At 42.0% G+C, this 144,179-nt stretch overlaps 1 protein-coding gene across 3 annotated transcripts; it reads left to right on the forward strand.

Annotated features, from left to right (window-relative positions):
- Positions 1-20,807: 20,807 nt before the first annotated feature.
- Aldh1a2 (aldehyde dehydrogenase 1 family member A2) lies at positions 20,808-96,564 on the forward strand. 3 transcript variants are annotated; one of them, XM_035444456.1, is made up of 13 exons: positions 20,808-20,924; positions 58,215-58,319; positions 58,847-58,987; positions 60,964-61,093; positions 68,667-68,728; positions 70,742-70,870; positions 70,979-71,092; positions 85,870-85,972; positions 87,628-87,812; positions 89,014-89,178; positions 89,288-89,445; positions 90,052-90,126; positions 96,492-96,564. In XM_035444456.1, the coding sequence occupies exons 1-13, from the start codon at positions 20,808-20,810 to the stop codon at positions 96,562-96,564; spliced, it is 1,557 nt and encodes a 518-aa protein (XP_035300347.1). The 3 variants fall into 3 exon arrangements, with proteins under 3 accessions (XP_035300347.1, XP_035300349.1, XP_035300348.1); XM_035444457.1 differs by lacking the exon at positions 20,808-20,924 and adding an exon at positions 57,459-57,486 and having other exon boundaries at positions 58,213-58,319; XM_035444458.1 differs by lacking the exon at positions 70,979-71,092.
- Positions 96,565-144,179: the final 47,615 nt, after the last annotated feature.

Consider the following 144,179-nt stretch of genomic DNA (forward strand, 5'->3'; position numbering starts at 1 on the left):
GTATGGAATTTCTGCCATAATAACTCAGACTTATACCATTTTCCTTACCTCATCAATACAGTTTAGACCTTTTTGTTATATACATTGAAATAATCCATCTTCTCCAAGATGTTTTAACATGGTACCCAAATATCCTCTAGATGGTCCATAGATGACTGTTAGAAGACTTACAAACTTCTATTATTTTAAAGACATTATGAATTTACACAATACATACATTTTCCTCCGCAAACTAATGGTTTTCATCAGTATCTTCAAGCATTCGAAAATCATGGTCTTTAGAAGGCTGCTCACCTTTGAGTTATCCCAGTTCCTCAACTTTTCCAGCTTCCAGAAGCCAGATGAGTTCATTGGCTGTGACCTGTTCCCTGAAGGACTGGAGCCCTATGTTGTCACATCTCCCACGACTCAGTATTTACTGCTTTATCTACTGGGAACCCCTGAGATCTCACTGGCCCTTGTCAGGGGACCCAGGACACTCTCCAATCCCAACATCCATAACATGTTTGCACCACCAACTTTTGTCTGGGGGGGTATAAAATAGCATTTATGAGTTCTATAAATTAGGACCTGGAATCATTGAGGTACCATTGTTCAATGTGTCATGACAATCCATGCCCCAAATTTGTGAAAAGCTTCTGTCTTAACAGTCTTCTTCAACAACCCAGGCAATTATTTCTCAATCAGCACCCTTACCTGGCCAATCTCCTGCTAAATTTATGAGAACTTCATCTTGCTTATCAGATAAGCCCATATCTATACCTAGTCTTGAAGGTACAAGGCTTAGCCAAAAGAACTTGGCTTATTTCTCTGATCCCATCTCTAGTCTCTCCCAGCTGAGACATCCGAAGTCATTAATGCACTGCACTTCCTAACTCTACACCCTCTACACCGTTGCCAGGGACTTAACAGAAACATCATCAGCGTCATTCACCTCTCCAGCAGACATAGTGTATATGTACTATGAACAAATAAGCTGTCTTGTCTCTGTTATTTGTCTAGAATTTGTTCCATCCTCTCCAGCTCCATTGTGAAGGATTAAATCCAGGCTTTCCCGATTCCCTACTTGGTCAGTTAAAAGAGTCTTCTGATGGATCTAACATTCTTCTAGTCTTGTCTTATTCCAGTCCCATTCTCCACACTGTTGCAAGATTTAATGTCCAGAATTTACTCTGTATCCTATGTCTCCTGCTGCCAATCTCCACTCCCAGATACCTGTTACTGGTTGAATTGGTTTATGTCTCAGTTCAGAGTTGGGCCCACAGAATCAAAGCAGTGCAGTAAACTGAGCCTAGTGTGGACAGTTAGACCAGATTTGCATGTAGACACACACACACACACACACACACACACACACACACACACACACACACACAGAGAGAGAGAGAGAGAGAGATTAAAATAATAAATAAATTTTTACTGAAAATTTTAAAAAGTGTGAGAAATATAGGTCTCTTTATGCAAAAGTAAAGTAAAAAAATGAAACAGTCCTATGAACATATTTTACTAATTTAAAAAGAACAAGAATTGTGTCGTTAGTGCAAATGTGCCTGTGGAGATGTATTAATGGTTAAAGTACTTGTCATGAAGTGTGGGGATCAGAATTTGGATCACATTCCCCAGAGCCTAAGTGTCAGGTGGGTGTGTGGGCCACCTAGTCATGTACTTTCAACCTCAGAGGGCAGAGAAGTGGGGTCACACTGTGTCTTCATATCAGTGACCTCTGAATTGGATTGAAAACCCCTGCTCATTGAACAAGATGGAAGGGTGAATGAGGATGATTCTCAGTATCTAGTCTGGGCTTCCACATACATATGTGCTCATGTGTGTACCTGCTCACACACACACATGCAAACATGTAAAATAGAAAAAAAAATGTAGACATATATTTTTTAAAAGATAATTTTGGGCCATTCCTAATTCATGATTTCAAGAAGAGTCAAGAGCAAAAGAAAAACAAATCCAAGTACAAGGGAAAAAACTGACAATAAAGAATTCTGGGAAATATAGTAGCTTGAGGAACTATGTTATGAAATCTTCCTTATGAAATGAATGAAAATTAGATGGATGGGTAAAATGTCCAATAGTAACCATCAAGGGGAAAAAACCCACAACCTCATACTTTAATTTTAAAAACATTTTAATGGTAAGGAAGAAAACACAGAAGATTTGAGTCTGGGGCATTCCAGAATGGCATCCAGCCCTGCCCTGCTTCAGGGGCTCACTCCATGGAGCAAGGGAACCGAAGCCTAAAGATTCTCACTAATAGCATTCCGTGTGTAGACACAGACCAGCAGCTATGTGCGTGCGGAGAGTTCTTGCTGCTTTCACAAGCTTGGTGGTTTAAAAACAACGTAATTTGTTTTCTTACAGCTCTGCGCTAAATGATCCAAAATCTATCTTCCCAAGCTAAAATCAAGGTCTCTACAGAACCTTACTCCCTCTGGAGGACCCAAGAAACAGTGAATCCTTTTCCCTCTCCCAGCTTCTGGAAGCCACCTGCCTTCTTTGACTCTTGGTCCCTTCCTCCTCCTTCAGAGCACATGGCTCCAACATCTTTTGTGATCATCAAGCCTCCCTATTTCCTCTGCCTCCCCCTTAAGAGGACTTTCTAAGAGCTGTGCTGGGTACTTCAGGGCACCTTCTCCATCTCAAGATCTTTACCTTAATCACATCAGCAAGGCTCCCGTTTTCAACGTAAGGTAAAATACTTACAAGTTTGAGACTTAGATAGAGACATCTTTGGAGACTATTATTCTACCTGTAACAAAATGTAATGAGATTTCTGGGGAGAGAGCAAACTGGCCACTGCAAAGCTTCATTCGACCTCAGCTAAGCTCTCTCTCGCCCCCATGTGGACAATTTTGCAAAACTTCAAGTGGGCTAAAGGCAATTTCTGGCACTGGTGTCCTAAGGCTTGGGGGAAAACGTGCATCAAACTGATAGCTGGGAAACCAGCATAGGACCGACCCAGACCCCCTGATCGTGGGTGTCAGTTAAGAGGCCTGGGCAATCTATGCGGCCTCTGGCAGTGGATCAGTATTTATTCCTAGTATAGGAATGGACTTTGGGAGCCCACTCCACATAGAGGGATACTCCCTGAGCCTAGACACACGGGGCAGGGCCTAGGCCCTGCTCCAAATGATATGACAGACTTTGAAGATTTGCCCACCATGGAAAGCCTCACCCTAGGGATACTAGGGATAGGGAACTGGGATTGACATGTAAAACAAGCTTGTTTCTAATTTAAATTTTAAAAAGGAAAAGAAATGTGCATCAAAAAAGAAAAGCCCACGGTTCAGCTCTGAGGTCACTTTTACACCCTAGAGGTCAAGAATCTGAGGGCAAATCTTTTCAGGTGAAAATACAGTCAGTCAGAGAAGCAGACCCCTGGCCTCTTCAAGCCAAACTTAGTAAATGGGTGTGGGTGTGGGTGTGATCAACATGTACATGTTTGAAACTGTCAACAAATAAATAAAAGAAACAATTTAAAAACTCGGTAAAATTATGAGTTCAAGAAAACAAGATTTTAGAGAAGAAAAGACTTTTGAAAATTGTAGGGTTTCAAAAGGGATTTTGAAGTACTAAAGAACAGGTGCTGGAGAGGTGGATCAGTGGTTAAAGGTGTGGTTTGCTCATACAGAGGACCAGGGTTCAATGTCCAACTCACACACGCTGGAGATCACAGCCGCCTGTAACTCTATTTCCTGGCAGTCCAGTGCCATTTTCCTGCCTCTGAGGGATCCCGTGATACACACAAACTCATACAGGCACACACATGGATATGAAGTTAATTAACTTTAAAAGAATTCACAAATGGAGAGCAGAATAATACCATTGCAGCCCTTACAAGTGAATTAGAAATGGCAAGAAAAAAATATGTCTGACCAAAACTCTAACTGGTTGCACAGATAAAAGTCATGGTGAGTCATAATATATTTATTTAAAACAGAGAAAAGCCATGAAAGCAATTAGAAGGAAATTGAAAGGACAACCCAAAATAAGTCTGATTTCTGTGTGGATGGGAGAAAGCTCAAGAAATGAAACAGAAAGGAAAATTCAGAGGTAAAGTTTTAAAAAGTCCCAAAATTAAGTGAAAAGCTGAACCTTCACATTGAAATAATAAACAATGCACCAATAAAGTAAAACAAGAGGACAGTTCTAGTTAGTGAAAGAATCACTCACACGAACCAAAAGGAACCTGTTGACATTTGCATCTATAATATAAATTCATAATTACCTATTTGTTCATGACATTAATCTCTCCTAATTATGTAAACATGATTTACATAATTTATGTAAATGCACATGCAATTTATATAAATCAATATTACATTTTCTATATATCTTTAGGTACATGTATATTTTATTAATTTACCTTATGTTTGCTTATGTATTTATTTATTTATTGAGACAGTGTCTCACTATGAAACTCACTCTGTAGACCAGGCTGACCCTTGAACTCACAGATTCACCTGCCTCTGCCTCCTGATGTTAGACCCCTGGAAAACTCAGGTATCAGGGTCCCAGGCCACGACTGTGGTCACCCCAATAACCAGGCAGATTCGAGAGTTTGCTGCAAACTGCATGAGGCTTTATGTTTTTTTAACGAGCTAACCCCATGTTAGCTCGGGTCTTTCATTCGCCCGCCATGGCAGATGGCTAGCAAAGACAGCTCCTCGTGGCTCCCGAGAGATCTTGTAGGGCAGCATAAGGGGAGTGTCTAGGGGTACGCACAGGCTCAGGATTGGTGTGCTCTCCGGGCTTGGAGGGCTTGCCCTGTGTTGATTGGCCAACTTGTTGTTATGGCCCATAGGCCCTCCCAGGGTGGTTGCTATGCTCTGTGCGTCATTGCTGTGCACTTGTCTGAAAAGTACACCCAGGGTCGTAAAGCATAGCACCACCAGCTAACTTCTGATTGGTTCCTTGTCACGAGGCAGGCGTCTGACCTCTAAGTGACCAAGGCAAGGTTATGGCAAGCACGTGTTACTGTCGTGGCTGCTGAAATGGGGAGCTGTTCCCTTCACTGAGTGTTGGGATTAAAGACATGAGCCATTATGCTGGGCTGTACACACACTTTTTAAATTACTTTTTCTGAGGCAAATTCTTGATATATATTAGCCTCAAATTTGTGATCCTCCTGCTTCTGTCTCCTGAGTACTGGATTTACAGGCATGAGTCTTCATGCTTGGCTTCTTCATATTTATTATTGCTCTTATTACTTTATGCATGTTTACCTGAACAAACGATCAACATATATATATGACTACAGTTACATACATGAATACAGATATATATGTATATATATATATGTATATATATATGACTACAGATATATAAATATATCGCTAAACTTCATATGTACAAAGTAGATATTATGGATTGTGATGTACACCATATTGGTAAATCATCACTTGCTGTTTGAGCTCATTGAGAAGTGGCTCTGGAAGCGGGGTTGGTCCTCCCCCATATTTCAAACACCTTTGTTTCAAGTGTCCTTCAAGACCTCTTGTGTAGGGATGGCCTGGATCCCCCTAAATCAATGACAGAGAAGGAAAAGAATTGCAGAACAGAACATTCTGTCCTTGAAAGCAGCTGGAGGACAAACCATTTCCAAAAGAGGGTACTAATGTTTATCCCATGGCATACAGGGGGCTACAGTGGGAAAAAAGTCGGACCTTCAGCCATGGGAAGCTCATCCATGTGGGGCTAAAGGGGTGCTGTATATCAGGAATTTCAGCCCATTGCCTCAACTTCCCCAATCAGTTTCTACTGGATATTTGTAAGCCCTCACCTGATTTTTAATAATGTTATCTTTCTTTCTGTTATTTGGGTTTTTTTTATTTTTTTATTTTTTTGGGTTTTTCAAGACAGGGTTTCTCTGTGTAGCTTTGGAGCCTATCCTGGTACTCACTCTGTAGACCAGGCTGGCCTCAAACTCACAGAGATCTGCCTGCCTCTGCTTCCTGAATGCTGGGATTAAAGGCATGCACCACCAACACCTGGCCTATTTGTTTTTTTTTGTTTGTTTTTTTTTTTTTTTTTTTTTTTGGAAGCCTCATGTGAGAGGACACTCTGATTTGACAGACACTCTGGGTGTCTCGGAAGGGTTTTTTTTCTCAGTCAGTTTCTGCTGGATGTTTTGTGCATCCAATTTGATGTTGTTTTGCTGTCTGTTACCTATCTAGGCCTGTCTACGATACTTGCTATGTATTCTTTTATTTTTGGTTTACTATATATTTAATGAACTCACTCACTCATCTAAAACCAAAAGTATAATCATTCTCCAAATCACACACACACACACACACACACACACACACACACACACACACACAGGTTTACCTTAAGTGTCTTGCTTACTCTGTGTACTTTTGAAGAAAAGGAAATAACCTTCTAAAAAAAGAAAAAGAAAAAAAGAGAAAGAAACAACATTCTTAAGATTAAGAAACTTCCCTTTACTTAGTTGCTTTTTTTTTTCTTCTTATACAGAATGGATGTTGACATTTATTAAGTACTTCTTGTGTACTTTCTGAGAAGGTCATAAATTTTTTCTTTGATATGCTCATAGTGTGTCTCTCATAATCTGATTTCCTAATTTTAAGAGGGCCTTGCTTTCCTGGAAAAGCTCATATTATTCATGATTCTTTGGATTTACTTTCTTGAGCTTGTTAATATTGCATGTGTGATTTTTTTCAGCAGTATTCACTAGTGAGGTTGACCTATACAGTCTTCCTCTTTAATAGCGTGGTTTTGGTATCGAGATTAGGACAAGCCCAGAACATGAGTTTTCTGTTTTCCAGGAAGAGTATCTGCCTTGAATGTTTGATGGAACTAATCACAGGCTAGGAGTCTTCTTTGACACAAATCAGAGTTTTATCATTCTGACAAATTTCTATTTCCTCTTGGGTCAGTTTGGGTAAAGTTCTATCTTCTATGTGGCACTGCTTAGTCTTAATTCTCAAATGTGTTGCAAAAAAACTATCCACAATATTCTCTCTTCTTTAAAACCTGCATCAACTGAAGAGATATACTTTTTTTTTAAAGATTTTATGTTTGTTTTATATTTATGGGTGGTTTGCCTTGCTTTTATGTCTGTGAACCACCTGCAGTGGCTCAGTGTGGGCAGTGCCTGAGGAGGCTTAAAGAGGACTCTCTGGAGCTAGCGTTAAAGGTGATTGGGAGACTCCATGTGGGTTCTGGGAACTGAACCTGGACCCTTTGCAAATCTCGGATCCTCTGAAAGAGTAGCAACTGTTCTTAATAACTGAGCCATCTCTCCAGCCCTGGGGAGGGGGGGAAATACTTACTATCAAGACTGAAGACTAAATTTGATCCCTAGAACCCACATGATAAAATCAGAGGACTGATGGCTGCTAGGTACCCTCTGACCTCCACATATGCACTGTGGCACTCACACCATCCCCAAACACAAAACAAATAATAGTAATAACGATTTTTAAAAGAGTTCAAGAGACTCTAGGCTGTCCAGGAACCATCTTTCTAAAAGAATTAAAATATTATTCATGCAAATAAAATGAAAGAAACCTGAAACTTATTTGAATAGAAAATAAGCATACATTGGAAAAGTCAACAAAACTGAAAGTTGATGCCTTGAAAAGACTAATTAGAATCAGCAAACCATTGGTAAATTTAATCAAGGAAAAAAAATATGATGTCAGGAATGAAAAAAAAAAAAAGCTATCTGCCATGGCTGGATTTCTAGAATACCCCCTATTTGTGTGTGTTGCATGTTTCCTCGTGTTATAATTCAGAAGAGAGCATTACAAAGGATGTGAGATCAGGGTTGATGGTGGAAGGGAAGCTCACAGAGCCAATATCACCAAAAGGGTCTCTTCTTTCAGAAATAAGAGCTGTAAAATGAGAATGCTAGAGGACAGTTGGGTCCTTGACCTCACTCTTCACAGCCAAACATCTTCAAAGACAATCCTACTTCACTTCTTTGGGCTCCATCCACTCACTTGGGCTCCCTCCACACTTTAGAAAGTCCTCCTTTAAAGATTACCAGAAACTTTTAAATCATCAAACCTATAGATTTTTCTTGACATCTACCCTTAGTCTTCCTATAATGAGTTCATCCTACTTTTATAGATACCCATTTGAAATCAAATCACAGACCGTATGGTTCATCCAAGGAGCATGCACAGTTCAGAGCCTCTGAGTATGTTTAGAGACATGTATCCATTACCTCAGCTGATCTTAAAACACACCTCTAACCCCTAAGTAACACCTATTTCCCTAACTGTTGCCCCTAAGTAGTCCCATCTCTCCCTTTAGCCCTAGCCTAATCTCTTTTCTGTCTTTATACATTTATCTAATTCAGACATTTTAAATAAATGGACCCAATATAATGCATGGTCTTTTGTGACTTTTCTGTCTTTTAGCTCCTAAAAGTCTTTTTCAACCTTCCTGATGCTGCAACCCTTTAATACAGTTCCTTACATTGTAGTGACCCCAACCATAAAATTATTTTTGTTGTTACTTTATAACTGTAATTTTGCTATTTTTATGAATCATAATGTAAATATCTGATATGCAGGATACTTGATATACTCTCCCCTGTGAAAGGGTCATTTGACCCCCAAAGGTTCTCAAGCCACACGTTGAGAACTGTTGTTTCAGGATGACTTCAAAGTTAATCTGTATTGTAGTTTGCAATCTTTTTTGTGATGGAATGATATTCCATTGCATGGATATACCACATTTGCTTATCCAGTCAGTCATCACTCAACAGTCACTTGAGTGGTTTTTGCCTTTTGCCTGTTGCTAATAATGCTATTTCAGTCATCTTGAATATTTTCCTTGTTTTGACTTTTAAGTCTACAGTGTTGTACCACGTTTTTTCTTTTGGGCCACCAACCGACTCCCAAATCAGACATAGAGACTTATTATTAGTTATGGATACTTGGTCTAGCTTAGGTTTGTTTCTTGCTAGCTCTTTTAACTTAAATTAACCTGCTTCTCTTTATCTACCTTTTGCCTCAGGGTTTTACTATTCTTTCTGTATATCTTACTTCCACTACTTCTTATGTCTGCTGGCTGACAAACTGCCTGGCTTCTTGCTCCTGGTGTCTCTTTGTTTTCTCTTCCTCCTTCTTCTCTTGTTCCTCTTCTTTTTCCGAGCCTAGAGTTCCCTTCCATTTATTCTCTCTGTCTGCCAGACCCTCCTCTCCTTTCTCTGCCTAGCTATTGGCTGGTCAGCTCTTTATTAGACCAATCAGATACCCTAGTCAGGCAAGATGAAACAGATGCAACACGTCTTTTTTATAATTGAACACATATCCTTAAATCGTTAAACAAAAGTAACACACTTTTACACAGTTAAAGTAATATTCCGCAACATAAATTGATGTCTTATTTTAATGATTGCAATCATTTTGTGAGAGAAAAGAAAGAATTGAAAGTCTTTTGCGTCCTTTTCTTTTCATCACCCTGCCTCTGCCTCCCCCTTCTCCTCCCTTTTTTTCCTATGGCCCCAGGAATTCCTCCCACCCTAAAGAGCCTTGGAATTCATTCCTTTTTTTCTGCACTTGCCTAGCTACCTATAAGGCTGGAAGGCAATGACACAGAACACTTTCCTGGGATTTACTATTGGCTACCTCATGTAATATGATAGTGTAAGCAGATTCCTGGGTGTGTGAAAGACAGCACTGATTTGCTCTAGCCTCCCCTTCTGCTAAACCAATACCTTAGCTTCTCATTCAGACAAGCTCTGTCCTCCACAGGTATAAAACATACATGTTTTGTTGTGATGAAACCTTTCCAAAATTTATCCTAGCCTTTCTACCATCCCATTAGCCTTAACTACTCACCTGCCTACACACACTCATTATCACTTAGGTCCAGTTCAAATTTCATCTTTATGATTTTCAGGTGCACAGCACTTTTCTCTTTAGGCTGTGTACATGACTACACACTATGTGGAACAGAATGCCATCTTAATGTTCTCCAAGGCCTGAACATGGCACTCCTAACATGAAGCGATGGCTCTTTCTGTTCCCCAGTTCCTATAGTGCTGTGCTTGCTTCTTTTCAAAGGCTGTGAAGATGCAATGTAATGATCATATCTCATGCCACAACTTTTGCTTTGAGACAGGGTCTCACTGTGTATGCCTGGCTGGCCTGGAACTTTCTATGTAGACCAGGCCCCAAACTCACAGAGATCTGTCTGTCTGCCTCTCCAGGGCTGGGATTAATGGCATGCACCCCCTGCACCCAGCTCATAGCACAACTTTAGGGGCTCAAGGGTGCCCGAATTGCTTATTCCACAATTATAAGAATAGATGCCTCATGGTCACATGGATGAAACATTAATTTCTTTTTATAGTTTAAAAAACTCACTTTTAGAAGTCTGCTATTTTTTTAACATTTTATTTATTATCATGCGTTTGTGCAGTGTGGGGAGGTGCCACTGAATACCAATACAAATCAATCACAGCTTTCTAGAGTTGCTTCTCTGCTTAAGTCTTTATTTGGATTCTGGAATTCAAACTTGGGTCATCATGCTTGCACAGCAAGCTCCTTTGTCCACTTAGCCATTTCACCTTCCCACACATGGGTTTAGCTAGCAGTGCTAAGCATATATAGGAGGCCTTCAGTATAAACACATGTATGTTGCAGTAATTCATTTTTAGATATTTGGTAAACACACACTTGATACTCCAGCAAAGACAGTAGGACTTTGTACATAAGAAATGTGCTGTTTTCAGGGTGAGTTCAGCTCTCACCCTTCATCAAAGAATCATCTCTTTGCAGCAGACAGAAACCATTAAAGGAAGCCCAAACTGATCAAAACGCAGAGAAACAACTGATTGTAGGGTACCCAGATCCAATAGATACATTTATAAAACAACTCCTGGATCTAAGACCCAACGAACATTTTGGGAGAGGGGGGCGGAAAGATTGTGTAAGGGGACCAGAAGTCTGCTTTGAGGTCATGTCTCCTAGAAATTACAGGGAAGTTACACCCATAAAGCCTCAACAACACGGCTGTCTAAACAGAACTTTAACAATGACAACACCAATAGGCATGCTATTGTAGAAGGCAGAAATCTCATGGAGCCCTCCCTACACAAAGAACCACAGACACTAAGGGCTGCTAAGAGAGGGAGATTCATTGTCCCTCAGGATGAGCCCCCTAATTGGTTACCCAATTCCAAGTAGTCAGCACTGAAATCAAATACATAAAAGCAACACTAAATGGACTCAACAAGTTGTAGTTATATATTTATGTGTTTGCACATATGTGTAATAATAACAAAGAAAATGAGTTCATGATTTAAGAGGGAGTGTGAAGTTACATGGAAGGGGTTGGTAGAAGGAAACAGAAGGGGGAAATGATGCAATTATATTTTAATTTTTAAAAATAAAATGTATTTAAAAAAGAAATGTGATGCTTTAATAATACAAGTATCTGTACAAAAATAAGAACTATAAAAATATATTTTGTTCCTCAGTAGAGTACTATGCAGCCGTTCTTAAATACTTTAGAGATGAATTTTATTTTTTGTGCTTGTATTTGTGTATTTATGTGTTTGTGTGTGTGTGTGTGTGTGTGTGTGTGTCTGTGGTATATGTGTGTGTGTGTGTGAAGGCCAGAGATTAACATGAACCTGGAGCTTAACCTAGTGGACTAGTCTAGCTGGCCAGGGAGCCCCAGGGATCCTCCATCTCCACCTTCCTGTCTTTTTACTAACCAAACTATCTCCTCAATCCCTGAAGTACCCCTTCTGATTTACTGTAGACATCAGTACAGATTTTGTCAGTGGCTTCTACCACCTGGCTGTCTTGATGCCCTCAAAGACAGTTTTCCAAGTGAATTCCAGCCCTCACCTGCTTTTCCTGAAATTGGTGACTTTTTTTCATAGCTACTACAAGTGATGGCCTCTCCAGAGTCAGAGAAATAAGGAGCCAAGAGTCTAACAACCTAACATATGTGGAAGTTCATTTTTGTTCTCTGAATTGCTTACGCTCCAAATACAACTGAATTCAGAAGTGTCTAGTTTCTGAGATAATGCCAAGACACCTGCTTCAAGCTGCAAAATCACATGATTTTGAATGTGCCTAATACATACCACAGTTAAAGATGTTTAAGTCAGAGGTTAGAGAAATGGCTCTGTGGCTAAAAGCACTTGCTGCTCTTCCAGAGTACCAGAGTTCACTTCCCAGCACCCACATGCTAGCTCACAGCAGCCCGAGACTCCAGTTCTGGGAGATTTGACACCCTCTTCTGACCTCCACAGGCTCCTACAGCAGGAGGTGTACTTACATATACACCTAAGGACAGACACACACACACACACACACACACACACACACACACACACACACACACACACGCACACATTATTTTAAATGTTTAATTTATAATACTAACCATGCCCTTATATCTATTTTCCCAAGAACTTGCTATTTTTAAAATTTGCATTAGAAAAGTGTGATTGTTTAGAATGACAATATAGACTGTATTTTGGGCTCAAAAATGTCTTCAGATGTGTTTCTCTTTTCAGCTCTCATTCCCATATTTTTTTCCAAAAAGGGAGCTATCTTTGAGCTTTTGCATATGGAAAGTTCATTCGGTTTCAGTTACATAATAGATTGCTTCCTTTTTTGTAGCTGAAAAGTTTGAGCTTCACATGGCAAGCAGATGTTGCCCCTATGCTGCCTCCGTATTCATTAGCCTATAATGAATCTATTAATTGAATATGTTAAGTTTGACTAATTAGACGGAAGACATTTCTTCGGATTTAAAGGGTAATAATAAAAAATTTAAATTGCAACACCAAATCAAGCATTTAAGAGTTGATAAATGTGTACTGGAAAGTGCACAATTCCAATATAAATTAGTTAATCATCTCTGTTAATTTAGGTGAAACACATTAGTGGAAAGGTCACTCCATCTGAGGCTCGATCTGTTTTTCACATACTAAATTTAAAAATAGCAAATCGAGAGCATTATGAAATGAGAAGGCCCAGAACCCACGCTTCTGACCCAGAAGCTGAAGAGTGGGGCCTCTATGACAAATATTAACAACCAGGTCCCCATCTGAATATTAATCAATATCTTGGGACTCTTTTGAATGTGTTCTAGTTTCCTCTCTGTTGTGATAAAACACAACAAAAATAACTTAAAAGGGGAAATAGTCCATTTGGCTTACACTTTCAGTTCACAGCCTATCACTGAAGAAAGTCTGGGCAGGAAGTCAAGAAGAAACCATGGAAGAACACTGCTTACCAGCTCACTCCCAGGTTCAGGCCTAACTAGCTTTCTTATGTAGTCCAGGGTCCCTTGCTCAGGAACAGGGCTGCCCATAATGGGCTGGGCCTTCCTATATCACTTAACAACCACAGCAATTCCCCATTGACATGCCAATTTGATTTGGGTAATCCCTCAATTGAGACTCCCTTCTCAGGCAACTCTAGGTTGTGTCAGGTTGACAAAGCCAACTGGACAGAGTAACTAAAGTCTCTGCAGTAGAGCCAGGCATTCCTATGTTTTTTCCTAACTCTCTATGTGATTATCATTGAACTGTTCCATGAATGTCTGCAGCTAAGCAAGAGTAAGATGGCCAAATAGATACAAATAAGAAAACTGGCAATATTTGAGTAATGGCTGTTTTTTTGCTGTGGGTGAAATGCACTGGTTTCTCCTCTACTTCTTCTCTTTCTTCTTTAGCAAAGGGTCACACACTTGAGATCACATTCTTTGGATTCTGGAAGCTGAAAGCAGTGTCAGTTCCCAGCATTTGCTTCTGGAAATCCCATTTTATGAAGTTAATGCGATGGGTTACCTTTACACTAAAAAAGTCACAAGATGAGGCTGTGGAGACGGTTGGTTCAGGCTGTACAGTACAGTGCCTGTGGCCCCTAGTTCAGTCCTCAGAACCCATGTGAAAAGCTAGGCATGGTGCATGCTTGTAACCCACGTGCTGGGGAGGTAGAAACAAGAATGCAGGCACTCATTCACTGGCCAGTCAGCCTCACCTGCCCACTGAGTTCCTAATGAGTATTTTTTAAAAGATTTATTTATCCATTATGCATATAGTGCTCTGTCTGCATGTATGCCTGAAGGCCAGAAGAGGGCACCAGATCTCATTAGAGATGGTTGTGAGCCACCATGTGGTTGCTGGGAATTGAACTCAGGATCTCTGGAAGAACAGCCAGTGCTCTTAACCTCTGAGCCATCTCTCCCCAAGTGGCTCTACCTTTAAAAACATATTAAAGTAGATAGCTTCTTGAAGATCAACACCCATGGTTGTTCTCTGGTCTTTACACTTAAGAGCACACACACACACACACAAAAAAAAAAAAAAAATCACAGGAGTTTTCTGTTGGACCTCATGTTGGAAAATCCTGTCTTTATCTTTTGGAGCTCTAGTCTGTGCCTATAGTAATCAGAAATACAAAGAAACCCATGGAAAGTCTACATTTCTCCTTTGCATATTTAGTTACTGTCATTCAGACTCACTCCCGATACAGGACTAGGGACATTACACAGGTTTGTGTGTGTGTTCCTAGTGTTTCCAGCTTCATCATCAGTAGCTAGGGAGTCCCAGTTGCCATGAAGAGGGACATATGCATGCCTGAGGCAAGATTCCTTGGTATTTGGTTCTGGGTGTCCAAACTGGATGCTCCTGTTTTTGCCTGTGCCTTCCACACAGAAACTATAGTTGAGAAGTAGTTAGCTTTCCTCCTCTGCTTCAAAGTGTTCCTCATTATCTTTTCAGTGGCCCTACCCAGAATGCAACAGAGGACAGCAAGGGTTGTTCATTTAGCCTTGTTTTCTAGTGGCTATGAATATGAGTCTCTATCCCAAACATGACTAATGTTAGCATGAGAATCTCTTATGCCCCAAAGATCCTCAGAATTGAATACCTGCATAAGCCCAGCCTTTGGGGGAGGAAATACATGCTGAGGAGTAGACAAGTTCTATGGAAAGTGATAAGAGCAAAGACATGTGGTGATATATTATGATTTATTAAAGCTTGCTTGAAGATTCAGAAAGCAAAGTCAGCCACAAGCCATAGAAGCCAGGCACACACCTTTAATCCCAGCAGCCAGAAGCTAAGAGGTAGTGTTACACACCTTTAATCCCAGGATTCAAGATTAAGAGGTAGACAAAGCTCTGTTGGTTCAAGGCCACACTGCACTATACAAGATTGATCCAATCCTGAAGAGAAACAGCTCACATAAAGATGATATCAGCCCTTGGGATCACTCAACTTTACTCTCAGCACCAGAGGTACCGTAAAAGATAGGATCAGGGTTTTCAATAGTCAGTATCAGGCATTCATTCTCCAACCACACTGAAGATAGGAAGACACTGAAATCTCAGGATTCTCCAGCCCCGCTGAGGAGAAATTATAGTCTGAGGTTTGGCAGAGCCAGGATCGAATTTCATTCTGAGGTAGAGTAAGAGCTAGTGACCAGTTGCCTTGCTTTTCTGATCTTCAGCTTGAAGCTTGAACCCCAATATCAGTCTCTGGGTCTTTTGTGTGTGTGTGTGTGTGTGTGTGTGTGTGTGTGTGTGTGTGTGTGTGTGTGTCTGTGTGTGTGTGTGTGACCAAGACATCGATATAGAGGTGTGGGATTTTAAAAATCAAAAGAAAAATGTAAACTCAGGAACATGAAAGAGAAAAAATCTGAATCATATGCCAAAGTAACATGAAAGAGAAAAAAAATAAATCATATGCCAAGCACTTAAACAGTTGAAAAAATCTATTAAAATCTCCTACCTGGGCTGGTAAGGTGGCTCAGGGGGTAAAGGTGCCGGCTGCCAAGCTTGAGTTTGGTCCTGAAGCTCCACATGGTGGAAAGGGAACTGAAACAACTTTCAAAAGCTGTTCCCTGACCTTCTCATGTACATCATGGAATGTGCACCCACAATCCCCCGAAAAAATAAATGTAAAATCTACTACCTGACAGTAGTAATAGTTGTGCCTAATCTGTGATCCACGCAATTCTCTCTCTAAATTCTATGTGAGCAGGCTCTAAGTATATAACATTTTCTATGGAAAATTTAACTGTTTTTAAAGATCTTTTAATAAGTCTTTCTACTAACCTGACTTCAGTCTAAAATTTGTCTGAATCTCCAAGATGTTTTCCTGCAAACTAATTCAAATGTAAATGTATGCTCTTGCACATATGCATGGTCAGCTGCAGAGGGCGCTGGTGCCTTTTTCTCAGACCTGGCAGAAAGGATTGCCAGCCGGATCTTCATCTCTTCCCTCCTTGAAAGCGTGATTACGGATAAAGCATGGCACTCAGCTGTATCCTCGGCTCACTCACTGTAGAGTGTACAGAGGTAGAAATGGGCATTACAACGAACACAAATCCAGTTCCCACTTTTAAAATCATCTCCTGGGGTCCCCCAAGCATGGAGGATCCCTTTCAAGAGGAAAATATTGTGCTCTGTGTTGAAGCAGAGTTTTGGAGTCGTAACCAGTCAGTAACCTACTTCCTGCAGCCACGGATATTCCTTTCCATGGAATACTGTGACCAGAGGCCACATTAAGAAATGAGGGAGTTAATATCTAGAGAATTTTTATAGCTAATAAATGCCCCAATATGGGCCTCTTCTAGGCATTTGGAGGAAGAGCTAATTAAATGAGTGTTTAGATGACCAATAAAAAAGTTAATATTGATGTTACATAAGCGCATTTATTTTATAGAATTTTCATAATGGGTTCAAAATACTTCATTAAATATTTCTTAGTAAAAATAGGTAAAGCTCTTTATATAAGTGTTTGCTAATGAATTAAATGTATTTCACTCTAAATATACTCTGCGTCAAGCTTGTCCTTAGAGTTTTCAGGAAACATTTAAAATAAGGTGGCCCAGGCACATCCCATTGGAGATGGATGAGACCATTAGGAGACACTTAGATTTGAAACGAGCTCTGAGATCATTCTGCATACCCAAGGCCCCCCTTTTTAATATTTCAAACAATGTGCCTCTTTCAAATCATTAGACTTAGAGACATTTAAGGAACTGATTCGATTAACCCAGATGATAGAAATGCTATAACATGTGATTTATTTTTTGAAGATAAATTATAGTGGCAGCTTATCAGTTAGAAAAGGTAGGCGGCCAGCACCGTTAGTGATGGAAATGGGAAGGCCATTAAGCAGGCTGCTCCAGAATGTAGAGGCTTGACTTCCATGCTGAATGTGCAGCTATCATTGAAATGAAGGTTCCTTCCTGGAGAGGGATCTTTATTTCCCATTCGGGTTCCCTTGTTGGTTTTGAAAGCCTCGTTATTAATAAATACTTGCATGCTCTTAAAATCAGCTAAAACGCAGCACAAATGGTTACGGCTTTATGCCTTAAAGTCGACCTTCACATAAAACCCATGCCTTGAGATTACAAGGTTGCATTCTATTTTTCAGGTGAGGAAATGTGAGGCAAGAATTTATTTTTCTCCTCTACAACTCCAGGGTATTGGCTCCACTAGGCCTAATAAATTGTTTTCACAAGGAAACAGTGCGTGCTGTAGCTTAGGTTGCCTGGTGCAGGGGGTTTCAAATGAGATGTCTCCTAAACAATAAATAAGTACAGATTGGAGAGGTTGAGAGGAGAAGCATTGTACTGGTGGGGGAAAATATGTTGTAACCAAATCAGGGGGAAAGAACAAAACTTAGAAATATGAAGACTTTCCATAATTATAAAATTTATGGAGGCAATGAGATGATGCCAAAACAAAATAATAAAGGAAATGGGGGGAAGAATGAAAACATTGAGGAGAGATATGGTGAGGTCTTTAGCACTGAGGAATGTAAGTCCTCAGGGTCTACAAATGTAGACTAAGCCAGGCAGTGTTGGCACATGCTTTCAACCGCAGCACTTGGGAGACAGAGGCAGGTGGATCTTTGTGAGTTTGAGGCCAGCCTGGTCTACAAAGCGAACTCCAGGACAGTCAGGGCTACACAGAGAAATCCTGTCTTGAAAAAACAAAAGAGAAATGAAGAAAGAAGAGAGGGGGGAGAAAATGTAAACTAAAGAAATACCATGGCTATAATATTCTGTTCCCTGCTAAATTTTGTTCCCACCTTGAAGTAAAGAAGTTGGTCCGAATGTGGTTAGAATCTTGATTTTAAGATGGGGAAGGTTATCCCATCTCTATCATTAGAGAAACCATTTGTAAAGATCCTTGAATGTAAACATGCATTGTAAAAGATGGGGCAAGCAACAAAGCTTTCCATCTCAAAGAACAAGTGTTCTTTACTCTGAGAAGGTAGGGAAGCTGCCTCCATGTGTGGACGTTGTCAGCTATAGTCCTTTTGCTCAGAGCAGACAACAGAAACTCGTTAGTTACAGTGACCTACTTTGTTTTAGGAACTGAGGAAGGCAGATTGGGAAAAAGAAGAGTCCGGTCCTGTGTTGATCACTTCACTGTCTAATTACAAAGTGCCATGGGAAAGGAGCCATGAGGGAACAATTCAAACCAGCTGTCATTGAGCTTAACTTGGGAGATATCTGGAGGTGTTAAGTCAAGACACACTCCTTACTTTCCAAGACAGAAGTCAGTCTCTCTGTAGCAAATCCTGATAATCCTACGATCCGTGGATACTGGAGCTAGCAAGTAGGATATATGTCAGAAGTGAAAACTCTGGCTTATGCTTTGAGAAGACTACACCAGCGGTTTCTAGTATGTGATTGTCCTTCCAGGACCATATTCAGCCATCAGGCCTAACACAAATTTCCCTATTTTCTATCTTCCTCAAAAGCTTCTGGTGGCTTCTCATACAGCATTAAGGTCCCCACAAGCATTGGGGTCTCCTCAAACTTGAACTGCCTTAGCAGCCTTGTTTGCTGTTCCTCTGTCTGCATCTGATGCCTCTGGAACATTCTCAGAACAGCTCTGCCTTGCAATGCTGCACCTCTACCTGTGCAGTCTCACTTCTCTAGTTATGAAGCCACTCAAAGGTCAGCTTCCCCAGATACTCAGCCTCTGCCTATCTGGAGCACCTAGGTTTTGTCCTTGGTGCACTTTTGAGAGTATCCCTTTTATAGTCAGTGATCTACATAACCATAGGAAAGGCTGCAAGCTTACTGTGGGACAAGGCTCCACATCTAGTTGGAAAAGTGATCTCCAGCACTGTGTCCTGCCTAGAAGATGGGGAAATACCTTTGTGCAGGGATGGGCAGGATGCCGGACACAACAAAAAACGATTGTTTATTTACTGGTGCTTTTTCTCCTTTCTCACCAAATCCTCAGATCAACTCCCCATCCCAAGATATGGTCTCTGGTCTCTCCTCGTGTAAGGGAGGATGAGCTTATGATCCTCCTGCCTCCACCTCTCAAGTGAGTGTTGGGATGCTGGGAACTGGCATGCATCACTACCTCAGTTCTTTGTGGTGCTGGCAACTGAACCCAGAACTCTAGGCAAACACTCTTCCACCGGAGCCACCACCTCTCCACCAAGTTCTTATTCTTCCTCAGTATCTGGTCTTCTACAGCTTAAAGAAAAAGTGATTCTCACGAACATATTCTGTTATTAAGACACAATCTTTGGCCACAGATATTCTCCGTGAATGGAAATCTCTCAACCACCCAAATTAAACCGCATTGTTGCTCCACGAAGCACCCCACTCAAGTCACTTTAGACAGATGATCAGAATTCACAGAGCCGGAATCTTGTCTCACAAACTCAGTAAGACCACAACATCCTTCCTATCTACACAGCATCTAAGTACCAGTCATTAGGCAGTTGTAGCTAATGAACACGTTTAAAGTCAAAGTTTTCTGGTGAACCAACACGCAAAGAAATGGTTCTGAGTCAAGGGGTTCTGAAACTGACATGAGGGGGAAGTGAAGCAGTTGCTCAGGAGTTCAGAATCTTCCATGGAAAAATAGGAGGAAACAGCCTGGAGAAGGCTTTAAGGCTTTCATCGGGATGAGGCGGAAAGCCCTATAAATAAAGTACCTTTCTATATGGGGCCCTAATAACATTAGCCCATTGATCACCCCGCCTCCCAGTCTATCTGGAGTGATCAGGCCAACTTCTTGATTGGTACCCATCTTTTTGCCCATCTTTACTAATTGGATGAGAGCTCAACCTGGAGGTGGGACAGGATAGCAGTTGTTACCAGAAGGGCAACCGAAAATCCCAAGAGTTCCCGGGTGTAGTAGGAACAAGGAGAGGAGAGGGCTGGAAGGAGAACAGAGGGGCCAGGAACTACACAACCCAAGATGAAGCCCACGCCCTCAGGCAGAGCTAGGCCGCAGGGCCGGCAGAGGGCAGCAGTTGGGCGGAGAAGCCTGGCGAGGGCCAGCCGGCGTCGGCGGCTCCAGAAGATTCTCCTTGGGTGCGTGGGGAGCATCTATCACCCCAACCCGTGGCCACGCGCCCTTCGTGCCATGTGGAGGGTTGGGCGAAGGGTCTCTCGGGCTGCTCGGGACCCCGGCGTGGGGAGGAGGCCAGGTAGTGGAGGGGTGCGGGGTTCGGCGGGACCTGCGCTGCGCTCGGGAGCCTCTTTACGGGACCGGCCGGCCACTAGTCTCCTCGGACCGACCGCTGTCTCCGAGCCGGTTCCCGTCGAGGTCCCCGGGGTCGGCCGGGGGATCGTGAGCCGCGGCCTTGACCGTGCTGGCGGGCGGGCGGGCGCGGGCGCCTCGCGGCCGTATGCAAATGCCGTCCGCGGCGGGGCGTCCTCATGGGCCGCCCCCGCCCCCCGCGCCTGTGGGCCGCACGTCCAATAAGAAGCGGCCCCGCTTGACACCTGCCTATATACAGCGAGAGCGCCCCGGCCGCGCAGCGCCCCGCGCACACCCACCCGCGGCTGCCCATGACTTCCAGCGAGATCGCCATGCCCGGCGAGGTGAAGGCCGACCCCGCCGCGCTCATGGCCTCGCTGCAGCTCCTGCCCTCGCCCACGCCCAACCTCGAGATCAAGTACACCAAGGTAAAGCCGTCCCCGGACGCTATCTAGAAGCTCCCTCGGGAGGTCTTCAGAGGCCAGAGGGACCGGAGGTCGCCTGTCATCCCCGCGCCTCCGCGGGGACTACGGTGCGGGCTTCTGAAGTCCCGCCTCGGTTAGAGGAGCATCTCCCGGAACCGGTCCCGACCAGAAGGCAGCGCGGGGGTCGCCGTCAGCCGCGGACGGTGGTGACGACCTCGGGGCTGGTTGGGGAGGTGATGTCCCTTAAAGCAGACTTGAGTCTGGTTCTGGGGGTCCCCTGGGTCTCCTCAGGGAGAGCTGGGGTCCGATTCTGGGGTTCCCTAGATACCCCTAGGCTCGGTTCTGGGGTCCCTCGGATCTCAGAGCTGACTGGAGTCCGGTTCTGCGATCCCCCAAGTTTTCTCAAAGCAGACGGAGGAGTTCCGGTTTTGAGGTCCGCCAGGTCTCCTCAGCAGGCCAGGGTCCGGTTTGGAGGGTGGTTCCCCTGGGTCTCCTCGGAGCACACCGGGGTGCGGTTCTCCCGGGCTCAGAGCAGACTGAGGTTCCCTGCCAGGGTGGCGTTGCAGCCCAGTGTCGCCCCGCCGTCCTCCGGGTCTAGGCTGCGCCGCTGCCCGGGGCCAGCTTCCCTCAGAGCCGGGTCGCTGAAGTGGTCGTCAGGACCCGGGTCGCACAGATTTCGCAGGAACCTGGCCAAGTCGCAATAGGTCGATGCCAATATTCCCTCAGGATTTTGTAGGCAATGCACATTTTAGTAAAGGGAAAACAACTGAATTTGCACAAACTAGTGAGCTCACTTTTGCACTGAAAAACCTAATTTTTTTTCCCCTAACGAATTCTGATGTCTTAGGTTTGCCAAGCAGGGATTGTTGTTAAACTGCATTTAAAAGCAATATGCGCCTGCTTCCCGATGCAAATCGACACCTCCCCCCACACATATTTTCGGGGAGGGGATCTATTTTATCCATGAGGTGAAGTTTGTTAAATACATACACAAAGGGAGTGTGTGTTATAGCAAAGTGGCGGGCATAGCATTTAAAGTCACATTTCTCGGGAGTTCATTTTAGCATCCCCTTACTTGATTCCCTTTCCTACTTCAAGCTTCTGCCAATTAATTTAAATGCAACGAGCACATACGTTACAACTAATTCATGTTTCACCGCGGGCATTAGAAGATACACGACATGTTCAAAGAACTCAAGTCGTTCGCCTCTGACACTGTAATGGTTGAAAGAAAGATGCAAAAACATCCTTTCTGAAAATTTGTTGCATTGAGTTTCAGAATTAGGATCAGTAGGATTCGTATTTTTGAATGTGGATTTAGGTGGATTTAATGTACCTGTTAGCTTTTAGATGGTGTGACAAATTTTTGAAAGCCATTTTAATGAGAGGTCGTTAATGGTTATAGCCCTTTAGGCATTGTTTGCATAACAATAGTGCCAGTGTGTGGCACATCTCCGGGTTTAGGAACAAGCCAGGCAAGCATTCACATAAAAGTTTTGTTTTATGAGGGTCCCTAACCTCTTCTGCTGCGCTTTAGAGATCTTAAGAGGCAAGACCCACACGTGATTGCCGAGGGTTTGTTTTAGACTTACTTTTGATCAGATTATCCTAACAGTCCCGAAAGTCTGCAGTAGATATCTTTTTCAGAATTTCATTTGGAAGCTCCTCCAATTCTCCTTTTCTCTAGCCGCCCCTCTCTTCTCTCTCTTGTTCTCCCCCAGTAGGAAAGACAACTGATTTATAGCTAATTGGAGCCTTTAATGTCGGAGTCTTTTTTAGCTCCGTGAAGACTTTTATCCAGTATCCACTTTCCCACTTATTACCAAGAAAAACAATCAGAAATGAAATAATGGATTGTAACGTGATTCTTTAATTTGTGGGGAGGAGGCACCTTATTTTTGCCTTGACAAACAACCCTCGTAAACTCGGAGTAACACTAATCTACAGGCTCTTTCACAAAAACTTGTAAAATCAGGTATCTGCGAGCATTCCCAGCAGCTTCTGTCCTAGGCTCTTTAGTGAGACTTCTAAATTTTCTGAGACAGGAATTACCAACCAGCAGTTTTGATTTATTTTATTTTAACAGAAAGAATAGTGATTGCTCTTTTTGTAGCCTAAGATTGCTTTTTCCTTCAAAAGAAAGAGGTCTTTTTAAAAAATGCATTCATGATCAAAAGTGAGGGAAATTTTAATCAGAATAATGAACAAGGTAGATGGGCAATTCTTTAGTACTAATATATTTGTTATGAAAAATTTAAAGGGTAATGTAAGTTTTATTATGCCTTAGAGTCTGTTGAAAAACAGGAAACAAGACATTTGCATCAAATAATGGTACTATAAGGCAAACAGATTTATCATTCATTTTGTCCTGTTAAACATGCCCTTATTGAATGACACTACAATAACATTTTTCTATGTGATTTGACAGTCAATATAAACTAGTGACCAACATAACTGGACAGATTATGAGAATTAAGGAAAAATATGTTCTTAGAATTTTTGCATTTGTGATCCTGTAATTTTTCTGCAATTTTCATCATTTTATTTCTTCTTCCAAAATAATTTTGCACTTTCTAATAAGGGAATGGGGAAGTAGTCAACCCAATGTTAATGCCATTGTCTGTCAAAGGTTCTTTAAAATTCTATGAAAGTGAAGTTCAATCTAGAAGCATTCTGAAAGAGCTTAAGTGTGGCTTTGTATCAGCTTTTAAGCAATTGTGTTTCATTAAAAAAAAAAAGTTGCTTGCTCCAATTTCTAGTATCTATTTTAGACTAATGATAAAGAACAATAATACCTTTGGAATATATCTGTTTTCTTTTTCTCCTAATACAGGAACCTAGACCCCAAGTTTTAAAAATGATTCTTACTAAGGAGGATGGGTTGGTTGGTTGGTTTTTCAAGACTAATCGTCAAGAAAGAGTAATACTGTTATAAAGCATTGTGAAGCTGAATGTATGTTCCCGCGTGTTCTTTGAAGACTGCTAGAATAGAAAGTGATTGCTTTTAGCTGTGCTTTCCTCAGTTTTTCTGGGTTATTTCTGTTTCGTCTGTCTGTTTTTTGTATTGCTAGCCATATTCTGGGATCATACACGTTGTAAAACTAAGGCTCAGTATTCTCCTAGGAACTGCTCCTGACTGTAGGGAGAAGTGGGGTCTCTCTTCCTCTCCTACTCTTCTTTCTCTCTCCGTTTCTCAGATTCCTAGGTCTCTTTATTCCACTTTTATTCTACTTTTCTGCTTTCTCTGTTGGCTCCATCTTTCCTTGCCGCTCCACTGGCTCATTCTTTTAGCAAGCAACTGAAAAATGTCCATAAACTGACAGCAACATACAGGGTTCTGTGTTCTCCCAGTATTTGATGTCGTGGAGAGACATAAGAACCCAGAAAGAGGACATTTGTTGAGCACTGGTATGCAACACTAGAAGAGAAACATAAAAGGCAGCTCACTGGGAAAAAATAGAACAAAGGTTCATTTGGATACCTACTATTTATTCTTTTATTTGTTCATTTAACAACTTTTTTAATAAGTGCATCCTTTTTTCTAGGGTCAATTCCAACTCAGTTCAAAGGGTTTTTGAGGGACCATGATCCTAACAATAGTGCAGATTGGACTATGAAACATCTGCCATCTAGGAACTTAAAGTCTTATTAGAAAAGTTGAGTGCCAAGATTTTCTCAGCATAGCAGTAGGTCAGTTGATCAATGTAATGATAATGTTGGCAATGTCACTTGCATTTTCACGGGGCTTTTTAAGGTTTACCTAGCACTTTCATACCTGCACATGGGGAGTAAAAATAGAAATAATTGATAAGGAAGAACTTGTTCTTGAATTTTGAAAAACTGATATGCATTCCTTGTCATACTCTTTACTTTTCTTATCTATGACACCTTTTCAAAAATGTAGAAAGATTAAATATTCATTTTGTTGCTTCTAATGGAAACATGAGACTGTGAAATCAATCTACTCCTCTTAAAAGAGTCACCTTTATATTTTTTCTCAAGATACATTTTTATTTTAAATGTATTTCAGTATCCATGAGTATGTGTATGTGTACAGCATGTGTGCAGATGTTCAAAGAGGCCAGATAAGGGTGTCAGATTCTCTGAAGCTGGTGGTTGTGAGCCATTTGATGTGGGTGCTGGCAACCAAACTCAGGTCCTCTGCAAGGATAGCAAGTGTTTCGAAAATCACTGAGCCATATCTCCAGTGCCATCTTTATGGTTTTTTATTCCTTGACTTTAATTTACTATTGGTTATTTTAGGTGTTCTTGGTCATAATTCTAGCCTACTTTGAACCTTCGATCTTGTCACTGTGGATCTCATTCTAAGCTTTCATTTCAAATCTTTACTCATGATTGCTTTGATGATAAATTATCCATCTAGCTGCCTGTATATGGAGAACTTCAGTTCTGTTTTATGTTGTTTCTTTGTTTTACCTTTTCAGAGTCTGGGGAGATGGCTTAGTCAGGAAAGTCCAAGCCCGAGAACCTGAGGTCCTGCCTTCAGCAGTCATATATGAAAAGCTGGGTGTGACATCTTACAATTTGGAGACAGGGGAATCCAGGGCCTTGCTAGCATAGCTACACTGGCTGAATTGGAGAGCTCCAGGTTCAGTGAGAGGCTTTGCCTTATAAAATAAAGTGGGAAGTAGTGAAGGAGGATACCTGGCCTCCACACCCCCTCCATACCCAAACTCACAGTAAAATAATACTTTTTGAAAACAGCTATACAGCTTTTTGATGGCTTTTATCATCTCTTTTTAACAAAGAGTGCTAAACTGCCATTCTGGATTTGGATTAGGTAATTCTCCCGAGGCCCTGCCCCAGTGCTTTCTACTACAGGACTGGGGTTACCACATGGAACCATCATGTGCTGAGGCGCTTCTGTTCTATAGAGTGATAAACAACAGTCTTCTATTTTAGACTTAGGAGCCTGCTCTGTGAGATGTGACTTCAGTGTAACCAAGCTTTAGAGAAGCCAGACATGTAGAGTTGTTTCTCTATCTTTTCTATTAGAGAAACTGGATGGTTCAACCATTACCAAGCCAATAAGCATTTCAAGTCTTAGCACATGGTTCCCAGTTCTTGATCTTTCTCAGTGGAATGATGAGATGCACACACTGAGAGATAGTATTGTGTTTTTGTTATTTTACTAACAGTTTACTGTGGTCAAAAGACTATACAAAGCCCACCTGGTTTTGTAAATAAAGTTTCATTGCAACATAGCCCCATATGTTCAGTAAAATATTGTCCATGGTTCCATTGGGACCTGCAGTGTCAGTGTTGAGTTCTTGAAGCAGAGACCATATGGCCCACATTTTGGAAAAGGTTTACAAGCCCTTGACATGGAAAGAGAAGGCTTTGAGTTAAAATAGGCCTTTGATCAAATCCTGGTCATGCATGCATTTATTGACTACATGGACAGCTAACATATATTAAACATGTGGTGTCAGGTGTAGTGCCAGGTCTTGGAGATACAGTAGTTAAGAGTACGTATGGTGTCTTCTCTCAAGGAGTTTCTTTACTGAGTTTCAGTTTCTACATTGATCAAAATTGAAATAGTAGTGACTGCTTCTCAGGGCTCTGGACTATAAGCCGGTGAAAATTCTGTTTTTTTTTTCAAACATAATGATTTCATTTGGATCATAATTATATTTGTAGTTCCAAATTGAAGGTTGCCAATTTTAAGAAAATTAAACATTGAGTCCTTGTATATTTGCAATGTTTTTTCACTAAGAAAGACTCCCTGGATGTTTCTTCCCGAGGGTCTTATGTTTATCAAAAAGTCACTAAATCAATTTCCCAGCTAGTGCCTCAATAACAAATTCTTTATCTGATAAGGGGGCCAAGATTTAACATTAATATGCTGTGTGCAATATGTTCAATTGGCGAACCTAAATGCCAAGTTATGAATACTTTTAAAATAGTTTGAACAAAGATGTAGCCAGGTCTCAGAAGGTAGTTTTCTTTTGGCAATGGAAAAGTGTCTTTGATTTATGTAATCTGAAATTGAAGAAACTTCCATTGACTTTGACCGTTCAAGATAATGCCTAAAATTGGGGGCAAAGGACAGTCACCTTCCAGAAAGTAAAAGCATCTGCTAATTGACAGCCTTCTTAGCCTCTTTTAGATTTCTTTATTTAGAGTGACAGGTTATTTGAGACCCTTCATTTCCTGTCAAACAAAATCTAATGCCAATAGAGCTGATTGCTGTTATGTCACCTCGACTAATTTTTTTAAAATTTTTTTTATTTTATTAGTTCAAATTAGGAACAAACTTGCTTCACATGTCAATCCCTTCTCCCTCTCCCCCCCTCCCCCCAACATCTCACCTGCCCCTAGCCATCCCCCCTCCACTCTCCAGGCAGGGTAAGACCCTCAAAAGGGGCTCCCCAAAGTCTACCACATCATCCTGGGCCAGGCCTAGGCCCTTCCCCATGTGTCCAGGCCAAGAGAGCATCCCTTCACATGGGATGGGCTCTCAAAAATCCCTTTTTTTTTTTAAGACCTTACATATTTAATACAGTGCATTACCCCTGTACAAATGGAAAAAAATTAAGTTCAACATTTCTAGACCAATATGGCTGTTAATTTTTGGACAATGCCAACTCAACACAGTAAACTGGGATACTTTTTTCCAAAGTTGACAGCACAGCTAAAGTTTCCAAAAATTTCAAATTATATATTTATATATATATATTTATATTTATATAAAAAAGACCAATAATGGCAGTATGTTATGCATCAATAGCAGCAACAGCTTTTCCAGGATCTGCAGACCTTGACTAATTTTTAATTGCCTTTCAGACAAACCCAAAACCCTACTCCATGTAACCTTTCAAATATATTAAAGTTTCCTACTTGAGAATTTCTTATCTCTGGTATTTATTACTTGTCTTGCTTTAATGTTGAATTATATTTCAATTGTTTCCCTTTAAAATACCAACATTCCAAAAAGGCGAGTTCTCTGCCAGCAAACTAGTAGAATCTTAACTCTTACTAGTGAATATACAGTAAGTCTATGTGTCACATGATTTGAAAACACTTTCAGACTTTGGAAATCCCTGTAGGAATAATAAGTGGGTGGTTGCAGAACCCTGACTTCTGCTGGTCTCTTTATGCTTGCACCTGGGGGTTAATTGCCCTCCTTGAAGTGTGGTTAAAAATTAGAATGTCCTGGGTGAACATTCTTATTTTTATTCTAGAAAGAAGCCTTCCTATTAAAACAGTTGGGCCCTGGTACCTCTAGCAGTTATCTGTTCAGCTTCCTTACCTGCTCACTATCTGACTTTTAGAGAGCCAAAATCGAAGTTCCTTCATCTCCAGATCTCCAGAAAGATACAATTTTCTGTCCAGATGAAACAGCAAACATTTTCCCCTTGTTTATAAGAATTTAAGTGACTATGAATATGAAAATTCCTTCCGATACTGATTATTAAAGACAAGAAAGCATTTCAATGTAGTTAAAAATACTGTATTTATATATTTAACCATAATTTTCATTTATCCAGCGTAAGTCTGCTTATTTCAAGTCTGAGACTTCAAGCACTTTGCTTCATGCTATTTCTAGGATTTCCTGAAGATTAAACCAAGACAAAGTGTTGTAGGCCACAAGTCCCTTCCTACAATAGAACTACCTGCAGGAAGTAAATCTGACAATATTGTGAATTTAACAAACCCATTAATAGACAAAAATAACCTAATTTTCTTTTTGTCCATCTAGCAGTGCCTATACCAAATCTAGAGCCTGGGTGTGATGATGGAAAAGATCAGGGTAAGAAGATGCAATAACAAGGCTTTAGCTGGAAAGGATGTTAGGAAATGACTGTGAATTTATGGCAACAAGTGGAGGTCTTTTCACAGGTATAAAGTTTGGACTTCCTCAGCAAATCCTTTGTTGGAGGAGATCAGGAATCAATACAAAACTTTGGTTTCATTCTCTACCAAACCTGAACTGAGCAATCCCATCTCATCTGTTCTTTAGAGTATGGTATCTAGTATAACAATGTAGCTTAGTAGAGAGACTGTTTAATTCTTTTAATTTTAGATTTGCTCTGTGTGTAAATGTTTTGCTTAATGTATGTCTGTGTACCATGCGCATGTCTGGTGCCCGAGAAGGTCAAAAGAAGGTGGTAGAATTGTCAGAATTGTCTAGAATTAGAGTTATGGATGGTTGTGGTCAATGAAAATTGAACCCAGGTCCTCTGTAAGAAAACATGCTCTTGACTGTGGAGCCATCTTTCTAGCTCCAGAGAAAGTAACTCATTGTATTGCCTAGGGACATTTTTTTCTGGTTTCTTTTTAGACAGGATTTCTCTGTGGCTTTGGAACCTGTCTTGGAACTAACTCTTGTAGACCAGGCTGGTCTTGAACTCACAGAGATCCACCTGCCTCTGCCTCCCAAGTGCTAGGATTAAAGGCCTGTGCCACCACGGCCCTGCTAACACACTTTTTTGTTTTTGTGGTTATTTTTTGTTTTGTTTTGCCAATTTTATTTTTAACTGTAGCCAGAGTTAGCCTTTTGCTTACCTAAAGTTTCTCATTTGTTTATCAATTTAGCATTTATCATGGCCTCTTTTGTACACAGCATTGGTAGTTACAGTCTGGCACAAAACGATACATAGATGTGGCCATCACTGGGAAGAACCTGAAGAGAATTCCCACTCAGCCACTAACTGAGGATGCCCATTAGTGACTTTCATGCATGATCACAGGAGAAAAGTGGATCAAGTGTTTGAGGAGTGAGAAACAAGGAGACTTATCAGGCTTGGTTGAACAGTCATTGTAGTGTTAGATTATGCAAGAGGAATAAATTACATAGAAAAGTATAGATGGCAATACAAGTGTGTGTGTATATGAATATGATAACAGTTCACAATGTAGATCATTTCCTCCCCATCTCAAGTGGAAGCTGCCTCTAATACAAAATTCATTTAACATGCCCAATCTATCTGGCATAGCTTAGCAACAGTGTGCTGTAGAGAAACAGTATGCACTACAACATGTGCCTTCTAGACCTGCTGCTGCCATCTGTAATCACCTGAGGGTATCATTCCACATCTTCCCTGCCTGGGAAAAGAGCAACATTTGAAGTGTAGTTTCTGATGAATGCATATTCCTTTTAAGCATAAAATTGAAAGTTTAAAGTGAAGCCCTCTTGAGTTGGAGACCATCTGTAATTACTAAGTCTTAAAGATTTGCAGAGACCCTCCTACAAACTCCTTCCATCCTCTTTTTCCTCAGAGGCATTCATCTTTGTCTTATCCATACACATAGATGTATCCATAAACAGTATGCTGTAGTTTTACATGATACAATATTTTGTATGAGTGGCATCATGCTGAATATATATGATGATATATTTTGCTTTGCTTATTAGCATCTTATTTTCAGGGTTCACCTGTGTTGCCAGGTATACCTGCAACTTATTCATTACCATGATTGCATATTATATTTCATAATGTGTCTATATCCTAATTTCTAATTTATTTAACTGTTGACATTTCAAATATTTTGCTATAAGAATGATGCGGTGAGCAGTCTTTAGCAGTCTCCTCATATAAATGATGAGAGGGCTTCTAGAATATATGTATATAAGAGATTTGCTGGCTTATGACTGTATGTGCAAACAGTTCAATTGGGGATGCCAGGTTTCTGTCTAACATGACTATGTAACTTTCCATCTCCACTATCTGTCAGTCCACCAGAGTCCCCACTGCTCTATATCCTTGCCTGTACTTGGGTTCTGATACTTGCCAGACTTAGCAATCCTATAAGGATTGAGTGTCATCTCACTTGGCCATCTGGCTTGTCTTCTTTATAAACTGGCGAGGCTTGTTTTTTCTGATTTTTCTGTGCATGTTAGTGTTGATTTATAGCAATTTTTCATGTTCAGGGTTGCAATCCTTTGTCTGATATATAATATGCAAACATTTTCTTGCATTCTTTTTCTGTCATCTTCTTGCCTAATTATCATAAAGTTTTAAATGCAAATGAAGAAATTTTGTTACTTGACTAAGAAGTACATTGTAATTTCAATCATTTTGAGGTGTTTTATAGTGTTCTGAAAGTTTTATTTTATTGAAAGTTTTGATTTTTGTATTTACATCTTAATCTCCTTAGAGTTAGTATATGTTTATGTACAAGGCCAAATAAATATGAAGGACAAATGATGTAGTATATGGAAAGTCAGATATATTAATGGCTACATTGTTTTGTTTTGTTTTTTAATTCTGTTCTGTGTAATCTGTAATACAACTAGGAAGTCTGGAATGTGTTGTCTCCAAGCCTGGTCTTCTCTATTATGGGAGACTGCAAGAAGTTGATGGATAATTTTAATAACATCGATTTTCCTAAACTAAGAACCTACTTCTATGTGAAGTTATTTTAAAACAACTGAGACAATGATTATTACAGTTCACTCATGTCAAAGCTTAATTCTCATGTTCTTACATTACCTATAACTGTGAGTGTTTAAATCTCAGCTGTGTTGTACTCACTCTATAGGACTTTCTTGCTTTTTCTTTCTCTTTGTCTCTCTCTTCTTTGAGTTCTCTCTCTCTCTCTCTCTCTCTCTCTCTCTCTCTCTCTCTCTCTCTCTCTCTCATTTTGAAAGGCCATGGTAAATAGACAAGTCCTTAATTGTAAGCTGCTCATTTATAGGTTATGGAAAAAGCATGTATAGGTGACAATTTGAAAAATAATGAGTAGTTCAAAGCTCTTTTTAACAAACAAGCAAACAAAAAAACTAGTTCAGGGGCCAAAGAGATGGCTCAGTGATTTAAGAATGCAAATTGTTTTTCCAGAGGACATGAGTTCAGTTCCCAGCACCCACATGGCAGCTCATGTCTGTAACTACAATCCCAGGAGCTTTGATACCTTCTTCTAGCCTTTCTGAGCCCTCAAGCATGTGGTACACAGAGATATATTCAGGCAAGCATTCAGATACATAAAATAAAAACAAGTAAAATCTCAAAACAAAACAAAAAACTGATTCTGTACAGTATTTTATCTGGCCAGTGAAGAAAATTTGAATTATTAGCATCAGAGATGAAAATAAATCATAGTACTTCCCATTTTAATATACTTTAATTTATTTTAAAAGGCAAGTGGGTACTACATATTTACCTCTGTGTTTGGATCCTGCAGGCAATATGATTCATGCAGCTGTGCCTATGACTGCAAAAACTGTTGTCAGATTCTCTGACTGTGACATAGAGTCCAGCCCCTCTGGGTACAGTGCCATGTGACACATACCAAAGTTTTTTCATAATGAACTTTTATATGTGCCCATGTTACTTATTTGTATTTCTTTGAAATTGTACAACTTTGGTGTTAGAGATTAAACTTTTTCTGTGTAATTCTATTACTAAATTGCAAACTCTTAGTTATCTTATTTTTGACATAAAGTATTGAGCCTCATGTGCAGCAGTGTAGATGCAGTTGCTGAATGAATGCGTGCTGTGTAATGTATTGTTAATAGCTGCTAAATGGACACTGCTGTACACATGAGTATATTTCATTCTTATGGTAAACTTATTATATGAATATTATAGTAATATCTCCCTTTCACAAGTGAGAATAGTGAGCATTTTTAAATTAAACACCTTTTCCTGGCTCAACAACTATAGTAGGTAACAATGCCAGCATACTGTCCTCTTCTTCGCTGTTGGTAACAGCAAGAAACACACAAGAACTCTAAGAAAGCAATGCAGTTTGGACCATTAGCTCTACTGACTTTTAACAGTACATTTCAGATCCAGCTCTGACTACAAATACCGAACTTGCAGTTGATCAGTATTTTCTGTAGCAACTAATAGCAACAGTTGGAATGCTTAAGGAGAAAAGCCCCAGGGAGTAAACTGAGACAATCTGACATACTAGGTATGAACCTCCTGGGTAGGTGTGATTCTGCAGGTGATGATTAAGATAGAGGGTGTTTGGGGATTCTCACAGGCTGGGGACTCACACACTGCCCTGAACAACACCTGTTTGCTTGCTTCTTTTTCATTTAAAAGGTGCTCTTCTTTGTCATGGTTATGATGATGATCCCCAGGGCAATGAGGATGTGTGCTGTGAGGCTGTTGAATGCTCACATGTATTTCGCATTCTTTTTTTGACCCCCCCACTCCTCAAGCCGATTATTTTGTAATTTTATTCTTAACTCTGTGGAGAATTACTTTCCAGAGAGAGTTGGGTGGATATGTTCCCTCTGGCAGGCTGAAAGGGCTAACTCCTGTCAGATTCCATGGTTGCTACCCAGATCTGAGAGCATGAACACAGAACAGAGCAATCCAGGCAGTGATAGAAGGAGGAGGGACTGGGTGCATGCATCTTCATTGGAAATGGCTCAAAAGTTCCGGGCAAAGAAATGTTGTAAGTTGTCTCCTTTGGTGGGATCTTAGAGCATTTACATTCCTGTCTTCTCTTGGAAACAGGAGCTCTTTCCTTCTTCACATCTCCCCAGGCCTGCCCCCCCTCATTCTTTCCACCTCCTTTCATTTTTATTCACTTGGGCTTCTCCTCTGGGTCTCAAGGAGTTTCTCCTCAGACAGACCTTTGGTGATGTGCAACCCTGGTTAGATTCATTTACCTGTTTTCATAAACTGGCTAGTTGGGCTGGGCAGCCTTTGTGGCTCTCTCTTCCAGCTGTTGGCCTAAATGGTCTTCAGGGAATCCAGAAGCAATGAACCTGGAAGAGCCACATTTGACTTCTATGAGCCCTCTTGAGAATTTAGTAATTACTTAATGGATTGAATTGGTGACATATACTATTCAGATAACAGCCTGGGTTGCATTAAATTAACCTTTGCAAATGGGTATTTATTGGTGTACTCTTAAAGGACTACATGTGTTGGCAGTAATTGCTCTTTCGTGTTCCTCTATGCTGATAGGTGTTTGTACTGAGTGAAATTTTTCTCAGATTAGAACCTGGGTGGTAGTTTTAGCCGTTTAGTGATGTGTGTCATTGTGTTTGGCACACTGAGCATAAATCCTGTCTTGTAAACAGCAGGGAGACTAATGAGGTTTGCCCACATTCGGGTGTCATTACCAGGAATTCCAACAGAGAAAAAGAGAAGCCTTAGAAAAGAAGAGCACAAAACAGGGACTTTGGGGACCCTTGTTGATCTGTTTTAAGGAGGGAGATCGTTGCTCAAGATTTACTGTAGATGTCTGTACACAAATCAGGTCAAGAGAAAGAAATGATTCACCCTTAATGAGCACTTGCAAAGTCACTAACTTCATTTTCCAGGGAGAGAGTGTGGGTCTGATTTGTATTTCTGATTGTGAGTGGCCTAAAGAGAAGAAAATAACGTGTCAATAGCCATGGGGCATGCTGTTTGCTTGCTTGGAACCTTATCATTTCAGACAACTAAGATTTCATACCAGTTTTAGCTTTACAGCTTTTGGAGTTTCTGCTGTCATTTTTGCAGTAACAGTTACACATAGGTTCTGAACATACCAAATCTCTTATAAGAGATCTCCCAACAGGCAATATTTAAGATTTACTTCTAATATTTCTCTTTCTTACTATTATTTAATGATGTATGTGCTTGATGATGTTACACCAAGGACTATAATTATTGCTTAATGCTTACAATAGTTTTTTTCTGGTTTTGAAATTAATTAGTATTTTTATTTAAAATGATTTTCCACAAAAAACATTCCTTCCCCTCCCCCAACTCCTCCCAGATTCTCCCTACCCATCCAATTTCATGTTCTTTCTCTAACAAAAAAAGTAAAAATCAAAACAAATAAACTTCAAAAAATAAGGGACAAAAATATTTATTTGTCTTATTTAAGACAAAAAAAAATACCAAAACAAACACAAAGTGACCCCAAAACATGGAGTCTGTTTTGTGTTGGCCAGTTGGTCCTGGGCATGGGATCTGATGTTGAAGTGTGGTTTATACACATAGTAACACTCCATAGGAGAAAACTGATTTTCATAAGAGCACATGTCATGGTTGCTTTGATACATTATGTACCCCCATTTTTTGGTATTTGAATGAATTAATTAATGAGCATACAATAGAAAATAAAATTACCTCACTCATTTGTGGGGTCACTAATTGGTAAAATGTTGACTAAGAAGTAGGTGCTAGATATAATTTTGAAATAATCATATTTTATGTATTTCTTTTTTATACATTTTTTAAATTTAAATTAGAAACAATCTTGTTTTACATGTCAATCCCAGTTCCTCTCCCTCCCCTTTTTATGTATTTCTTTTCAAGAAAACATACACATCCCAGGTTGGGAAACTATTCTAGTCCTACCCACTTGTAACAGACTCTTGAAATAAAGCTTCTCACTGAAGGTACACATACAGAAGTGAACAAGACAGAACATGGGACATTGGAGGACAGTGATCTGCCTCTAATGTGTGCACATTTAGTGATTCCTCATGTAACATATATTTATTCAACTAATGATTAAGCAAAATATTTGATTGCTTGTTGAGTGTCCCAGTACATTAGGTCCTGGAAATAGGAAGATGCTTTGTGGTACAGGATGACAATTTCTGAGATATTATTTTATTACTTATAAAGAAAGGGACAGAATGAGATGTGTATTTATTTATGTACTTATATAAAGAACTAGAAGAACTGCTTTTCCCTCCTATCTTGATGCTTTGAAACCCTCCATTCTCCAAGTCCCAGAACCTAGGGTTAAGAGAACAGGAAGGACAATACTGAACTTGTTCACACTTAATTGTCTTTCTGGGGCCAATTTTGGGATGCTTTTGTTAAGAATACTTTCCCAAAGATATAGTGGTAATTACCAAAGAGTGATCCACAAAAACCTCTGTTAATGATTCTCCTTTTATACATGAGTGGTTTGCAGTGCAATAAAAGTTCATTGAGTAAGAATCGGTTTGGGATTCTCATGTTTTTATTGTTGTTTGGTTTTAGTATTTCAAAAGACAATATTTTCTACATAAAAAATTTCTGTATGAAAATATGCCCAACAGAAACCCTATGTTTCACTTTTACTAGATTTCCAGCACTAGAAGTTTGAGCAGTGGCTGCTTCGATAATTCCTTAAGACAGCCATGAAAGGTTTGCAGCCACTTCTTTAGCTGTTGCAGAGGCTTTTCTGCCAAGCTAAGGTCCTGAAAACCACAGAGGGCCCAGAAACTCTGAGGTGAGAAACCTTGTCAGAAGCTCACCGCTTTTCACACAGTCTAATAGAGACTTAGCACTTGGCAGGTCAGTGCCACTGTGATTTGTCTCTGACCTAAGAGTTCTGGAGTTCTTCACATCAAAACCACATCTTGCTGAGCTGAGATCAAACGCAGGAAGGTAAGGACCCTGTCAGTGATTTATCATGCCAGGGAGAGTGCTCAGGCCAGATGGGGCCACTGGGAGTGAAGCTGACATTCCAGCAGCTTCTCATATAGGACTATCATGTAGTTATGACTCGTTTTCCTGAAGAGGAATTCCATGTCAAGTGGCAGTTTTCAGTGGTATTTCTTAGAAAGACTTATAGCCAACATGGGGTTTATTTCACAATCAAGAACTACTAATAATTTTTTAAAAACATTTAAATTGTAGTAGAGATTTCTTGACCAATAAACATTTGATAGTTAACTTTTTTCCTTCCCCTCCCTCTTTTCCACCCTCCCTTTCTTCCTCCCCTTTTCCTCTTCTTCCTTCTTGGAAAGTACCTGTTAAAAAAGAGGGAAGGGGAATGCGAAAAGAAAGGAGTGAATGAATGAATGAATGAATGAATGAAGCATTGAGATCTCAAAAAACTTTAAGTCTTTCTAAACATCAGATGGGAGTTTAAGGTAACCAGTAGAATCTATAAGCTGTGAAGCCTGGCATTTATTAGTTCCTCATCTTTTTAAGTCAAGAATGTTTGGAATGAATTATTGTAAATAATATTACAGTCTAATTCCTGAGATAGGAGGAGACATTTCATAGATCCTTTTGCATATTTGTTAAAGCCAAAGAGAGGGAGAAAAAAGAATCATTTAAATATAAAATAGACATAATTATGTTGGAAATTATTTTATTTTCATCCAAACTTCACTAATTCCCCTCTTTAACTATACCAACAGTATATGAAATTGTTTTTTATTTGTTATTGTGAGGAAATGAGAAGTCCTTCATTTATTAGTTCAAAAGGCCTTTTCAATCTCAGAATATTCGGCCCTTCTAGCACAGGGCATTTACTTTGCAACATAAATGAAAAGCACTATTCCCTTGTAAACTTGTAAATTAATTTCTCATTCAACAGAAGGTGATAGTTGCCTCTTTGACCTAAGTTTCTCTATGATAACAATTTCCATAAGTGGGCTGGGCTTTTGTGGCTAAAAGTAGGTTTATCCTGAGAGTCAAAATTCACTTGATTTGTAAGATGTCACTTTATTCATACATCAGAGTTATTCTGTCTGATGAAACTCTCCAACTCTGCCAAGAGTTAAATTTTAAGTGCAGTAATGAAATGATGTCTGCTCTATTTTTCACTCAGCATTTTTGAAACATGTACAGTAGCCCAAGAAAATCTGATTAAGTTTGCCAGATGAAATATATCTAGTTAAATTAGAATTGGGGTTATTAAGTAACTCTGGTGTAAGTGTACCCCAGGATTTCTCAGTTATTTGGAACATACGTAGACTGCAATTTTACTCATTTTTCCCTTCTTAATAAATTCCCATTTAACCCAGTGTCCTGTATCTTGTTGAAACTGGCTACCCTAAAGTGTTGGGCAGAAAGCTTATGGTTCTTACTTGTAAGAAGTAAATAGACACCCGTTTATGTAAATGTAATTGGCATTAAAATGTAGGAAGATTCAAAGAATCTTTTCTAATTGTACTGGAACCACTGAGTGCCCTGGAAAGACTTTTCTTTTAACCCTAGCAATACTGTTGGATAGGCCAACCAGATCTATTGTAAAGACAGCCTAATCTCCTAAATGAATTGCTCCAACCTTCCAATTCAAAATCATACAAACAAAAACATTGAGATAAGCTGGGTGCTTTTCAAATGGGGACCCCTGTGGCTTTGAAAATAAACACTCCAACGTCTTTCCACTCCAACACCCACACCCACCAGTCTTTCTGATGTCCTCTATTTGCAAATGAACGGTCAATCCCCAGAAAGACAGAAGACTAATTAAACCCAGGGAAGATAGGCAAAGAACATTTGTTTCCAGGCAGAAGACAAAAAGAAATCATGTTACCTTAGGCTTACTCAAGACTGCCAGTGGGCACTGTAGCCCTTTCCCCAAGCTTTTCTTCTCAAAGCCCATTTCCCAGGCCACAGACCAGTCCCTTTCCAGGCCAGGACTGTTTGAAGCACCTTTCATAGCCTGCCTTCATGCAGCAATAGGAATGACATCCTGGGGGCCCAGTTCATATGTGGGACAGCCTTTTCTACCTTCCCAGTTCTCTCTGTGAGAGTATGGGTAATTCGAACATTCACAGGTTGCCTTGAATTGATTATGTTTAAGAAAGATTTATTTTTATTTTATGGGTATAGACTCTTTTTTGCCTGCATACCATCTGTATACCATATCTGGTACCCTCAGAGTCCAGAAGAGGGTTCAGATCCCCTGGAACTGGAGTTACAGGGTAACTGAAGCTAAGTCACTAAATGGGTGCTAGAAACAGGACTTGGATCCTCTGCAAACAAATGCTCTGAATTGCTGAGCCATCTCTTCAGCCCCTTTAATTGATTGTTTACATCTTGAATCAAAATCACTAAAACATCTCAGTGAACACTGGGCCAGGCTTTTCTGTAATCCAGGACCTTATTCAATCAGCATTACCTCTTGGCAAAGTGTTTTCATCTTACATTCATTGTGTTTGAAAAAAACTGAGCCCCAGAATGCTTACATGACTCACCTAAGTTATGCTCTCTAGTAATTGTTATGTATGTGGGAATTGGACCCATTGAGCTATGGGAAGCATGGAGTGTGTGTGTGTTTGTGTGTGTGTGTGTGTGTGTGTGTGTGTGTGTGTGCAGGGAGGTAGAGAGACAGACACACTGGGAGAGAGAGATAGAGGAGGGAGGTGGGATATTGAGATTGGAGGAGGGGGAGACCTAGAAAGGCCACCAGGAGACCCATCCAAGTGTAAGACATGATCTATGCTTGAAAGAAGTTGGGAGAGCTGGGTGGTCACAACTGATGTAGAAGTGCCCTTTACAATGCTAGCAGTTATGATCCAAGGGAACTCTAGGATTATGCTGACCTGGATCACAGAGTTTTGGGAATTTCCTAGGACCTTTTATTGTAAATGACTTGGAGATAGCCCCAAGCATTTCAAGCAGCCTTGAAAGAGGCCAGGAATGTCTAACTCCTTCCCAGCTAATTTGGAGCTAGCTTTGTCCACCTCAGGCAGGCCAAAATGAACTGTCCTCTGGAGAATATGACTGATGACTAGTCAGACTGTCCGTTGTCTCTTGCTTTCATCAGTGTCCTTTCACTTTCAGAGAGAGAACTTGGGGTTAGATGGCCATCTCAGAAGCTGGGTGGATCTTTGCTGCCTCACTGCCATGCTCTGCTTCTTCCTTCCTTCATTATTACAGCTTATGCCAACCCTGCATGTTGGTGTCATATGATTTAAAATACAAACTTACAATCAACTCAGAAAAATAATTGTCTTAAACTATTTCTTTTGTTTTAATTTCTTTTGAACTTGCATGTCTCAAATACATTTCTGCCTTTTGGTCTAGGGCAGAGCATAAGTGGCATTTAGGTCACATATTATTGGGTCCGTTATTTACAATTTTTAATTGATTTTGAATTAGAATTGATGAATTAGGCCATGACAAAGCAAGCTTGGTAAAAAAACAAACAAACAAACACATGCTTTTGCCAGTAAAAGGTCATATTTACTGAACAAGGGCCATGCCTCCATAATACCAAAACATAGACTTCTAAGTGAAAAATGCCATCGGTCATCTGGGTGTTCTTTTCTATAAGATGCCATTAGAGGGAGGGAGGGAGGGAAAGAAGGAGGGAAGGAGTGTGTTTTAACACTTCTTAGCCAGATGTTTTGGTGCGAAGCAAAGTGTAGACTGGAAACCTTCACTTCTGTTCCAGTTACATAGGTAGATATTTCAAGAGGAGGTTTGATCTTCACTATCAAAGTCCTGAGCTTCACCACCTTTTGACTATTTTGTTTTACTTTTGGCTATCAGTAAAGTAAGCTGAGATACTTTCTCAAAAGATTAAGAAGACTTTTGTTACCTTTGTAATGCCCAAAGCTACTAAAATCATCACAGAGCACTGTACTGTGGTGGTCTCCAGTGATTGCTTGCCTCTTGTTCATAAAACTCCAATCAAGTATAAGCACCAAAACAGCTGGTAAACCTGCAAGCGGAGATGTGTATGGACAGTAAGTCCTCAAACAACTGCTTGGTGTACAAACTGATAGATCTGCCCATTGATTCACTAACTGGCACTCTCCAATGATTATTCAAATGTAATTCAGTGGCAAACTAAGTAATATTTAACTCCCCAAGGCACTGCATATGGCAGGGTTTAATGCACATAATTTAAAGCATTTACAATAAAAATACCAAAGCTTTCTATTATTGAAATACAATGTGGCACCTTGTGTCAAGGATTGATTGAGGATAGGAAATGATTTCCACCTAAATCCTATCCATATCTACTGTTTGGAGAGTTCCTCAGCATTCAGATTTCCCAGTTAGAAAATTCATGACTACCTCTGTCTATACTGTAGTCATGGCAACTGTGTTGTGAGCTGAAAAGGGTGCTAAGTTTGATTGGCCCTCCAGAGCTGCTTGCTGTAGGTCTGGTTAAGAGAGGCAGCGTGCATGGCTAAAGTGCACTGCTGAGTATTCTTCCAATAACTGATGGGATTAAAAGACAACCTAATGCAATCATTAGGATAATCTGTCATGTTGATAGCCAATCTGAATACCTTATTCCACCCCTCTTTCACCAGGAACATGGTTTACTGTATCTTTTGAGTGTTTTCTCATGTTGTTTGCTATCTTAGGATGTAGGAGAAACTAAATGAAGCTCTGAGACCTTTCATCAAAGAACTTAGAGAGGGGACCCATTCATTTTAAGCCTTAGGCACATAGATACTTTATCTCATTAATGGCATACCAGATTTGTAAGGTAGGTAGGTCTTCCTTCCCATTTTTTTATGGGAGAGGAAGCAAAGCTTAAAGAGGTAATTTGCTAACTTGCTCAGGATTTGTGGGGGCAGGCAGACTGATACTTATAATGAAAATCTTTAGCTCCGTTAGTCCCTTCCTAGGGTGTTCTACAAGTTGAAAAAAAAAAAAATACTTCCAAGGTTAATCACTCAGTCCTTGGTGAATTTCCTACTTTACTTTGTTTTACATACATAGATACAGCTCTCCTAACAGCCATCAAACATGGATAAGTAAAGCAATTGTACATTTACCTTGGAGTAGAGAAGGACAAATGGTGTGTGTGCGCGCGCTCTCGAGTGCATGTGTGCGTGTGTGTGTGTGTGTGTGTGTGTGTGTGTGTGTGTGTGTGTGTGGTTGTGTGTGTCTATACATATACTCATGTATAGAGGGCTAGAGGACCACTTTGGATGTCTTCCCCAGTTACTCTGAACTTTATTTTTTCAGACAGTCTCTTAATGAACCTGGAGCTCACAGACTAGCTGCACTGACTGACTAGTGTGTTCCAAGTGCTGGGGATCCCAACTCAGGTCCTCATGCTCATGCAGCAGCCATTTTACTATAGGAGGCATGTCAGTAACTCCTCACTCAAGTGGTCTCTTAGAAAATAAAATTGTATAGAGTAGAACGATTGCCTTGAATTTAACACACAGGTTTACGGTCTTCCTGTGTTAGGCTGGTAGCACAGCCATATTCTCCACTTGCATATCTGAGCATCTCTCCTGGAGACTATGAGTTGTCTGTTCCTTTATGGATTGGGAAGGGGAACTTCTGATTGGCAGAAAGCCTTCATCGTGGTGCATTGTCCTTATTAGGCTTCCTGAAAGCATACCTCTGGGAAGGTAGTATTTCTGAGAGGAAAGTATTTTATGTGCCATTTCCTTCCCAGGTGCTGAGCATCTAGGATGCTGTAAAATATTTACAGAAGGGAATTATACTTCAGTACAGAGTTTTTCAGATGCTCTTCATGGAGTGTCTCTAGTAAAGTGCCAATGTAAATTTTTATTTTCATCCCCTTAGCCAGGAAGGGAAACTGTTGCCAAACAGCTGTGACTGGCTCGTAAACACTTTGGCAATTGATGTGTTTCTCTTGCTTAGCTTTGGATGCCCAGATTCCACGGAGGAAGGGGGGTATGAAAGGTACTCACCCACTCAGATGTAGTTAGCTCCTAAAGGCAGTCAAGGCCAGCCATTCCCTTTTCCTCTGCTCCTCCCAAGCCAGCCCTTCTGGGCCAGGACATTAGGGTAGGATTGCTGTTGAAGTCTCCCCTTCTAACTAGCTCCTGTGTACATGTTTGTGGTTTTAAGAGCACACAACTATTCTTTGGGAAACCCAGAAAAAGAATTTCCCATCAGAGGCTCATCATAGTCTGGCTGCAATCTGTTCCTTGGCAGTAGTTCTCCTACACTAGGGACACTGGGGGAAATGTCCCAGCACCTCATTTTAAAGTTGTGTCACGTTTCCTGAGGTAAGCCAAGGGTTCCCTATCATATTGTGCCTTCCAAAAGGAAATGTGAAGGTGCTGTTTTCTTGTGCTGGTTGTGCTGGAAGAAAAGGGGGGCTCAAATGTGAGTAATTTCTAAGAGATTACATCAAGGTTTCTAACAAGCCTTGTGGAAGAAGCAGAGAGGACTAGCTCACAGACCTTATTGGCTATCCAGCCTGCTTTTCAAGTGGACATCAGCAAAAACTAAATGTAGGAAAAGCCCTGGTGTGGGAATGGTGCATGCATGGTGGTTCTGGCTTCTATTCGGACACTCACCGGGGGTACACAGCCATTGACAAATGATTGGGTTTTATGTGCTTACATCAATGTGTAGGTTGCCTAACGCCCCTTCCAGCTCTGTGACTGTCTCTTCCTAGCCAAACCCAGCCTCCCTGTTAGTATTTAGACCAAAGATATTCATGAGCAGATATTAAGATAGAGCTTTAGTAGGCTTGGCTGTCAGAGTACTTGCTGCCATACACATGGTCACACACCGGAAACTAAAGGCAGTTTTCCTGGTAGAAGTATGGGACAGGGTCCCAGCTGGTTTGTGTTTTAGGACTCTCCTCCCTAAATTTCATTATTCTTTATGATGGCTTTGTAATCGTCCATTACATGTTAAAACCTAGATATAAAGGAAATGGCACAAGCCTCTTGTGAATGCAGAAGGTGGAAGATGAATGCAGCAGCTGTTGTGTGAATGGCTGTAAAAACCTCTAAGCACACAGAGAGAATAGAACATGGTGCCTTATCACAGCCTCTGATAAGCCATCTTACCAAGCGCCCACTGGTGGTTGCATTTGCTCTTTGGGGCCTCAGATGTAAGGAAAATGAGGATGCCAAGGCCAGTAGAAATGACAACAGGTTTGATCACAAGTAATGTTTTCCAGTTAGTTGATAGTAGATTCCTAAAGTGTAATTTCAAAACTTATCCAGAAATTCATCCGGGATGTGTCTGTCAAGGGGTGGGATTTTTGCCTCAAATGCCATACATTAGCCTTCTTTGGTTACCAAGGCTGAGACTCTCAGGAAGGCACTGAAAGCTGGAAAAGCAGAGTCACTTGCCAGGTATTTAGCATCTCTTGTTCCTTCTGCTTCTCCTCCTCACGCTGTTACCCCCTCCCAATGCTATCAAATAAGAGATACTCTTAAAGTAATACCTCTTTATAAATAAACCCATAAGACACAGTATTTTGCAATTAAACTGTAGACTGGCAGCACCTGACATGTGGTAGTGGTCAGCTGTGGAAAATTCAGTTCTCATTTGGCCTTCCAGGCTGTGTGCCACTCAAGACAGCCCGTGAAATTTTTCTTTCTTTCTTTCTTTCTTTCTTTCTTTCTTTTTTTTTTTTTTTTTGGTAAGCGCTTAAAAAGATAATGGCATTGTTTTTAGGAGACTAATCAAATTGTTTTGGTGGTCACAGGTCTATTTAAAATCATATTCTAGTTAAAAACTGTTTGTCTTAGTTTAGAAAAGAAACATACAAACCAATAGCCTATAGTGTGCCACAGAATAGGAGTTTGGATTTAGGCAAGGTAAAAGGAGAAAATAAGCAATATAGGTGAGATGGTATTCAGTGCTGATTAAGGGACAGCTTGTCTCAAAGGTCAGATGGAAATGTCTCTAGGATTCTAAGAACCTTGAATTTGAAGTGCATATTACTCTATTTCCCCCTGGAAGAAATTCTTACTACTTAAGCAGTGTCAACATAGAGCAAACATTTATTGAGCAACTACTAAGGCCATGGTTCCTTTTTCTTTTTCTTTTTTTCTTTTTCTTTTTTTTTTGGTTTTTCTAGACAGGGTTTCTCTGTGTAGCTTTGGAGCCTATCCTGGCACTCACTTTGTAGACCAGGCTGGCCTCGAACTCACAGAGATCCACCTGCCTCTGCCTCCCGAGTGCTGGGATTAAAGGTGTGCGCCACCAACGCCCAGCCATGGCTCCTTTTTCAGATAGCTATAAAAATAAAGATGGCATAATTGTCCTTATGGAGCAAACAGCATAGTAGGAACATCAATAGAAGTATTGCAGGATAGTATGCAGGTCTGTAGCAGATGGCTGAGGAACTTGAGAAGTCTAAGAGGTTGTATTTGACTATGTTTTGAAAATCACCATTATTTTAATATTTAACAAGTAAACAAATACTTTTCTTGTTAAAATATCCTGGCTCATAAAAGTTTATGTTTTGTTTCAGAATTGCTGTAATTTTAATAAGGAATTTGGGAGGATGGAGAGTGTTATATTGTCTGAATATCTATACCTCTCCTCAGTTTTTTAAATGTTGCAGTCCTAATACCAAGACAATGGTACTAAAGGTGAAATCTTTGAAAAGTGGTTTGACAGAGTTTCCCATGAGTGGACTATGCCCTTACAAAAGAGACCTAGCCCACCAATTCTACTCTGAGAGTACACAGGGGAATGGTGTCATATGTGAAGCAGAACATGGATCCTCACTGGGTACTGAACCTTGATCTAGCTATCAGTACTTCGAGAACTGATTCTCTGTTATTTGTAAGTCATCTGTTTTATTTTGTTTTGTAGTAGCTGTTGAATAAATTTATGGAAGAACTTAGATCTACAGAATTTAGGGCACTATCTGCTATTAGCACAATTGCTGGTCCTTCTCGGAGGTACCCGTTCCCATTTGTATTTGGGTAGAGACACATATTTGATAGAAAATATGATGTTTAGGAGTTCATAGTGAAATGACAGTATTATTCATCATTGCTCTGGGTTAGGCTTGGGTGAAGCCTAGAAGGACTGACTAGGCCAGATGAAAGAGGAAGAAACCCAGAGGTTGACTGCTCAGGACACTCACATGAGGGCTATGTAACATGGAGTAGGCTGCACTGGGTACTGTCCTGTTTCCAGTACCACACCCATACTGAGGGAAGGTTCCTGGTTGCTGAGGTTTTAAAATCCTATTGCATTCTCAGCTGCTTGTAGGTTCTTTATATTCCTGAGCCTCAACTTCCTACCCATTTCATGTGGCAGCCCTGAGTATTAAATGTCAATCTGTCTGAAGTGTCTAGGACCATGCCTGCAGAGCCTATGTGTGCAAATGTTAAATTTCATTATTCCCTTGATAACCAGTTTTCATGTTTGACTTTACAGTGAATTCCCTAGTTATGTTATTTTTCTACTGCCTTTGGCTGGACAGAACATAGATCTTTTTAGGCTGTCAGCTTGGCAAAGAAAAGGAGGAAAAACAGGAATGCAGAGTAAATGGAAAGAGCTTTGTCCAGTAGACCTACATTCAAGTTTTTGCTATGTGAATATTTGTGGCATGAGTTTAGGCTTGTAACACAACTGTAGTTTATTCTATGGGAAAGAAAAATAATGCCTGCATCATCACAGATTAGTTGTAGAAATAAATGAAATAGTGGAAGTTCTCACTACATTGTGGGAAACTAATGGTACCAACTATTCTGGATTATTTTTCTGGATTGCTGTTATCCATACACTTTGAGTTAAAACAAAGTACTTTCCTAGATTATTATTTCTCTCTCTGCAGGTTGTTTTACTCTGCAAAGTGTCACCAGAGCCGTGCATCTAGATTCTTAGCACGGTTCTTGAAGAACTTGAGCCTTAGAAGCCCTGCCCTTGAAATTGTGTGCGCAAAGACATGGGTTTTCTCTGATGAGGCCCAAATCCTTTCTTCAGAAGAGTGGCCTGTTGCCTTCTCTTAGGCAGGTGTGGTTGCTTTGGTTGGATTTCAGTGACGCATACAACTTACCTCTCTGATAGTCTTATATACAGTTTGAATATAAAATATACTATTTTGGTTGGGGTTGGGGAAATAGTTCAGCCAATAAATTGCTTGACTTGCAAGTGCAGCAATTTGAGTTTGATCCCCAGGACCCACATAAAATAAAGCTAAGCATGTTGGTATGAGTTTGTAATCCCAGCGTTGGAGATGCAGGAACAGGTGGATCCCTGGAGCTTGCTGGCCAGCCAGCCAATGCTTCTTGGTGAACTCTAGTATAGTAAAAGACCCTGACTCCAAAAAACATAGAGGATGCCTGAGGAAGGATTCCTCTGGCCTCCACATTCACATGGACACTTCTGCATGCACACATACTCACGTACATGAATACACACACACACACACACACACACACACACACACACACACACACACACACAAAGATATATCATTTTGTAAGCATGTGCCTAGATGCGCAGGGGATATGCAATGAATACTTCTAAGTGTTGCTAAACATTACATTACTAAAGCAACATCTGGGCTGGTCTTCCCAGCCACAGCACTAAACACTTAGAGCAGAGCTGGTCTTACCTACTAGGGTCTTGCATGGTGCCTAACATAGAGTAGATGCATAGTAAATGCTTGAGACCAAATGAAGAAGTAATGATAAAGTGGATAAGAAATAGGTGCCAACTGTCTCCCTTAACCTTTTTGTTTTCTCCTTTTCCCCAGTTCTTTCAATTCCTCCCAATAAACAGTGTCATGAATCCCTTAGCTATCCTCTTACCTTTTAAGAAGATAATACTTCTTTCATTTCCTCTCCACAAAAATGAAAAGTGACATGCCTCTATTATAAAGAAATGGCCTCAGCAACTCCTGGAAAAGCACTAGTGGTTAATAAGTTACTTTTTATTTAAATACATATGCTTAATGCTGAATTACATTGTAAAACTCTCAGGGTGATTTATGGTCTCAGTCGGCCTTAATTAACATCCATTCCAGGGGAATAGTAAATGGGAATGGCCTTCACAATTGAGGGCGAACAATGAACTCTCTGGGTGTTGTCCAATTTGTAACATGATTTACATGGAAGCAAGCCCTTCCTTTCTTGGGGTTATCCCTTTTTCATCTGGTGTTTAGGACGGGTTATATATAATCCATAGATAGGAACATTTGCTGTCAAATACATTGGCTGATTTAAAGCTAGGCCACAAAATGGTCACTATTAATAAAGAGGGGGAGAGAGAGAAAAAAAAAATCTCCTCTGAGTCTTTGCAGGGATTCCAGATTCTTGCTATGTGTCATCGCTTGTCCAGCCCATGGCGGTTTTACGAAGTGACCATAATGAAAGTCAGATTGAATACACAGGATACATACGTTTAATCAACAGTCATTGGAGCCCATAGTGCTGGAAAAGTTATAAGAGCCCCGTGAATGCAAATTTATGGCAAAAGAATCCAAGGGGCGGGAGGAGATGAATGTCTGCTGAATGGTACTACCTGACACGGGACACCAAAAGACTTTTTAGAGTGAGGGATTTCAGTGTAAGGTTTGGCTTGTAAAGCTGCCAGCTGCTTGGTTTCAAAACTTGAAACATTTCCAAAACCTTGGACGAGGCACTTTATACACGCACTAGAGTAAATACTCTGGTTTTACTACCAATTTAAATGTGCTCAGTTTACAGTAATGAGCTTGTATAGGCATTACCTTGTTTATAGAAAGTGGAACAGGAAGAAATGAACATTAACCAGGACCAGTAGCAGTTCCCATTGCCTTCTCCTGCAACACGGATGGCAAGTCTAGTTTCTACCAGTTTGGGACTATGTCACAACTGACACTGGTGTGGTGTGCTTGGCTTTGATGTCATGTTGTTCCATCAGTGTCCCAGATGCTGTCATTCAACATGCTTCTACCAAAGCCAACCACTTGACTGTTTCTTACTATTTTTGCTAAAACAGATGCCAGTAGCATAGTTAGAAATTATGGGACCATAGATTGTACATAATTGTAGATTGTAGGAAGCCTGCTTTCTACAAGTGAGATTTCGTTTCAGGGGTCATTTATTTCCTCTTAAAAATTATTTGCATATGATGTGGTATGGATATGGAAGCCCTGGTCTTTGTCTGTTGCAATGGTGAGTCAGGACTCTCTTTGGCTCTCTTACTGATGGGATCATATGCCAGAGATAGGCAGATGTGTTTAGACTGAGAGACATAATGCATTTGGCCTAGAGAAGAAGGAAAACAAATCTAGGAGACCCTAGTAAGCACAGTGTCTAGAATAGAGTAGACACTCAACAAATATTGGTGAAAGAGATAAGAAACAAAGAGGAGGGAGGGCAGAAGGGTACTAATAAAAAGAGAGCATAGATGCCCATGTCTAAGAGGCACAGATTCCTGAGTTAAGTTGTGTTCAGAATTTTGGAAAAGAAAAAGGAGAGAAGCCGTATAGGGAAATTCTGAGGTTAACAGACAAACAAACATAGACAGGAAGGCATTGATATCAATGCAAATAGAGATTTGTTAGGTATTACAAAGAAAAAACCATATCCTTCTGAGTCCCATTGAGCCCAAGTCCTTTGGGTCCATTGTCTACATGAGTCCTAACCCTGCTGCTATCCAGAGTTTGGCTCCTGGTCTTTACTTTTCTATTTCTTTGCGTGGTTTCTCAGAGTCTCTTGGACCAAGGACACAAACTTATGAATATCAGTATGACACTACTCAAGCATCAGCACACTCCTGCAGTTCCTCCTCCACTGTGGAGAGTACTAGCAAAATGTAAAGACTGCCCAAGCCAAGAGCATGACTCAAGCGTACAGCAAATTAAGAGTTCTCATAGCACAGTCATTATAAATGGCTGTCAACTTTTGTTTGCTTGTTTTCATGTTCCAGGCTTTCTGTTTGCTGAATGGTCTTGCTTTTCCTAGCATATTTCATGTTGAGAAAAGAAAAAGGGCAAGCTATTAAGCCATAATAATTCATAATGTCGGTACTTATATTGTGAGTTCCCCTGGGAAGTGAAGTTTTCTCTTTGTCTTCATGCTCCCTCTTTCCCTCTGTTCCCTCAGCTCTCATCCTTGAATATCTTCTCTAGTCATTTATTGCTCTGATGTGCTTCCTCTCCCTCTGTTTCCTCACCTTTAATCCATGAATTTCTTCTCCATTTATTTACAACATCAAATCTGTGAGATTGCTTTGGGGCCTCTTATACGATAATAGAACTGTATTTTAAAAATATTTTTCTAGCACTATTTTAGTGACTTTATGAATCAATGGAAACTTATTTTTTCTCCCATGGCATTTTTTTTTACCCTGTTTTTATCTTTGTTCTCTGTAAATGTGGGATTAGTTGATAACTTTGAAAATTGTTTCTCTTTTGGCATGGCTTCCTACTTTCTTTGACTCTGGCTGCTTTTTATGTATTTTTGGTTTCACTCACAATTGTTTTTATGGATTTTCATGATTCCTGGGCCTGGCTTCCCTGAATGTTCACTTCCTACCCCAACAATAATTTTGTGGTAGGGGTTGGTGTCAAGGAGCCAGGGGAAGTCCTATCCTGTGGGCTTTCTATATGGCCAGGGTCTTGGTGATGGGAAGGAGGGAAGCTAAACTTACCTTTTCTGTGTCACACTTAAGCCAGGATATCAGATGGTCCCCAGAAAGGGACTACAGTCAAAGAAGAGGGGCTGCCCAGCCAGCGGAATCATTTTATTAGGGATAGAGTTTCTGCCTTCTACCTTCCCTGCCCTACCCCCCAGGTCATCCTCCCTCATTCGCTCTTGTTTCCTGGAGTATTCTTCTAATGTTTCAGGCACACTGTCACACCAATCCCTCCCTTCTCTGTAGAGAGCATTTGGAATTCTTATCTCTGCTGTCCATCTTGGCACTAAATCACAGACTGCCTTACATCATTTAACTTTCCTGAAAGTAATCTAGTCTGTGAAATATTATTATAAGTCCCAGAACAGCAGAGGGCATGTCTCCCGTGAATTTTCAGTAGTACGAACAATTCCAGGTTTAGAATCGCCCTTTAATAACAATTCCATAGGTTTTCCTTTTTCTATAAAATAAAATTTCTGCTTAATTATTCCCCACACTTGGTTCCAAATTATGCTATTTTTGTCTTGTCAATTTATCTCACAGGGAAAGATGTTAGAGAGAGTTGTACAGGTCTCTTAATCTTATTAGGTATTGCATTGCAATACAATCCATAGCTCTTCTTTTTTAGATGTTTCTTTAAGCAAGTATTTTTAAATTTTGATATTTTAAGAGGTTAGTAGTTACTGCTAGAAGTAGTTACACAAGATTTTGATTTCATCAATGAAGGAAATGGTGTCCTTTAAGATTCTTGCCATCCCAATGCAACAAGATTGTGGACAAATATGTATATGTGCACATATGCACATTTGAAGTGCATATACTTAAATTTCAGTTTCTAGTGATTTTTGATAGTATGCTGATCATATGTAGATCTTACATTCTAAGACTTTGCTAAATTTATAATCTTATCTTTGTAGATTTCTTAGGAATGTCTACATGAATAATCATGTCATTTCTAAAGACATTTTTCAACTTCTGTCTTATATGTTGTAATATGAAATATTACAGTGTGAAAGAAAAATACCAAGAACAGATATCCTTACAGTTAGTTTTAATAATGAAAAAGAACAATGCTCTGAAAATTAATAGAGAGCTAAAGGAAAATGTTAAAGCTAGATTTGCTCTAGTGGTAAATGCTGGTGCTAGTTCTAGGAACACAGTAAAATAAACCCCACTCAACACAGCAGGATGCTCTGAGAGCAGCCAGCAAGATGGACCACATCCAGGACTGTAGACACCATTCAACATATTCTAAACAGTAGAAATAAGACAAATATACTTTCAGACCACTGGGGGATTGAACTAGAACAGAAAGATAGCTGGACAATCCTATCCCCTTGCAATACTTGGAGGTTAAACAATGTACTTCTAAACTACACCAGTGCCAATGAAAACAATCTCAGGAGAAATTGAAAATATTTTGAACTAAATAAAAACAAAACATCAAAATAATATTGAATGTATACATTAAAAGAAAAACCTAAGCTGCTGTTTTAGGAAAACAGAATGAAGAACTGTTAGTCTAGAATAAACAGAAGAAAATAATTTTTAAAAATGATAGCAGACATGAACTAAATTTTTTTAAATGATAAAATCAGAGGTTCTTTCCTCATAAATAAATAAATAAATCAATAAGAGTACCAAACTGCTAGTCTAGCTATCCAAAGTGATAGAATCTAAATTAAAAATGAAAAAAGAGGCATCACCACTGTTCCCATCGAGAATGAAAAGATATTTTTAAAGTATTATGAACAACGATGGATCTGCAAATTTGATAATTTAAGAGAAATGAACAAATTCTTTTAAAGACATATTCAGCCAAAACTTAAACAAAGAAAAATAAATTTAAATAAGCATAAATGTTTTCAAGAAATTGAGCTGGTAATTAATAAACTTAAAAGCATCAAATCCAGATGTTACCACTGGTGACTTGTATCAAACATATAAATTCTTCACATTCTATTCTATAAAGTATAATGAGGGGAACATTAATTTATTTTATGGGACTATCATTATCCAAATACCAAAACTATATAAAGACTTTATAAGAAAAAAGAACTACAAAGCATACTCTCATGAGCATAGCTATAAAACCTTCAAAAAATATTAACAAATTTAATCCAACAACATATAAGAATAAGTAGACACCAGTGTTATTTCTGACCATATTTCAGGTGGACAAGACTATCCAAAATATAATTAATGTAATCCATCTCATCAATGAATTGATAAAGAAAACAAATTACATCATCATGTCTTTGCAGGAAGAACATTTGGCAAAATCTTAACACCTACTCAAGACAAAACACTTCTCAGCAAACTAGGAGCAGAAAAAGAATGTCCTCAACTTAACAAAGGACATATAAAATGTAGAACCACCAGTATACTTAATGGTGAAAAACTAGATACTTTCTTAACACTGAAAAGAGGCAAGATGTCTGTCCCCTATGCCATTCATCTATAATATTGCAAGAATTCCTGGTTAGTCAGTGAGCTAAGAAAAAAGAAATAAAAAGTGTATGGACTGGGAAGGAAGAAATGAAAGTGCCTTTGTTTATAGATGAAATAATTGTTGTAGAATCTCTAGGAAGATACTCATTCCAAACATGAAGATTCATAAGACCAGTAGGAGATTACTACAAGGTTGCAGGAACACCTCCATACCAGAAACAAACCACTGGAATTTAACAGTAGAAACACACAGCACCACGGAGGGAGCAGAGGTGAGAGAGACAGACTGTCTTCAGTATCTTTATGAGAATATATTCTTTATAAGCCACAGTTTAGATAAAATAAATCAAAAGAGATTTAAACAAATGGAAGGATAGTCCATGTATAGAAAGACTTGGTATCTTAATTTGATCTATAGATTCAATAAAATAACAAAAGTTCAAGTAAATTACTTTGTAGCCATCAGCAAGCAGATTCAAAAGTGGGTATAGGAAGACAAAAGACCCAGGATTGTTAAGTATTCAAAGAGGACAGAGTTGGAAGGCTAGCATTATCCAACTTCAAGACGGACTTACTAAAAAGTTCTAGTAATGAGACAGTGTGATACAAGAAAAAAGCAAATGAAATAATTTAATATTTCTAAAGATAAAGGTAATGGAGCTAAGGTATACACTGACAAATTCACTCCAAGGTGAGAGATTGAAACAAGATTTCTCAATTATCATAGGTGGAACAGATAAATGGTTAAATATTAAGATGTAGAAAACTGTCTCTAATAGTTAATATAGCAGGACAAAGAAAAGAAAGGTGTATAAGAATAGATGAATGGAAAGCCCAGAAAGTGGTTGTATCTACTAGCATGGCAGGTCCAGCTGGAGGCCAGACCAGAAAGAAGCACTTGGGTAGTTTGGGTGATACTGCCAACAGTCTAGTTCTTGAGTGGTGTGTTCATAGTGTGTTCTCATAGGATACATCTTCCCTTGTGCTTCTGTTACACATATCCTTTTGTATAAATTTAATAAAAATCTGTTGCCCAAATAAAGTCTTTATTTTTCTGTATGCTTGAGATTTTATCCTGGAGTAGAGGTTTTTCTAATCTTATCTGTAAAAATGTTAGACAGTGATTCATGTCCCCTTCTAACAGACATTCCATTCCAGTAACATTAATTAAGAGTTTACCACATCCAGTATGTCTCCTAATACCAACAGCAACCTGTAAAATCAGTGATGCTTTTCACAACCATGAAAAGAAAATTAACGTTCATGGGCTACTTTGTCCCATCCTCTTAGGAACCTGACAAGGGCAGGTTCCTTCTTTTATGGGTTATATGTTTCTTTTACCGTCACTTACATCACAGAATTAAGTTAAAAGTAAATGCTTAGCAAGGCGGTGGTGGCACACACCTTTAATCCCAACATTAGGGAGACAGAGGAAGGCAGATCTCCAAGTTAAGGTCAGCATGGTCAGTGTGAGTTCCAGGACAGCCAGGGCTACACAGAGAAACCCTGTCTCAAAAAAACAAAACAAAACAAAGTGAATGCTTGTAAATTTACAAAGAAATTAAGCAATAGACAGGGAGTCAGATGTCTTTTCTATTTTCAAAGCCCTCTAGAGTGGGAAAGCCCACATTTTTCCTTACACCCACTCTGAAACCCATCATACTGTAAAGCAGAATTTCCTACTTTTCATTAATAAGACTTTGAGTTGAAATAACATGAAAAACCTTGAATTAAGCATTTTTGGCAACATGGGTCAATATTTTAAGTTAGACTTTGAGTTATTTTAGTTTCCACAAACTCATATGTAAAGGATGCTTTGGAAAAAGGAAGGTGTTGCAACATTTATTTCTTCATTCAGAATATTTGTTTTGACATTTTATAGTAAAAAAAAAAAGATAGAGATAGGCACTAAAAGAGAACTCATAACTTTCAACATTTTTCTTTTTAAATTATTTAAGATAAAAAAATGTGAAAAACTGGTGTTAAATATTCACCCAGATTCTCTAGATGTTCTCATATTACATAGTATAATATTAAAAATCAGGAAGTAGACATTGGTATAATATTAGTGTTTAACTCTAAAGCATTAATCCTATTTTATCAATTATCTCACTATCTCCTTTCTTGTTCTTTTCTCCCTCTGGTCCAGGAGCTAGTCCATGGTGACATGATGCAAACATTTTTTGTGCCTTATTGGTGCTCTCCCCCTTTATGGCATTGACACTTTAGAAAAGTATGGGCCATTTCTTTTGTTGGGTGTTATTTAATTTAGATTAGCCAGGGTTTTGTCCTGATTAAACTCAAGCTGTGTCTTTGGGGGAAAACACCGAAGAGGAAATCTCATGTCTCTCAGGAGTGGACAGATGTCAGCTTGTCTCAACACTTCTGATCACATGATTGATGATCAAATGATCACAGGATCGAGGTGGTGTTTGCTAAGTTTTCTCTTTGAAAGACTTAAGTATGCACTAGGCTGAACTCCTGGAATTCAGTTGCAGAGAGGGAGAAGTGATGAACAAAGGGGTCAAGACCAGGCTGGAGAAACCCACAGAAACAGCTGACCTGAACAAGGGGAGCTCATGGACCCCAGACTGATAGCTGGGAAACCAGCATAGGACTGACCCAGACTCCCTGATTGTGGGTGTCAGTTAGGAGGCCTGGGCAATCTATGGGGCCTCTGGCAGTGAATAAGTATTTATTCCTAGTATATGAATGGACTTTGGGTGCCCATTCCCCATAGAGGGATACTTTCTCAGCCTAGACACATGGGGGAGGGCCTAGGCCCTCCTCCAGATGATATAACAGACTTTGAAGATTCCCCCATGGAAGGCCTCACCCTCCCTTGGGAGCAGAAAGGGGATGGGATAGATGATTGGTGGGGTGCAGGAGAAGAGAGGAGGAAGAGGGAACTGGGATTGACATGTAAAACAAGCCTGTTTCTAATTTGAATAAAAAAGGAAAAAAAGAATTAAGTATAGAAGGGAGATTCTTAAGAAATGAATAAAGGAATATCCAAATTTTCATTAAAAATTTTCCTACTAGTTTCACCATCCACTGATTTTTTTCCTGCAGTAGAGATATATAACAGATGCTGAACATCTAATGCCCGTGTTCCTGGTATTTGACTGTGAAGAACTTTGCCTGTTATTTGTTTATTCATTATACTATATCGTAAATATCATCAGATTCCCTTGTCATTCCATGGGTAATATCTGTTACTATCATTATTTTTAATAACAAAGAAGAGTGTAAAGCCGGGCATTGGCGGTGCACGCCTTTAATCCCAGCACTCGGGAGGCAGAGGCAGGCAGATTTCTGTGAGTTCGAGGCCAGCCTGGTCTCCAGAGCGAGTGCCAGGATAGGCTCCAAAGCTACAGAGAAAGAAACCCTGTCTCCAAAAACCAAAACCAAACCAAACCAAACAAACAAACAAACAAAAACAAAGAAGAATGTAGAAATAAAAATAGAAACACTGAAACTAGCAGCTTAAGTCCAAGTAAAGTAGACCTGGTGATCTGGAGGAAGAGACACTGTAGCACAGAGCAAAGTAGGAGTGGTGCAGACACTGAGCATGGACTACAAAGGAGGGCTAGAGCCCAGGATTGGACAATGGGAACACCTTCATAATATCAACACTTTGTATGCCAAGAAGAGTAGTCACATTTACTGTCTGATCCCGATGAACCCTTTCTAATATTTTAGCAAGATTCTACATTTTCAGTTACTTGTGAAAACTTTAGAGTGAGACTAACGAGATGATGAGAACAAGGTAAGAGCGGAGGCCTGGTGAGTGAAACTGCTATTCCTTACTGACGTGGGTGTCATACAGTTAACTGAGGTGAACACTGCCTGTGAGCACAGTCACCTGCAAAGCAGCCACCATGTGTGAGTCTGGAACATCTCCCTCCTCTGAAATACTGGTTCCAGATTTTTAAACACAGCTCTGCCGGTTGCACTTGGTCAGTGCTCTGGTTCTTCTTGTCCCTGTGTCCTCACAGTGAGGCCTTCTGGAGAAGTTCCAAGGCTCACCATTTTGTAGAGAGATGACAACCTTTTTAATATTATAATTAAAAATCTTTCCTTTTTAGTTTTATAACTGTTGTATCAAGTAGTTTTACTCATAGACATACTAAGAATAAAAGAATCATCAAGTATCTTTCTATTAAAACAAGATGGCCCAGTGTCTTAGTAGACTTCTTATATCAAATAATTAAACCTTTCCCACCGAGTGATTTTTATTTTTCTTGGGGGGGCACTGTTGGTTGGGGATCATGAACATGAGGCAAACATTCTATCACTGAGCTAAACCCACAAGCTGATTCTTTGATTAGAGTTTGAGAAAATTTATCTTAGAGATTCCTAGCTAAAGATTTCACTAGATAGCCCTTTATAGTCCCACCAAAATATACAAAGTGGGCCTGTGTCTCTGCCTCCACCTTCTGAGCTCACAATTATGAAATGTCTTTCTCTGCTAATTTTCCTCTATCCCTTGATAAATAAACTTAATTCTGAATTCTTAACTGTGTTCAGTAAAAGCTTAAAAAATATGACTAAGGTGATGCCTCTGAACTGTTTTCTTGATTCTTGGAATATCTGAGTGGAGTCAGTGTAACTAGAAAATTGAAAGACAGTTGTAATCATGGTTGGTGACTTACTCATTTCTATAAAATCCCATGATTTCATTGTTTCCTTATTTTTATGTTTTTAAGCATTAACTGGAACTCTTTGGTGAGTGATGTTGAAATCAGTCCTAAGATAATGAATTAGCACAATGTTTCAAGATTCAGGGAAAGTGAGATGACTTTAAATTCCTGCAGTTTGTCTTATATTTTTAAAATGATCAATGGATTTAGAAATGCTAATAGCAAGAAAATGAGTTTTATCCTATTAAAATATAAGGTGTTTTGGTTTTTTTTTTCTGATGCATAAAGGCACTAACTGCTAAGCTTGACTCCCTGAGTTTGATCCCTAGAACCTCCACAGTGGAAAGAAACAACAGACCCCCACAAGTTGTCCTCTGATTTCCACATATGTATTACAGTGGGCACCCATGAATATATACCAATAGGCACAGAATAAACAGATATTAAAAGTTATTTAAAAAGTGATTTTCTATTTGGACTTTAGAAAACCTCCAAGAAATAAAATCATGCAATCCTTAGAAATATACTTCACAAGAAAACTTAAAAACTAAATTTGCATTCAGCAGACCATGGTGTTATTTGAAAGGCTAAGGAACGGAACACTTGGAAGGACTGTTTAAAATCCTTTTCAAATGTAAGAAAAACATGCCTCTAATAAAATCTTAGACCAGTTTGAAAGTTCTAGAGGTTCTTTGGTCTTGCTAACACGTGTGGCTTACGACTTGCTTAGCTCACTAGTTAGACTAGGTGGCATAGTTAATTCTTAATTTAGAAGTTGACTATAATTAGGAAAATGCTTATTCTAGAACCATTCAGGTTCCTTGAAGATTCCCTGAGACTGCCAACAGAGAAAGTGGTAGGAAAGTCCTAATGACTATCACTTTAACCCAGGGTTTTACCTCTATAGATAATGTCCAGAAATTAGACTACCTATACTGTTAGCCTTGGTATGGGATTGTACACAAGACGCTCTATCTTTCTGTGTTTATTGGTGGAAGGACACGCTAACTGGTTGACATGTTCGTTGAAGTTAAGATTCCTACTTAACTTCTTTGGATGAAGCAACTGTCGTGAGACAATAACTCCTGCATTAGGAGTGAGGCTGGACTTGATATTGTTTTGAAGGTCTTTCAACACTTCAGATTCTATACATCCATATCAATAAGTATATAGAACTAGTATTACTATGCTTTCATACTGCTGAACCACTGACTGGCTTCTGAGCTCCCATATTTCATATCCCATTTTGTTGTGTCCTGTAGATCTTCATTAACAATGAATGGCAGAACTCAGAGAGTGGGAGAGTATTCCCTGTCTGCAATCCAGCCACAGGGGAGCAAGTGTGTGAAGTTCAAGAAGCAGACAAGGTATGTGTTGCTTAGAAAATTCCCTGTGGGAGAAACCCTGTCTCAATAAATACTGTGGGATAACCTTTTTGTACACTGTGAATATGTGTTACTCTCCTTGGTTAATAAAGAAGCTTCTTTGGCCTGTAGCAAGGCAGACTATAGCTAGGCAAGAAAGTCAAACTGAATACAGGGAGAAAGAAGGGTGGAGTCAGTGACACAAGCCAGCTGTCCAAGAAACAAGACACCAACAGGCTGGTAAAAGTCACGGCCATGTGGCTATACATATAATTAGTAGAAATGGGTTAATTTAAATGTAAGAGCTAGTTAGCAATAAGCCTGAGCTATAGGCCAAGCAGTTTGTAATTAAAAAAAAAAAACAAAAAACAAAAAAGAAAATCCCCTGTGGAATAACCACCACCAACAGCAAAACAGTGGGTATGTGTTCTAGATGTTACACTTAGGTTCAAGCATCACTTCTTTGATGACAGCAGGTAGTTTGTCTTATTGAGTGTTTCTCTTCGGTTGTGCCTCTTCATCTTTAACAGGTGGATATAGACAAGGCAGTGCAGGCAGCCCGCCTGGCCTTCTCTCTTGGGTCAGTGTGGAGAAGGATGGATGCTTCTGAAAGAGGACGTTTGTTGGACAAGCTTGCAGACTTGGTGGAACGGGACAGGGCTGTTCTTGCAGTAAGTAAACCAAGAAAGCAGTTATGTTTCTACTCCAAAATGACCACTCAACTGGAATGTATTCTGTGAAGTGTTGTTGGGCAGGGGAGCTGGGGAAGTGTATAGTATATGAAACATGAGAGATCTTTGGGGAAGCTCTTTGTGTCATTTTGAAGAAAAAAGCCATAGTATTGCATCACTACTAAGGATCTTCCTTTCTCATTTTCTTACACCTCCCAAGAGCAAAGCAAAACACATCCACTCAACAAGCAAAACAAAAGCATCAAGAAACAGGACCTCCAGGCTGTTTGTAAAAGACAAATGCCAAGTGGCTTTTTTTGTAAATCATTTAGGAAAAGAAGGATGTGGACTCTCATACATTCTACTCTGTTATACCAGTTTTTAGATTTATGAGAGAGAAATTTGCATTTCTTTTCATTAGAACTATTACACACACTCCCAACATGCATAGGGGTATCTTCTGATCTGGTGGGTTTGGTTGTTTTTCTAAAATAAAGGTTACTTTGAGGACTGGAATGTTGGGTTAGCAGTTAATAGTACAGACTGCTCTTCCGGAGGACCTGAGTTTGGTTCCCAGCAAGCATATATGGTAGCCCATGAATCCCTGAAATTCCAGCTCCAGGGAATCAGACCTCTGGCCTCCCCAGGCATCTGTATTTGTGCGCTCATACCCCCTCACACACACACCAAATACTTTAAGTAAAAAGAGGAATTTTCTAAATAGATAGTTCTTTTATAATGAAGACTTTATAAGGCTAGAGACCACAAAGGAATGTAGGCAGTGTATGTCAGGGAACCATCCTTGGATAGTCCTCAACTGGTTATGGACTCCACTTTTTCTCTGTTTCTTAAACCTTGGCTCTTTGTTAGTTAACTACATTAGAGAATGTGTTGTCTAATTTATGAACATACAAATGGTCTTAGAAGGACTAGGAAATGATTGGATCGTCTTTTATAAAAGTGAGCCAGTGTAGCGTGACCAGTAGCATTGAAAACGAGCTTCATCATTTTGTGGAATAAGTGGGCAAATTGTGCCATCAGTAATAGCATTATTTAACTTCATTGAATGGAAAATATTTCAGCTTTAGCTTTGTCAGTAATTAAACAATTTTATATCAGTGGATATTATAAAATGTCCTTTTGCAGAGAAACATGAAATTATAAATGTCCATTTTTGTTCATTCCATTTGTTAAGCTTCTAACAGCCTAGTGTGTCTCAAGTGAAAATAGTCTGACTTCTTTGTTTCAGTGGTTGTTGTTTTTGTAACATACTTAATCAATTTAGGAACATGTCATTAAAATAATGTTTATAATGTAGAGCTGTTTATTATTGCTATTTTTATAAATGGACCAGATACTTTACTCTTAATAGATAATGGTTGTTAACATAAATGTTTACAAAAACCAGCCTTTAAATTGTTAAAGTCTGGGCTTCCCCAGAGGAGATCTTGTTTATTTGGTGGTAATAAATAAGCTTGCTATGCACCATGAATATTTCAGTTCTCAGCAGGGGTCTTGGCAGCTGTGTAGAACACTTTATATCTACATTGAATGCATACAAAACCGACATCCTTGCCTCTCTTTGTGGATTCGGATTACTAGTGCACTCTTAGAAAGATCCCCATGCCGCTCTGACCATTAATATAACAGAAGATGGTTTGACAAGCAGAGCGTTTCTTTATCATCAGTTAAAGAAGCGTTGTGTTTATATATCTGGACAGTGGATAAGGAAAACGCACAGGCACAAGGACAGCATGTGTATGTCCATTGTGGAATTTTACTAGTAACTAAAGCAAGTCTGTTAGGACTGCACACCTTCCTGTTTGGGAAAGCGGAATTGAACAAGTGTGCATCACCATTCATACCCAGCCAGGTTCCCTCTATTCCTTGTTTCTTCTTCTGTAGAATCAGAATCACTACAGTGTATCACTACAAAGTTCTGAGGACTTAACTCTTCTCTATTTCTTTTCCTACAGACCATGGAATCCCTAAATGGTGGCAAGCCATTCCTGCAAGCTTTTTACATCGATTTGCAGGGAGTCATCAAAACCCTGCGGTATTATGCAGGCTGGGCTGATAAAATTCATGGAATGACCATTCCTGTTGGTATGTGAAACACGAGTATGTCAAAAAGGGAAACGTGGAGCACTGCTGGAAATACTTTACCAAACACAAAAAACCGCCATACACAATGCAGATATGGATCCACTAGTGGCAGTTTGAACCAAGCTTAGGGTCAAACAATATGTCACTAACCCTGACAATGTCCCTCTCTTCATGTATAGATCTAAGTGTGGAGGACCACTTAAATTCGTTTATCAGTCACCTGGGGAATAGCTATGCAGGGATTAGCGACTAAGAGCTAGCTAGGTAAGACCCTCAGGATTGAAGTGTTGGAACAGAAAGGAACGCAACAGAAGGGGATCTATTTTAGCTACTGGATGGAAGAAATTTTATAGGAAAGAAACCAACTGAAGTGGACACGAGGATCTGATAAATTTTTCCGCCAATCTGCCCAAGCCCCACCACCACATTAAGGTCCCAAGTAACACACAGAGACTTATATTAGGTACAATGCTGCTGGCCAAAGACTAGGGTTTCTTATCTTCTATCTCTGTCTTAAGTATTAACCATAATTATTAATCTATATATTCTATAGACTTATATGATCGAGGATGCAGGAGGAATGCATCCTGTCTTCCTGGTGATCACATGGTGACTGTGTACCTTTCCTACATTTCCCAAAATTCTCTTCAACTCCTAGTCCCACCTATCTTTTTATATTATTATTATTAGTTCTAGTTAGGGAACAGGCTTGTTTCACATGTAAGTCCCTTCTCCCTCTCCCTCCCCTCACCCCCATCCCTCCTCCCCCACCCCCAACCTACCCCCCACCCCATCCACCCGCCACTCCCCAGGCAGGGTAGGGCCCTCAACGGGGGCTCTGCAAAGTCCACCAAGTCTTCCTGTGCTGGTCCCGGGCCCTTCCCCATGTGTCCAGGGACAGAGTGTAACCCTTCACGCTAGCCCCACCTATCTTGCTCCCCCATTGGCCAACGGTGCTTTATTCAACAACCAATAAGACAAACATATACACAGAAGGACCTCCCCATCAAGGATCCACCTCATGGTGGTCAGTATAGTTAGACTAAGCCAGGGGGTTCCTGAGGGGTGAGAGAGGTGATAATTACTTAGATATTTATTCTCAGATTGGTTGAGCCATTCACATTTGTCCTTTGTAACACCATAATTCATTATCAACTTCATTGTTGATTGTTTTTCCATACTGAAGTCCAGAATTTAGGAAGGTCATGTGGTCTTTATGTATTACCAGTTTTTGTTTGGCATTATAACACAAGAAATAGTGAACATTTATCTCCATAACACTTGAACATGTTAAGTGTTCTTTCACATTTAAGATCTGATAACAATGTGATCCTGTAAAACAAACTGGAATTAAAGAATGTGTGCCTAATGAGATACTAATAACTTAGTGTCTCAACAAGGTCACTTGACGAGTGAATTTCAGGTCTAATAATCAGAACTTGTGTTAAGAATAATGGCACTGTGTTTTCTGTATGTTGACTACAGATGGGAAATCAAGTGTAGAGAACAAGTATCTACCTTGTTTGTCTTCTCGAATGACAGCCTTTTGGTAAAAGGCTTTGGAAAGGGGAGAAGAGATGACTATTTATTTTGGAACCTTCAACAAGATGCCATTTCCTCCAACAAGGGAGTTTCGCCCACTGCCCTTCTCATTCAAGACTCACAATTAGCTGCTATTGCAGAATATTGCAATATCAGTTTGATTCGAAAAGGGTCTGGTGCTATTTTCTTTATAACACTATCCATTATTTCCTGGCCTAGCACTCAGTGGAGCAATTTTCTTTAACCATAAATCCTGTGCTTTAACCATCCTGTGGCAACTCCTACTTATGATGATTAATAATAATCATTACTTCGATTTATTGGATACTTTCCTTTTGCTCACTTTTTATCTCTTCTGTTGTAGCAGCCCTGAGTAGTATAATCTTCTCCTTGTTGGTCTTTGTAACTCATATCGAGTCCTCTTTTCCTTTCCTGCCCATACATCCCTGCAATGGAAGATGAATCAAATTTAAAGTTATTTACAGTTTGCTGATCATGAAAGAGGAGTTGTGGTGCTCTAGTTTCCTCTGAATGAGTGTTGATTTTATTGATTTTATATTAAGTAGGAAAACAGGATCTATAAGGTATATGTCAGCATATAGTGAAGATTAAAAACTACCTGGGTCATATAGGTTTCATTTTTGTTCCATTCCAGTTTTACCTGTTAAACTGAAGAATGAGCTTTAAAAAATGCAGATAATGATCGATCCTAAGCTTTTGGCTTCAGTCAGCTCATTCTGGTACTGTCAGTAGTGAATGCATGGGTGAAATCTGAAATTCTGTTTAATCATAATGAGAGTAAGGGCTACTTGCTGAACTCACTTGCTAAGAACTGGGGTAGATATAGGAGCTGAATGGATGGGGACAAGAAGCAGTGAAGTCAGCTCTTCACAAGGAACCTCTTGAGGACACTTTGGAGAACCCAAGAGATCCATAAGGCTGATCTCACTTTATAGACACAGAAACCAATTACAGAAGAGTAAGCTAAATTTTTTTCAAGACTGTGTAATGAAATAGTTATAGATCTGAGTCCTATTAATGGAAGACTCTGGAACATGTAATATCACTTCTTAGAATCTTCCAGTAGACTCCTGGAAGGAATAGTGTTAGTACCACTTCATGCTGATGTAGTTTCATTGTTTGAATAAGCACCCAAAGAATTTGCCACTGTTGCAAAATGATCAGACAACTCTGCATGGTGTTTACATACACTGGAATGTTCTAGAATACAGAATGGAATAGTTCTATGCTTTGGCCTAAATACTTAATACTCAGATTATTGAATTCATCAAATTATCAATTAATAATTTACTTAATAATTAAGTATTAGTTATTGAATAATTAATCATTGATTAATTATCCAGAATTACTCCTACAGAGTAATTCTTTTTTGTTTTTTTAGTTGCTTTCTCTTTTTTTTTAAATTTTATTTTAGAGGCACTCATATTTACTTATCAATCCCCCCATTCCCTCACCCTCCCATCCTCCCATGTTCCGCCCCAAACCTCCCACCCCACCCTCTACCCCCCACCTCCTCCTCAGGGATAGTGAGGCCCTCCATGGGGGACTGTAAAAGTCCATCATATCATTTGGGGGAGGGCCTAGGCCCTTCTTGCTGTATCTGGGCTACAATAGTATCCCTCCATAGCGAATGGGCTCTCAAAGCCCACTTTTGCTCTAGGGATAAACACTGGCTCCACTGTTAGAGGTCCCATAGACTGTCTTGGCCTCCTAGCTGTCACCCACATTCAGAGGGCTTGGTTTGGTCCAATGCTGGTTCCCCAGTTTTACAACTAGGGTCTCCATGCTCTCACTAGGTCAGGTCAACTGTTTCTGCCAGTTTCTGCAACACCATCTTGGCTCCTTTACTCATCCCTCTTCCCTCCCTGCAAGTGGATTCCATGGGTATGCTTCAGTGCTTGGCTGTGGGTGCCTGTTTCTGCTTCGACCAGCTACTGAATGAAGGCTGTAGGAATGGTTACCAAGGTAGTCATCAATCTCATTGTAGGGGAAGGGCCTCAAAGGCAGCCTCTCCACTACTGCTTAAATTCTTAGTTGGGGTCATCCCTGTGGATCCCCTAACATTTCCCCCGTTCAATACCTCTCTCCACACCTGTACTGTCTCCCTCTACCAAGGCATCTCCTTCTTGCCCTCCTCTATTCTCCTCTATCTCAGTCCTCTTGTTCTCCTCCCCCTCCCCTTCTCCCCTTCTGAATAATTAATTAATTTAATTATCATTTATTTAATTAATCATTTAATTATTCAGAATTACTCCTCTAGAGTAATTCTAATGTAGTCAAATGCCCTACCCAAACCCAGAGTAATTCTGTGTGAATATTAGAGATAGGAAGATGGTGTCCATTATGCTATAGATTCTTATGTTACTAAAAAGAACTCATTTTATTGTTACTGGCTATAGGAGACTTGCTACAAGTCATGAAATGTCAATGGTTGTTATCACGGGGAGCATGAGGTTCATATCACTTATGTCAGTTTCTGACACATTAAGATTTTTGACTATAATTAAATCATAAGATTTTATTTTATGTGCAAGATGTGCCAGAATATGAGAATAAAAGCTACACTAAAGTTTTTAAAGCATTTATAGTTTCTGCCTTTAAAAATAATGTTTCCCTTGAAGGAATTACCCAAATATTTAAACTTTCAATTAACTAAATGTTAATATCTCTCTGTCTCCATCTCTCTGTTTCTATCTCTTTGTCTCTCTCCTCCCTCTTCCCCTGTGTAATTTTATTAAATCCCCAACAAAGGATGTAGGGAAGTGGCTCAATTTTCACAAGTATCAAAGAGACGTATTCTGTGCTCTCCTTTAGAACAAAGGCTTTTCCTAATGTACCTACTGTGTATGCATACTCAGCAGACATTAATGCACTGCTCAACCAAGTTCATAGCCCAATGGGATATCCAGTTGTAAGGTTCTTAAAGTCTTCATGATTCAAGGGTTCAGAATGTATTCAGCAATATCACTGGGTACTTTGAGCATTGTAGTGTGAGAGGCACCTTGTAGCATCTAGACAGCATGGGTAACCTGAAAATTAGTTCTATACAGTACTAAGTGAATAGACTTGATTTATTTTAATTCTTAGACTTAAAGAATATGGGAAGAAAAAATGTTACCGAACCTTGAAACTTGTTACTTGGTAATTTTTCTTGAAATGAGGCCAGCAAACAGCTCTGTGTACATTGTTAAGGAGTGATCAAGCAAGTGATAGAGCTAGTGACATTGGAAAAGTTTAGGAAGTTGTCTCCCAAAGAACTGGCCTCTGGTGACCCTGATTGCTGTGAGTCCTGATAGCTGTGAGCGGCCTCTAAGTGCCATTAGTCCTCCCCAAGGGACCCAGTAGAAGGTACATCTCTCCTGTGTTCCAGAAATCACAGCTGGCTAACTGGCGATGTCCCTTGGACATATCGGAGCACCCATTGAGTTCACAGGATCCAGGGCCCTTTCTTCATTCTTTCCACTCAGTGTTCTCTTGAGAAAAGCTCAAGAGCCAAGAGACCCAGGGGTTCTTTTCTTAGAACTTAGTAAAACCATCTGTGAGGACTTGAAGAGTCAGTACCCTTTCTGTGCCAGCTTTTCACTCTGTGTGTCAAATCTATGAACAGATTATCAAGTACACTTTATTCTCCCTAAGTTTCTCTTAGGACACCACTATCAAGTCAGGCTTATTCCTTGTGAGATCAGCTTATAAAGCTATTGTCTATATTTTTCTTTCCTTACTCTCATTTTTCAGTAGCTTTCAACATTACATGATACCTTTACAATCTTGCATATTTAGGATGGAGATGGAGAAACCTGTGAATCACTGTGTTGTGCTTACATAGGTAACTAGTGAATTTGCTCTGAACGACCCATTTCCTCCCGTTGTGCTAAAATAAACATTGTGTTCTTCAATTCATCTTCCCTTTACTTCTTGCAGCAATCTGCCCTCATCTCAATGATCGCCTCCCCCACCCCACTCCATTCAGTGATTTGTATTTACCACTTGAGTGCATCACCTTAACTAAATTATAGTTTAGTATGGGAGCTTTCCTTGCCAATGGAATTTTATAGAGTATTGATTAGTATTGTTGCTCCTCGTGGAAGCCCATTCCACAGGGTGATAAACTGATGGGCAGTGGTGACTTGTGCTGGCACACAAGATTCATGTGTTGTCTCCATACAGAGTTGGTGTGGTTTAGTTGATCTTTAAATTACCAGTTGGACTAAATATTGTCATCCTATGGGTAGTTGCTACATATCGGCTCCCTGTCCTGCTTGCACAAAGCATGCCTGCCTTTCCTCATTTAGGCTCTTGGGCTATTACACAAGCCCAAGAGACAAAGTGAAGATTGGGGAAAGTTTATGAATGATGTGGCAGTGATGTAATTACCTTGACATTCATAGTGTTCCTCAAATAACTAAACTAATGAAGGACCCAATAGGAAAAGGGCAAAGCTTTTAAATTTTAAGGAAAAATTGAAAATGGTTTTAGTATGTTCATCCTTAAATACCCTTAAACACAATTCAAAACTAAACACAAAACAAGTTGCCATTTTCCAGCTTTCTGATTGGCCAAAATTCAGAAAACTGAAGAAAGAGTAGAAACTGTAACATGTTGTTAGAACCGTCTATAACTCTTATAAAAAAGATGATTTGGCAAACATTTATTAAAACGCTAAAGACACATACACTTTAACCAAGAAATCCCAAAGATAAACTGAGGTACATAAAGTGTTATCCTTCGCATTGCCTCCAACAGTGTAAGTGGAAAGCCACCTGATGACCCTCAGGAGAGTTCACAGTGGTACTGTTATTGAGTTACAGTTAGCTTTCCATGAGAAAGGAGAGAGAACAAGACAATAGCTTGATTACACTTGTGGTGAGAGGTTTCCACATAAACTGTCCTGTAAGTGAAAGTTCCTTGGAGAAATGGAGGCAATAGATAGTAGCTAATTTGGAGGAGGACTAGAGCTCAGGGGTGGGAGTGAGGATGTGGGGAAGGAGAGAAAGAGAAGCAGAAAAACACTTTATTTAAAAAAAAAAAACCATAATTTTGAACTTAGCTAAAACAACCCTGGGTGATAAACGTCAGTGGGTTAAGAAGTGTTGAGAGACAAAGATAAACAACTTAATGAGTCATTTATCTTTGTCTCACCCACACCCTCCTGTCCCCACCTTTATCCCCAGTTCCAATAGTCAGGCTTCCCTGAGTACTAGCTGGAGCTTCACTTTCCTTGGGGTTTAGGGGTGCTGCTTTTGACAAACAAACCACGGGTGAAGTGACCAGAGGCCTGCAACAGAAGGCTTGGCTCAATGAACTTTTAAAGTACCCAGAAAAAAAGCAGCAGCATTTTTCTGAAGAATTTGGTTTTGCATTTCCTAGGTCATTCATTATTCGAAGTACCTACTAATCCTACAAGATAATCAAAGCTGGTCAGTCAGTGTCTCTTGAGCTTTTCCTCCAAGCCCTTAGGGATACAAGGGCACCCTCCTGTCATGCCTCACTGAGGTGGGACTTTGGACCTGCCTGTGTCCCCAGGAACCAGGTAGTGCCTGTGGCAACTGCACTGAGTGAGGGAATATATCTTACTTTTTCTTCCTCACATTGTCCAGCTGCCCAGCATAAAAACTGTGCTCAATAGCATTTTGCTTAATGGCTTTTAATTTTGAAAAATATCCAGTGAGCTGTTTTAAAGCTTGAGGTACGTTAGCATTTAAATCAGCTAACTATTCTATATGTGTTAATCTTTAACATAAAGTTGAGCTTTAATGTGTTCGAGTTTAAGTTTCCTCTTTCCTGGCCTTCATTTAGTTGTAGATGTCCTCTCCTCGGGCATTCTGCTCATGTGGTGGGTTTATCTGCAGCCGCCCCCACATGAACACATACCAAGCGCCAGCTTTGGTGCACAGCGAGTAGAATGTGCTTCAACTTCTTTTCTGGTTCTCACTGACACCTAAGTCCTCCCTCTGAATCCCCCCTCCCACCTAAACTATTTTGTGGAGTGACCGTGCTTCTTGTTTTCCAGATGGAGACTATTTTACTTTCACGAGACACGAACCCATTGGAGTGTGTGGACAGATCATCCCAGTGAGTGCGCCTTCTCACACTTCGTATTTATTTTCATTTGGCCCCGTTCTCTTAAAGACACATAAAACATGGTCCTTGGTGGTGCATGTTTTCCATTACTGGGAAGAAAATCTTGAGCTCATGTTGTTGACGTATCTCTAACAGCCTCCCTGTAAATGCTTATTTGAACAGATGAATAGAGTTTCGGGCCTATTACCACGAACTGAGTTCTCAAGTCATGGAATTCTCCTGATAAAAATAAGCAAAGCAAAGTACAGTGTATGAGTACCCACCCTTGGTTATGAATGTCTGTCTGCTCCAGGGAAACTAATATGGGGTTGTATTTGCTTGTTTGTGTTTTAGATTGGCAACTCATCTTTCTAGCATATTGTTTTATATGGGTCTCTAAATCCCTTCCTTCCCACTGTCTGTTTTCACAAGAATCTAGAGAGAAGATGCCTCAGAAGTCACAGCAGTACAGTTAACATCACAGTCAAAATTGAAACCATTCCGGGCTGTTTTCTATCTTGTAAAGAAAAATAGATGTAGTGACTAGTGTTTGGATTGGAACATTAAACACTGTCCTTCACTCTCTCCCATACACACCCTTGGCACAATACAAAGCGTCACCCAAGCTCCTAACAGTACTATCTCACAGTTCTGGCTGGGATTTCAGCCGGAAGGGGGCCGAGGGTGCTGACATTAAACTCTCAGTATAGATAAGGCAAGAAGTTTTCACTTGGAAAACATAAAGGAAACATAAAGGACTGATTCAAGAATAATCTTTGAATTTGGGATCAAAGATTCCCAGGGGCTTATTAATATTTGTTCAGATGATCGATAAGATCTGGTTTATCCGTGACCTTCATTAGAGAATGAAGAAAGGAAAGAGAAAGGTTTGGTTGAACTTCTTCCTCTCCTCCCTTCAGGACATGCACCCCCCCCCTTGTCTGCCACCTTCTCTGTGAGCATCAAACCATCAAACCTGCCCCTCTTGCTCTTCCCAGATCTTCAGTGCCACAGCTTCTCTCACAAGGCAAGAGCGCCTGTCAGCCCTCCTCCCCCAATTACTGCCTCCAAGATTTACACACTGTAGATGGAATTAAAACATCACCGAGGACTCCTAAGTTTATAAACAACTAAGGGGGAAAGAAATTGGGTGTTTGGTGAAGGCAAGACACTTGTATATTTTTGCAGCTTGCTAGAGCCAGTGAGAATCCTTCAAGGATGGCAGCTGAGGTGCTTCAGGCACAAACACAGTGTGGTCAGGGGCTGAAGCCAGGGGATCAGGAGTGCTGTTTTCTTCCTTAATGAAATTATCAATGACACTTAAGAGTAAGGAGTCCATGCCTGAGCTTATGACAACATGCCTGAGCTTAATATTCTATTAAAATCACTTTAAACCATGTTAATCGCCATGTTCATATATTCATAAAGATACTTTGGTTTGGTTTCCATGGATGTATTTTGCAGTAGGAAGGAGGCTGATAAGATTTTTGCATACTTGTTGGTAGGTACACTTTATACAATCTATAGTTGTATGTATAGTTTTATGACAATACATAAAAATATGCCACATTGAAATTCACATTCTCTTTAAAGTCATTGATAGCTAGAATTTTAGTTTCTAGTTCATATACATAAAACATTTTCCATGCCAGTGTGAAAATCTTGGTGTAAAAATCCTAAATTTAAAGGGAAAATTCACATATTAAAACTTTGGAACAAAGCCCAATTTTAGAAATAAGTAAACAAAATAAAAAGTAAAGCTAAACAAAAAATAAAAAAAAATGGCTCCCTACTCCCATTTAGCATGAGCTTTCTTAGCTGGATCATTGGAGTATGATACGTTGAACAGCGAGAAAGAGATTTTCAGGCCAGTGCTATTCTTTTCATAGTGATGTCATCAGAATCCCAACGGTCTACACTTGGCAGTGTGGGGACAATTTTCAAAATCTGAGAAGTCACAGCTTGAAAAAAAAAAAAGTAATGAAGCAATTTCCCCCATCTATTAAGCTTGCTTTTCCCTTCCAGTGGAACTTCCCCCTCCTGATGTTCACCTGGAAAATTGCTCCTGCACTGTGCTGTGGTAACACAGTGGTTATCAAGCCAGCAGAACAGACACCACTCAGTGCACTGTACATGGGAGCCCTCATCAAGGAGGTAGGAAAACTGTTTCCTCACCATCTCCATGTGGAACCTGGGAAGCAGAGCCAAGCCAGCCTGAAAGGGGATACTCACACACACCATCCTCCAATTTGTGTTTCTTAGGCTGGCTTTCCACCTGGAGTCGTCAATATTCTGCCAGGGTATGGACCAACAGCCGGGGCAGCAATAGCTTCTCATATTGGCATAGACAAGATTGCATTCACAGGCTCTACTGAGGTAAGTACCTGAGAGACCACGGGCTGAATGACCATGAAGAGGCTAATGGAAATGCAGGTGTCGTGGTGCATATTGTAATCTCAGCACTGGAGAGGTAGAGATGGCAGATCTCTGGGGTTGCTTGCCAGCCATCCTGGGATACTTGGCAAGTTTAAAACAGGGAAGGGGCTTGGGCTCAGAAAACAAAACAAAACATAAAGGCCATTGCTTCTGAGGAATGATAGACATTTGTGGTTGTTCTCTGGTGCACATGTATGTATGCATATATATACACAATAAATACATAAATAAATGCTGCAAATAGTACCCCTAGGCTCCACACCCCCAGTGAGCACCCAGGCCCCTGAAGGGACAACATCAGTCTCCTTTCTAGAACACCAGTGAGTGTGAAAGCAGAGGTGCACGCTGATTATTTGTGATTCTGTCTGTGTAAAAACTACATCAGAGGCTGGGGTTCTGGACACTACTTTCAGTCAAGATTATAGGACAGAATGGAAATCTGAACTAGTCTGTAGTCAAGAATACAGGGACAACTTTCCCTTCTTTCCATGTTGCCAGGTTCTGTAGATGTAAGTGGTACCTGACTGCCTTGTAAGACATAGGGATGCTATAGAGCAGGAGGTCAGCAAAGCTTGCTGTGAACAGCCAGGTACTACATGCTGGAGACTTTGCAAGCAATATGATCTCCATTGCATTACTCCACTTGTAGGCCCACTGGTGCTTAGAGCATGCATAATGCACATAAACTAGTGAGTGAGGCTGTATACAAGTGAAACTTCTCATAAATGCTGAAATTTGAATTCTATGTCATTTTTGTATGGCAAAATTTTCTTATCTTTTCCTGATAGTGAAAAATGTAAAGACTGTTTTTATCTAGTAAATCATATCAAAAACAGCAAGAAAAATATGAGTTGTGGCTTACAGATCCCCGATCATCACAAATCTGCTAGTCCAGCATGTCTTTGATTCCGGTTCAGATGATAAAAGAGTTTTCAAATGTTGTTAGAGACTAGATGCTCAAGAGTACCTGCATCTGATTAGGATCAAACCAGATAATGAAGCTAGAAATGTTGTTCGCGTTCCCTTTCTTTGAGCTAGCACTGTTGTAAAGCTACAGGTGTCCTTGTTGGAACCTCATGGATGACAGCAGTGCTGAATGTGGGCTACCCTCAGGTCTGCAACATTGCAGCACAGTGGGAAGAATGAGAGCTGTATCTGTCCATTAGAGTAGGAAATGGAAAAGAAACAAATGAAATCGTGTTTAGTGCATATTTAATACCACATTTATAAAACATTATTCAGCCCATCACTGTAAAATTAGTAACTCCATATTTTACATTCTTTTTCCTGAGAAGTCTTTGAGATCTGGTGTATGATTTACATTTATAGCATGACTTCCATGTTGCAGGTGTCCCATTGCCACATGTGGCTGGTGGCCAGCATACCTGACAGCAGGTCTAGAAGCTTCCTAAAGTCAGGAGATACAAAAGTTAATGATATTTAGTTAAATGGACTTTTAATGATTTTTGTATAAGACTAATAGACTTGAATGATAATTTACAGCTAAAATGTTTGAATCATACATTTGCTGAGAGTTTATATTCTCTGATTCCAAGCTTTTACTTGGCTTGTACTTGCTATCATAATTTTGCAATGTATGAAACATATAAACCAAAATGCAGATGTCAAAGGAAAGTACTCTTCCTGTATGCACCGAAACTGTTGTTTTTAAAGTATTTGCTAAAGACTAGATGCTAAAGAACACCTGCATTCAATTAGGACCAGACTAGAAAGTAATATCTGCAAAGCAAGCCATTGGAAAGAATTCTGAATTAAGAACTGAGGCAAAAATATAGGCAGCCTTTTAACAGAATCACAAATCTACATGTTTATCCCATATGACTATGGTTGACAAAAAACCTGAATAAAATACTTCCAAACAGAATGAAGCAGTATCTACAAAGGATTATTTGCCACAACCAAATCGAAATTTACCCAAGAATGAAAGGTTGTTTTAATGTAGAAAACGATCAATTTAATGCTCTGTATTAATAGAAGAAAAGACAAAAGCTACATGCTCATCTCAGTAGACATAAAAAAGCACTTAACAAAATCTTCCTGGCACAGGAACTTATACACAACTGTTTATAACATTATTCCTTAAAAATAGGGACAACCAAAATGTCTAATAAATGATAAATCAACAAAATGTTATATATATACACAGATAGTATATTATCCAATAGTAAAAAGGGAAAGAAACATATATAGCGTGGGTCAACTATATAGACATGGAACTTAAAGAATTTGGTAATGACAAGCTATGTATTTTATGATCATAATTAACTGAGAAGTGTCTAGAAGAGGCAAATGTACAGACTCAAAGTAGATTAGTGATTTCCAGGGCTAAGATGAGTGACTGTGAATGGATATGAAATTTCTTGTGGTTTTGTTGTAATGTCCTGTATTTAGATAGCTGTAATCACTGTGGGAGTTGCACAGCTCTGTTAATAAACTAAAATGCCTGAATCACGTACATCAAAAAGAATGTCCTATAGGGTAATGAAATGAATCTGTAGAAAATGAATGATTCTGATGGAGGCTTTAAACTTTGGATATTAATAGTCAACGTTGGTTGAACAAATTCTTCTTAATGCATGTCAAGTGCTTGTTATCCTATCACATCACCTCAGCAACAGAAGGTGGTGCAGGAGTAATCTAAACACAGTTGGGAAGGCTAAGTTACTTGCCCCTGCTACGTGCTACTAAGTTACAAGGCTGCAAGTCATTCCCAGAGCCCCTGTGCCACACAGTACTGTACTGCTTTCTGACTGCAGGCTTGTACATGCCTGTAGCAGGCAGGGTTCATTGAACTCTGGGATAGCATCTCAAAGAGGGTATTTATTTATTCACTTATTGTTTGTTTTATTGTAGCTGTTATTGTTTGAAGTAGTCTTACTCTGCAGGCCAGGCTGGCCTCAAACTTATGACAGTCCTACAGCCTTAGGCTAGAAAATTCAAGGAATACAGATGTGAACCACTATGCCCAGCTCTCAAAGAACAGTTTTTAGATAATGCAAATTTTTCAGTGGAACTATTTCATTGCAAGAATCATTTTAAAGTATTGAATTCTGAAAGGCTTCCACCAGTGTTCCAATTCATTTTTTCTAAAATTCAAATTAGGATTGCATCTTTAGTACCTCTGTCGTGTGATCTGGTATAGGTCATTCATGTACCGATCTCTGATACAGGAATTAAAGTTTGGTCCCAAGATATCTCAAGTCAGTTCCACTTACCTTTACTGAAAATGGAGTCACCACATACAGCTGGGCTTTGGGGATGCTCCAACGAAACGTGTATGACAGTGTAGCCCCCAGGACAGTCTCTGAGCAGCTCTTACTGAGAGATGTACAGGCACACATGGAGAGAAGGTGCCTGGACTGGTTCTGCTCGAATTTCCTGGTTTTAAGGATACATTCTATTAGAATAGAACCAAAATTTCCCCTGTGGATCCACCTTGTTGTGCATCTAGAGAAATTTCAGTGTTCAAGATATTTAAACTTGAATAAAAAGTCCCTTCATTAAAAATAAAAGTGCATTTTTCACATAACATTATTCCTCTTCCCTTATTTTTTGAGATGGATTCTTTTTTAAAAAGGTGTGTGTATGTGTATTTGTCTGCATGTATGTATTGCAGCACATAAGGTGTGTGTGTGTGTGTGTGTGTGTGTGTGTGTGTGTGTGTGTGTGTATGTGAGTGTGTGTATGTGTGTGAGTGTGTTTGTATGTGTGGCAGTGTAGGAGTGTGTGTGTGTGGGAGTGTGTGTGTATGTGTGTGTATATATATGTGTGTGTATGTGTGTATGTGTATGTATGTGTGTGTATGTGTGTGTATGTGTGTATGTGTGTGTGTGTATGTGTGTATGTGTGTGTGTGTGTATGTGTGTATGTGTGTGTATGTGTGTGTATGTGTATGTGTGTGTATGTGTGTGTGTGTATGTGTGTGTGTGTGTGTGTATTTGTCTGCATGTATGTATTGCAGCACATGCATGCAGTGCTCACAGAAGCCAAAAGAGGTGTCATATCCACTAGAACTGGAGATAGACATGGTTGTGGACCACTATATGGGTGCTGGGAACCAAGCACTAGTCCTCTGTAAGAGCAGCCAGTGCTCATAATCACTGAGCCATTTCTCCAAAAAGAAAAAAAAATGTTTAAGGAAAAGATAATTCTTCCTCTTAATTCTGTTATGGTTACTTTCAACTGGGAAGGATTTGGGTTTGCCTTCCTTTTAATCTTACCACTGAAGAAAATGAAAATGCAGGTTATGGGAACGAAATTGTGAAAAGAGCATGGAGGAAAGGACCCCAGCTGTGGAGACTCCTGTGATTAGTATGTGTTGTTGACATTGGTGTGCAGCTAATGACACTGGTGTTAGTTAGTCATGGCTCAGAGTCAATCCCACATGCCAGGACCGGAACCTTTGAAGGGTCAGTGCATACTTTCTGCAATATAGAATGGGAGGTTAGTTTTGATACTACCTGGCAATAACATTCAGGTATTTTTTGTTTTGCTCTTGGTTTTTCATCTTTCCAATAGTTCTACTTTTGACAGACATTTAAAATCCTAAAGCCTCAGATTGTGTACTAATTCAGTCCCTGTCCTGCACAATCTTTTTGAGATGACATGGAAAGATGGGGAAGGGAGCCAAGCACAACTCTAAAAACTTATCCCACCACGGGACCTCTTGAGGAGTCAGTGTATGTCTGGTTTCCTAATGTCATCCACAGCCAAAGCTCTGGACTGCCTGCACTGGATCTCATCACACAATGACTGGTGAACATGGGACCTCCTTTTTCTTGCTAGGCTACTTACTCTTTAAGGAGTACAAAGTACGTGAGAGTAGATAAATGATGAGGTTTTCTCTGTAGCTGTTTCCTTCAAATCATCTTCCTAATCCCGGGTTATGGTGCTCAGCCACATTAGATCAAATTAATTTCCATCTGCAAAGCTATGCAGAGCCATAACAAGTAAAGAATGTGTCTGAGTTGAACGGTTATAATCAGTTGAATTAGCCTTGTGAGAAGCAAAATCTCTCCTAGAATTTTATGTTCACCTAGGAAGTTAACCCAGTTCAGCTCAAGTTGATATCCCTTGATCTTTTACTTAGAAAATAAAGTACTGCTCAGTGCAACTGAAAAGAACACTATCAACACACTGTACTTTGCCTTGCTCTAGAAAACAGTAGATAAGTTATACTTTTTTTAAACAAGAAATTCAAACATAGGATTCAAATTATACTAAGAAGAGCAATTAAGATTGCATATGCCAGATTTGTATGTGAAACCTCAACTTGATTTAGATGCCTATTATGGTTGTATGAATTTAGTCACAGGACTTGTTACTGTTCAATCTTTGCAGCCCTCAGATTTCCTGTCTGTAGATTGGGAATGATTGTTATCTACTTTGTGGCTTGAAACGGTGGAAGAAACCATGATGAAGTGTTTGGTATGGGGTCTGGTCCTTAGCAAAGTGTCAGTGAAGATGAGCCATCATTGTTACTTGGGTTTTTTGTTTGTTTGTTTTGTTATTTTGTTATTTGTTTGAGATGGGGTTTCGCTATGTAACCCTGGCTGCTCTAGAACTCACTACAGTTTGAGGAAGGCTGGCAGAGATTCACCTCGAGTGCTGGGATAAAGGCATGTGCTGCCATACCCAACTATTTGCGATCTTATTTGTTTGGGAGCGCATCTTAGAGGGTAGGGAGATTGAGACTAGATCTTACTGTGTAGCCCTAGCTGTTCTGGAACTTGGCTATGTAGACCAGGCTGACTTCACACTCAGAGATCTGCCTACTTGCTTCTGCCTCCTGAGTGATGGGGTTAAAGGTGTGTACCACCACTCCAGTTTCCTATTTATCTGAGTGACATTTATAGGACAATCTATGCTTCAACCCTTTAGTACAGTTCTTCATGTTATAATGGCCCCCAACCATAAAATTATTTTGTTGCTACTTCATAACTGTAATTTTTCTATTGTTATAAGTCATAAGGTAAATATCTAATATGCAGGATATCTGATATGCGACCCCTGTGAAAGGGTCTTTCGATCCCCAAAGAGCTTGTGACCCACATGTTGAGAACTGCTGGTATAGCAGAGGGGCCTAATGGATTCTCCCAGACAAGGGTTAGGACCCAGCTTTCTCACTGTGTGATCTTGGCCTCCTTTCTGTCCTTCATGCCTCATGTTTGGCAGGCCTGTAGTAACTGTGCAGGCTTATTTGTGGGTTGGGACAATACATTTGAAAGGTCTACCCTTATTGCTTGGCACGTTGAGAGATTTCAGTAAACACTAGTTGAGTATGAAACATCCATTTGCAAAGAATGCCTGTTGAAGGCTAGTTCCCACTCTCCTCTGGCAGCTTTGCTCTACTTTTATTTGGTTTGTGGCTTTCAGAAATAGTTTACAGATATTTTTGGCTTCTAGTAAGCAGTGTGTTTCTCTTCTGTTTCATGTTTTGGAAAATTGACCATTTGCTAGCTTGCATAATAAGCTCTTTTTAAATCCTTTAGGTTAATTAGTGGACTATTTAGAATGTAGCCCAGGAAAAGAGTTTGGTACCTGTCAAAAAATTGAGTTAGGATTCCTTGCTGTAGCCTAGAGTAGGAGCCACTCTTTCAACCGAGATTTGCCAAAATGAAATTCTATGACAAGGGGGACTTACGAAGAAGAAATATGTAATATAGATATTGTTGCTTCCAACAGTTGTTCAGGAACACCTCATTGTGGTGCTGGTGGGGACTTCACCCCAGAGCTTCTGGCTTAAGTTGGGATTGGCAGTAAATCTAGGAATCCTCACTTTAATAAACTTTTCTAAGAATTCCTCACCCATGGTCAAGAATCAGTGGTTTACTGCATTGGATTAGTTGGGTCACACTCCACATCCACTTAGAACCTCACAATGCTGAGTGTGTTAATTTGTGCTGAAGCAAGACATGTGTATACACTAGAAGACCACCCACAGTGTCTTCTAGATCCATAGTTTCGCTGCAGCCATTCTAACAGGCTCTTCCCAGATGACCCAGTGCTGCTCAGCAAGATCTGATGAGTTCCTGTGCTGTGATGCCTGACTCTGGTTTGGAGTGAAAACCTTAAGTGTTGCTTCCTATCTTCCCAGAAATCACAGTTTATTGGGCATTGTTTTTCCCTTAACTTCTTTTATTTCTCTTCCTTATTCGTTTCAGGCTCTGATTGTGTTAAATTTTAATTAATTTATCACAGTGCATACATTTTACTTTAAAAACTATTAAACCATACCTTAGTCAGTCACATAGGTTCAATGTAATTTTCATGTTAGTAGGCCACAGAGGACAACCAAGACCTATATGGCACAGTTAACCTATACAATAACATTTTACTTGCTTTATATATTGTCACTAATAGATTTATTGAGGCATACTCTAGATACAGTAGATCTCGCATATTTAAAGTGTACATCGTGGTATGGCAGATATGTGTAGCCACCCACTTACAAGAACATGAGTTCAGTCAGCCAGAGAGTAAATGCCGTCACCACACTTAGAAGTCTTCTCCCATCTCTCCCTCCATCCTAGTCTCTACATTTCTGGGAATTTTATACTTTTTGACTAAGTTACTTTCATTTTCTACAAGTTTATGTGAATGGACACAGACAGTACAAATAGCTATTTTCTCTCAGAATAATTACTTTGAGATTCACTTGTGTTGTTGTATATTTCTACTAATTCTTACTGCTGAACAATATTTCATTTTATGTATATATCACAACTTGATTATCCTTTCAACTGTTGATGGACATTTGAATTGTTTCCAGATTGGGTTTAGTACAAACACACACTTCATGTACAAATTTTCCCTGCTTCCTCCCCTAGCATCCTCTCTCTCTCTCTCTCTCTCTCTCTCTCTCTCCTCTCTCTCTCCTCTCGCGTGTGTGTGTGTGTGTGTGTGTGTGTGTGTGTGTGTGTGTGTGTGTGGTGCGTGTGTTAAAGTACCTAGGGATAGAATGGCTATATCATGGCAGGTGAAAGTTTTCATACCGTTTTATATTTCTACCTGCAATGGAAATGCTTCCAAACTCCCCCACATCTTCACCAGCATTTGATATGGTTAGTCTTTTTAATTAAAGCCATTCAGACAGCTAGATGGTATTAATAGCAGTGTGGTTTTGTTTAGAATTCTCGGCTGTTAAGCATTTTTCTTTTATATATTTGTCACCATGCACTGTCTTTGGTGGGTTTCTGTTTATTTTTGCCCCTCGAGAAGGGGAGAATTGTTTTCTCACTTTTGAATTCTGTAAATTCTTTGTATATTCTGGGTACAAGTTGTTTATATTTTGAAGATATTTTCCAGAGTCTGTGGTCTCTCTCTAATCATCTTAACCATAATTTGGAGGAGAACAGTTGCTCTTGGGCTTGATGAGCTCCAGTATAGCAATATTTTCTTTTATAGATCAGGATTTGGGCATTATGTCTCAGAAACCTTTGCCTGACTTAAGAGCTCAAAGATTGCCCCCTATTACTCCCCACGGGGATTTTTGGCTTTACATTTAAGTGCAAACTCTTTGAGTTAATTCTTGTCTTTGTTATGAGGTGAAGGTCGGCATTCTTTCTTGTTAATATGAATAGCAGTAGTTGTCACCCCTTCTTGAAAAGATGCTCTCCTCCACTGGATTACCCCATGTCGATCTCAAGCATGAGTGTCCGTATTTGTTTAGCTCTTTCTAGACTGTCTTGTTTCACTGATCTGTGTTTCCATTCACCAACACCACATGATTTTGATGGCAACAGCTTTATAAAAACAGGAGAAAGTACTCAACAACCTAGCACTCATGCTGTAAAGGCAGAGATAGTCTATGGGAAAGAGAGGCAGGGAGTGTAGTGGTTTGGATAAGATAGCCCCAATAAGCTCATCTATTTGAATGCTTCATTACCAGGGCATGGAATTGTTTGAAAGGATGAGAAAGATTTGGGTACAGCTTTGTTGGAGGAAATGTGCTTTAAGACTTTAAGTTTTCAAAAGCCCATGCCAGACTCAGTATCTTTCTCTCTCCTCCTGCTGCTTGTTGAACAAATTGTGGCTCTCAGCTACTGCTGCAATGCCATGTGTACCACCATACTCCCTACCATGAGGATCACGGACTAAGTCGCCGAAACTGTAAGCTATCTTCAGTTAAATTCCTTTATAAGAGTTGCCTTGGATAGTGTCTCTCCACAGTGGTAGAACACTGACTAAGACAAGGAGGAAGCCAGGAAAGTTTGGGAAAGAGAATCAGGTAGAAGGAGACCTGTGACATGCTCGGCTGGGAGGAACATGTATCACAGTGAGAACCACACTCCAGTGGCTTTTGGGGTATCTTCTTGTTTTCTCTCGGAAATGACATCAGTTGCAGATGTCACAGAACCTTATCAAGAACGTGAAAATCAAGTTGTGACTATTCACACTAATAGTGAGCAAGCAGAGGATGCTCACAGGCAAACCACATGATCACATGATCCCCAAGCTCCTTTTAGTTTGTTTTTATTCATTCATCTATTCTTTTCAAAGTTTGTTGATTACTTGGGAAATCCCACCGATTCTTCTAGATCGAACATATTACTTAAAAGTAGATTTGATTATGGCTTCTGTTAGGATTGCTCCAGGGAGAGGAGCCTATTGATATATCACAAAACATCTGCAATAGTCTGAAACAGGAAGCTTAGTTGAAGTTCCATTTTACTTTAGCAAAAACCTTCAGAAAGCAAACAGTACTCAGGTTAAAGATAGGATTAACTTCTCCTTATGCAGCTAAATACATAAGCAGTACATGTAAATATTTAATAAGTGAATATGAAAGGCCTCTTATAAACACAGAGTCAATAAACATCTTCAACAAAGTACAGGAAGACAGTTTGCATTTTGCTTGATATAATGTATTTTTTTCATTCAGTTAGATTAACAAACCATGATTTCATCATTAGTCAACAAGATAGTAGGGAGACCATCAAAGCTGACTACAGGAAAGTCCTGATTGATCTGTGCCAAGCCAATGTTTGTAGCTAGCAGCTGTGTTACCACGGATGCTAATTCACACAGTGGGGTTCTCCTTTCATTTCCCAAGTTGGGTGACTGTCCTGTTATATGATGCAAGCCCATTGCTGCTGCTGGAGTGGTGAATTAGGTCAGCTCTTTCCCCTCTCAGGACTTAACCCTCATAGGCAGTTTGTGGTCCTGGACAGTTTCAGCCTTTTTTTTTTTTTCTTAAAACAAAACAAAACAGCAGAAAGGCCTTTCCCTAAGGTTGTGCAAAATCCCATATCAAGTCAAGACATTTTTAATGAAAAAAAGTCATCAGTTTGAGATGACAAAACACTCAACTGTATAGGTTTTTAGCTTTCTTTTCTTTTTTAAAATTCTTAAATCATGAATATCAGAGAATAAGTCATGAAAGCAAAGACCAAGAGGGCATGTGCTTCTGTCTCTTCTGGCTAGGTGCTCTGGTTTCCTCTCTAATTTGCTAAAGCAAGGGTTCTCAGCAGTTCTCCCTCTCTGGGCTGAGGCTGAATGGCCAAGTCCTAAGAAGCCTGTCCCTTTAGCTCAGATAGTTAGTGGGACATGCATCTTTCTATGTAAGTAAATCACACTTCTTGCTATCAAAGTCAAGTAACAAATCACATCTTGAGGTTTTTCTTATTATCTGAAATAAAGAGGTTTAATGGAACAAAAAGGTGATGAAGTGAAGCAGACAGCTGATTTAAACTAGGTTGGTCATACAATCCTGTGGATAATTGTCAGAAGAACCCTAGTCACGGCACATCTAGAGACAAGGAGCCACCACGGAGAGAGACCTGGGAAAAGCTCAAAGCTCCCTGTGGGCATTCTAGGTCCAGTCCAGGCTCTGCCACTCCACGGGGACTAGTCACTAAGTCATTCTTAAATATCTTTGAGTCCTACAAAGTCCCATAAAGTGGAGTGCTAACTCTTGCCTCTCACAATTGCTGTGAAGATTAAAATAATGTGTGTGAAAACAAACAGCATAGAAGAGGCACTCAATCAACAGCAGCATTAGAACGGAGCTGTGATGACCGGTGACAGTGTCCTTCAGAATGGGTTTTGGTTTGTTTTGTGTTTGACTCCCTCCCCTAAGTTCTTTTACAGTTCTGGGAATTGAATCTGGGGCTTTGCCAACGTTAGGTAAGCACCCTGGCACTGAGATACGTCCTCAGCCGTCTCCCATGGTTCTTAGTGATAGTAGTACATTTGAACACTCTTGGAAACGTTTGCAAAGAAGCCACAGCTGTGTGCCCTCAAGCCCAAGTTGTATATACTCTAGAGGTAGAGCCAAGACACAGAAAGGGCTGTGAGTGCCTGAACTTCCTAGGTACAGTCAGTCTTCCAGCTGTGCATCCTTCCCTGCATGAGAGGTGAAGCTAGAAGATCAGGTAGAGGGGAGCTCAAGACCCTGCTTGCTGAAAACTCAACCTGGGGTGGGCTTTCTACAGTTTTTCACCTCTGTTGCCCTCACTTCCAGAGGCTTCACAGGCATTGCGGGGTCTCACTGACTGAGCAAATGTGCCTGAAAATTACACACAAATCAGAGAGAGCTCCTGCAATGACAACTTGAGTCTTGTGAGAAAGACAGACAGACTAGCTGGTAAGCTAGTACAGGGTGAATGTTATGGGTAAAGCTTGGTGGGATGGGAAGAGAAGGTGCCAAGCTCAGTGGGGAGGGTGGGAAAGGAAGCGAGGGACTCAAGGTGTCCAGAGGGAGGTCAGTGGTGGGAACTTTCTCGAGTAAGCCAAGGGAGGAAAGCCTTGCCTACAGATGAAGTGGTTCTCCTTAAAGATCCAGAGGCGCTTCCAGGAAGAGCGTGTGGTTTCTGTGGGGTCCCAGTGGTAGATGGGTAGTAGAGAGGATCGTGGGAACAAAGGCCAGAGGCATATTCATGTTGTATTGATTTCCATAATCTGCATTTCACAGATAGTGTTTTGAAATTGTGTTACCACTGAAAAGCTGCTTTGGTTCTGTTTCTTTCTGGTGAAAACTGAACAGACTAATTTGGTTTGTTCCTTGGTATTTCAGAAGGACAAGAAATGCACACTATGTGTATTTTGTATTTTGTTTCCTAAGGCTGCACTCCCTGCAGAGACTCCGGCTCTCTCTGTGTTCCCCACGCAGGCATGGTGGTGATGCACCACCATGTGCATGCAAAATGCACACTATGTGTATTTTGTTGTTTTGTTTTGTTTGTTTGTTGCCATTCCCATTTCCATGTAAGCTAGAACCAGGAGGTACAACCCTGAAAATTTAGAAGGAAGAGGGAAGAGTCAGAGTCAGTGTATGTGGGGTTTAGTTTAAAAATGAACATATACTAGAGAAAGTCAACTTCTTCAGAAAGGGGACTGAGCTCTTTTGTGCAGGTATGTTTTCTGTTTCTTAGAAAGCACCTTAATTAAGGTCATTAATTCGTGGAAATTTTTAATCAACTTCAGAAACTGTAGAGAGCAAATACCTTGTATGAAAATGGCCTTTAAAAGCCTTTTGTGGGCTTTTTTTTTTTTTTTTTTTGGTCCTGGATAACAAATTATTTCCTTTGTGAAGAACCAAATTACCTTCCCCTCACTGTGGCATTGCTGTGCACAGGATCCTGGAGCACTGCGGCTCTTGTAGGGATACTCCTAATATCAATCTTGAAGTCTATTCAAACAAGCATGGGAGGCAGAGTTGGTCTGTGCCAACATTCCTGCTGAGAATTAGCCCAGTTTCACATGTGTGTGTGTGGGAACCCCTACTCACCACCATGCCTGCGTGGGGAACACAGAGAGAGCCGGAGTCTCTGCAGGGAGTGCAGCCTTAGGAAACAGTGTGATAGGGACTCTATCGCTTACTCTTTCATAAGGAGCCTTGTGTGGGGAAACTCAAAACAGGCCAGCTTTTCTACTGTCCTCAGCAGCTGTGGTGCTCTTGGGAAAAGCTACTTCTGCTCCTTATGGCAAGAAAAACAGTCTCTGCTGAATACAGGCCCAGGAGTCCCTCCCATCTGTCCTCTGAAACTCCAGTTAACCAGTGCTAAGGGATGAATTTGCTGCTCGGGTTGAGCTTTCATTCTGCAGGTGAAGAAGCTGGAACCAGAGGAGGTAAAGGGGCAGTTCCAAACTGAAGTTTTGTTAGGAGCAAACTCACTTTATAGTACCCAGGATTTTTTTTTCCTTTCTTTTATTTTAAGGCAGTCTCATCATATAACTGTAGCTGGCCTGGAACTAGCTTTGTAGACAAGACTGCCTTAAACTCACAGAAATCTGTCTGACTCTGCTTCCTGAATGCAGACCGTAAAGGTGTAGGGCACCACGCCCGGCAAGCCTAAGACTTCTAGTCCTTAGGAACCAAACAATTCCATAAACCTACGTATGGTTATACTTACCAAGCACATCGTCCCAGAGGTGTGATGGGAGTGATAAGAGTGTTCTGTGAAACCTTTTCAGATTGCAAAAGATGATGGAATGAAAAGCCAGGCCCTTATGGTCTCTATTTATGCCATATACAAGATTTAGTTTCCCAAGCTGTCTGATTTTTCTCTTTTCATCTATACATTGCCTATTTCATTCCAATTGTCATGGCTTTCAAAGTTTGCCCGTTATCTTGATCCTTAAGCCTCCTCTATGTACCAGACACTTCCCACCTTCTGGACATGTAGGAAGGGGTATGGAACATACTCGTAGGGAACTACACCCGGAGCCTCCCACCTAAGAAGGGTAGTCAACCCCAGGGGTTTGTTTTCTGTTTTCAATCACTTTTTCTTAGACTTTCTAATCCCATAGGTTTTGATCTGACACCTTTCCAAGGAATTGTGTATGTAATACCTTAGCTTGGTTTTCATCAGGAACCTCTGCCAAAGGGAAGATAAATCACAGTGCAGACTTGACAGTGTTTGCCACCTACATTGGGCATGGTGGGGCATATATGGCACTGCAGAGAAGTCTTTGCTGGACAGAGCCTTTATATCCTGCTGCCATCAATGAGTGGGTGTAGGCCATCCCCAGAGTGCCCATCCAAGCTTGGGCACACTGAGGGGTCTGGTTGCTTCTGTCTTTCTTCTGAAGGAATCCTTGGCCCGTGAGGTAACATGTTCTTTCTTGAGTAGAGCACTTCCCTATGTCCATTTAACACATCCAATTTCATCATTGACTGATATCTACTTAGTGTCAATTTTTTTTCTTTAAACACTTTAATTCTAGACAAATAGGCTTTTACGGTAACACACTGGTTAGGAACAGACTCTCAGCTATCTAGAACACTTTAACTGTAGCCCAAAGCAGAGGCAAAGGTGTAAGACTTGGTAATTTTGGAGATAAATGAACAGGGTTGTGGTTGTTGTTGTTGTTTTGTGTTGATATGGTGACTTGCAGGTGGGGTCAGCCCCTTCCCCAAGCCCAAAGCTAGAGTCCCAAGGACTCTAGGTGCCACAATGTGTTGGTGAAACTTTCAGTCACATGTTGCTTGCCATTTATCTCCAACAAATCTTCTGGCCTGTGTCTTCCATGATGACAGGAAAGCATCATTTCCATCCTCAACAGGTGTGTTCAACTGCATCCCAGCTGCCTATGTTTCATCCTCCCAAGTTCACCACAAAAGTTGTCCCCTTGGGATTATTTTGCCTTTGGGATCAATTAACCTCCATGTCCTATTGTTTCCTGGAGGTGGCTTTGACCACTGACTGCAGCAGTGCAAGATCTGACAGCCCTCTGCATTCCCTTCCTTTCAGGTTGGAAAGCTGATTCAAGAAGCAGCCGGGAGAAGTAACTTGAAGAGAGTAACCCTGGAGCTCGGAGGGAAAAGCCCTAATATTATTTTTGCCGATGCTGATTGTAAGTGACCCACAGATCTCTCACATGTGTCAGAGTGCTGCCTCTTCCGTATATCCACTCTTGATGGAATATCAAGTGTCAGACCTTTGAAGTAAAGGACATCACAATTCTCTGAGGAGATCATTTAATATGGGAGAAAGAACACCTAGCCAACCACCGAACAGTTTAGGACCATTGTGACTTTCTGGTGTTGTAGAATGGGGTTGAAAAGGTGAAGGTTTGGTCATTAATACATGATGGAAAGAGCAACAATCTAAGACTCTGGCACCTCAAATATAGTCTCTGCTTAGATTCAAGAAACCTGAAACTTTTCATCTGGGTCTAGTGGTTGGTCAATCATCAAATAATAAATGCTGCTTCCAGAATACTGGCTACATTTCCCAAACCCACATCAACTTCCCTAGTTATTCATGTTAACCCCTTTCCCTTGCCCCCAAGGCTTTGGGTGGGACAAACTTTACCAGAAGCATAGATTGGTAACCTAAGAAACCCTTCCAGGAAGAGAACACCTAGTCTGTATGCTCTTATCCTGAAAAACTCTCCAGAAAGAAATTCCAAAATCTCCTTCAGTCATTCCCTTTCCTCTTCACACCTTCCAGGCAGCACTCTTTCTCAGTTCTCCAGTTGGAGAAGTCAGGAAAGAGAAAGTGCTTTGGTTGAACCACATCCCACTTGGGCATTGCAGAGTTCACCTTAGCTTCCTTGTCGAGATTAGAGATCTTGGGGCTGAAGAGATATCACTTGCTGCTCTTCAGTGGACCTGAGTTCCATTCCTAGCATCCATGTCAGGTGGCTTATAGCTGACTGTAACTCAAGCTCAGGGCACCTGCACACATGTGCACATACTTCCATGTAGAGAGAAAACACCTGCACATAATGAAAAATAATAAAAATAAATCTCAAAAAAGTCCAATCTTGTGCCTCTTCCTCTTGAGGAGCAGGCAGTCTGGTGTCACACCACTGACTCAATCAGTCATCTAGCAACCACCATGCAGATTTATCAATATTACCTTGACGTGTAAGACATCAGGGGTGGGAGAATTATCACACTGCTGTTAAACAATTCCAGATAGAGAGGAGATGTAGTATCTGCAAAGAGTCACTGTTGTTACAGTTTACTCACCAAATTGATAATTAAACGTACAAGATCCAGTTGATAGGAGTCCTAAGTGGGCAGCCATAGGCCAAACACATAGGATGTATGTTTACTTTTCCTACCATTACACTTAATCTTAAAAAGTCACATTAAAACTCTGACTTCTGATTTTCCTTAAAACTGGAAAGGTTTGGTAAGCTCTGGGCTTACATTCATGTATGCTAACAGTCAACTGTGGTGGCTTCTGTTAGTCTCCATTGCATTTCTTAGTCACCTGGAAGAGTCACAGTTACTCTGGGTCTTCTGTGTAGTGAAGTTTAAATCTCCTGTTATGAGTGATGAGGGCTTGTCCTTCTCTTTGCAGAAACAAGAAAGAGATAAGGTTATCCAAGTTCACATAGCAAGTGTTGTCTGTATTCTCAGTCCAGAGCTACTCGTTGGCATAGGCTGTGATGAGCAGGGTACTATACCTGGGCCTTTGGAGAGTGGGAAGGAAGGTGTCTCCCCAGACAGGCCACAAGCAAGACTGTGTTGAGAATACAGATGCTTCCTCTTGTAGTGGACTACGCGGTGGAGCAGGCTCACCAGGGTGTGTTCTTCAACCAAGGCCAGTGCTGCACCGCAGGGTCTCGAATCTTTGTGGAAGAGTCCATCTATGAGGAGTTTGTGAAAAGAAGTGTGGAAAGGGCCAAAAGGCGCATTGTGGGGAGCCCCTTTGACCCCACCACTGAGCAGGGTCCTCAGGTAAGAAACCATAAGCCTTACCCTTGTGTCAATTAATCTAGGCTGGCACAGATCCTGGTGCTAATGGGACTTAACAAAACAACCTCTTCCACTTTCAGCTGCCTCCTTATTCCTATACCTTATCTTCATGGTTGAAAATATAGGCATTGAGGTATTGCCTCTCTTTACATTACTGAATATAACCTATGAAGAACTTCAGGAGGATTTCTGGGCATGGCAGGGTGGATCTTGGTAATGTAGCCCCACCCCAGGCCTCCTGGCCACTTCAGGTCAGGAGAGTCTGATCTTCTTGGCAGACTTTGTTCCCCTTTACCAGCTACCAGCAGTTCTTTTCCCTGCAACAGTCTGTGACATGCAAGAATGAAAGGTCAGCTGAATTTCTCTTTGACTGCGTAGTTATTGCTTACTCTCATGGTGCTATACTCATAGTGCAATGGAGAGGTCACAGAAGGGCCTCCTGAGCAGCCAGGCTTAATCTAATCAGGGCCAGAATTTGCAAGGGTTGTCTGAACTGGCTCTTGTCTGCATCACTAAGCATGGGTTTTCTAGTAAGGGAAACCATCTCTCAGTTTGGGGACCTCTGGTGAGAAGGTTGATGTTCTAGCTAAGAAAACCTAGGTGAATATAACTTCTTATGTCATTCGCCATAATGACTGAATGACAACTTTGGTGTTGGCTTCTGTTTTCAATCGGAATCTTTCCCTTGGGGAGTTTAGTTCACCTCTCTAAAGGCATGGCAGATATACATTTAGATACTCCTTTAAGATAAACCTAATATTATCTTAAGGTGACACTACTGAAAAAGGCTCCGTGTAACCCACTGTTTTCATTTTTTTAATGTCAGTATATGACTTGCTTAATTACTCATCTGGACAGAAGTAATCATTCTTTATAGAAACTGTGAATAATCATTAAGGCAGGCCTCTAGCATTTTGATAAGTTCTAAAATAATCTTGACCTAGTATTTCAGGTTAGGCAGTCATTAGAGTTCCTTGGATTCCTCCATCTGTTAGGTGCACCCATAAAAATGTTTCCATTTTTTCATCATTCAAAATTTAGTAGGTAGTATCAATTTTATATGATTTGACTAGATACAGTGACATTTGGGGAAGAAAATCACACAGGAGGGGTTCATGAAAACTTGTGTGTTGCTATTTTCATGGAAGGCCTTCTGAGAGTCATTGAGTGATTTCTTCTGCAGATTGATAAGAAACAATACAACAAGATCCTGGAGCTCATCCAGAGTGGTGTGGCTGAGGGTGCCAAGCTGGAGTGTGGAGGCAAAGGACTGGGAAGGAAGGGCTTCTTCATTGAGCCTACTGTGTTCTCCAACGTCACTGATGACATGCGGATTGCCAAGGAGGAGGTATCACTGCATTCTTAAAATATCCCCATCTTTTCTAGGATTCCTAGAGTGTTTGGACAATAACCAAGTTTTAACACTTTTCATCTTTACATACACTGTTTTGTTGCAGATCTTTGGTCCTGTTCAGGAAATTCTGAGGTTTAAGACTATGGATGAAGTTATAGAAAGAGCCAATAACTCAGACTTTGGACTTGTAGCAGCTGTCTTCACTAATGACATCAACAAGGCTCTCATGGTGTCATCTGCAATGCAAGCTGGAACTGTTTGGTAAGACATATCCATTCACGGTGATATAAGGAGGCCTGTGGTAGTTCACAGCTCATTACTATCATGAAATAACTAACTTTATTTCAAAGAGTTTTGTTTAGCTCACAGTGGAGGCTATACATCCAGTGAACATGGTCAGACTCTTACAAGACCTTTACCTGTTACCTCATGGCAGATGGTGGATAACTTTAGAGTGGCTTGCTTTTAGAGTTCTTGCAGGAACTTCCTTAATGCCTTGCTTCTGGGGTAGCTCCCCCAGTGATGAAGGAGCCCCAACCAGGCTCCACCTTTAACAATTTCTCCTCATCCTCTAACATTCTCTAACCACCCCAGGGACCAATCCGTCAACAAGTGAACCCTTGAGGGACAAATAACATCCAAACTGTGGCAGGGTATTATAATTCTCAAGAGCCAGGGTAACAAATCCCTCTGCAAGGATGGGAAAGACAGAAGGCAGCCAGATCTCAATCTGAGAAAACACTCTTACCAACTAGACCAGAAAATCAAAGTCATTTTGAAGTTTTCACTTTGAAATAAAATTTTCTCAAAGAAATGCACCAATTGGATTATTGCATTCCTATTAACAATGTTATTTTCTTCTTTCAGGATCAATTGTTACAATGCCTTAAATGCTCAGAGCCCCTTTGGGGGATTCAAGATGTCTGGAAATGGCAGAGAAATGTAAGTGTCAGAGATTCTGGTGTCTACAAAGATGGAATGTGTCAGCACAGAGGGATGCTCACAAAACAGTTCGCTTCGCCTTCACACCTCCATTCATAAGCTTTGCTGTGCTGTTGTTTGAGATAGGATCTCCCTCTGCAGCCTAGAATTACCTGCATCTTTGTAGTGTCTGCTGACCTCACATTTACAGTAATCCTCCTGCCTTTGCCTCCTGAGTGCTGAGATTATGGGTGTGAACCACGGCACCCAGCTTAATCTAACATTTTACTGAGTACAAGCTCATATAAGCTGAGTATTACATGGCATTAAAGTGAGCAAGATGCAGCTCCCTCATCCCCAGAGTGGACGGAGAAAATGGATCCATTATTTAGCTTCATCTTGTAAGTCCAGAGGAAAAGCTCTGTGTTGTCTGCTAAGGGCAGAAAAGACCCCACAGAGAACATACCATTTTGCAACACCACTGTAGTTTTCAGGCCTGGCATTCACCAGCTGCCAAGCCAAGGACAACATCCTGCCACAGGAACATTGCAGTCTGCTTCCACAGCTTCAGAAAGCTTGTGCTGCTGCTCTGAAGCCCGAGGCTTTATGGAAAGCCTTGATGGCTTGTTTACTGTCATTCTCCAGAACATACCTCCTGAGCTCCAAGCTCCACAGCTGTGGTGCATTCCCATGACGCCTGTGGCTTCCAGGGGCTAACTGCTGCTTGCCATTCCTCTTGTGCCCATCCAGGTCTCTTGCCTGTACCACCTGCTCAGCCCCTATAAGTCCTTTAAAGTTGTGACTGTGGGGTTACGACATGGGGTCAGGGAGAGGACTGGCTGAAAATATAAATTGAACATATCTCAAAGCCTTTCAGGGAAATTACTTGGGAACTGGGGAGCTATCCGTTTTTAAGGCTAAGAGGGCTAGCATATAAGGAATGTCTTGGCAGAGGCTGGTGGAGAAGATGAGTAGAAGAATGTTGCATTAACAGTAGCAGGTGTTATTTTAGTTACTGGGGCCACTACAACACAACCTTCTTCTGGCAATGTAGACATTAGGAACTTACTGCTCATGGTTCTTGGAACTATGTCCAAGGTCAAGGTGCTGGTAGATATGGTGTCTGGGAGGGGTTCATTTCTCACAGATGGCACTTACCATGTCCTCATGAAGTTCTGAGGAAAGGAAGTGTGCTGGAAGCTTTCCTAGAAGGGCTCTGATCCCATTTGTTAGGGTGGAGCCCTCATGACTTAATCAGTTCCCAATGGCTCCACTTGTAAATACTATCACATTGTGCAATAGGTTCCAACATACACATTTTGGGGTGACACAAACATCCGAACCTCAGCAGTTGCCCTCAGCTAAGCATCTGTTGTGTATCTGGCTTTGTGCTAACTCCTTCCCTCACATTATCCCATTTGAGTTTTGCAGTTTTATAGATATACTTCCCTTTACACCCAGGAGACCTAGCTAAGGGATAGGGTGATCACCTAGCTTGTCCCAGTCTCACAGCTAGTGTCAGGTTTGACATTCTAACCAGATAGCCATATGGAAGCTTGAGGGCCAAGCACAAGGACTCTTCTGGAGCAGTCTTCAAAACCAACAGAGTTGTCCTGAGCTGCTGATGACCTGTCGAAACAGCAAGTTGCTTCTGAAGTACAGCAGTTTTCCTACCTCCCAGCCAGTGGCACCAGCTCTTCTGCTGTCCTGTGCACCTGTGCCCCTGCGCCCTACACTTGTCTCCCAGCAGAACTGTGACTCACCTAGAATCCTGTTCTCACAGGGGCTCATACTCCATCAGTTGCCCAAAACCTTCCTGCACATAGGACCTCTTCTTGGCTCACATATGGCCTTAACTCTCTACCATTCTTGAGGCTACATTCCACTTGCTGGCTCATTTCCTGCCTCTGTGTTCTGAAGTGTTGGGACAGTCACTGGTCCTGGGAACACTGTTCTCATCCAGTGTTTTGCTACAGATCATTAACATGGTGAATCACCAGTATAAAATAAACTTGTAATAAATGGCCTCTGGGTAATGGGGCCCAGTCCCAGGCTACCCCTGCCCCTCATCAGGAACAGACCCTTCTGGGATTTAGACTTTTGATGCTATGTAGGTCTGGTCTCTTCCCAGAAGAAATGTCCCTTTGCTAGAAGGCTGGTTGGAAGACAGATTGGCTCTGTCAAATCATATATAACAATGGCCAAGCAAACCCACAAAGCAGCATCTGTCTCCTTACAGACATGTTGGTGATGTGGCCTTCCCACTGCAGTTAAAATATAATGAGGGGTGGTGCTCTTTGATGAGACTGGTTGCATCTTACCTAAGTCAAGGTTTCCCAATCTTTTTCCATTTGTGACCCCTTATTGCCTGAGAAATTTTTATTAAACCCTGGATATGTAGGTATGCAAAATAGTTATACAATCTAAACATTTCCTGATAATCATGAAGAAACTTCTCATAAAACAATTATTTGAAGTATCTTTATTTTACTGTTTGTTAAAGACTAATGAGATTTTGCCTGTTTATGAGATGGATGTACTTGTTTAGTTTTTACATAAAGAACTAAACTTGCTGGGTATTTGATGCTGTAGAACAAAGAGCATCTTCAACATTTTCCAAAGCTGAGAACACTGCTTCATATAAGCATGGACTGCCAAGAAGCAAAAGCATGTTTAGAGTCACTTCAGAACGGCTGCAAATTCTATCCCAATCCAAAGTCAAAATTCATTTAACAAATTTTTATCAAACTCAGATAGAAATTTTTAAAATCAAGCATTCTAACAATACAATCCAAAGATGGATTCATTTGCTACTTATAGGCTGAGGGAGGGTGATAGGAAAATACTAAATTTATTTATTTTCCATAAAATTATGTTTCTGTAAGGAACCTTGTATGCCCAATAAAAATGGAATTCATAATAGAATTTCCTGCCTCATAGCAAACAGTAGTCTGGAATCTGAGCTGAGGTATAGATAGCATGATGGCATGCTTGGTGCTAAGTGTGTGTTGCACGGTCAAAACCAAGCAGGCACATATGAAGCCACAAAATACAATGGGCAAGCACAGCCTGGAAAGCCTCAGATGCTACATATTTGATTTTGAATTGAACTTTTGGCCATTGAGTATTCAGAAACCCCTTGCAATTGGCAACCTTTTGATGACCCTATTCATGACACAAGCCCTTACAGGCCACAGTTAAGAAGAGATGTAAATGACCTGGTTCTTGGTCTCTACTTACTCCCAAAGCATGTTTTCTCTTTCTTAATGACATAGAGTAATAGGAAATGCTTTAAATAGATGAACCTGCTTGCCTTCTATCTAGTCTGATGGTATCCAGAAAATACATGTAACCTTCCCTCTGGGAAGAATTGTTTGCCCCACTTCCAAGTCTTCATGCCCACCCCCAGGTGGAGCAGAAAAGAGAAGCTGTAAGGAAGACTGACTACCTAGCCTCAGTTTCTCTGAACTGTAAGAGGTCTGTTTTCTGCAGGTTATACCCTTCCCCACCAGAGGTTAGAGGGGTGCTTCTCAGTGTTGCCTGCTCAAAAAATCCCATCCGTTTTCTGTCCTTTTGCTCCTGCCCTATCACAGGCCCAAGAGATAAAAGGTGGGGAAACACAAGCTAAATATCACACTGAACCAAAGGGGTAAAAAGAACTGTGAGCTACAGTGGGGATTAGGACTTCAAGAATGGTGGGATGCTGAGCAGCTTCTCAAATGATGTACACATATGAGTACGCACAAATGCATGCACATGCCCAAATACATAGCATATATGTGCACAGAAGTCATCTGTGATCTGAGGGGTTGGGATTGCTAAATATGCTTGTCTGGGGACCCACTCTCTGAGACTCTGAGTAGATCTGGGCTGCGGCCCAGGATCTTCATATCATAATAAGTTTCTGGAGTGGTGCTGGTGCAGGTGGTATGGGCACCTCATGCAGAAAATTTCTGCAGCAAGCCAAAAAGAAAGTAGGGGAAATACACACTCTAAACAGAAATCCAAGGGTTCCTAAGATGGTTTGCTGGGTGCCACCAAAATCTAGTATTTTTCCTTATCTCTGGGTACTCCCCCTTGCTTCATATCAGAGACTAACCTAGTCTGCTGAGAAGCAGGCGTGAGGACTTCTCAGGGTCTCTGCCCCCGAGGGGCAGTGTACAGTGGTGATGGTGGCCACTCAGATATGGGGGTGCTTCAGTAAGACCGGGTCTGGCTCTTGAGCAGCGGTGAGGCTCTTCCTTGGTAACTGTGGGTCTAGATGTGTCACAGACTGTAACTGTATTGAACGGATTTGGACAGTATTCTCAAAGACTGGACAGAATGACTCACTCTACCCTTCTCTATGCCTCCCCAGGCCTCCAGCAGCAGAAACTTCAGTGTGGGGAGGGTAAAAACCCAGTGTGGTCATGTTCCTTGGATGATAACTGCATGCTGGGGCACAGAAACTGCCAAAGGGGAGGTGACTGGGCACCAAGAGGAAAGGGATAGCTCAACCAAGCCCTTCAGCCAGCTAGTGGAGTCATCCCTGTCCACTGACTCCACGATTCTGGTTCTGCTGCATGGTGCCTCCAATACACAACTCTGAGACCTCTCACTGGCCCTCTTGATACCCTGAGCACAAGGGAGTCCTTTTGACTGTAGGTTTGAATTCCCTCCTTTGCCTCTGAGAAGGCTGGGACTGGGCAAGGAGCTGCCAGCCAGTAAGGCCACTCACAGCATCAGACACACAAGCATGGTGGGAGCCAATGGGGGACACTTGAATGCAGCCTTATGTCATGTTTCTGATTCCATAGACAACCCCTCATACTTTTCACAGCTTGGAGACCAGAGTGGGAAGAAAGTGTACTTCAGGGTCTGCCCAAGAGCATGCATAAGGAAGTAGGAGGCAGTAGTAACTTGACTGCCATGTCCTGATGAGGAGATGCATTCAGAATTGCTCTAAGGCAGGGGGAAAAATCCAGAGAAAGCCATAATTAGCTGATAATAGACACTCAGGGCCTGGGCAGAGTTGGTAGGGGTGTGGTGTAATGAGGCCCAGTTCACTCTTCTTAAAGTAGAATGGCCCAGACAGTGATCGTGTGCTTGCAGACTTTTCTCGTTCCTGTTAGTATCCCAGGGGCCTTTGTCAACTTGGGTGTGATACCCAGAAGAGCTACTGGCAATGCTGTTGGAGCTGTGTGTAGGGCTGTGGGATCCCAAAAGAATAAGATGGGCCATTGCCCTAGGTCTGGCTTGTACAGTCCAGCTGTAGGAAGTGTACCGTTTATGGCTGACTGATGCAGAAGACAGTTTTCTCACTAGTCTGTTACATACAGACACAATTCTGAGTAGTCCATTCCCCGATGGAGACAGTGTGGCAACCGGGTAGAACTGAGGAAACAGCTGTAGAGCAAAAGCCTTCCTCTTCTCTCTTCTCTGCCTCTTCTCCTCTGTGTCCTTGATGTGCTGGGTGGTGCAGCCATCTCACAGTTTTAGGGAGATCAAACAGTAAGATGAATGAGGTCGGCTCCATGGGGACAGAAGTGCTCTAGCAGAAGTAACCTGGCAGACCCTTCGTCTGAGTCACACTCACCTGCAAAATACTTGGGCCACCACTAGTTGCTTGGCTTTGCTTTCCCTGAATCTCACAGTGACAACCCTGGCCCTGTTACCAGCCACAATTCCAGAAAGGAAGTAAGTAGGGATACTCGTGGGGAGAGTGCTCCCTAGCTGTCCCCTTAATTATTTCCTAAATCTTCTCACGAGCTTTGTGGGGCCATGAACAGTGCTGTCAGGACCAGACCATATTAAAGCTGGTGCAGGTGGTCTCTGTTTTCATACAGTAAGCCTTTGGTGATTCTGTCCATCTTCATTTAGGAAGTATAAGGAATCAGAAACAGGAATTTTGTATACTGGTAAGGGTTCTAGTCTAAGACTTCCTTCTGAGAGGTAGAGAGCATCCCTCTAGGTAGTCTGTCAGCATAGGGACATCAGAAGTCTGCAGCAGCTTGAGCAAGGTTCTGCAGGGTGGCACACCTATTCCTGAAGGACCAATACTCACAGAAAGTGGACATGTGGCCCAGGCATTGGCAGACAGTGGCCCTGACTTTCTGCTGCTGCAGTGCTCAGGTGTGAGCCATCCTGCCTTGGCCAGGCCTGGCTCTTAGGGTTCCTATCTATCCTGTGCTGTGAAAACAAGTGATCCTTTAAGAAAGGGCATTTGCCCATGAGAGGGCAATTCTCTGCTGAGGAGGGCTTTACTGTTTGTTCACTAGGAGCTTATGTGTAGAGCCCAGTGGCCTGCTGCTCATACATGGCAGCTTCACCTTCTAGAGGATGCCACCATAGCTCAGGTGTGATCTTTTGGGCCTTTGGTGTCTGAATTTGCCATTTGTATGTTTCAGGGGAGAGTTTGGCTTACGAGAGTACTCAGAAGTCAAGACCGTGACGGTGAAGATCCCGCAGAAGAACTCCTAAGAGGCCCAGGTGAAAATGAAGCACTGCTGACCCCCGCTTTCTCTGTGGGCCCAACTCTGAGGAGTGTAGAGTTGAGCCCAGCCCTTTGTTAAATATTGAATTGATGACATAGCAGGCAGGTCACTGCGCTTTTGACACAGGCCAGCAAGGAAGGGTTTATAGACACTCTGGAAGAAGTGGGGAGTGCTTGGCACAGCCAGTGTTGCTGTGTGGAGCATGGGATGAAGAAGGGAGCTGCCGTACTTGGTGCCATTGTCACAGAGCTTTCCTGGAGCAAAGGTGGCCTTGGCAGCACTGTCTATATTTCCCTCCTCCTAGTTCCTCCCCACTCCCCACTCCTCCCTCTTCCAAGGAGACCTCAGCTGAGCTCATTTAGGGCAGATGTTTGGGCCGGGAACAATTTTCCAAGGTTTTGCAGCCAAATTACCATTTCATGTTATCCATTTCTTCAAAGCAAAACATGAAATGGTTTTAGTTAGAGCCAGGGCAGACTAAAAATGCCAGGAGCTGGTACACTGCAGATGTTCTAAGTGGTAGGGATGTTGTATGTCCTTTTCTTACTTCCATAACTGACACAGCAAAAAGAAGATGCAGATGAGGTCAGAGGTCATCTTGTGTAGTTCACAGCTTCTGAGCTTTCTGCAGAAAGAGAGAATGTGCATGTGTGTATGTGTGTGGTGTGTGTGTGTGTGTGTGTGTGGAGAGCAGGAGTTTTCAACCTGTGCTGTGGGTCATGACCCCTTTGGCAGGGGATCTAATGACCCTTTCATAGAGGTTGCCTAAGACCACTGGGAAACACAGATATTTACATTATGATTCATAACAGTAGCAAAATTATAGATATGAAGTATCAATGAAAATAATTTTATGGTTAGGGTCACCGTATCATGAGAAACTGTATTAAAGGGTCAAAGCATTAGGAAGATTGTGAACCACTAGAGTAGATGGTGACGGAGGTCACTGGTCATCACATGTAAGTTCATAGTGCCTGAACTTACCTCATGGTTTGGAGATAGACTGTGTGTGTGTGTGTGTGTGTGTGTGTGTGTGTGTGTGTGTGTGTGTGTCTGTCTGTCTGTCTGTCTGTCTGTCTGTCTGTCTGTCCGTGTCTGTGTGTCTTTGTACGTGACTCTGTGTGAAATTCTTGGTTATTCTGGAATAGAGCAAGGATGACCATAGCGCTTGTTTTTATTGATGAATGGGGTATTTTCCGAAGCTGATCTTAAGACTAACTGAAACAGTCCAGGTAGACTCAGGTGATGCAGAGGCCTTGCAATGAACTGTTTCCCAGGCTGGCTGAGAAGTAAGTTATTGCTGGAGTCAGGACCACAGCCTCTTCTGCATCCCCATCCCCACTGTACCCGCACCTGCTATTCCAATGCCATGGCTATTTTGGACCACTGTGCCTCTGTCACCCACCTAGAGTCTGCTATCAATGCATTTGAAAAATGTGGTCCAGCTTGATGATTGCCTTCTCTATTTGCAGAGCACCAGTGTGCCAAGACTTCCACGTCCCACCAGGCCTCATCTGTCATGCCCTGTGACCCGCTCGTCCACACACTACTCTTGCCTCATAAGTGAGCTTCAGCCTGCAGGGGAGAGGTGTGAAGCAAGCCTGACTCTCCTTCCTCCCAACTTCACTGTTCCCTCTGCCTTCCAGTGAATCTCATTTGGTGTGGGCAGCACTGGCTTCCTTCCCTTCTCTCCCCAGCTGCCAAATCGAAGCCAGTCTCTAACCTGGGTGAACAACATTTATTTAAAAATGCCAAATATAACCTAGGTGTAGAATATGGGCATTTATCTATCACCTTCTCTATTTAACGGTTTTCTGCTTTCTAACCAAACCAGTTTTCAGTTTTCTATTTATAACCTGTCTGTCCACAGTAGTTTCAAGCAAGCTCTCCTTACTGTTATTGACAAACAACAATGTGCTCAGCAGACAGAGCCCTGACATGTGCTTTGAGTCTTTCCAGTGGGCGGCCCTGCTCTTCTTACAGTGTGCCCACGTGAACACACCATTAACCAGCTAGTTCTTTTCAAACCACAGTATAGAATGTGAAAATGAAGATTTATGACTTTTAATTTACTTCAAAAGAAACCTCTGTGCTAGCAATAAAGCATTTATATTGTGTACACCTCGGGACTGTTTGTGTTTGTGAGTCTGTCCCACTGAGTCCATTTTTGTCTTTACTTCTTAGCTGGGATTTTTGGCTGGATGTGCTCTTATGTGACTGAGCAGAAGTCTGAGAGGGTATTTTATAGAATACATTAAGGTTAAACAAACAAACACGTGCTCTGACACTACTTAAAACTTGTGTGTTTACAGTTTTCTGTGGCATATAAATATAGGCATATGTAAACTTCAGGTTTCAGGAACAAAGTTCAAAGGAATCTGTGACATGGAACTCACAAGCCCTGAGCTCACCATCAGGGCTCCTGCTGCTGGGTATTTCCCAGTAGCTACACTCTTACCAAAGGGGAATAAAATCAAAGGCTGGCGAGCTGAGTGGGGGTGGGGAGTACTTCAGTGGCTATAAGTAGGACTGCTCTGCTGACCAGAGCTTACTGACGTTCTCTGTACTCCCAGAGTCCACTTTTTTACTTACAGTAGGCTTGAATTTTTATTTCATTTGTCATTAGTGTGTGTGTGTGTGTGTGTGTGTGTGTGTGTGTTCACGTGTTCACACACATGCAGTATGAATAAGGTTAATATAAGAGAGCAGTCTTCGTAAAAGCAAAATGCTACAGAGACAGAGGTGAGGCAAGCCTGGTAAGACTAACAGATGGGTTGGCCAGGCGGGTCCAGCAGGCTGACAACAGGCACAGCCAGAGGCCCTGGAAGTGGGTTTGCTATAAAGTGACAGACAGCAGCAAAGGTCAGAGAAAGGGACAGTCTGACACAATACTGCTAGGGGTCATAAGAATGTCGAGGAAGGAAAAAAAGAAGCTACCAGCACTTGAATGAATTAAAAAAAAAAAAAAAGCATATATATAAGGAAGCTCGTTGTGCCTGTTGTCCTGCAAACCCCATGCCATAAAGTAACTCAGCCAACAGTGACTTTCCTTACCATCTCATGAGCCCCTTCCCAAGGTTGTACAGCTTTTCTAACTTTGCTCCATCTCAGCTTCTCAACTTTGTCCATAGCAGTAGCTGAGTGCCAGTGTGGTAGAGTGAATAGAACAGCACTATGTCAGAGGGGGTCAGAAGGCAAATAAGAAGGAACAAGAGAGATGGCTCACTGAAATGCTTGCCTTACAAGCATGAGGCCCCAAGTTCTTTAATGCACCATGTGTGGAAACAGGTAGTACCAGAAGTTGCCACTCTATATGGCCAAGAAGAAGGAACTGGGATAAATTCAGCATCGGTCTACAAGCTGGACACGTATCACTAGAATCTCAGAGGTGATTTCCTGGGGGCCCCTGAAATCTTGCCTTTGGCTACAGGTGTGGTGCGGCCTGGAGTACTAACCATCCAAGAGTGCTGGAGTTGGTCTGCTCCAAACACTGAATCTAAGATGACAGGTGTATCTCTAAACACTTTCTAAGGAGACCATGATGAAAAGAAATTAAGCCCGGTGATAACAAACAGATCTCTAATTTGACTTAAGACTCTCTTAACAAAAGGGAAACCATGTGTGGTACTAGAAATCTAAACAACTACCCAGGTCTAGTGAAGTCATGGATCTTGGAGCAGAACCTCCAACCACCAATTTTCAAAACCAACATAATCCCTAACTACATTCTATGTATTTGCCCTTACACCTGCAGATAAATGCCATCCTCACCCTTCATCAAGGAAACTGCAACAAAGACTATTATGGAAAACCACAACCAATAGAAATGCAATTGTGGAGCCCAGTCTCAACTAATACATTTATGACACAACACTTGTACCTAAGGCTTGGGGATCATTGCAGAAGAGGGGTCTGAAAGTTTTAAGAGCCAGAGGAGCAGGGAGCTTGCAGTAAGGTTGTGTCTCCTAGGCATATTAGAAGCTACACTCATACAACCTTACCAATTGGCTGCCTAAAAGAATTGAACAAAGATGACACCATTAAACATGCTGACATGGATGAGGAAAGCCCAAGTGGCCTCACACACACACAAAACAAACAAACAAACAAACAAACAAAAACTGTGGGCAACTCAGGAATGCTAAGAATGGGAGAAAAAGATTTTCATGTACCACGTGGTCAGCCCTGAAAACCTACATACAAGTAATGTTATACAGGCTGAGCAAGTTGGTACATATGTGTATATATATATACAGAAACATACATATACACACACACATATATATATATATATATATGTTTCTGTGTATGTATTTCTAATATATTCCTAACACACACACACACACACAGAGAGAGAGAGAGAGAGAGAGAGAGAGAGAGAGAGATTTAGCAGCTACATCCCACTTGTTAACACCAATGCCTTGAAGAAAGGAAGGTCAAGACTGAGTTGAGACACAAGGGCCCCCAAAGGCCTGAGGCTGTAGAGTGCTCAAGCCCTGCAGCAGTGGTACCCCCTCCCCAGACCTTGCCATATAGATAGACAGCCAAAGGAAACCTTATCCAAGCAATTTCACATCAAAGGCTGCCAGACAAGCTGGCCTTCCTCTTAGTCTATCCAAGAAGCAGTTGGGCCTCTGAGAGGTAGTTGAGAGGAAAGAGGCCTTGTTCTACTCCAGGGGGTTCCCCTATGTCCCTCCTCCAGCCTGTCCAGTGGTGAGCAATGGATCTAGGACACTCAGTGTGGTGCAGACAGCTCTGCCAGGGCCTCAGGTCTTCCAATGACCCTCAGCATGTCTGTGCAATGTATGGAGCACACAGGTCTCAAACCTGTGTGACAATCAAACCAGCATCTGTCGCCCTTTTCCTCTTACTGGGTGAAGAATTAAGAAGAGGTCTTGCCTCCTAGCAGATGACAGAAGCTTCTCCCATCTAAGGTTTCCCTGAGGAAAGCCTCTTGGAGAGCCATGGTGCTCGTGTTATCCCCATAGCTGGCTGAGGCACCATGAAGTCTGCTGTCCTGTGGACTGGTAGGTTTTACTTTCTGTAGCTATGTCGGGTCACATGTGCTACATGTCTTGGGCCAACTGAAGCTGCTTGTCCCTCCTGTTCCTCTGTGGAGCAGACGGGGTGGGATTGATCATGAAAACCCCTGGCAGAGGAGGTGGGAGCCCCACACCTTCTAAGTGGTAGCTGAAGAAACTGGACAAGAACTTCTCACCTTGTTTCTTCCCTTTTGTGTGTGGATGTGTTCATGTGTGTGCAAGTACCCATGTGTGTGCAGGTGCCCATGTGCCCATGTGTATGCATATGGAGGTCAGAGGACAATGTTAGGTACTATTCCTTAAGTGAGGCCCACCTCTTTTGTTAGACAGGGTCTCTCATTGGCCTGGAACCCACCAGTTCCATTAGGCTACCTGGCCAGTGGAGCCATGTGTCTCACAGCTTTTTACATAGGCTCTGGGGTCAAACTCAGGACTTCATGCTTGGAAGGCAAACACTTCAACAGCTAAGCCATCTCCTCTGCCCAAATAGCCTGATTTCCTTTCATCACTGTCTCCCTCCCTCTGTGTTTAGAGAAGCACTTGCGGTCTCGTATTCAATGTTCTGAGCAGCATGTAAGGCAGACAAACTCCAGCACTCCTAGCTGGACCAGAGAGCCCAGGACCTGCCACACCTGCAACCAAAGGCAGAGTTTCTGGGGCCCTAAGAAAATACCCACCCCGTGATTCTAGACAGAAATGCCCAACATATGGATTAGACATTTCCTTCTTATTGGTCACATAGAGTGACAATTCTCATTACTCTCCTGGAGGTGGATGAGTAGCAAGAAGAGGGAACCCATAGTGCTTAGCTAACCAAAGCTTGTAAAAGCCAAAAGAAGAGAGTTGTTTGTGGAACATCAGAAACCTCAGTCTCCACTGGCCACTAATGAACAATAGATGATCTGTGTAAAATGGAATAAAACCCAGATGCTATGTTAATACAGTTAGCTCAGGTCCCCAGGTAATCCTGAAGGAAGTGTGATGCCCACCAGTACTCAGGCTGCAAGTTCTGTCCATCCTAGCCCTGAGCTGCCGATTTTTGTCCAGGGAAGATGGGTGGACAGGCAACTTGTCAGTTAAAGTATGGGGAAAAGCAAAGGAGGTGGATAAAGGAAGCTATCACTCACTTGCCTTAGGTTTTTGGTGGTGTTGTTCATATTTGACACACTAATTCCACAGAAGAGAGCAATGTACAAAATAAAATGATTCTAAATGGTTTCTACCAACATCTAGTCAAGTGCCCTTGGAAAACTTGCCATCCCCACCCTCAGTTTCCTTACCTCTAAAATGGGGTGATGAAATGGCCCACCCTACTCACCTGATTTGTGATGGTTTGCAGTTCTTGGCCTCATCAGAAGTGCTCAAACAAGCAAAAAACACCAATGAAAAGTCTCCATCCCTTACTACAGTGAAAGCTCTGGGTCTGAAAGGCTAATGGCTATTTTTAAATCCCATGAGTGTACAAATGATAAATGGTCAGAGAAAGAAATCAGGGAAACAACACCCTTCACAATAACCACAAATAATATAAAACATCTTGGGGAAAGACCTGTATGACAAGAACTTCAAGTCTTTGAAGAAAAACATTGGAGAAGATATCAGAAGATAGAAAGATCTCCCATGCTCATGGATCAGTAGGATTAACATAGTAAAAATGACCATCTTACCAAAAGCAATCTACAGATTCAATGCAATCCCCATCAAAATCCCAACACAAGGTCTTTACACATCTTGAAAGGACAATACTCAACTTCAACTTCTTATGGAAAAACAACAAACAGGATATCTGAAACAATCCTGTACAACAAGAGAACTTCTGGAGGTATCACTATCCCTGATTTTAAACTCTACTACAGAGCTATAGTAATAAAAACCACATGGTCCTGCCATAAAAAGACAGGGGAATCAATGGAATCAAATCAAAGACACAGACACAAACCCACACACCTATTGACATCTGATTTTCAACAAAGAAGCCAAAATTATACAATGGAAAAAAGAAAATATCTTCAAAAATGGTGCTACTTTAACTGGATGTCAGCATGTAGAAGAATACAAATAGGTCCATATCTATCACCCTGCACAAAACTCAAGTCCAAGTGGATCAAAGACCTCAACATAAATCCCCTGAACCTGATAGAAGAGAAAGGGGGAAGTAGCCTTGAACACATTATCGTAGGAGACAACTTCTGGAACAGAACAACACTGATAGTGTAGGCACTAAGATCAACAATTAATAAATGGGACTGCATGAAACTGAAATGCTTCTGTAAGGCAAAGGACACTGGCAATAGGGCAAAACAGCAGCCTGCAGAGTGGAAAAAGGTCTTCACCAACATTACATCAGACAGAAGGCTGATCTCCAAAATATATAAAGAACTCAAGAAACTAGACATCAGGAAACCAAATAATCAAGTTAAAAAATATGGGATGCAGAGCTAAGCAGAATTCTCAACAGAAGAATCTCAAATGACTGAGAAACACTTAAAGAAATGTTCAACATCCTTTGCCATCAGAAAATGGCAAATCAAGACGACTCCAGGATTCCATCTTACATCTGTCAAAATGACTAAGATCAGCAATACAAATGACAGCTCATGCTGGTGAGGATGTGGAGCAAGGGAAACACTGCTCCATTGCTGGTGGGAGTGAAAACTTGTACAGCCACTTTAGAAGTCAATATGGTGGTTTTGTAGAATGTTCGGAATTGATCTACCTCAAAACTCTTGGGCATATACTTAAAGGATATTCAATCATACCCCAAGAACTATGTTCATAGCAAATTTATTTGCTATATCCAGGACCTGGAAACCCACCCTGGAAGTTCCCTCCCACCTGCCAAACACTGACACCTATATAGTTGGTGTTAACCAGTTGTTCTGGCTTCCTTCTATTTGAAAGGACAGACGGCAAGCAGGTAAGTAGTTAACCTAGAGGAGGACTTTGACATACTGTACTGAGTAAGTGGTGGCTGGATTGAAGTTATTACTATTGTTAGATTATTGCTGTTGCTGTGGTCCCATTGATGTGAGAAGCATGGTAGCTTCTATCCTAGAGGTAGAAATCATCAAAGTCCTCAAGAAGGAGATCAGACTTCACCAGGGAAAACTCACCTGGACTGGAGAGATAGCTTAGCAGTGAAGAGCATTTGCTGTTCTTCCAGTGGACCAGAGTTCAGTTCCTAGCATCCATGTTGGGCAGCTCACAAACACCTGTAACTCTGGTTCCAGGGGATCTGATACCCTTTTCTGGCTTTTACAAGTACACACACACACACACACACACACACACACACACACACACACACACACACACACACACCCCTACCTTTTTAAAATAACAAGTAGAATCTTCCCTCCTCATATCCATGCTCCAGGTGGTCCTTGTAGACAGGACATCTCCCCATCAGCTATACCTGAAGGAACATGGATTGCAAACTCCCAAGAGCCTGAGTCAGTTCCTCTGTTGCTTGTGTGGTTTTATTCCCACATAAAACTGTTATTTTTGCAAACTAAATAAAAGGTTTGCCCAAAAGACTACTTGATAACCTTTACAAACCTAGGACAAATAAACCCATCTGGGAAACCCACTCAATCTTGAGGGCTTAGCTCGGGGAATGATGACCCAGGAATTCTGATCTGGCTTCTTTTCCCTCTCAAAGATAACAAAGAAACGAGTGCCAAAGCCACATACATATTGGAAATACTTATCTTTTCCTTCCCTCTAACCCTCAGAGATAGCAGCTTTGGAAGAACTTTGTACTAAACAAACTCGTCGGGAATTCTTTTCAGGAAATTAAGCCACAGTTTGAATCTTGTCTGTTCAACACATTGTTTAGAAATGTTTGGGTAACCTTTAAAGTTGGTCTCCAGGACAGAGGTTCCCATACCTCCAAGTGAATTCTTTCTGATTCTGAAGGTCATTAAGACTCTAAGATATGTTCTCATTTATGTGGGTTTTAGTCACACACATCTGTGCCCTTGTCTGAGGGATGGGAAGCCATGACACTTGCAAAGAGAAAGCCTTCTGTAGAGCTGATGCACTGTCCTGGAAAGGAGAAACCTGTAGATGTGGCTATGGCTTCCCACTAGGGGGCCACACAGGGTGCTGGGACTTAGCCTGCTGGGGGGTCAGAGCCAGGGTGTTAACAGGTGTAAAGCTATGAGAGCAGGCAACCAGCTCCATGGAAAGCTGTGCAAAAGCCTCAAGTTGAGGCATTTGCCTTCAAGGCTACAATGTCCCAAATAGGGTCCTCCCAGGACCAAGAAAACCTACCATATCAGAGACTTGAGCAGATGTGTGCACACCTACGTCCACAGCAGTAGCATTCATGAGAGCTAAATGTAAAAGCTGCCCACAGCCATTAGTGGAGGGGTGAGTAAGGAAAACATGAGGAGGAAGGGGCTATGTATTTCTCCTTTTATATTTCTTTCCCCATAGTGAGTCCCAGATACTTCTTGTTGAAAACAAAAATGTACTGAAAGTTTTCTCTACCCACCTCATCCCAAAGTGACTAAGTCTCTGCTTCTGGTGCTTACAATTATTCTGTGCATTGTATTTGACAATGTCAACACTATTCAACCTTAGCCCTGGAAAGGTAGAAAATCTTGAGATGAGCTAAAACATGAATGTCTTAATAAATCTTTAAGACATTATGTGAAGTAGTGTAAGTCAATTTCAAAAAGACAAATGCTAAATTCGACCAGGTTCCTAGAGTCACCTGAAGGACAGCTGGCTGGATGGTGGCCATCTGTTTGGAGAGAAGAACTCGGGCTGAGTGTTCCATGAGTGCAGAGCTTCATGTGGGCAAGATAGTGGTGATGACAGTCCACAGGGTGAATGTTCTGAATGCCACAGATCTACGCACTCAGTGTAGTTAAAATGGGGGGTTTTATATTTTGTATATGTTACTACAATACATGTTTTTAAAACCTGCCCATAGTAAAATTTTATGTGTCCATCCATACACACACACACACACGCATACACACACACACAGAGGATATATGGCTGATAAGACTTAAAGTGTTGCTCTCTCAATAACATCTGTATTTTGGCAGCAGCGAGGCCTTAAATCAAGGTTCCTCCTCGCTAGGACGGCAGAATCTGCCAGGCAATGAACACTGGAGCTCCACCCCCACCCTTGCCCCACCCTTGCCCTTTCTCTAATATACACCTTGTTTTCCACCCTCTGCAAGGCAGGGCTAACCAGGGCCAGGCACATCCAAGCTAACGAAGAGCTATCCATGTCGGGTCCTCTGCAGCTCCAATAGGCTATTTCTCATCTCTGCTGCTCTTTCTTTTTTTCCCTGGCCAAGACTAAAATTGGCCATCCACCCAGATTTGAAGTGGCCCAACTCATGCTCAAAGACGCAGATCTGTCTTTCCTCCTTTGCCCCCTGGGCTGCCTGTTGGAGAGAGCTGGTACCCTGTCAAGGAATAAGATGAGGTGGCTAGTGGCAGATGCTTCCAGAAAGTTCCACGAAGTATTTTTGCAGCCCATCAGTGTACCCTCAACACACGACCACTTGGTTGATAAGACTAACTTGCAAAAAAACAAGAGTTTTGCAGACTATGAAACCTGGAACAAAAGTCTTTTTGTGGATAAAGAAACAGCAAGAAAAAAAGATAACCCACAGAAACACCTGACCTGAGCAAGTGGGAACTCATGAACCCCAGTCTGATAGCTGGGGAACCAACATAGGACCAAACCAGGACCCCTGAACATGGATGGGTGTCAGTTAGGAGCACTGGGCAGTCTATGGGGCCTCAGGCAGTGGAACCAGGATATATCCCTAGTGCACGAATGTACTCTGGAGCCCATTTCCCATGGAGGGAAACTCTCTTCGCCTAGATACACAGGGGAGGGCCTAGGCCCTGCCCCAAATGACTTGACAGACTTTGATGATTCCCTCATGGAAGGCCTCACCCTCCCTGGAGAGTGGATGGGGAATGGGATGGGGGGCCCTTGGGGGGTATTGGGTTGATGGGAGGGAGAGGGAACTAGGATTGATATGTAAAATTAGATTGTTTCTAATTTAAATTATAATATATATATTATATATTATATATATATATATATATATATATGAAAAATGATGGTAGGGTGCAGGGCATGTCCATTGTGACTTTTCAATCCAGGCATAAAAACAGATGCATGTTGGGACTAGAGAGATGGCTCAGAGGTTAACAGCACTGACTGCTCTTCCAGAGGTCCTGAGTTCAATTCCCAGAAACCACATGGTGCCTCACAACCATCCGTTATGAGATCTGGTGCCCTCTACTGGTGTGCAGATATACATGGAAGCAGAATGTTGTATACATAATAAATAAAATCTTAAAAGAAAAACAAAAAAAAAACCCAGATGCATGTGTATATGCATGAGTGTGTGTGTGTGTGTGTGTGTGTGTGTGTGTATGTGTGTGTGTGTGGTGTGTATGTGTGTGTGTGTGGTGTGTATCTGTCTATGTGCATACATATGCATGTGTATGTGTTGTGTGGACATGTTCTTATGGGTGTGTGTGTCTGTGTATGTTGGTTCATGTGCATTCATGTATGCACATGTACATGAGTGTATAGGCTAGAAGCCAACAACAGGTGATTTCAGGCCGTGCATCTTTCTTCACCACTCTCTGCCTTCTTTTTTGAGATAGGGTCTCCCACTGAATCTGAGGCTCTGTGATTCAGTGAGACCGGCTGGCCAGGGAGCCCTGCAGATGCACTTGCCTCAGTCCGTGCAGCCCTGAGAATATGTACAGTGGCTCACTCATCTTTTCCATGGCTACTGGAAATCAAACCTCATGCTTGCACAGCAAACATTTACCAACTAAGCCATCTCCTAGCCTGGGTTTTCCTTGCTGTCTTCCATTCAAGAGAGGCCTTAAAGCAAGGCCTGCCTTTTCACCATGGCCCAGTTGATGTCCTTTCAGAATTCAGCTTTGTTATCTGTAAAAACAGGGCTTTGAACTGGGGAGGGAAGTGTGGTCCTTGAGGATGGTGGCTCTTGAACTAGAGGTAGAATCTTGTCAGTGAACTAGTTCAAAAATGTCTCCCCAGTTTCTCCCTGAAGAGTGTGACTCAAGTGAACAGGGAGCCAGGAGTCCTGAGTGCCATTTATTTGTCTTAGTTTAAATTTGAATTGTTTTAGTTATTATTAATAGTTAATTACAAACATTAGAGTCAGTCTTCAAAAGGAAGAAAAATGGTTTTGTACATTGGACACCCCAGCAATGTCCATCATACCCCAGAAGTCTTTCTCCAAGACAAACCCAATCTTGTTTCTTGATAGCTCTCTGAAGATGTTCTCTGAAGCCTCAAACAGCCCAACTCCTTGTTCTGCAGCTGGTCTTGAGACAAGCCTGGGGCCTGCACTGCATGGTTCTCTGCCAGGCATGCCCCAGAAGCCTGGTATACACTGGCTGATGTCCTGCTGAAGGCCAGCACGGCTCAGGAAACTGAGAGCTACAGTTGTGTGCAGCCCCAAGCCTCTCTCTTTTCCTAAGGAAAGTAGAATTGTCCCCATCCTGGAACCAAGCTGGGCAGGGCTCCTACACTCAGAGTATGACAACAGGGGTTTGGGAGTGTCAGGATGGAAGACTGTGGAGAGCCCCGGGTATTGCCTGAGAACAAGGTTGATCAAGGTGGAAGGCACCTCTCCCAAGGACCCTGGGAAAAGGGGAGTTCTGTAGCTAGCTCTGCTTTTCCCTCCTCTGTCCTTTGTGACATGGGAAATTGGAATGCAAGATCATTTCCAAAAGCTGACTGATTATGTATCTGAAAAACTACCCCAGATGCTGGAGGGTAAAAGCCCCCGACTCCTGGGACTAGAGTTAGTAACAGCTCGCGGATCATCTGTGAATGGTCCTAGCACTCCATGTCTTCACATTCTCCTGCTCTTAGTCAATAAATAACACAGTGAAGCCACACCAGGGGTCTGGTTTTTGGACAAATTATCTTTTCAGCACTTGGGCCCCTTGACTTCGTTTCTGGGTTGCCTCTGGTGTCCCAGCCAGTTGGCTTGCCTCAGAGCTGGGCTTAAGAGCGGGCTTTCTGTGTGAGTATGGGAAGAATCCCTTTGCATTGTTGAAAACCTAGAGGGCCCTGGGAATGGCCCCAATGCTGTGGGAGGGACCCCTACTAGGATCCAGGCACCTGGGTTCTGGTCCCAGCTGTGCACTGACTCCACACTCTTGGCTTTGCTCTGTAGCCTCAGGGCTGCTTCTCTTCTCCACATGTGTCCCTTGTGTTCACCAGAGTTCTTCATTACATTGCCGTGCTTAAATCTCACCACTCCCTGGGGCGAGAGCTATGAGTAAGCCCATTTTATTGACAACAAATGAGATTGGAGAGGATATCAGAACAATGATGCAGGAGCCAGAAATCAGAGTTCTTCCTGACTGCACGGCCCCTGACTCTGCCAGACCACTCTCCAGTCTCCAGAGGCCTCCCTTCCAACCCAGCCTTATGCCCAGGGCATCCTTCCTACCCTACACAACAGCCTCTACGTCTTCCCATACAACCCTTGTCCACTTCCATCTGGTCATTCCTGGTGCTCTTTCCTTCTTCCATCCTTTCAACAAAGATAGCAGGCTCTGTGTCCAGAGTCTGGTCCCTGCTGGATGCGGGGACTCTATGAGAGAAGTATCGGTCCTGGGGTACCCCCCACTTCCGGTCTGACACGGGAAGCAAAACAAACCTCTGTAACGTGGTAATCCTTCATTAGCAATAAGAAGAGCTTCCTGGGAAGGCAGGGGAATGTAGTGATAAATTTTGATAAGGGAGAAAGAACTGATGACATTTTGAAGAGAAATTTTATGGGGAGTATGGCATTTGATTTTTTTTAATACCTCTTTGTTCTCAAAAGGGATTTTAGAAGGATGGGCAGAGGGCAGAGGTTGGAGAGTGGGAACATTGATTTACCATGCAATCCACCAGCAGAGAAGGCTTTTTCTCTTGGTCCAGTGGCACGCAGGTAGATGACCCACAGGCAGGCTTGTCTAAAACTCAGATCTTGAGGCTGGCACATAGTTTCTCAGAAGAAAAGGGTGAGAGCAACAGAGATGCATTCAAGAAGAAAATGCCAAGTGTATAAAGTCTACTTCAAGAGGAAACACCTGTCCACCAGGCAAGGGCAGGTCCCCAAGTGTGCTTTAGGAAAGCAGGAAGGTGCTTGCAGGGCCATGACAAACCATTCCATCCCGAATAGCCTCTGCAGGAAGAGGCACGGTCCACAGGGGAAACTCAATGCCAGGTTTCCTTCTTCACTCTGAGACCATAAGACAGGAGGGTTCATCAGTGTTTCTCTGGTGTCCCAGGCTGGCCATTAAACTAACTGCTGCTCGCTGGAGCCCCAGCGAGAGCTATGGACAGGAAGAAGAAGCCCAAGGCAGGGAAGAGCAGCAGCCCAGAGTAGGTCAGGGCAGGATCTACATAGCAATCAGCCTGAAGCCAAGGGCACAGGCGGTTGGGGGTCAGGGGTAGTGAGGGAAAGGCATTTCCAAAGACACCAGAGTATACAGATGACAATTCCAGAAAAACATACTTCCAGACCACCAGAGGAATGACTTCTGCTCATGGATTCCTAGCACTCTCAATTCCCAGGCCCTGTGCTAGACTCTGGCGCTGCACTGTGAGCATGACTTAGCTCCTGCATCCAGGGGCTTGTGGTTTAATTTATCCTTCCCTAGGTCTTTTTCTCAGTGTCAAACTCAATGACATTCTCAAAACGCAAATAGAACTTCCTGGTTAAACTTGCATCTTTCCTCACTTCCTATCGCAAAGTGACCTGGGCTGGGAAATAATAATCTCTGCATTTGGCCAGGGGAGCTACTAGTCATGGATCAAGTGGTAATGAGCCTGGATCTGCTGTGAGTCCGGCACACTTCAAACCCAGGCTTTGCCATGCATTGAGACCCAGGACAAGCTGATGATCCTCTGAAGTGCATACTCTTCTCCTATCAAATGGTGGGTGAAGGTGAGAGAGATGGCTCAGTGAGCAAAGCATTTGCTGCTCAAGTATGAGGACCAGAGTTCAAACCCCAGGTACCCACATTAAAACCACAGGGGTATGACATCTCTCCTGTAATCCTAGGGCTCAGAAGGAGGACACCCAGCATTCAGTAAGCTGTCAAGATGGACTAGGTGAAAGCTCTGGGTTCAAGTGAGAGACCCTGCCTCAGTATATAAGATGAAGAGTGACTGAAGAGACACCCAAAGTCAACATCTGACCTCTACATACACATACATGCACAACATCACCCATTATACACTCACAGATACACACATGTCCCACACACATACACAAACAGGTAGATGATAGATAGACAGATAGACAGATACATAGGTGATGGGTAATTTTAAATTAAAAAGAAAACGGAGGGGAAAATACCACACACAGCATGCCCACATTATGGGGATTATGGGATTGTTGACAATGATGAAGTTCATTCAATAGTATTTGAAAATATGCACACAATACACCCGAAGAAAATACTTTAAATATACATAAAACACAAAATATCCATATCTAAGAATCAAGAGCATCCACCATATCAGTACCAAAAGGCCACGGCAGCAGGAAACTGAATATGTAATGTGAATAGGTGATGGGCAGAAGAATAAGTCTAAAAGTCAGTCGGCACACAAGCAGACATCCTGACAGCAGTCAAGACTGTCACTGAAGTGCTGCTTTAAATAGACCCTATGCAGCTCTCTAGCAGAGTAGACTATACTTACTAACTCCTTTCCATGGGAGAGGGTTTTAACATACTGTTAAGTAAAAGGAAGGAAGGAAGGAGGGATGGAAGGAAGGAAGGAAGAGCTTGTTTCAAGTTATATACACATATGCACGTACACAGACGGACAAAGATCCTACTAGCTATAAATGCACTCAAATATACATCTTCACAGTGCAAAACATGATTGTCAGAAAGTAGAGAAAGGCTTGGGAAGGATCTTCACAGATGAGCATCAGTGGTTGTTCGTAGGGAACAGTATTAGTGGTTGTTCCTAGGGAACAGCCTGGCATGGGAGCAAAGTTATCAAAGGGCACTTGAGCTCTATGGGGAAAGCTTCTTTTTATCTTAAGAACATTTTCTCAGATTCATTTAAATTGATTGATAAGTTACATAAAAAAAATACCAAGTGTATCTAATAGCTTACATCAACTTGAGGGGCAGTCAGAGGTTCTGACTCTGGAGCCAGACCACCTGGGAGTATGCCTGCTCTGTCACCTCCTCTTAGCACAGCCAAGCCATCTAACTTCACTTTGCCTCGGTTTCCCCATCTTTCATATGAATGTAATAATAGTATTTGCTAAGCAGAGCTGTGTGAACACATGAGCCCAACACGTTAACAGTTCAGTGTCTGGTTTGTGGAAGGCCTCTGTGCTGTAATCCACACGATCATCCCCTCTTTCCTATTGCAGGCTGGATAATCATTGTATGTTTTTTGTGGGGTATTAGATCACACTGTGAACACTGATATTGGATTATTTAGATAAAGCCAACCATCAGTCAAGAGGGGGAGCAAGCAACCAGTTGACTGGAAGTAATCGTAGAGAGTGAGGGGAAGTCAGGAGGTTGAAGAGAGACAGAGAGACACAGGAAGTAGAAGGGAGGGATACTCAGTTGGAGGAGTTTTTGTTTCAGACAGGATAGGAGAAAATTCTCTTTCTGAGATGATAGTGAAGGAGGGTCAGCTGGCTGCTTTCTCTGCCACTCTGAGCTAGCAGGTTTTCACCCCAGCATCTGCCTCCTGAGTATTTATTGTGAAATAGAATGATAGAGACTTAGTTAAAAAAAAAAAAACATTTGTCTCCCTACATGGAGGCAGCTGAGGCAGTGGTGGCAGGATGTGAAGGCTCCCCCAGGCCGCTGAATTAGCAGCAAGGAGGCAGCAGCAGTGGCTGCAGAGGCTCAGTCAGCAGCTGAGGCAGCGATAGGATCAGGCGTAGCCTCTGTGCTGCAGATAAAAAAAAAAAAAAAAAAAAAACAACACATGTTAGAGTTGGAGAGGTCCACAGTTAGGCTGCTTTCATCAACTGATAAAGAAATTCAAGCCAGCACGTTCAACACTCGTCCAAGGGACATGATTGTTGAACTCGAAAGCCTGGCTCCAGATTGAGTTATTGCTCTGACATACAAAGTCAAATTCTTCTATCTCCAGAAATCTCTAACCCACACTCCCTTCAAAACACCTTGCTGTCCCATCCTTCACACTCCTTTTCCCGGGATTTGCTTCCTTGATGGAGCTTGTTTCAGAAGACCTTGTTCAGAAAAACTTTTATAAAGTTCTCTTTTACTGTACATGAGGAGTCAAAATAACACATAGTACTTTGTTTGGGGGTAGCAGATAAACATAACTTAATGGAGCTAAGCTAACTCTTAAGATATGCTTCAAACTTCATTCAAGCATCCTGGGAGCTGGGGTGGGGGCTCCCTCCACCAGGTGCCCTTCTTTAGATCTGCCTAGAAGGAGCTGGAGATGACACAGGAAACACTCCTGGCCATGGGAGTCAGTGATCACCCTCAGGAAAGAGGGCTTTGGGAACACTGCCACTTGGCTCTCTGGTGCTGTGTATAGATCTGCCTAGCCCTGTATGCTGATCATTCTCTGTCTCCCTAAACAACCTCATCAAGTCCCTGTGAAGAGACCTGAGCATTTCATTTTCTCTCATCCCCAGAGTTCAATCAAGGGAGACTTAGAGTGAGACAGGTGTGTCCAGGGAGGCTTAAGTAGCCACGTGTAAATAAGAGAAAAGACTGAAAGAGTGTTAGCCTTCAGAGTCATATGCCGGGAAGAAAGAACCCTGCCTTGAACACTCCCTGAGGGGAGCTGTGGGAAAGGGGGTCATCTTCTCCTGAGAACATTTTAATGGACTCTTACCTTGGGGTAGAGCAGGTGGTGACGTGCAAAGGGCAAACAGTGAAAACAAAGCAATGCAAATGGGGCATGCTGGCCCAGTGTGGCCCACCCCAGGAGAGCCCCTGTGCAGGCCCGCTTTGAAGGTGATGGATGGAGCTTGGGCTCCCAGCTCAGCTGGCTTCAGACTACCAACCACCTCCTGGAGGACTTGGGGTGGTCAGGTTCTCACAATCACTCCACTCATTGTTGTTATTCTTCAGGTCAACCGTCTTGTAGAGATAGCTGGGAATGTGTCTGTGGAATGTCTTCCCTGCTCCATGGCTGGAAGCTTATGGCGGGTACTGAGCACCACTCACCAGAATAAAGATTTAACAAGCTTGTTCCTGAAGCTTGAGGTCTCTCTAGTCTTGATGGAGAACAGACATGATGTGGCTGTGGCTTGGTCCCTGATGCCAGGATAATGTCTGCTTCTGGGGAGGCCATCATCAGATGAGTTTCTGAGAAAGGAATGGCATGAATGGTCTGGAGAACAAGCCAGCTTCAGAAGAAGCTCCTTCCTTACGGAAAGAGGAAAAGGCAGACTGTTCCACCATGCTCATAGTGAAAGTGGCCCTTCTTCTCTGCAGAAAAGAAATCAATTCCAGTCTCTGGTTGGTGAGGGAAGCCACTAGCTAGCTTCCTGTGGTGAGGGAGGCTTTTCGTGTGCCAAGGCCTCCTTTCCCTGGAATTGGAAGTAAGTTATGAGGAAGGATGAAAGGAAGGAAAGAAAGGGAGGGGAGAAAAGGAAAGGAAGAAGGAAAAAATAAATAAGGAAGAATGATGGGCAAAGGAGAGAGAGGAGCAAGGGATACTACAACATAGATGTTGGGTGTCCCCAAAGGCCTGTGTACTAAAGATTTGGTTGGCCCCATCCAACGGCACCGTTGGAGACGTGGGCTGGTGGGATGTTCTTAGTTTAGTGGGATTATCTATCTGCTTGTCAGATCGGTATTGATGACTAGCTCCTGAGAAAGAATAAGAAACAATATGCTACAAATGTTTTTGAGGACAAATTGCCCTTGGTTCAAGGGGCCCTTGTTCCCCTCCATCTTCTGGTACACTTCCTGGCTATGAGGTATCTCCTGGCAACCCCACTGGAGGCTCTAACATAATAAATCTGTCCAGTCCTGGTCTGGACTCTGTGAAGCCATGAACCAGAAAGGTTATTGTCTCCAGTATCTTGCTGTGGTTATAGAAAGCTGATCAATATCAAGAGTAAGAGAGACAGTACTGACGTCTCCGCAGGGCAAAGCAATAGAGCCCTGGGTGTTCTCAGCAGTAGGAGGGACCAGGCTTATGATTCAGATGAGCAGAGAGGAAACCAAGCAGGGGTTTTGACACCCTCCAAAGAGGAGAGCTGAAATGTGAGCTGGCCACCTGGGTACCAACTTAGCCTTGAACATGGCACCATAAAGAATCTCTTTTCAGATGGCTCAGTTTTGAGCCTAGGGTGAGACTAGAGGTCCTGACCTGAAAAGAGAGAAATACAGAGTGCTATTGTTCATTGTCAGCACCAAGGAATCATGGGTAAGATGCAGATCAATTCCTTTGGTTGGAGTGTTTTCATCTCAGGTTTGGCCATTCACAGTTGAAGAGGATAGTAGGGGGCAAGTTAAAGGTGTATAGTGTTGGAGCCAACACAGCCATGTGGCAGGACACAGGACACAACCTCTCCCAGAATCTCATCAGTCAATACAGAGTTCTTTTCACCTTGAAGAACCTATGACGTTAAGGTGCGTCTCTATAGGATTCTGGGGTTTGACTTTTATAGAAATTAAGTCTTAAGTGTTGAAGGGTAAAAACATCTGATTTGTTGAGGTCGAAATGCTCTCTGCCACAACTATAAGTCATTTAATGTAGTGCCCCTTCTCTTAGTGGCAGCTGCTGTGCCTGCTGGTCCACAGTTCACTGTTTTACCCTTTGGAGCAATTCATTTCTAACAAGAAATCAAAGAACGGAGGGGGGGTAGAAATATGCCTTTTTACCCAGGCTAAAGTAAACCAAAAAGGAAAACTAAGGTGCTAAAACTCCAGACCCTTCCCTGTCTCCCCTCTCTCTTTCTCTTCACTCTTCTCCACCCCTTCCCTATCTCCCTCCTCTCCCCTTCTTTTTCTTTCCTTCCTAAACTTCAGTTTCTTCCTGTACCTAAATGGGAATCTTATGTTGTTTGAATTTTTAAATGTTTTCTCCACTCCTAGAGATAAAGTGATTAAAATATTTTGGGCTGGATATGTAGCTCAGTTGATAGGAGTGCTTGCCTCGCATATACCAGGCCCTGGGTTTGATCCCCAGAACCATATGAAAACAGGCATGGTGTTGCAGTCCTATAATGCCAATATTTGGGAATGGAGACAGGAAGATCAGAAGGTCAGCATCGGCTATTCTTAACTTATTATGTATCTGATCAAAAAATAGGAAATCCCAAACACTCAATGATCCCTGTTGCAAAAGCTGGGTGCCATCTCCCACTCACTTGACAAGTTCACTCAAGTGAACCAATTATTGACACCAATCGGTCCAGCAACACTGCTATTCTGAGGTGGTTGTACCTTCAAGCCCTGTGACTCCACACTTCAGCCACCCTCTGACCTGTGGCTTGGAGAACAGACAAAGGTGTATCTTCTCTGTTGACTTCAAGATAAAGAGCTTTCCATCTAGGCAATGCAGGGCAGCTGGCAGGCATGGTTTCACCTGGAGACTCAGCCTGAGGAAAGCCTCAGTATTCGTGAGAGCAGCCCTCCTGAGAGTGATTCCAGTTGCCCTTTCCTTTTCGCATGCACAACTGAATGATTGCAGAGTAATCTGTGACAAATCACTTCCATGTGATGAGGCTGTGGACTGCCCACACATGCCAAGCTCCCCTCTTAGAGTGGCAGGCATATCTTTTCATTCAGCCTGTGTCCAAACACCAGCAGCAGGCCATTTCCACACACACTCGAAGTCCCTTAGGCAACTAGGAAGGTGTTACCCTAAATTACACTAGTGCAAGGTGAGGGGTGGGGTGCAGGTAGACCTCAAACCATTCTGTGCCTCAGATCTATGGGAATACTTGCCAACCAGAGGTCTCCAGACTCCCTCCAGACACACCAGATCAGTTCACCCACCTGGGCAGGAGTCTGGAGGGGCATTTTTTGAAAACTTTCCTTTGAGATCCATGTGCCATCTGTGGCTGTACCCCCCTGAGCACACCTCATATGATCTCAGGAACTAAGCAGGGCTAGGCATGGTTAGTGCTCAGATGGGAGACCCAAATGCCAATTTCCCAAATGCCTGAGGTGGGTATTGGAACCACTAGACAATTGTTTCCTGACAGTAACTTCCTGAAAAAAAAAAAAAAAAAAACATTGGTTTCATCTAGAACTCTGGCTTAATCCAAGAGCTGTTTCTATGCAGGGTCCCTCTGTGGAAGCCACTCATTTAAAATTGGCCAAGGCTGTCACAGTTGTTCTTAACCACACAAGTAAATCTCCATCTGTATTCAGACTAGTGGAAATGACTTCTAGTCTACTCCTATGTCCTGGTTTCCCTGTATGTTGGTTAATGGGGAAATGAAAGAATAGAATATATAACAGTCAGTGAAGATTAGTGAAGGGGTTAGTAAAAGCACCATAGACAGCTTGGCTTTGGTGCCTGAATGCTTAACAGTGAACCTCCAAAATAGCTGCGGTTAACTCACTAAACTGGGGTAGGTTTTCATGAATAAATAGTGGAAACATGCCTGTGCTTGCCCGGTGGATATTACTCCTCTTTGATGGAAGGGATAGCAATGATTCCAACTCTCCTGGACCATGTGGTATCTGGGACTGCATTCCAATCCTTTCTCCTCAACCAATGAAAAGCTAGAGGTAAGGAGGCGTGGAGGTCCATGCCCCTAAACTCATCTGCTGGCAAAGATCTTGTTCAAACCTTGTGCTAACCCAGAATCTTTTCCAAGGTTCTTAAGGGTTCAGTAAAAGTGTTTCATTAAATACAAAGCTTCCATTGAATAACAAAAGCAAAAGGCATTGTTTTGCTTGCTTGAAGCTGTTTCACACACCACCCAGTCTCCCAGCTCAGGAAGTGTCAGAAGCCCCTGAATGGCAGGAGAGGCTGGCCCTGCAACTGTGGACTGTCAAATCTTGCTGAACCCAGTGAGTGAACTGAGAAAACAGAAAGCCATCTTGCAGATGAGGCCAGTTCCAAACACAGAGGGTCAGCCATTCTGTTACAAAGATGCCCGTGCCTCTGCCTCCTGAGTGCTGAGAGTCAAGGCTCACACCACACCTGGATTGTTGTGACTTATTTATGTCTGAGAAGGGTGGAGAGCAGGAACATGGGACCTCCCCAGCTCCTGTCTGAGGGCTCAGCTCTTGAATGGACAGTTAATGGATGGATGCCCAGGGGGCTGGTGATGGATGTTACAGGCCTTGAACAAGACACTTGCATAGTGCTTCCCTGTGGTGAGCTTCTGGTAAGCATCTTCTGTTTTCCAATGACCCCATGTCTGTAGGACAGAGGTGTGCCTTTGTCCTACTCCACAGAGGAAGAAGCTGAGCCTGGACCTGTCACCCACTGCTGGGACACAGTACAGAGTGGCATGGCAGGCCCACCCTGACCCTCTCAGACAGCTTTCCCACTTTGCCTCCAGGACCTTGGGCCAGTTCCCTAGACTCTCCACAAGTGGATTCCACCTTTGATAGTGGGAGATAAAGAACCTTCCTCCTGGATCCACTAAGCAAATAATACATGGTGGTTTGCACAGACTTGAGGCTTTCTCAGTAAATGTCAGCTGTCTTTGAATCCCACAGTCCCAGTTCACTTTACTGTGTCACCATGTCCCCTGTTTCTGGAGAGATGTTTTCTCAAGAGCCTGTACTCAACCCTAAGGCCACTTGATGAGTTCCTGCTTACTAGCAAAAGAAAATGGCCAAAATAAAACAGACATTCACCAGGCCTGGGGTGTTATTCAACAGGCACAGCTCATGTCCTGCAGTTACTTAAAATGCAAAGCAAATAGTGACCATGGAGACCTGTTCTTTGAAGATGCATTTCCAGGTTCCAAGATTGGCTTGCTGGAAGTGTAAGCTTGAAGTTGTTGACAGTCCTCTGTGTCTTGCAAGTGGACCTGTTCCTGGAGTAGACAGTTGTTGAGGCTTGCACTGTTTGGCAGTTAAGTGGAAACTACAGACACACAGCTACAAGAGTGTTTCTGAGATCTGTGTGATACCCACTTCTGCACTGCTGATAAGACCAGGGACCAGGCAGTGTGTCCTCCAAACAGCCACTGAGTGATAGAAGTCCTTCCTCATAAGTTCACCTCTCTATGTCATCACTGTTCTACACATGGAGGCTCCATAGGTAGTACCATGAACACGGTGAGGGATAGGAAGGGACAGAAGTATAGACATATTTCTTGGGATGTTGTGGATAGGGAAGGATATCTTAGGGGAAGCAATTCTGGAAGAAAAGGAGAGGACTTCCATTCTGCCTGTGTGTGCACTAAATGCTTGGACAGTGATCTGTCCAGCTGGTGAAGGTCCAAGACTAATTTAACCTTTGGTCCAATGGCTGGGAGTCAGCTAGTTTCCTTCCCCTCTTACATCACTCCCAGAGATTCAGACAAAAATAACATGGTCCCGATTACATGACATTACAGACTCTGAATATCCACTAGGGAGGAGGGTGTTGAAACCCCTCAGAGGCAAATTAATCCTAGCAAAGCAACAGCTGGAAGATTGATGTCAAGAGGAGAAATTGCAGCGTATTGCTTCCAGGCTTCTTTGGAAGTTGATTTCAATCCAAGCAATTTCAAGAGGGGTTAAAAAGCACTAATTTGGAAGCATAGATGTCTGTTACTTTAAGACGAGGCTTGGTACAGTCCTCTACATGCTGTACTCTGCTGGTCGGCACACTTTCAGATTTGATTTCTATGTCCTGATGATTATCTTGATTGTTTAGTATCGAGATACATGGTGCCATGGCCAGAGAGTTCACCACTGATGTGTTGAAGTTGCATGGGGCCTCTGTGGGTGTCACTAGGTATGGGAGTCACCTCTGCCTAGACTGTTGATTGAAGCCAGCAAGTGAGAGCTGGGCACCTGTTCCTCCTCCTGGGGCTTGTCCTCTCCAGAGTGGACACTTGAGCATTTCCTGTAAGCACAGCCTGGAGCCCCTGGAGGACAATTTGCAGAGCCTGTACGCACCATTTACACTCACAAAGCAAAATATTTCCTCTCCCCAGGACACAGCAGTCCTCTGCACACTGCCTGCTTTGCAATTGGACGTTACTTAGAGACCCAACATGAACTCTAGATTGGAAGTGTCACAGCTGGAGTGAACTGAGCTACAGGAAACACACTCTTAGGACAAGAGAAAATCCACAGTGATGGTTTTAGGATGATTATGTAGGATGCTTATAAACTCAGGGCTGCCTGAATCCAAACCCTGATGTGTCCACCACTGCTGCATGACCCTGGGCAAGTCCTGTCTTTACTTCATGTCCTCATTCAGGAGAGATGGGAACAGTAGCCACATCACAGAGTGGCAAGGAAGGTGGATGGTTCTGCTGGGACGTGCTCCACACAAGCCTGACAGATAGTAAGAAACAAATGAACAAAGCGGGCTGGGGAGACCATTCAGTCATTGAAGTACTTGCCTTGTAGGCATGAGAACCTGAGTTCCATGCCTGGTATCCATATGTTATAAAAAGAAAAAAGGCCGGGCACAGGCTTGTAATCCCAGTACTGGGGAAGGAGAGACAGGTGGATATCTAGAGCTCACTCCCCTAGCCTAGCCTAATTGGCAAGTTCCAGACTCATTGAAGGAAGCTGTCTACAAACAAACGTGATTGAAAAATGATGCCCACAGTTATCTTCTGGTCTTCAAATGCACACACATATGTACTTGCATACATGGGAACATGCATACACACACATGTAGCAGCTCTTATTGTTAGAACACTGGTCTTGGAAATTTGGGCAAACTTACTTCAGAAGCTGGGTGGTGGCTGGCACTCCAGTGCAATGTTCAGGACTAGATTCCATTTTGGTCCTTTAAATCACAAAGGCAAAGACATCTGGAGATCTGAATTTGTGTCTCAGGGTATCCCTGAATAAGTCAATGGCCTTATGCCTCTAGCTCTAGCATCTTCAGCTTTGGTCTTCTGTGTCTGCAGCAACCCCGAAATCCTCAGACCCACCCTGGAGGCAGCAATTAGTCTGGAGCAGAGCTTTGATTCTCCACATGTAGACCCCTGCCCTGGGCTAGGCTGTGTGCCTTGTTGCCCGTGGTCACACTGCAGGTTGAGATGGAAACAAGACCATGGGCCGAGGTTAGCCCTTCTCCCTCAAGCCTACAATTCCAAGCTCTACCCAAGGCCTTTAACTCTAATTCAACTTCCCATCGAACACTGAGATCCAAGTGCATATAAAAGGTTCCCTAGAGAAATCCTTTTCGAAGCAGACTAGTATTTAGAGAGAGACTTTTCTTGAAGATTCTGAGTCTGCTCTGAGGTTCCTCTAGTACCATATCATTAAAATAATAATAACAATAACAGTAATAAGGAGGAGGAAGAGCTCAGTTGGTAAGATGCCTGCCTTATAAGCTTGAACACCTGAGTCTGATCCCCAGAAAGCTGGCTTGGTGACAGGACCTTGTAATCCCAGCACCAGGGAGGTGGAGACAGGTGGATCACTGAGACTCACTGGCCAAGCAGTCTAACATATCTGGTGTGCTCCAGGTCAATTAAAACCTTGTTTTAAACAAACAAGGTTGACATCTAAGGAATGAGAGCTGAGGTTGTCCCCTGGCCTCCATATGTATACATCCCCTGCATGTGTACACATGAATTTAGAAAATAATTGTGAAAGGAAATAATACAAACCGAGCCACCATCAGGCGTTCTGGTGCTGACATCTTCCACATGACACTCACTGCAGCTCGTTTGGCTGATTGTGTTTTCGTGGCCTGGCTTTTGGGTTATTTAACGCCTTCAGCTTAATGCTTGGTAAACCTCTTGCTAGCACTACACATAACCAGCGGGACTTCAACTCAGATCTTTTGACTCCCAGCCCAAAACCTTTCAACCCCAGCATGAGAAGTTAGTAACGGATCCTGTTTGGGATATGTGGCGGTTACAGAACTAGGGAGTGTTCCAAATGGAGATTTCCCATGGGCAAGACGGGGCCAAGGCAGATGGTCACTCATCTATGCAATGAACGTTCCTTGGATGCCAACAAGTCAAGCCTTGCAGATTTCCTGGAGGATAAGGCAGACTCTGTCCCACCCTCATGGAACTAATACTTTTCCAGGAAACTCAGATAACAAACACAAAATTACACAGATAACGATGAATGCAACGGCGCTGAGCTCAAGGTAAGAATATGCAGGGAGGTGCAGTCTAGACGTGAGAAGCGCTTATTAAAATCCACCATCTGCTTCCCACATCAGGTCCAATTTACTGTTATGTGCCTCAGAGAACAGCACCCAATCATCCCACCAGTGTGGAAGAAAAACTCCAGAGAATCCTATTCCCCTCACTGAACCGCCTTACTTCAGTTTCTAAGTAGCTTTCACAGTCTTCACTAGCACCCTACCTTTTGGTGAGTCCGCCACAGCACCCTCTGCTGGGCCCCTCTCATGCACCTTGGTCCTAGAATCCGTTCTGTGCACTGCAGCTCCCCTCATATTCATAAAGGATTGTGCCACCCTTTCCACTCATCCTCTGCTCCCTGCCACCGTGACCCCTGCATCCCCACCTCATTTCTGGAGCCTCCATGCCTTCTCTTGACTGTTAGAATTGAGGCAAACCCCAAAGTCTGTCTGTGGTGGTTAATCTTGACTGCCAACTTGATAATGGGTTGACAATCACCTAGATAGGGAGAGAAGTGGCGGGGGTTTTGTGGTACGCACACAGGCACACACTGCAATGCGCCCTCTTCTGGCCTCTGAGATGCCTGAGGAGAAGGATCTGAGGGAGATTAGCTCTGACTGAAGATGTTTCCTGGCCCCACACTGCAGGAAGAGAGACTCCCTGGTGGCCAGGGTCCCTGAGGGCAGTGACTGGCTCCTCCACATGACTTGTGGAGAAAAGGTTGTCTGCAGGGTTCCTGGCTGGCTCCTTTGCTTGTGAGACAGCTGATTCTCACATCCTCCACCCATGGCATGCTCTCTCCAGTTGTTTGGGAATGTTACATAACTGCCCTTCCTCCTGTCTCTCATTCTGATCTCTTCCTGTGGACTGCCTTCTCACAGGCCAGGTGGATACATGGCTTTCAATAAAACGTATTTGTCAAGTACCTGTCTGGGAGTCAGGGCTTGCCGGGAATAACTCTCTGCAGTTGAGAGGCCAACAAACATCTAGGAGAGGAGAGAATCCCTCTTCCTTGAAGGATTAGGCCTCTGAAGTTTCTCCCTTCTGTGGGACAGCAGGTACAGATTTGGATGGGCCAAATCTGACGAGTTAAATACAACTACACTAAGAAAGCAAATAATTGAAAAGACTGTGCTGTGCTCCTTGAGGAACACTGCGAGAACCCCAGCTGATTGTGTTGTCCTAGCTGGACCCAGAGCCCGAGCCCTTTATCTTTCTCCACAGACTGGTCCTCTCTCTCTCAGGTCTCTCCATCCTTCCTAAGCAGCCTAAGCACATCCCCTTCTTTTCTGCAGTTGGTGCGCCGGCCTCAGTCGTCACTCCTTCCCCCTCTTGCTCCCCACCACCCCTCCTCTCTCCAGCTTTCTCTCTCTCCTTGTCACCATTTGTTCTCTGTCACCCTCCTCTCTGCCTGGCTGATGCTGGAAGCATGTCAGGAATTTTTAATTGGAAATACCATGAGAACTGTTATCACCTCAGTTTCACCAGGGAGAGATCCAGGGCTTTGGGGGGCTGACGATGGGTGATTCCCTAAGGCGGGTGAAGTTTAATATCTCACCTAGGTTAACGGGGGCAGTTGGCTCTAGGAACCAAGGCCCCGGGTGGAATGTGAGAAATGAAGTCTAATCTGACAGGGAGGAGGGTGTGCTGAATAACCCAAAATTCCTATAAAGTCTGAGGAGGTGGGAGAAAAGGACAGGGCAGGAAATCAATTAGAAGAAGGAAAACAAGCAGGGAATCCACCACCCTGTCTCTCCCTCTCCGACTGCCCACATAAAAATGACTGTGAGGGAAAGCAGGTACCACCTGGAGCTGGGAGAAGGCCCCAGAGCCACTGTCTTCCCTGCCTGGAGTGGTCCAGGCCTCCCTCTGTCCTCAAAGCTGTCCAGCCCTGGGTCAGATGAGCTCATCCTCTTTTGATCTCCTCCTCCCCTGTGAGGTCACCAGCTCCCTGCACTCCCCTGGCCTTCTCCCAGGTCTCAGGGCATTTTCCCATCTGCCAGAGCCCCAGGAATAGGGAGGCTGAGGATAAAGGCAAAGGTGTTCTGGCAGTGGGTGGGCTGGCCCAGTTATCACATGGTGCTGTATCTGAATCAGAGGGTCCTAGTTCCACCTCTTTGGAGGTGGAGCAGAGAAGGAGAGGTGGTAGAAGCATCATCGGTAAGAGGGGCGAGATATGTGGTACCCAGAACCTCATCTACAGAAACTGGGAGGAATCTGAACCAACCCTCATCTGCCTCCCAGTCCTCAGCCTGGGCCCCAGATTGGTATGGGCAAGCAATATTCCAACTTCCTTCAATCTCAGAAACTTCCATTTTCTGCCTCTATGAAGAGGAGGCAAATTTTGAGTAAAGGATCCTACTGATGAGAAACAAAGACTGGGATCTAACTCAAGATGCTTGTGCCTATTTATGAGCAAATGTAATCCCACAAAAGTTAGTGGTGAGTCAAAAGACTACAGAAACAACTGTATAGCCAGTCCTACCTTGTGCTTCATATCCTCAGCTGATTTTTTCCATGATGATGATAAGGAGAGTAGTTACAGCACGAGCCAGGCTTACTGAGGGAGTAAATTATATTTACCCTTCCTTACTACTCTCACAGCTCAAGTTATTCAAGTGAGACTTGAGACCTGGAAGACCTCTGTGATTCTCTGTGATTCTCAAAGTTATGTCCTTTTCAGATCCAGAGAAATACAGTCACATGAATCTTAAGATAGAACACCATGAATCTGTGACTGTCCCCTCTAATGTGTTGGGATGACAAAGTCACTTTTACCATTAAATAGATATAGCTTCCAGCTTTATAAACATGATTACAAGCTGGGCTCCCCAGAGCTAAAAATCAGTAAATCATTAAGATCATGTTTAAAAGGAAAGGAGGAAAAAGAACAGAGAGAGAGAAGGAGGGAGGGAGGGAGGGAGGGAGGGAGGAGGGAGGGAGGGAGGGAGGGAGGGAGGGAATGGGTCATATTGCTAACTGGGATGGGTGTCCCTCTTGTTCCTGTAGACTAGTTAGAAAAATGCAAGGCAAAGAAAAGGATGTTTTAGCCACATCCTATGGTATGTCAAAGGGAAACACTAAGTTCTTACAGGGCATCATTTTCTCTGAAAAATTTCTAAAGGAAGACAAAGTTGATGCACAGGAAATACTTGAAAGCCTACATGAAGCCAAGGGGGCTGTGGAAGGGGTTGTCAGGGAAAGCCTGTCATCTGGACAAGGAGGTAACAAGACCTGAAGTGCTGCAGAGATGATGCCAGTTTGTGGCTGGGCAGGGTGACTGCTCATCCAGGGGCCAGTCCAGAGCAGTCCTCCTCCCCAAACAGTCCTCACCTGGCCCCAACATGAGCAGCTAGGCTAGCACATGGTGTTTTCTTTTTTCTGAAATAAAACATCATCACCTGATCGTAGCTAAGTAACTGTGAACTTGTAAAAGTCTGTTTGTCATCCCCCAGAGACCCATTCAAGTGGTTTTTTAGATGAATTTGTTCATGCAAACACTTTGCAATGTTTCTCTAATTGTTTCTCACAGGCCTGGGGTGAAGAAGGGTTACTCCAGCTCCCTTCCTCAGCCCTGTTGCAGATGAGTAAATTGAGACTCATAAAAAGGCCATGTGAGAGGCAGGAACCTCCTCTGATTCATCCTCCCAGTAGTGCTCGGACACCCGTGGGTATGTTCCAAGACTAGAGCAGCCCGCAGGACTCCCAGACCAATGCTCCAGCTAAGCTGAGCCTGCAGACCCAGGTGCCTGTTTGGTTTGGCCATGACACTCAGCATCCTGTTGATAACCATTAAGTGTTTTCACAGCTTGTCAGGAGCTCATACATTCGAGTTTAAAAACTTCAGGGGCAGGCAGAACCTGAGTTCGGTCCCCAGAAGCCATGTAATGATGGAACACAGACACAGACACAGACAGACAGACAGACAGACAGACAGACAGACACACACACACACACACTGCAATTATTATAACAAGTTATATATCATATAATAACATATTATATAACCATATGCTAATGAATATATTGCTAGATGTGTAAGTATAAATGCTGTGTAAACAAAGTGTACTAATACAACATATGGATACTAATGATATTGAATATTAAGCAAGCATTTAGTACTGAATACAGAGCTATTTCTGGTACTGTGTAGATGTGCTGGGGCCACAGAACTGAGGGACACCTTCAGAACAAGCTTGGGCTGGGAGCTGAGAATCAGATGTGCCTAATGAAGGAGCAGAACATTGAGCCAACACTGCTTTCTCTCCATGGTTGAACTAGCACTTCCCAGAGAGGTTGCTTCCAAGTCCTCTGCCACCAGCATGATGACCAGAAGGGCTCGAGAGAGCAGTAATGAATTCTACAGAGCTAAGGAACTGGGCCGAGGGTGTGTCCCCTATCCCCTTCCCCTCTTCCCCCTGCCATTTCTACTCTGAAATAGATAACCTTTTCCTCTTGGGCATGACTCATTGCAAATGTGGTAGCCCAGAAGCAGGTGCTGGCAAAGGGAAAATCACACTGTCAAGAGCAGGGTGCCTCAGAAATGGGAAGGATAACTGGCTGGTTTTGAGGCCAGTGTGCACTGAGTTAATAGAGTGAAGAAGAGACCCAGGATCTAACACAGGAAATTGGGGCCTGTTCTTGGGGATGACCTGGAGGAGACAGTTCAAGGGGCTGGGAAGGTTGGAAGTGAAGGACATGGGCTCATTCTATGTCTGCCTCTAGCCATATGATGTGGAAGAGTCAACTCCACCTGGACGAGTCCTCTTTAGTGAAACATAAAATCCTGTTCCCAGGGCTAGAGTCCTTCCTAGCCAAAATCTGAGGATCTGTTTAGAATCAGAATGAAAGGACGGCAGTGGCTGCGCTCAGGCTGGAGTGAAGACATACTAGCCAATTCTGGCCCAGGAACATGTTTTGGACAACAGGGAGATTTCACCTGGAAGCAGGAGACATGGGTGTTGGCCCTACCATGGCCCTGAACTCAGCATGAATGCAGGCAAATAATTTTACATCCGTGGATTTATTCTTAGCTAAAAAATTAAGAGTACCGGCCTTCAAATTTTCTGTGACTATTTTAACCATTTTTTAAAGATAAGATTAAATTTTCACTGCGGTCCCACTTAGGCAGGAAAAAAAACTAGGACTTCCCTGGCTGAAGGGATGTAGGCTCCTGAATCCTCCCCAGCCTCGATGCTTTGGTCTGACTCTCCTCCCCAAGCATCTTGTTGAAATCTGACTGCTATCCTTCCAGTGCTGGGAGGTGGAAACTGGCCGGTAACTGAGCTATGAAGGATCCAGTCCCATGGTGGGGCAGATGCCATTAAAAAAAAGGCAAGTCCAGTCCCGTGTGTGTGTGTGTGTGTGTGTGTGTGTGTGTGTGTGTGTGTGTGTGTGTGTGTGTGTGTGTTTGCATGTCTGTGCCAGTTTGTGGGGCAGGTACACATGTGTACAGATGTATGCATGTGTATGTGTGTGGAGAGGCCAAAAGACAACCTCGGAGGTCATACCTCAGAAGCCATCCACCTTACATTTTGAGACAGGAACTCTCAGTGGCCAATTAGGCCAGGCTAACCGGCCAGAAAGTCCCAGCTACTCTTCCTCAGAGTACTGCCAGCGCTACACTACAGTTTCCAGGAGGAACGCTAAACCTCCCAGACAGAGGTCAGCCTCCTTCGTTTCTGCTCAGGTTCTCTCACATCCCCAGGCTCCATGGTCTATTACCCACAATGCCCTTCCCTAGTCCGTTGTGCTCACAGACTGAATCGTGAATGGGTTCACGAATGAATAGGACTCCCCAAGTTGCTTTCTAGCTGATGGAGGTGAGTTTGGCTTTGCTGCTCTTTGCTGCCCTGGTTTTTTGCTTTCCTCGCTTCACACAGGCTCCTGCTGGCTTTAATTAAGCCTGTGGAGCCTCCCTCAGGGCTGGCCCTCATGAAATGAGGTGACCCAACTCACCAGGGCTGCTCCCCAGAGGCCCCTCAGCTCCGGGCTTATCACAACAATTTCTGCTTCACATTTTCCACAGAACGATGCAACCTGGACAGGAAAATATAGTTTGTAAGTGCAGGAGCCAGCCAGGGCACAGGGTCTCTTAACAGAAAGGCTCCGGATGCTCCTGCTGCCCAAGGGGCTCAGCCTGCAGAGAGACTGCCAGGGAGGAATGTAGCAACTCAATACCAAAGCAAACGGCTCCTGGGCAGGGAGGCACAGGCTCCAAGCCATAGGGTCAGCACAGCTTTGCAACTGGGCCAGTGCCCTTCCATGGGTGTGTAAGACTCACCCTTAAGTGCCCAGCTATGGAAGAGTACCAGGCATCAACTCAGTGCTATCTTTATTTCCAGGTCTGGGATTCACAACTTTCTCTCTTATGTTCCAAGGTTGTAGCAAAAAACTGTTACAGAGAGCCTTGGAAAAACAACCCTCTAAAGAGGTCATGATAGGGACAATATTATTCAGCATAAGAAATGTTGTGCTGTAGTAACAAAGAGCTCCCACAGTGTCAGTGACTTGACAGACTGGAGTCTCCAAACAAAACAAACAAACAAAAACTGAGGTAGACAGTTCCTGAAAAATGACAGCTGAGGTTCACCCTGGTCTTCACACCCGTATGCACACACATACATATATGTACATACATACATGAAGGAGACATAACATACACACAATAAAGCAGTCCTTTTCAATGCACAACTCTTGTAAATCCTGACAAACACATGCTAGTTAATAACCAGCATCAATAGACATAATTTGGATATAAACAATTCCAGCCCTCCAAAGATCCTCTGTGGCATAGTGTAACTGACTCCTGCCCAACTTTGAGTCCTGATCTGTTTTCTGTTTTCATAAACTGTGTTATAAGAATGCCATATGAGTGGAATATAGCATTTAATTTGGGCTTACCATACTGCACCTCTAGATATCACGGCTGCACCTACACTACAGCCATTACACAGTAATGACATATGGACATGCCCCGTCTGCTCATTTGTTCCATTCTAGCATTTACCAGTTTTATATAAATCTGCCACGGACATTCTTGTGTGAACATCAGCTATCATGTCCTATGGGCAAAGATGCAGGAACGAGGTTGATGGGCAGTGTAAGTACGAGTTTAACATTTTAAGAAACTGCCAGATCCTTCTGAAAGGTGGCCAGACCACTCGGCATTCCTGTGAGTGTGTGAGAACTTCAGTTGCTCAGCATCTTTGCCAGAACTTATCGTTTAGGCTTTTGATGTTGTTAGTCTTTTTAGTAGTGTTCCTTGAATGATTAATAATGTCAAATGCCTTTTTTATGTATAACTATTACTGGTGCGTCTTGTTGGTCAAGTGTCTTTTCAAACCTTCCCCCTAATATTTTTTGGTTTATTTTTTATTATTCACTTTAAATTTTTTTATTACACTTATTTATTTGTGGAGACCAGAGAACAATACGTGGAAGTTGGTTTGCTATTTCTGACATGGGCTCCCAGGAATCAAACTCAAGCCATCAGACTTGGCAGTAAACACATTTACCCACTGAGCCATCTCACCGACCCTATTATTACTAGAGTCTGACAGTTCCTTCTGTAGGTAGGATCAAGTCCTTTATCAATATGTGATTTGCAACTATTTTCTTCCAATTTCTAATGATTGTTTCACTCTACTAATGGTACATTCTAAAAAGACAGCACTTAATTGTAGTATTTCTGATTTACCAGGTTTTTATTGTCTAGGTTGCAATTTTTTTGTAAGAAAATCAAATTAACAAGGGCTTTCTCCTAATTTTTCTTCTGAAAGTTTTGAGGTGTTACACTTCTATCTATTACCAATTCTGAATTAATTTTTGCACATGCTATAAAATATGGATCTTTATTTTTTCCATATGATCATCTGATACATTTACATTTATTTGAAATATTTAATCATCTTTGTACTTTCAACAAAAAATCAATGGAAATGAATGTGTAGGTCTATTTTTGGCATCTCTGTTCAGTTCCATGAACTGTTCTTTCATTGTTATTGTATCTTCTTGATTCTTATAACTTTATGGAAAGTCTTTATTTCAAGATTTCAAGATTGTTCTTCTTTAAAACTTTTTGATTATTCTAGTTATTTTGTCTTTCCATAAAAAATAAAAAACTTATCCATTTACACACACACACACACACACACACACACACACACACACACACTGCTGAGACAGAATCTTCTTAGGATTGCACTTGACCAATAGCTCTACCTGGGCATTTAACACATGTACAATACTAACTGCACAGCATATCTCTGTACTTAGGACTTCTTTCATTTCCTCTCATTAGTGTTCTATAATTTCAGAAATGAGTTGAAGCTTTTTGTACGTTTGTGCACACAGATATTGCACGTAGCATATACTACCCATAACTATGTGTTCTTGTCATGTTATTAGCTCACTTAGTCTTCTGGCTTTTGCAAGTCTCCCTAGACTCTTAGTGAATTATTGTGTGGTTTCTTACCTAGCCTCCTTGTATTTGTTCTCTACTGCTCTTCCAGTACAGTTTGAATGGGAACTGTCAAGAGCAGACAAGGATGCTAGGTGCTGATGTTCCATAGATGACCTTTATCAAATAAAGGAAATAACTTTCTATTACATTTCACTGGCAATATTTACCACAGGTATTATATTTTCTCAATTCTTGACATTTATAATGATATATTTAATCCTTTACTGTTAATAGGGCTAGTTACACTGGTTTTTAAATTTTAAGCCTACCATGTATTTCTGATATTAATGTTCAGTAGTACATGATATGTTATACTCTGTATGTGTTCAGGAACTTCACTCATTTATTTTAAGGCTTTCACATCTCTGTTCATGATAGAATTGGCAGTTGTTTTATATTTTCTTTCTCTAGTTCTCCTATCAGAGGACTGCTGCTCTCCTATGTTGAGCTGGAAAGTCTTCTCTTCAATTTTCTTTGGAAGTTCACATAATAAATAATTGTAATTATTTCTTCTTTAATTAACAGGTGGAACTGAGCACTAAACACATGGAAGTGTTTGGTTTTGTGATAAGAAGACTTGGCAGTACAAATTCCGTTTTTTACAAATACTTGGGATGGTCAGATTTTCTGCTTCTTCTTGAGTGAACTTGGCCTTGGGGTTCCTTAAGATGTTGGTCCATTTCATCAGAGCTGGCAGATATATTAAAATAAAATTGTTAAAATGTTTTACTGTCTTTTTAATGTTTTAAGATCTGTAGTGATGATGATCCCTTCATTCTTGATATTCTTACTCTCTAGCATCACCTTTAAAATCAATCTGGGTAGATGTTCATTGATTTTATTGAGTTCCACAACCAACTTTTGTTTCATTGATTGTCTCTATGCTTTTTCTTTTTTCTAGACCAATGATTTTTTTCTTTTACACTATTTTATTTTTTCTATTTCCTTAGTATGAAAGCTTAGATTGTTTACTTGAGCTGTTTCTTTTAATATGTTTAATATATGCTTATAGTGTTTACATACAATTAGCCAATTAATGGATTATCTACCATTAACAACTTTGACATGCTATGTTTTCATTTCCATTTTGGTCAAACTTTGACTTCCCTTTTAATTTCCTTTTATTTCTGGACCTATGGATTATCCTGAAGTACATCATTTGATTTCCACATACTTTTTGGATTTTTCAGTTATCTGTTATTTCTTCTTAATGTAATTCTTATCAGAGGACAAATTTTTATAGAATTTCGCTTATTCCAAAGTTATTTGGTAGCCAACAATGTGGTTTCTCTTGACAAATGTTTCACATGCACTCACTTAAACCCTCTGCTGTTGTTGACGGTCTCGGTGACATAAATGCACAGCACATGTGCAGGGAACCAAAGCTTGAAGTAATATAAGAACAAAATTTCCCAAACTATAACATTATAACTGATGAACATCATGGTGTCTATTACAATACAGGGAAATGGCCAAGAATTCAGGAAAGTCATGGAGGATTTCAGACTGTGGCTCTCATGGACTAAGCACGCATAGACTATCATGTTTAATCCACATGACACTCTTTCAGGGCAGGAGCATCTAGCCTGTTTGCTTTGATATAACTACCCAAGCATTATTCTAAGGAAGTGTTAGGGTAACAATCTGAATCAGAGAGACCATACTCCTAACTCTAGGACATACTACTTGGGGCATGGAGAATCTAGGCCAGAATCTGGAGTCATGGATGTGTCCTCAGGCAAGTCATGTTACCTCCCATTGGACAGTGGTAATTGCATTCTTCCTAACTCAGGATTACAACAGGGCTCAACTTAGATGAACTATGAGAAAGTACCATAGAAGGTTTAGTGCTGATTAAATGGCCAACGGTCATCATCCTAATCGAAGTATGCACAGAGGACCTAGGATTCGATAGACATGAGGCTGCACACGAGCAGGCAAGAACATATAGATGTCAGCTCTGCAAAAATGACTTCTAGGGAGGATCTCAGTTCCTTAAGCATGTGAGCCCCCAATTGTAATGTCAGTGTTTCTTTTGAATCTTGAGAGATGAAAATACAGGGTAGATAAAAGAAAGTATTGTAACTTAATGTGACATCACCCAAGGCAATGTGGTATGTGCTGAAAACCCAAATGAGTTTTAAAAGTTTATTGTACTGGTCATTATCAAGAAATGCACACCCCTAAGCTTCTCAAGATTGGAATTAGGAAGTTTCCCCCAAGCTCTGAAGTTTATGTATAAATGGGAATCTGGAATCTATAGTCAGAACCTATGTTAGAAAGGAAGAGTGGGGCCTGGGCCAGCCCTCCTGTGCAGAGTGGATCCAAGAGAAGAATACTACAGAAGTTGAATCAACCCAACATCTTTTATAAGACTACTGATGGCATGCCATTATAGAAATATATGAGGATCAGGAGGCATTCTCTACCGAAATAATAGTTTGTGCATAGACTGTTGTTAACTTCATTTGATACCCCTTCCTAGCCACCCAATTTCAAATCCACACTAAACACCTTGACATCTCCCAGAACAGTTTTATCTCCAGCTTCACAAACCCCAGTGCCTGTGAGTCTGGCCACACTGTCCTCACCTCCTGAAAGCCTCTGGCTATCACTTCTTGCAGTATCCATGCCTCCTCCATGGCTCTAAGTCTCTCTGTTTTTTGTCCACCCTGGTGCAGAATCATCTTAAATTATCTTCAATTTATATCGCTCTTCTTTCTCTAAATCTTCCTAAATCTTTAGAATTTCCTAACCAGCCCAGATTCCCATCCCTAAACCCAAGTGATACCAAACCATGAGCACGGGTGACCTTCTACTCACTTCGTCTCACCTGTGGGAACCTTCCTCTCTGTTCTGCAATGCTCCTCCATTAAGGTAACTCTTCAGCTCGAAGGGGCCCTCTGAAAGCCCTCTGCTATCATCCATGCTTCTAGAAGACTACCAACTTCTCCCTCTTTTCCTTAGCATCATTTGGACCATCAGGCAAGGTCTCTTGACTCCTTCCCAGAAGTCTCCTTCGTCTACCACCTCCTTCTCATTGTTCTTTGAGGAGGTGACATCTTTCTGTTACCTAGGGCTAATTCCTCTATCCAAGATCTATACCACAGACCCTCCTATCTCCTCCAGGAGCCCACTGTACTGATTATCCCTTCTTTATCCTTTTTTGTCAACATTATCCACGTTACTGCCTCCATTCTCTTCCCCATAAATCAGTTGGCAAGCTATTTTCTTTATTAAAATCAACCACACTTCCACTCTTGGCTCTTGAATGTCTTTGAGTTATTGTGGGGCTTCTCATGTCTGTACAACAAATGTGCTTTCCCCCCGCTTCTTTATGCTCACTGCATCTGCGCTGTAACCTTCCACTCTTTTCACAATGGCTTAGTGACACAGAAAGATACTAGCTTTTATTTACTAGACCTGGTTTTCAATGCCATTGAAGCTGTTCTAGAGACAGAGGGAATGTAAAGAAGTAACTTCAAGATCTCACCTTCAGCTTCCCTATCCACGAAATATATTAAATCCTCAACTTCCTCATCCAGGAAATATAGTATCTGTCTTGTCGTAGGCGCTTATCTAACAGCTTCTGTATGCATCCATTCAATCAATCCTCTCAAAAACCCTATGTGAAAGATTCTTATTATTCTCCTATTATTCTGAAGCATAGAGAGGCTGAGTGATTTTGCCGCATAACTAGAAAGCACAAAGACATATGCTAAATCCACAAAGCTGGCTTTGATATCCTCAGCATTGACCCCTCTCTCTTCTTGATAGGGACACCAAGGCTCATTTTCACTTCAGTAGTTAAGAATCAGAATGATGACACTCAGAATGGAATTCTGTAGTCTAGAAGCAACTCCTTCAATGTGGGAAGATGCCACCCTCCCTCTCCCCAAGGAGCTTCCCTTCTCTTCCACAACTCCAGGCCAAGGTCCAGGAGCCAGGTGTCAGGTGATATCCCTACCTAGCATGTCCTGAATCTCTTCACCCCAGTAACCTCCAAGGGCTGCAACATTGTCCTGGAAGTTTTACCATCTCCCAGATCTTTCTCTCTTCATTCTAGCAACTCACATTCTCCCCAGGAATGTATGAGGTAAAAGTTAGTGGATCCAATGAATAGGGAGACTGGAGCCCTTACTCACTGTAAATTCAACCAGTCTTTAATCCCTGAGTCTCAGGCTGGTAATTGTAGCAGGCTTTTTCTTTTGGGCCGCCTAACCAGCTCCCACATCATGACACAGAGACTTATTAGTTTTGAACGCTCAGCCTAGCTTAGGCTCGTTTCTGGCTAGCTATTTTAATTTAAATTGACCTGTTGCACTTTTTCTGCCTTTTGCCTTGGGGCTTTTTACCTTTCTTCCTTCTGTCCACTCACTTTCCTGCTGTCTCTATGTCTGTCTGTCTGGCAGCTGCCTGGCTTCTGGCCCTGAGCATTTTCCTCATTCTCTCCTCTCTTCTTCTGCTTGTTCTTCTTGAGCCTAGATTTCTCTTCCTATTTGTTCTCTCTGCCCAGCAGCCCACCTATCTCTCTGCTACTGAGCTATTGGCCATTCTGCTTTTTATTAGATGGATCAGGTGCCTTACGCAGGTAAGGCAAAACAAATACAACATATCTTTATGTAATTAAACATACATCCTTACATTGTTAAACAAATGCATCATAAACAAATGTAACACACCTTTTACACACTTTAATATTCCACAACAAGGTAATAATAACTTACCCTGGATGCCACATTGGGGTGGGAGGATATCATGAGACAATAGAGGACCTTGTACAACAAATATAACCTAAATGTGTGTGTGTGTGTGTGTGTGTATTTATATGATATAAATGTTCTATCAATATCATAAGCCTTTTCTTTCTTTAGGAAAATGTTTTAGAAAGATTCAATCTTGAAACAGAAGACCAATAGGACCTTAGTAATATTTGTGTCTGGAATATTCCAAAATAAAGTATGCAGCCTAAAGCAGAGGGACTCCAGGAGTGAGGGCCGGAGAGCAGGACACACTGTGAAGAAAACCATGTTCACACCTGTCCAGTGTGAAACCTGGCTGGTGAGCAGTGAGACTTCTGTGAGGAACTCAGAAATGGCTGCCGCTTTCTTTCCCTCTGACAGACACATGACTCCAGGTGTTGGGGCAGACGTAGGGGTTTTTCAAACAGGGTCTTAGGAGGCAGGAGGCTCCATTGTGAGCCTTTTACTATCCCTGGCTGGCCACATTGTGCCCATCTCTTCCCTCCTTTTTCCTTCCTGGTTTGACACACCTCCTTGCCTCCAGCTCTGTAAAATCTTGGCAGGCCCTGGAACTCAGTTTCTTTGAATTGAAGAAACAGTTTAACACGGCTTTCTTTTCTTGTTTGTGCCCTGACTTAGAGGAAGGGAACTACAGTGTGGAGCTGTCATCGGTGAAGTCATGGTACTTTTGCTGTTGCTCCAGAAAGACTAGTTATTATTATTATTATTATTATTATTATTATTATTATTATTCACCATCATTATCATCATCATTATTGCATTGTATGCACTCAAGTATATACAGAGGTGTGTGCCTAGAACTCACCAATTAAGCGAAACTTGTTAGCCAGTAGAGCCTCAGACTCCCAATCTTTGCCTCCCCAGAGCCAGCATTACAAGCACATGCCTCTATGCCTGGAATTTTTACATCCATTCTGGGGATCAAACCTGGGTCCTCTTGCTTGCCAGGCAAGCACTTTACTGACTTAGCTAACTCCCAAGCCCAGGAAGAGCCCTTGTAAATAACTCTTATTTTTGACAAGTCATCTAGGCAGTGAAGCAACCAGAAAGCTGTTTCAGAAATGTGAATGGGATTAGCCCAAGGGTCCATATTTGCAGCTGGGCATGTGTTTCTTCTTGGTTGTAGCTCTGGAGCTCTTGGCTGTCATACTGTCCTGCTGTCTTTGTGCCTTTTTTGTGTGTTGCGAAGCTGACTTGCAAGGAGCTGCTTTGATGTCACTCAGCATCACAGAGAACTGATAAGCCCTGTGTCATTCATCACATACTTAGCCAGAGAAGTGACTCAGGAGGCTTCTGGAAAGACATCAGCTTCATAACTATGGTTTTTTTTGTTTTTAATCATAAAATGATTTACAAATCTGAAGTGATCAAAGGCACAAAAGGTTAGGGACATATTTCCCATGGTTCCATCCATTGGCTCCCAGCTGGATACCCACTGAAGAGCGCTGTCTGTGGATCTGAGGTGGATTTATTTGTGTATATTGTTGTGTTGATTCTCACATTGTGTGTTGATGAAATAGAAGGCTATGAAAATGAAAAAAAAAGACTAGTAAAGGAGGGGGAAGAAGGGTGGTGTGGATACACATATGAGTATAGAGTTAGCAAGTAGCTTCAGTAGACACATGACTTAGCCACTGCAGAAGCCAACAATCTGAAAGGATCATGGTGTCTGCCATTAGGAAAAAACTAATAGAGAATACAATATCAATAGAAATACTTAATACTATTAGATTCTGTTATTATATTCGAAATACAGTATTACCAGAAAATACTAATAGAGAATACCAAAACCATCCACGTTATCCCTACATCTCCTTAAGCTTCATCTTAAGAAAACCAGCTGAGAAATAATAGAGCAAATTTCTTCAACAGGGGCTTTCAGAAAGTTCTACTCAGTTAGAGGACAAGATAAGTGGCATCTTCCCCTCACCCTCTACTACAATTCAGGTCAAAGTCTAATGTCGCCCATTATTTTAAAGCAGGGGTAAACTGGCTTTAAAGTTCTGTCTTCAGGGTGGGTGATGAGCATCTCTCCCAGTGTTTATAGTGCAGAAGAGAATGGGTTGCAGACAGAAGGCCTAGTTAGGGCCACAGTGAAGAGTCTTAAGTCATCAAGAGAGAATGCCAGCCAGGAATCCATCCTCCAGGGGAACTCTTTTTTTCGGCAGGCAAGGTGGGCAGCAGAGAAGCTGGAAATCAAGTTCAAGTTTGAGTCTTCTACAGCCTAATGTGCTTGTCATTCCCAAGGGTGCCAGTCAATGTCAGGGGAAGCGGGGGGGGGGGGGATGGAGAGAGATGAAGGTAGAGACAGAAAGATAGGGAGGGGGGATGTATAGATGAGAGAGTTAGAAACTACGACTGAATGATTTGTTCTGGACCTGTCTACTGGAAGATACCATCCTATTTTAACATCTGAGGCTTCCAGAAAATGCTGGAGGACCAGAGCTCTTGTCAGTTTTGTGTGGAAGAACGGACATCTTGTTCTTCTACCTGTCTACTCACCACAGCTTTTCAGGGACATAAGGGAGGAGACAAATGGCACCCTCCTTCTACCCTCTCTGCTCCAATTGGAGTCCCATATGTCCCAGGAGTCTTCTGTAGGAGCCTCTATTAATGTCTCCTAGACTGTGTCCAGTAATAATGACGGTAATGATAATGATAATGTAATTACCCCGGTTTATTGATGTCAAGTGCATGTTGATTACAAATGGAACAGGAAGTATTTACTTGCCTCCTGCTTCTCCAAACTGGTTGTGAAATCAGAGCTGGGCTTTGGAGCAAGCATGAAGCCTGTACCTTTCATAATGGTAATGGGATCCAGATGTGGCTCTGTCCCACGGAGGCAAGTGATGAAAGCAGCAAATGGGTCCCATACACATGTTCTCTGCCCAGGTGGAGTCCACTCTGACTCCCTCGCTGAGCCAATACTGCTCCACATTTCCTCCAATTAACTCTGATGATGTCAAAGAAGTGAAATGCATCCCCCATGGCCACTTGCACACAGTAGGTGCTAGGATGGCATTCCTTCATTTACATTCCAGTGATGACAGGAACCTCCAGGAAAGCTCTCTAAAGGTAGAGCATGTGGTGGTCCCCAGTGATGCCTGGCAAGGTGGAAATCGGTTGATGGAAGAAGGAGTCAATGGTTGGAAGGGGAAACCATGGGGAAGACAGGGCCTTTCAAGAGAATCACTGCAGGATGCTAAGGTCTGAGCCCAGGAGTGGTCCAAAGGATATAACTCCAGGCCTGTGAGTTGGTGGATCAAGGAATACAATGCAATGAGACCAGAAGATGACAGACAGAACACTGTTTCAAGGGTATGATGTTCACAGGAGTCTCGCTGGTCACCAAACACATAGTCCTGTAGCTCTCACTCTCCCTTCTAGCAGTTTCTCTGATGAGGGTGGAATTATTTCTCTATTTCTTTCACTCCAGCATTCCTCTTTTTTTTTTGTTCTCCATCTAGTCCCCCCAGAATTGGAAGTATATTTCTGCAATGTTACACCTACAGCTTAAAAGTAAAGACTTGCCCCCAAAGTAGAAAAAAAACTCTGGGTTTAGTGAGATGTGTCAATGGGCAGATTTGGTTTAATTTTTGTGAACACTCACCTTTGATGATAACAGAAGGAAGTGTGTTCTCACAGTCCGGTGTAGGAACAGAGCGCTCCTAGGGATAAGGTACAAAAAGAAAAGCTTCTTAAAGCCTGAGAACATCAGTAAGAAAGGAATCTCTTTTCCCACTAATCAGAGACTCGGCTGTTATAGATGGCTTTAATGTTCTAGAGTTTTCAAAAGTGGTATGTATTATGCTGGAAAGTTTTGTTTAATCCTGTGGCTCAAAGAAAAGTCCTGATATGCAGATTATTGCTTGGAAATGAGATCATTTCATCTACCTGATTGTCCTAAACACAAGAGCCAGAGTGTAGATTTTTAATCTCAAAAAAAAAAAAACTCACTTTCCCCGTTCACAAGTTCACGTGTTCATTGTGCAAATTTAGAAAATGTGGATGTATCCAAAAGATGCTACAGAGTAGCAAAAACAGAAACAAACCTCTGAACCAAAATCTATCTTTATAAACCATCAATACACACATGTGTAGCCACAGCAAAGATCATGTTCACTAGCACCCTTGTGGGATGTTGCCATGCTCCAGGCTTCTTAAGGAGGGCACGCTGGGGTCTCGTTCACAGAGCAATAGGCATATGTGGAGCTGCCCTGGGAACACCAACACTTATGGTCAGAGTATTTACTCATCACCTGCTATGCCTCAGACCTGCTCCTGATGCTGGGCTGACTGTGGCAAGCAGAGACCAGCATTCTTGCTTCTAGTCATTACCTATAGACACATTCTTTTTTTTTTTTTTCTTTCAATGTTTTAGGGAAGCTCTTCTCAGGTATATCATGTGTCCTCCTGACTCCCTCAGACAAAACTGTTGGGGTCATTTTACAGTTTCTCGGGCAGCCTAGTAACATAGGAAGAAAGCGAACTATACCTTGGGGACAGTAGGCCGGGACTCGGGCCTGATGAGTTCTCTGTGTAGGCTTTAGCGTCTACACTTGCAAAATTGATGAAAATGACTTTCATAGTGCCTTGAAGTTAAAAAATCTGTGACTCTGTGGATCAATGGTTTCCTTCTGGCAATGTGTACAAACATGGATGAATGGATAAATTCTAACTAAACTATGAAAAAAGAGCAGATTAATGTGCCTATGATAAAACATGACTTATAGCAACCTCATGATGGCCGTGTTAATATGTTATATACTTAATACATTTGAGAATTTCTGTTTCTCAAAAGGATTGTTGAGTTCTTGAGACAAAACATGCTTCTGAAATTATCCCATAGGTTTGTTTTGTTTTGGGTTTTTTTTTTTTTTTTTTTTCAGGTGAAAGAGCCAGAGAACTCAGGCTCCTGTTCCCTGGGGCCAGGCAGTACTGCTCGCAGAAGAAGGCTTGGAGATAACCTGGGAATCCCACCTGAATACTGCTGGCCTCTTCCTTATTTTTGAGTTTTCACTGAGGGTGCATAAAGTTCTATCTTCTGTTCATTGGCCCATGGTTTTGGTTACTACTCACTTATTGGCCAAAATGAAGAAATATTCAATTTTACACAGTTTATCAAATTGTGGCTGTTTATTTACCAAGAGAATTTTCTTCATTTTTGTTTTTGACACAAGTTTCAAAAACAGCTAGGTTAGTCTGGAACTCACTAAGTAGCCCAGGTTGGCTTCAAGCTCATAGCAATCCTCCTGCCTCAGCCTCCAAAATGCTTGCATTAAAGACTTGAATCACCACAACCAGCTTTCCATGAAATGCAATGAAGCATTCTATTACAATAAAACTATACATTTTAGGGACTGGAGAAATGGTCCAGTGGTTAAGAGCATTGTCTGTTCTTCCTGAGGTCCTTGGTTCAATTCCCTGCACCAACATGGCAGCTCACAACCATCGGTAACTCCAGTTCTGGGGATTCAGTGCCCTCTTATGGTCTCTGTAGATACTGCATACACATGGTACAGAGCTACATGTAAGCAACACACACACACACACACACACACACACACACACACGCACACACGATTTTTTAATTAAAATAAAAAAACAAACCCCATTTTTAAAAGACTGTAAAGTTTATAGTACCAAATTAAATTGATTTCAAATATTTAAAAACCAACCAAAAATAACCATGCACGTATATTCAGTATCCCCCACACACTATGGTTCAAAGTCAAACGGCATGTGTGACTTCCGACGGAGCAGTTTCCCCCACAGACTCATAAATTCAACACTCACTCTCCAGCTGGCGGAAGGCTCTGGAAACTTTAGGAAGTGAAGTCTAACTGCAGGAAGCAGGTCACTAGTTATACCTGGCTCCCAGGCCCTTCCTTCCTCTCTGCTTCTTGTCCTCCATAAGAAGAAGAATTCCCTCCCCCATCATGATGTCCTGCCCAAGCCCATGGAGCCAAGAGACTGGGAACCAATTCCTCTAACATGGTGGACAAAATGAGTGATTCCTCTCAGCCTTGTTCAGGGCAGCTGCTGCAAGGCAGAGTCGGGTTTGCCTCCCCCCCCCCCGACCCCCGCCTATTTTGGTAAAGGAGATGAATGATAATGAGCCTCACCTCTGGAGTGGAAGGACAGCTCCTTCAGGCTATGGAGCTGAGGATCTTCTGGTACCTCCCTGGGGACACTTCTGAAACCAGCTGAGTTATAGCTGAGCTAAAGGTGGGGTAGACGAGATACAGCAAGAACAGGAAGTGAATGATGAAGAACTTCATCATCATTCCAGGAGCCTGGTTTCTCCTGGGTGTTTGGAAAGTGTCCCTTTCCTCCTTTTTCTGAGTTTCCCTCTCGCCATCACCAGAACACTGGCAGAGAAAGGAAGCAAGCAGGTGTGGTTAGATTGAAGGCCAGCCAGGAAGACCAGGACTCAGGTCATTCTTCTTTGGGCTCAGAGGGCAGCTCCTGTGAAAGTGGGGAAAACAAGGTGATTCTGGAAATGGGAAAAATTCAATAATGGGAAGGGCTGGATACAGAACCAAGCTGAGATGGAGACCTAAGCCCCTGCCACAGGCAGGAAGAAAACGCAAAAGGGAAGAGTGTGAGTCCCTTCTGCAACTGCCAGACTGATTTTAAGTTTAAGCAACAAAATTTTACTGTCTCATGCAATGTACCCATGCTAAAAAATAACCTGTTGTTTATCTGAAATTCAAGTTTCATTGAGTACTCTAGATTTTCACTGGCTAAACTGGCATCCTTGCCTCTGCCCTATCTTCCACCTTTTGCTCGACCTTCAATCCCCTTGCTCCATGATTGCATCAGGGGTTGTGTGAGTTCCTTACAGGAGAGGACGGTGGTGTAAAAAGCAGCCAGCTTATTTGGAATGAGCTATCTACTGAAGGTCTGTGAACCCCCAGTTTGGAGAGGAAATGCCATATAAGGAGAAGTCAGGTACTCATGGCCCCACCTCTCCTTGGTTTGTTTTCTTGGGAATCAGGAAGTATCTTTGAGACATGTTTCCTCGTCTGTAGATGGAGCAAATGGCACTTCTTTGTTTCTCAGCTATGAAATGTGATGGCGTAGTAACATGCCAGGAATAGCATCAAGTTGTAGGCAAGGCACATGGACAAACATTGACTTTCACATCGCTAGAAGCCTGCCGCAGTAATACATAAACTTAGAAGTTGCAACTATAATTCTCTCTTCTCATAGTAAAAGGCTTTAGGCCTGGGGAAATGCCTCAGTCAGTGAAGTGCCTGTTGTGCAAACTTGGAACCTGCATTCAGATCTCAGCATCCATGCAAAAGCTGGGTGTAGCAAGGCATGTCTGTGGTCCCAGCTCTGACTGAGGGAAGCCAGGAAGATCCTAGGTTCATTGGCTGACCAGATACAGTTAAAAGACTCATCTCAAAAGATAAGAGTGACCGAGGAAAAACCCAGCATGGACCTGGCATCCACACAGAGGTATACACACACACACACACACACACACACACACACACACACACACACACACAGAGAGAGAGAGAGAGAGAGAGAGAGAGAGAGAGAGAGAGGGAGGGAGGGAGAATTGAGAACAACTAATTTTAAAAAATCCAACCTGAAACCTGACTGAGTAAAGGTTTCTTGGGCTCTTTTAGCTCAGTATCTTGCATCCAGTGTGATTGGGGACAAAGACAGAGTGCCAAATACAGCCATCTCTTACATGCGTGTTCTGAAGCTCCAGCCGGTGGGGACACAGCCAGCCAGATCATTCTATTTGAAGAAAAGAATGTAAGTTGTTCGAGGTAAGGACTCTCTTTAATTTCTTGCAGAATTACCCGTGTCTAAAGCAACTTCAAGAACACAGTAGGCAGCCAGAACATAAATTGTAAGTTGATAAATGAAGCCTATGGTACTTTTTCGAAGTACTAGGCACATGGGCAGAATCGCAGACTCAGGAATGTGACACCCCATCTCTCAATGCATAGCAGCGCTGGTGGTATTCCTGGGGCTGTGTGAGTATTTTGCCCAGTTGGCAAATTACTTTCAAACTCCTACATAAACTCTAGATTCTGATGCTGGATGGTTTTCAA

Source organism: Cricetulus griseus, chromosome 4 (genome assembly GCF_003668045.3).
Source record: "Cricetulus griseus strain 17A/GY chromosome 4, alternate assembly CriGri-PICRH-1.0, whole genome shotgun sequence".
In the NCBI taxonomy this organism is placed as follows: Eukaryota; Metazoa; Chordata; class Mammalia; order Rodentia; family Cricetidae; genus Cricetulus; species Cricetulus griseus.

What these genes read in the sequence shown, in the direction of transcription:
- Aldh1a2 (XM_035444456.1), top strand. Translation starts at nt 20,808, where the DNA reads ATGACTTCCAGCGAGATCGCCATGCCCGGCGAGGTGAAGGCCGACCCC. An exon ending in TGCGGATTGCCAAGGAGGAG is followed by an intron (nt 89,179 to 89,287) that starts GTATCACTGCAT and finishes GTTTTGTTGCAG; the next exon opens with ATCTTTGGTCCTGTTCAGGA. An exon ending in ATGCAAGCTGGAACTGTTTG is followed by an intron (nt 89,446 to 90,051) that starts GTAAGACATATC and finishes TTCTTCTTTCAG; the next exon opens with GATCAATTGTTACAATGCCT.